This window comes from Thunnus thynnus, chromosome 9 (genome assembly GCF_963924715.1).
Source record: "Thunnus thynnus chromosome 9, fThuThy2.1, whole genome shotgun sequence".
NCBI classification, from domain to species: domain Eukaryota; kingdom Metazoa; phylum Chordata; class Actinopteri; order Scombriformes; family Scombridae; genus Thunnus; species Thunnus thynnus.
The window spans coordinates 25,032,826-25,175,095 of record NC_089525.1 but is presented as its reverse complement, the minus strand read 5'-3'; the positions used below and the strand labels follow the sequence as shown (position 1 = coordinate 25,175,095).

At 39.5% G+C, this 142,270-nt stretch overlaps 4 protein-coding genes and 1 long non-coding RNA gene across 8 annotated transcripts; 3 read left to right on the top strand and 2 right to left on the bottom strand.

Annotated features, from left to right (window-relative positions):
• Window positions 1-8,582: 8,582 nt before the first annotated feature.
• Window positions 8,583-50,205, bottom strand: LOC137189783 (uncharacterized). 3 transcript variants are annotated; one of them, XR_010929741.1, is made up of 6 exons: window positions 50,117-50,205; window positions 47,873-48,123; window positions 47,310-47,378; window positions 46,619-46,716; window positions 13,454-13,588; window positions 8,583-9,995 (listed from the first exon to the last, which is right to left on the bottom strand). It is a non-coding gene; the product is annotated as an uncharacterized lncRNA (long non-coding RNA). The 3 variants fall into 3 exon arrangements; XR_010929739.1 differs by having other exon boundaries at window positions 48,032-48,123; XR_010929740.1 differs by lacking the exons at window positions 8,583-9,995; window positions 13,454-13,588 and adding an exon at window positions 34,056-35,323 and having other exon boundaries at window positions 48,032-48,123.
• On the top strand, window positions 35,835-44,445 carry spon2b (spondin 2b, extracellular matrix protein). Its single transcript, XM_067599836.1, has 6 exons — window positions 35,835-35,988; window positions 37,444-37,715; window positions 38,105-38,328; window positions 40,144-40,335; window positions 40,829-41,015; window positions 43,299-44,445. Exons 2-6 carry the CDS (start codon window positions 37,481-37,483, stop codon window positions 43,475-43,477), a joined length of 1,017 nt encoding a protein of 338 aa, XP_067455937.1. The 5' UTR covers window positions 35,835-35,988; window positions 37,444-37,480; the 3' UTR covers window positions 43,478-44,445.
• On the top strand, window positions 44,548-49,407 carry si:ch211-255i20.3 (transmembrane emp24 domain-containing protein 11). The gene is made up of 5 exons (XM_067599839.1): window positions 44,548-46,709; window positions 47,316-47,407; window positions 47,991-48,116; window positions 48,287-48,433; window positions 48,626-49,407. The coding sequence occupies exons 1-5, from the start codon at window positions 46,580-46,582 to the stop codon at window positions 48,773-48,775; spliced, it is 645 nt and encodes a 214-aa protein (XP_067455940.1). The 5' UTR covers window positions 44,548-46,579; the 3' UTR covers window positions 48,776-49,407.
• LOC137189781 (probable E3 SUMO-protein ligase RNF212) lies at window positions 49,558-57,686 on the top strand. Of its 2 annotated transcripts, XM_067599837.1 has the most exons (13): window positions 49,558-49,672; window positions 50,100-50,216; window positions 50,924-50,985; window positions 51,130-51,204; window positions 51,444-51,500; window positions 51,794-51,852; window positions 51,958-52,017; window positions 52,970-53,034; window positions 54,028-54,088; window positions 55,409-55,451; window positions 55,617-55,671; window positions 56,666-56,735; window positions 57,290-57,686. In XM_067599837.1, exons 2-13 carry the CDS (start codon window positions 50,108-50,110, stop codon window positions 57,444-57,446), a joined length of 873 nt encoding a protein of 290 aa, XP_067455938.1. In that variant the 5' UTR covers window positions 49,558-49,672; window positions 50,100-50,107; the 3' UTR covers window positions 57,447-57,686. The 2 variants fall into 2 exon arrangements, with proteins under 2 accessions (XP_067455938.1, XP_067455939.1); XM_067599838.1 differs by lacking the exon at window positions 49,558-49,672 and having other exon boundaries at window positions 50,130-50,216; window positions 51,135-51,204.
• Window positions 57,687-66,611: 8,925 nt separating this feature from the next.
• On the bottom strand, window positions 66,612-142,008 carry fgfrl1a (fibroblast growth factor receptor like 1a). The gene is made up of 8 exons (XM_067599835.1): window positions 141,446-142,008; window positions 139,724-139,827; window positions 113,282-113,554; window positions 81,325-81,402; window positions 75,487-75,825; window positions 71,848-72,020; window positions 71,518-71,698; window positions 66,612-71,113 (listed from the first exon to the last, which is right to left on the bottom strand). The coding sequence occupies exons 2-8, from the start codon at window positions 139,785-139,787 to the stop codon at window positions 70,692-70,694; spliced, it is 1,530 nt and encodes a 509-aa protein (XP_067455936.1). The 5' UTR covers window positions 139,788-139,827; window positions 141,446-142,008; the 3' UTR covers window positions 66,612-70,691.
• Between the last annotated feature and the right edge of the window lie 262 nt (window positions 142,009-142,270).

The window sequence follows — 142,270 nt, the reverse complement described above, 5'->3', positions numbered from 1 at the left end:
GCAAGTTTTCTTCCAATCGGATATTTGCACTGAGGAAATCAATTGGATATGGTCTGATTCTAGTTAGAAAAGCAAATGGCTTGTTCAAACAAAGGAAAATGGATGCATCCTGCTGCATAATGAAAAGATCCACTGCATCGCTCAGCTAGACAGATACTTCAGGAAATATAGATTAGATTATACAATTTTATATATTACTGCTGTGACCATTGGTGACCTAAATTGGAATTAAGGTTTTTATGTAAAATAAGACACCGTATAAATAGTCATTAATCTATTCAACAGTAAGAAAAAAAAAATCTAATTTCGGGAGGCGAGGACCCATTCTTCTGCTGTCTTTGTTTATTGGAGGGAGGGAATGATTGTTGCTGTATCCTGACAACCATGTGAGATCTCATCTTGCGCCAACTGTAGGTGATTACTGACATTAGACATGGAAAGATCTCTACTACCTCTGTTTATCTTTGTTTTTTTTTCTTTATCTAGCTATCTGTCTTTTGCTCCCTACATAACCCCAAATCTGGTTCATCCATTCAGTGTTACAGCCACTGGAACAGGCTCCCCGACAGCTGGAAACTCAAGATGGTTTAATCTAAACCTCAGGAAGCAGGATGGGAACCAGATGCAGTAAAAAAAGGAAAAGGGCACGTTTTATTAAGCAAACGTGGGGACCTCCAAAGGGCACTGTGCAAGGAGGAAGACAGATTTTCATGAGGCCACTGGAACTGTTAGGGAGGAAATAAGTGTCTGCTTGAACCACAAAACCAAAATGTTAGCACCCACCATCATCAGATTTAAATTCAAGGGATTGAGACGTCATAGAACATCTCAATATGTTCCGAACAGTCACACCTTCCTTTGTTTATATCGAATATTAAGCCTGAAGCTTTGAGAGATGCTGACGTGTTGGAAGAAGGGAAAATTTGGGGCAAAAATAGGTGAATGACTAACGCTTTCTGCTCCTTAGGGAAATACCAGTAATCTGCCCTTGGGCAAGGCACTTAACATTAATCCATGTTCTGGCATAATCCTGTTATACATGGTTCAAGTGGGAGAGTGAGGATTTTTCCCTTGTTAAAGTGTTGGCTGTTGGACAAGACAGTCTAAGGCATGAGGGGACCAAACCATGCAAGTTTAAATAAAAAAGCATTTGCAAATGGACAGAGTATAAGCGAGGCCTTCTCCGAACAGTCAAGATGTGACAAGTGGATGGATGGTGGAAAAACTGGCTTCTGGTAAAACTTGTGACTTCTTTTTTTTTTTTGCCACTTCACTCTTCCACTATAAACATTATTTTGTTTCAATAGATGGTTCTGGGCTTTGTTTTATTGCTCTGGTCCACTTGTCTTTAGTAAGCTACCGGCAAGATGTTTACAAGACCTAATATTTGTGTCTAAGAATTGGTGGACACAAATATTCAGAAATGTATTGAATGGTGGCTTAATTACCATATTTTCATTAAAGGGAGCCCTACATGCTTTTTGTGATTTCCTGTCATTTATATACTTTGATAAGTTCCAAAACTTGAGCAGAATGAAGGTAAAAATGCCGCCTTCAAGTCAAAAGCCAGGGCTTCAACCTGCTCTGAACACTCCGTTTGCAAAGTTACCTCAACTTCCCCATCGAACTGAAATTAGATAATTTGGGTTCAAAGATGTACAGATGCATTTGAGAAGTTTATATTTCGAGTAAAGAACTAAGTGGGCTCATCAGGAGGTGGGCCTTAAAGAGACAGGAGCTAAAACAGCCTGTTACAGACAGAGGCTGAGCTGAGGGCTGCATAAAGATCCAGTTTTTTCAAGTGCAAATCATGCAAAGGTATTCCAGTAGAGTCCCAAAATAAAAATATAGACTTGGAAATGTGCATGATACATCCCCTTTTAACAGTCGTCATTCACCTAGTTAAATTTCCGGCACACATTACTTTTTAAGTACAGTACCAGTAAAAAGTTTGGACGCAATTTAGTGAACGGGAATGGTTTCCAAACTTTTGACTGGTACTGTATGTTTGTTATTTTATTGGTACTTCGAAACAGAGAAGGCAACAATGAAACCAACAAGTATTTTACTGAGGATCTCACTGTAGCAGACTGGGATTTAATGTTTTGCTGGACGAGGTTGTGAAGTACACATTATTCCCAACCAAAGACAGACACTATGCTCCCACTAAGTGATGGTTTGACCCTTACAGCAACTGCACCCACCAACTCCATTAAAACAGTACCTCATTGCTTTAACATTAAACTCCTACAGTATAAAACTGTCAGACACTCGATGGGCAGTATTTGTTTGTTAGTATCGAAATCGATGCATTAGAACCAGAGATATTGTCTTTTTTATTCTATACATTCTACTTCCTTGTCAAAACCTGGCACCTACATAACCCAAAATGCAACTAAACCACTAACAGTTAAGACGAAGATTTGGTTGTGTTATGCTAGTAGCTGCTAATGTAGGCTCAAGCAGTTTCATTTTCAAACTTGTAGTCTTCAGCCACAACCAATGTTGCCTCAAGTGACTTGATGCAGTTTATGAGATCTGCACAGCTCCCTCTGGACCCGCAAAAGGCTTTATACAACTTGTTTTCACATAAGCAGTAGTACTCCCCCCACAACCCCCACACCCTTTTTTTTTAAGGGGCACATGGCGCGGCGGAGGGCTGCCTCAGTGTTTTGGTGTGCATTGTTCTGTCTTGTTGTGTTCATAAGCTCTTTCACCAGAGAAAAGCTCATGAACATCAGGGAAACAACTTCTGATGATTTATTTACCAACTTTTTCATCCCATCTGTGGAATTACTACACACTTTGGTCAGAGGTGCGCTCACCCTTGTTCATGCAGTGAGACGCCGAAGGAGAGGGAAACGTGCTGGTGCGCTCATGCGTCTCCAAAGACTACGCACTCCATTACCGGGAATATTTCTCTCTAACGTGCGACCACTGTGCAACAAATTAGATGAACTTCAGCTACCAGTGTGGCAGAACAGAGGCTTTTCTTCATCTTCCGTTTTGTGCTTTACGGAAACTTGGCTGTGTGGATTAATACCGGACTCTGGCAGGCTTCCAGCTGTTAAGCGCAGATCGTGACACAGCTCTCCAGCAAAACGAAAGGTGCAAGTATTTTATACTAACAGTGGCTGGTGTATAGATGTGACATTGATTATGCAGCACTGTTCTCCTGTTCTGGAAACTTTTTTCATCTACTGTAAACCTTCTTCTCCCCCCATGTGTTCGCTTTATTCATTCTGGTTGGTGTTTACTTTCCACTGCAGGCCCACGTGCAGGAGGCACAATGCATGCTCGCCGAACACGGACTCTTTCATTATTGTCCTTGGTGACTTTAAGAAAAGGGAATCTCAGCCATGAACTCCACAAATACTGTCAGCTGATTAAATGCCTGGCCAGAGAGAACACTTTAGATCACTGTTATACTACAATCAACAGTGCCTGTCAAACCATCCCTTGTACCGCACTGGGACACTCTGACCACGTCATAGTCCACCTGATTCCAACGCACAGGCAGAAATTAAACTCTCTAAACCTGTTGTGAGGACATCTGAGAAGTGGGCCAGTGAAGCTATGGAGGATATTCGTGTGTGCTTGGACTGTACTGACTGGGATGTTTTCAGGACGGCTACCAACAATCTGGATGAGTACACAGAGGCTGTGACGTCATACAGCTGTGTTCCATCACACACCAGGGTTAGTTGCAACAACAACAGATCCTGGTTTACAGCTGAACTCAGCCAGCTAAAGCTGGAAAAGGAGGAAGCGTTTAGGAGTGGGACAAGGACCAGTTTAAAGAGTCTAAATACAGGTTTAGCAAGCCGGTGAGAGATGCTACATAACTGTACTTCAACTGAAACTTCAACAGCAGTTCTCAGAAAACACCTCAGCCTCTGTCTGGAAGGGCCTTAGACAGATCACCAACTACAAGCCAAAAGCCCCACACATTTTTAACTGGAGACATGCAATGTACCAGCCTACTTCAAGACTTACACCATCCTCCCCATCCCCAATAAACCAAGGACCACAGGACTCAGTGACTACAGACCCGTCACCCTGACCTCTGTGGTAATGAAGTCTTTTGAGTGCCTTGTACTGTCCCACCTTAAAACTTTTGCCAATCCACTAATGGATCCCCTGTAGTTCGCCTACAGAGCCAACAAGTCTGTGGGCAATGCGGTAAACTTGGCCCTCCACTTCATCCTCCAGCACCTGGATTCTGCAGGAACCTATGCTAGGATCCTGTTTGTGGATTTCAGCTCCGCCTTTAACTCCATCATCCGGGGTCTGCTGCAGGACAAGCTCTCTCAGCTGCATGTGCCTGATTCCATCAACTTACTGTCTGACAGGAAGCAGCAGCTGGGGGAAACACGTCTCTGACTCCCCGACCATCAGCACTGGTTCCGCTCAAGGCTGCATCCTTTTCCCACTACTCTTCTCCCTGTTTACAAACAGCTGCACCTCCAGTCATCAGTCAGTCAAACTCCTGAAGTTCGCAGACGACACCTCCCTCACTGGGCTCATCTCTGGTGGGGATGAGTCGCCTAAAGGTGGGAGATTGACCATCTGGTGTCCTGATGCAGCCAAAACAACTTGCTAGCTCAATGCTCTAAAGACAGTGGCCATGGTTGTGGACCTCAGAAAGAACCCAGCCCCACCCTCTCCCATCACCCTGTTTGACTCCTCAGTTGACACTGTTGAGTCCATCCACTTCCTGGGCACCATCATCACCCAGGACCTCAGGTGGGAGCCAAACACCAGCTCCCTCACCAAGAAGGCACAGCAGCAGAAAGAAGAAGAAATTTAACCTGCCAAAGCCAATGATGGTGCACTTCTACACCATATCAAGTCCACCCTCATGTCCTCAATCACCATCTGGTACACTGCTGCCACTGCCAAGGGTAAGGGCAGACTGCAGCGTATCATTCGCTCTGCTGAGAGGGTGATTGGCTGCAACCTGTTATCCCTCCAGGATTTGCACGAGGCTAGAGGCAAGAAGCTGCAATCTATCTTGAAAACCTCACATCATAAGAACAGTTTCTTCCTGACTGTAGCTGGCCTCATCAACAAGGTCCGGGACCCCAACTGACATGGACTCTACCCCATTCATAGACACTACATTACATTATATTAATGTGAAATCTATAATCTTAAGCTGTTTTCACAAATGAACTCCAGACAATGTCTGGAGAGTCAGGTCCAGACATTGTCCAGAGTTGCCCTTTCACACATGTAGCACACAGCAAGAGATTGTCCATGTCAGACACATTATCACCTACTGGAAATACTTGGTTTAGACAAGGGGTGGTGCCTGGGTAGAGCGTGCAGGAGGCAGGACATGATGCAAAAAGTATGCTGCAGTTGTAAATCTGTGTTTTTAAGCTTTTCACCAGAAATAAAACCGCTTTCATTTTACGAGAAATCCCAGGAAGTCCTCTCCAATTAGCACTAGCTTCACAGCGGAGCATTCAGGCCCAGTCAAAACAATTCAGCTTAGCTGGCCTGCTGTGTTTATGCAGCGCCAGCCGCATGATCGAAACGTCATCAACACACCCACTCGCTTGCTGTGAATTCTCCAGAGAATTCACTGCTGTATTCACACATGAGCTCAATTGGACATGACAAGACTTTGTACTAGGGAGCTGGCAGAGTAAAGTCTGTTTAATTTCTGGCCCAACTGATTTGGACATTTGTGTTCACACATACAGCTCCTCTGGGTAATGTGTGAAAGGGGCTTTATATTGCACATCTGTGAACTCATCACATCTAACATGGCACGTTACATTAACACAACTATTTGTATTCTTTGTATTATTACACTTGCACACTACATATACTGTGAGAATTTGCACATTTCTCAGTCAATATCCTGTACATTATTTTTTAAACTCAACAGCTTTTTTCACATAGAATATGTTTCTACTTATTCTTTATTGTAAAAAAATATTTATATATTTACTAGTACAGTTTCTGTTCCAAATGTGCCTGTTCGGAACGGGCCGATTACTTGGCCTCCGGCTGCTACTTCAATACATAGAAAAAGTAATACAGTTGATATGAGGTGTGAATGAGTACATACACCAACAACATGAAAGAAACTAACATTCTAATATACACAGATGTTAAAAATAAGTACTGTAATAGTAAATAATGTTCTTTTCTCATTTCAAGTAGCCTAAAATAAGGGCTATATTTAAAAATAAAATAATATGCATCCAAAAATAAAATGGATCGATCATATTGGTCTCTTAGATCGTTCCTATTTTCTATGCCTTCAGTTTGGATTTGAGAGGGTATGTTTGCTCCAAAGATTTGTGCTTAGTCTTAGTGGCACTTCAGAGCATCTGAGACAAACTGGTTTTGAACTGACCGTGGCAGTATTTCCTTCGTTTTACGCTTGTAACTACAGTCATTGTGTATCGGGCTCTGAGTGCTTCCAAAATGTTGGTGACCTACACTCAACAATGTACCTGAACACCTCCTGTGTAGGCACTCACTGCTGCTGCTGATCTGCTAAACGTGCTGTTACCGCTACGCTTTCTGTCTAGACACATGGTAAGAGTATCTATTCTTGATTAAAAGCTCTGTTTTTGCCGTCTACTTTTCTCTTTTAGAGCACTTTTCTCTGACTCATGTCACGCCTCGTCTCTGGTCTCCCCCTGACATGCTGGAGTCAGTTAGCAGGGTCCTGAAGCTCCGCCTTGCCCCTGCAGTTCGCTCATCGCTGGTTTATTCAAAGTTTATTAATATTAAATGTATTGTGTGTCCAAATTCTACCAAATTTGACACTGCAATCCCTTGGGTCCCAATCCATACACCCACCAAGTGTGGAGTCGACCATATGAGCGGTCCTCGAAACATGCATACAGACAGAGAATCCTTCCTTTAGTAGATAGATACCACCTGTCTTTTGTGGTAGTTGTATTTTTCTCACTTTAGATAGATACTTGTTTTTTTTCTTACCTTTCTTTTTGATTGTTATGCACCACAATACCAAGACAAATCCCTTGTATGTGCAAACATAATTGGCAATAAATCTGAGTCTGATTCTAAGGACCTGTAAACAATCTTTGACGTGTAAATCAGTAGAGTTCCCGTTAAAGACTTATGTGTATTGCCATTTTGATTGGGTAAAAAAATCCCAGTTAAAGGTTCTGCAGTATTAACTCTGACAAAGAATGGGTGTTTCAACATTGTTTACAGACCTTTTTTTCGTTTTTGATAAATGTCTATTTGACCACAAGTTTCAGAAAACAAATCCATTCTGTGCACAGCAACAAGAGTGATGATTGCTTTGACAAAGTAACAATGAAAAAAATGACAGTTTACTTGCCAACCACTTCACAACCTAGTGACTACAGCTGCTATCAATTCAGTGAGAATTTCAGTGTCACACAATGAGAAACCAGCTCTCATTTTCGACGACATACATGTTTATTCTGTTTGCCCCTCTGTTGTAAGGTACAGTCTGTTGAAAGTGTTGAATGTGTGACAAAGACCTGAGTGTGTGTACATGAGGTGAGTCTAGGCTTTAACATATATATTGGGTGGTAATGGACATGGAGGAAATGGGTGGATTTTCATACTTCTTCCTTGCATCTCCCCTTCCTCTCCCTCTGCTCTTCTCACCTTTCTTCTTATATCTCCTCTCACCTCTCTGTGGTTTTTTCACCTGACATTTTGTCTCTTCTAATTGCTATTCTGCTCTCATCTCTTCTCAACTGGTCACAGTCCAAATAAAGCTTAACAGAGGATTATTATCCACAAAGATGCGGTGGAGTACAGTGGCTGCCCTAACACTGAGGAGGTAAGGCACCCAGCTGAGATAAGCGCCTCAACAAATGCAAGATTTCAGTCGACGTTTGTTTCAATGGCAGGTTTCAGTGTCCAATGGGTCCACTGTTTCTTAAGGCCCTTCAAGCCAGCCAAGAAAAATGTCTGGTGGTTAATAAACACCAGACACGTGCCTGTTAATGCTTGCTGCTGCTTGAAAGGTGCCAACTCTATTGGCTGCTTTGACAGGTCAACATCATTTTGTTGGTCGCAAGCAATTGGTCTGCTTCCAATCTGTCTGCTATATCACACATGTAGAAAATGTGTTGTGATGCCACAGCCAAGCTACATCATTAAGATGGATTGTAATATGTCAACAATGGATAGGACTTCACTGGAAAATCCTTTTCTTTTTCGTTTTTGCAGCTATTGTTACCAAGGTGATGATTTGGATATGCAGCACAAAGCTGCTAAAGGAGAGATTCAGATTCAGAGAATCAAGAGAGATTTAAACCCCTTTGACTGCAGCTGTCTGCCATAATGCCAAACGTGCAGAGTTTTGTTGATTTTATGCCTCTGGATGCCTCATTCAATATCTGGTGTTTTAACAAGGCAAACGACTGGCTCTAACTCCTGAAATGGGTCTGTTAAAGTACATTATATTGTTATCTCTGGCCTAATACGTTTTGCTAGGCCCATACAATGTTGGAAGATTCTGTGCAATAGTTTATATGAAAAATAAATAGACTGTTGGCAGAGCCCACTCTGTTGGAGAAACCACAAGGCATTAAATGAGAGGACAAAGATTATGAGAAATACAGCTAAAGATACAAGTAGAAAGAAGGGAGGTAGAATAACAGAAGCAAAGTATGCAAAAGAGAAATAAATGGCGAGTGATTGAGATCAAGAGACAAAGCCCTCTCTACTAAAATCAAGTATTTCCTGTCTTAATATTGCAGCAAAACACATTTCAAATAACTAAAAAAGTCTGCTTTTTTCAGTCATTCTGTTTACATTTTTCTAGTCACGTTTTCAGATTTTGTCTCAACGTGTTCTGTGTGTGTGTGTGTGTGTGTGTGTTTTTGTGTGATTCCCAAACAAGTCTGTGTAGGTGGTGACCCAGTTTCAGCAGCAAGGTTTCTTGGGTTTTCTGTGTTTTTTCTGCCCACATGTGACTGAGGTGGGAGGAGCTGACAGTTGCCATGTGGTTCACATAAACACACACATGGGGAAAAACACACAGATGTAGGCAGATGTTGGACTAAATAAGGACTGATAAGCACAGATAAAATATTGATAGATGATGAACAAAACACTAGAAACAATACTTTATTGATATTAGTTTCTTTCTTCCCCCTGCCCCACAGAAATGACCCAGGGACACTGAGATAAACTGGCTGAAACCAACTTGTGCACCAATTTTCACTGGGGTTGTTCCATTTTCTACAAACAAAAACTGATGCCATAATCATATACAAATTATACACAAAGTTGCTTTAAACATAGATGTAACACTAACCTATGAAACTACTGTAATTGCATGATATGACACAATAAAAAATCATCCTCAATGAACTTAATGTTTATCTTCTCTGTGTTGTTTTACCTGAACTAAAACAGGAGCAATGGAGGAAGTTGATCATAAATCTTACAAGAGAAATTATAATATGGTAGGTTGAGTTTATTTTCTAAAAAGATTGAGAAAAATGAAATCGTCGAGCATAAATGTAAAGTTTCAAAAGACTGTTTGCACCCCTGTTGCCCTCTCATGCCAGCTATTATGGTAAGGCTAATACAGAAGGAAGAATTTAAAAGTTTTGTCCACAAAGCAATGTAACTATGTTTGTGGATCAAACAGAAACCACAAACTCGTAAACTCTGGACCATAATTGTAGTTGAAATACGTTAATTGTAGTCCAACTCCAAGCTTACACACTCATAAAACAAACCCCCCGCCAGTGACCGAGGGGTATCCAGACTCTACGTGAGGTTAAAAGACATCTTGGATGCTCATTTTACATACTAGCATCTTAACCCACGCCTCAAAACAAGAGCCTGTTTTCACAGACCTTCTTTGTCTTTCCAAACTAAAACCACACCAGCCTTGTCCAACTTATCGTGATCCTGGCCGATATTTTTCCAAGAAACATTTAACCATCTGTAGAAGCAGCCATCATTTGCAGCCATCAGTGTTTGAGCAAATCAAGAGTCGTTTTCTTCTAGGAATAAATGGAGAATAAATTCAGATCACATGGCAGTGCTTCATTCCGTCACAGATTAATAGCAGCCTGTTTTCCGAACACTGATCCAGGAAGCTGTTTAAGAGACGACTCCTTTACATGGCTTAGAGTGTCAAGGCCAACGCAGATGATCTTACGTATTATACACACAGGAATATACAAAACAGACAGACAGGCATACAGCCAGAATAAATGGTACCATGTCAGTGATTGTAGAGATTCAGGATTATGTATTCGTTCTGCAACTCTCTCAGGATAACCCTTTTTGCTATGACCATATCAAACATGAGGGCTTGTAATATGGGGGAAAAGTCAAAGAGTAGCTGGAGCAACCCAATATCCCAGAGAGACTGTCAGGGATTAGCTGTCTGCTGTATATGTTGCTGTACAAATAAAAAATGTCATCCTAGAAACTCTTGAGCTTGGGGGAAGACCAGAAAAAATGACCTAAGGTCCCGTCAACTGACTTACACTTATCACAGCTAGCATAGACAGAAGGAAAGATTCTGTTCAGTTTGGTCTTGGAAAAGTGCTGCCGTTGGATGACTTTAAACTGAATGAGTTGAAGCCTAGCACTGACAGAACATGCTTTGATCCTCTCTAACCCTTTCTCCCATAACTCATCCGAAATCTCCTCACCAGTATCCTTAATCCACGCCTCTTTATAGTGAAGAAAAAGGGTTTCCAGAGAAAAAGACCAACAAACTGTGAAATTAAATGTTTGGAGGTAAAGATTCTAGTCATAGGTCATAAAAGTTGTGTTGTTAGGCCATCATATTCAAATTAGCTAGAGACTGCCTGACAAAATATATAATTTGCAGATACCGAAAAAAAGTGACCAGGAGGGAGACCAAATACACAGTAAACTCGGCAGCCACACATTTCTCGGTTCAATATTTCTCTTTTGTGTCTTCAGGTTATGCTAACCCATTGTTGCTAACTTTGGAGCTAACCCCCTTCACTTTTCCAGCATTTGGGGAAACAACATACGCGACTTTTTAAAATTTATTAACTGGCACACTGTAGTCTGTACTGTACATTTACTGCCAGACTGACAACTTACTACTAACCTTTTCCTCTGCCCCGCTCGCATCCACTGTCACTCTCTGCCTCTCGCTCTTTCCCACTCGCTACGCAAATATACTCCTTAACGGAGCCACACTACCAATAGTTCCCAGGCAACGACAGAGGTTGACTCACGTACCGGAACAGCGCTGCAAACGCTATTGATTTCTGAGAATTTAGTTGGACGAGAGCATATCAACCAACTAATCGACCAGTCGACCAGCAGACTACAGCCCTAATAAAATGGCTGTTAGGAGGCTCCAACAAGTGATGCCACATTACAAGACTCAATCTCAGGCCACCTGGGACAGAGGCTGCTCCTCTGTCCAGCCACAGCTGGAGCATGATTCCAGAAAACCCATGCTCTGGGATTACAGGCCCAATAATAATGTCAGACAACAGGATGGCCCAGGCCACCTTCAGCTGTGGGCTTCTGTAAGTGCGCCTTGGAGATGCGGGGGGGCTTGTTAGCCCAGATAAATGGCATAACGATTGGAGTCTATTGTTTTAAACAAGAAGGACATGAGAAAAATGGGTACATTTTGAAAAAGATAATTAAATGTAGGTAGTACTACCATCTTAATAATATTAACACTACTTATTAAAGAAATCATAATTTTAAGCTTACCAATCAAATCCAATTAATTAAGCTTAAAAAGAATCTTTGGGTTTCTGGTGATATTAATCCCTAGATACACAAAATGATCAGTGGTAATTCTAAAGGGTAGATTATCAAGAAAGATTGAGTTGAGGATATCAGAGAGAGGCATGAACAAACTTTTTTCCCAAGTTGACCAAAGTTGTTTATCAGATCAAGAGGGGAAGAGAGGGATGTCCTTTCGTCTGACAGGGTCAGGATCACATCATCAGTCCAATGGTTATGGGCTGATATGGCCTGATTCTGTACCATTCTGACACTCTCTGACTATACAAACCAATGGTACAGTCAGATGTGCCACACCTTATTCCAGTGATTTGGGGAATGGCTCTAATAGAAATGGCCAGAGGTTCGAGAGCTAGAGCAATGAGCATTGGAAAGGGGCAGCAACTCTGTCTGGTTCCACAATGTAGCAAGAATGGTGGAGACCTATCATAATTTGTCAAAACAGAGGAGTCATAAATTTCTCACCAAAGCCAAATTTTTTAAGAGTAGCAAACACGTATCTCCACTCGATTTGGTCAAAAGCCTGCTGAGCGTCCAAAGAAATAACAGCAGAGTAGCGTAGCTTAGTAGGGTACATTATATTTAACAAACGTCAACTGTTAGAGAGGGGGAATCTATCTGGAATGAAACCTGTTTGGTCAGGGTGGATTAATGTGTTTGTTTAATCGGTTTGTCAAAACTTTTGCAATCTTCCATTGATCACTGTTTATCAAGCATAAAGGACGCAAAAAGGACGATAGGATGCAACATTTGGGTCATCCCTGCCTTTTTTCAAGAAAAGACAGATATGAGCATCATATAAAGTATTAGGAAAAATTCCGTCTTTCACAGAGCAATTAAATAAAGAGCAATTATGTCTACATGGGCTTTATAAAATTCTATTCCAAACCCATCAGGGCCACAGGCCTTGCCATCGGAAAAAGAATGAATGGCAGTTTTGATTTCTTCCAGCATGAAGTCACAATCCATTTCCTGCCTCGCAGCTTCACCAAGAACTGGAGTGTGCAGTGCATTGAGAAAATCAGCAAAATCCACATCAGTAGCTTTAGACTTAGAGGAATATAACTGACTGTAAAAGCTAAAAAATCTACTTAACTAAATGTTTGGTACGAGACAATGTTACCCCTAATTACAACTTTGAAGGACTCCCAAAAAACTGAATCTGAGACTGCGCCATTAACATTGATAAGCAGGAAATCTGAAATCTTGGCTGATATATAATTACGAAAAGATTTATCTGAATAAAGAGAAGGGTTCAATTTCCAATTGTAGTGACATACGTGGAGATTGAAATTAATTTCCATTGTGAGAGGGGTGTAATCGGAAATTAGAATACTATGGTATGTTGAACTGATTGCGTTTGAGTTTAGCTCAGAGTCAACTAGAAAATAATAAATTCTGGAAAAACTACCATATACAGGAGAAAAAAAAAGAATATCGTCTCTCTGAGGGGTGCTGAAGCCCGCAGATGTCAACTAATTCCAGTGATTTCACAAGATTATTAAGAAATGAGATTTTAGTGGCGGGGCTACTTTAGAGGAAGATCTATCTGTGCAGTTAAGATCCCCACCGATATTTATATTATAATTATTGTGTTCAGCAATGAGATTAAAAACTTTATAGGAAAAATCAGGACTATCAAAGTATAATATTTAAGAGAGCTAATGGAAGAGAGTTATTTGCATGGTTGACAAAACATATTTCCCACCTGGGTCAGTGATCATGAACTTGAATACAAATTGAATGGTTTTGCAGATAAGAATGGCAACCTCTCTTGCCTTGGAAAAGGTGACACCAATAGAGATCTCAAGTGCCTCTGTTCCGTTGGTTGGATGTGGGTTTCCTGTAAAAATATCAGATGACAGGGATTTTAAGAGTGAATACTTTCCCCCTTACCAAGACCTCTACAGTTCCAGGAAGTAAAAGTGATGGGACTCATTCCTGATCTAGATGGATAATTATCCTGAATTTAAAAGAAGGAACTGCAGGGAATAAACATTGACATGTGACATACAAAAATCTGGCAGTGTTGCGAATAACAATAACAACTAAAAATACTGCCTTGCGGTTATATGCCTCCACCAACCAGTCAAGTTGTAGTTTACATCCATGTCTGTCCAGACTCATATAATATTTGTAGCGAAGACTTTGAAAGAATTTAATATAATCACCACAGTTTCAAGGTGGGCACCCAAGATTGGTTTCACCAATTCAGTACCCAACTGAAAATAGAAATATGGTCACAATCTCCCCTTCTGTTCCTGAGTTATGGCGTTGAATAACGGCCAGAAAAGTGTTTTTACAGAACATTATGATGTCACAGTGAAACTAAATAAATAAAACCTTTTGTGAGTAAAAAGCCAATAAGAGTAATACTTTATCAAAACAACTGTTCAACAAGCATAAACAATATTTTATTGTTTTTACATAACCGAAGCGCACTGTTTAAGCTAATAGTGAATTGTTACAAACAAGCTAAAACCAAAGCTATTTGTATGTAGCATGACTGTTTAGCTTAGTTTTTAACATATCTTGAAATTTGGCAAATTCTTGTTAACTTAAGCTACTGGCTGAGGCAGCAGCTCCCCACCAAACCAGCCCCTCCTCTCTCTACCAGTGGTACCTGCAGGTAGTGAATACACATCAGCAGCAGAGGGAGGAGGACAGAGGACAGGATGAATGACTGATAGTGACTGATGTCTGTGTTCTTTCTAAGCTTCACTCAGTATTTTGATGTCAGGAATATTATGTATTTTATCGACTTTTTAGATTTGTTTCAAGTAAGATTTTACTGAGTTTATAGGTTGCAGATTGCAACAAACTGAATACCCCTCCCCTTCCAAGCGTGTAGGAGAACCTACGGTGGCTGCGAAACACCAAAGGCCCTCTCTAGAGCCAGTGTTTGCTTTGATCATTCTGGCCTACTGTAGAAACATGGCAGTGCAACATGGCAGGCTCTGCGGAAGAGGACCCACTCACGATGTAGATATAAAGGGCTCATTCTAAGGTAACGAAAACACAATGATTCTTATTTTCGGGTGATTATACACTAATTAAGACTATTATAAATTAATAGCACCTACTTCATCGATGAACATATTTGTTCCACTTTTCTTCTTGCTAATGTCTGAGTGTATTGTGAAAAACTACAACCTGTGTTGGTTTTTATTTATAAATGATGGTCCAAAATGATATGAAAGTGCATAGTTGTTAGTCAAATGACATTACATTTTCTTGGAGAAGAATCCCCAAATCCACCAACTGTGTTGAGGCATTTCATTCTTTCACCTCTATCATAACTACAGCTATGTGGGCCTCCAGAGCCCTTCTGGTGTCAAAAGCTCCTGGTAAATTAACACACAGATGACTCGATGAACATTAATAACGTAATAAATGTATCTGGAACAATTTTAAGGTACTTTTAAGTTATTCCACTGCTAGTGTGCACAAATACAGGTCCTGGCGTCATGGGTGCCTGCGGGCGCCCAACAGCACCGCTGTCGGAAAAAAGTCCTGGGGGAAATAATGGACAGGTTTCAAATCATTGTGACAGAGATGATCCAGACAATGATGCCATAACAGCAATGCCATATGTGTTATTTCAATCTTAATGGAAAACTAGATCTAGTGCTATAATGGTTGTACTATATCCATAACAATCCACACCTCATTAGGATATTTCACAGAAAAATGTTGTGAAAGTCTAAACAAACAGCTTCAGGTTTTTTCATAAAGTAGCAGGACAATTCTTACATTTATTTGAAGCTCACTGAAAATTTTAATGAAAGAGGAGGAAGGGGTTAAGTGTCATATTGATGCAATCTGCCAGCAGGCAGGACCCAAAAAAAGTAGGAATGGCCACATTTTTAGACTTTTAGTCTCAAGCAATAGACACCAGAATTATAAATCCAGTGGTGTTTTTTCCTAGACTTTAGTGACCATTGCCTGACAGCATGCATCCGTGACATGAAATTACAAAGATCTAAACCACTCATTGTAGTGAAAAGGAATTTCAGACACTTTTCTGAGCGAGCATTTTTATGAGATTTGTACTACAGTGATATTGGGTTTACCATGGCAACTCCTGATCCACATTTGGCTTTAAATTATTTTATGAAAACATTTAATTCCATTAAAGACAAGTATGCATCTTTGTAGAAATACAGAGTTAAAAACAGGAACAATCCTTGGTTTTGTTTGGAAATTGCTGAAATGTTACATGAAAGGGATGTTGCCTGGCACAAGGCACAAACAACAAAATCACCCTCTGATTGGCAATATTTCTGTCAACAGTGAAATAGGTGTCTCATTGTTATTCGAAAAGCCAAATCATCATTTTATGTCACTGCACTATCTGAAAATAAAGGAAATCATTATCACATAATACTATTTCATCCTTACCAAGTGAAATTGTGCAAGGTTCTTCTATTATATCTGTATATATATACTATATATATCTATATATACTGTAATCTATTTATTTACAAAGCACTACATATATCTCATGTCTTCACAATTATAGATCACTTTTACAGTACACTAGATCCCAGGATTATTTGGTTCTTGGAGAGAAGTGGAACAATTTGCAAAAGCTTGCTAAAATGGAAAAGCTGAGCCCTTACATTCATTTCAAATGCCTTTTGGTGGAATTAGTGCAGTGTGAATGTGCATGTTTTCTATGAGTGATGTTGATGTCTTTGAATGTTGTCTCTATTTGTATGTTTGCTGTAAGTCTTGTTAATTTGAATTTGTACACTGTTAATTTTGTTTCTATTTTCTGTATGTTCTATATTCAGGGCGGCCTTTGAAAAGAGAGTATGCTCTCAATGGCCCCACCCTGCAAAAATAAAGGTTAGTAAAATAAATGGTAAAAAAACCGCTGGGTTGCTCTGCAGGCCAGATGTACACATCCTCCTGTACAGAGGTGATGACAGTGTAATGAAAAAAGGCCTTTTTCCCCCAAGTCTATCTGGGACTTCTGGTTTTAATGAGTTTAGGATTCTCTCCAGCAGGCAGATCCTGTAATATCCATAAATGTAATGATGCAGCAAGTGTATGAGTGGTGGAAATTTTAAAAGGTCATCTGAGGAAGAATAGAAATATGTAGAGTTATATAACGTTTGTGTTTAGAGTAAGGACTGGGTATCTACGTATATACAGTAGTGTTGCAGAACAAAGTAAGGGTTATGACCAATGAGGTCAGTCACAGGAATATATAGACATAAACACGTTTGTATGTACATTTGTGAGTTTTTGTTTTTCTGTAACCATATAAATTAAAAACATCTGAGATGAACTAAAGCAGACTGAAGAGCAACATTGATCTTGACAAGGTTATTTGCAGCATTTATTTATGTGCAGATAATTAAGTACTTTGTAAGAAGAGAAAGGAGTGCAGGGGTGCAGATTCAAATCAGTGTGTAATTGCTGATACACAAACACCCACACCCACAAGCACAATAAACTCTACACAAAAATGTGTGCACACCTGCAGTATCTTCTGCTCCTGTCTTTATTAACCTTGCAGCATGGCTCAGGCACACAAAGAGAGAAAGAGACAGACAGGCAAAGAAACAGAGGTGTTGAGTCTTTTCGTCCTCTCAATCGCCCCCTTCAGCTGTCAGATTTCTAGGTTTGCAGTTCCCACGTTCGTCATCATTATTTCATTAAACCCAAGAGACACTGGCTGGCAAGGTAATTCATGCAGCATATTGTGCAGTAACAGCTCACACCTATGAAAACAAAGTGTGTTCCTTATTAATCTGTCAAGACGTCACAGGAAACCAAGCAAAGGAAGAAACGGATTACAGTCTTACAGTAATCTCATTAAAAAATAATAACTCTTATCTTACTGTAATCTTTCACAGATTCAGGATGAAAAGAACAGATTCTGGATACAAATAATATGCCAGTAACTCAGACAAAAGTTATGTGGATTATTAAATACCATATTGTTTAATACTACGTGCCTGAAATAAGTGTTAAAAAGAATTTAAGGTGATAAATTGTCTCAAAATATACAAGTATGGGAGGAAGGAAAGAGTTTTGGACAATATGCAGCGTGGTAATCTAAGCAAAGCGCTGAAAGGTACAGAGAGATATAAGGACACCAGGGTGGAACAGGAAACTACATTTATTTTCAGTCACCTGCTTTTTTAATCACCATAGCATCTGTGTCTGTATCTGTTGTGTGTTTACTGTTTTAATGTCTTACTGGCGTTTTCATGTATTTTTGTCATCTGTCATGGCTGTTATGACATTGCAATTTCCCTTGGGGGATTAATAAAGTTTTCTATCTATCTATCTATCTATCTATATTCATTAGCCAAAGTGGCTTAGTAGTCTTTTGTTTAGTCTTATATTAAGTCATCTACACAGGAACATTAACATTTTATGTCCTATAAACTGCACATTCAATGAGCTTATTAGTGCTAAGGTCATACAGTGTTGAACTCACTGCTTCATTACTTAATTTCCTGTGAACTTTTATTAAATGTCAACATGGAGGCTAAGGCTTTTTTGGAACAAAGACGTCTCAGTCATACACAAACCAGTTACAAAAGAAATTGGCTAGGACTGGATTGGATTTTCTGCTGCAAACAACTGCCAAGATGGCAGTTAGCTTTAAAAAATCACCTTCTTGTTGATGTCAAAGCCGCTGTTAGTTTAAAACATAATGTTACACACATACAGTATAGTGTCAGGTATGGTCTACTGTCTCTCAAATACCTCACACTGCCCCATTGTACTTCCTGAGGTCCTAATGAATGTCTTGAGAAATGTTACCAACACAGATCCTCTTATATTTATTGCACTTGGCTGTTATAATGACCAAGATATTGAATTGCACCTGCTTTGACACAATCCACGTATGAATTGTCTCAAGATTGAAAAATCCTCATTCCACCTGTCCAAAACCCATATGTCAGAATGTGATTTACTGGGTGAGCTGAGTAAGGGATCAGAGGTTTCACCTGGTTTCACCTGGTCAACCAGTTTTATTGAAACAACAGGTGCTCCTGATAGTTTTTTCTGCATTGGGCGTATGGCTGTGTCCTTAAGAATCGCAGGATTTCTGGGCAGTGGAGCAGCATTACCTAACGGTTCCTCAGAGAGAGACAGTAAATCCCTGAACAGAGAGGGACACCAGAAACACAAGATGATCTTCCTAGCTGACTTATTGAAAGCCAATAAGGTGTGTGAGTGTGTTTGAGTGCTTCCATTGTGTCAGTAAGCTTTTGGTGTCTACATGTATATATGTTATGAGTATTGAACTCTCTTCTGTCCTGTCCTGAAATAATGCCATGAAACAATGTCTGTATTTTTATGAGACTGCACGAGTGTGTGTGAATGTCTCCGTACTTTTTCAGCAGTGCAATTTCTACCTCAATATAATAACAAAAACAGAAAGCCTATAAATTCTTCTTTGAACAGACATCTGGTCTAATAGCAAACCCCATTTTCACTGAAGATTTTTGTATGTGTTCTTGCATTTTTATTCATCCTGTTCTTTATTCATCAGTGCAGTCGTGTCACTGAGTGCATGAAACATGTGTGATATCCACTATTTTGCATGCTTTGATCAAGGTCACCTAATTGTGTTTGTGTGCGTATGTGTGTTTGAGCATGTGTCCCTGTCAACTCAACAGCCCGTCAATCAGGCTTTCATATACAGACCTGGCCAGAGTTTCATATGTCGCCAGGGGATTTTGTACAAAGCATCACTGTCCAAGTGTTGTTATGCAATGCCTCAGTCGTATGGAAATATTGTATATTCACTCTAGGCTTTTACTTAATTTTCACCTTAACTTTAAAGCTGACATCATCCCCAACATGCTAAGGGAGTGATATGACCTTTATGTCTGTGGAGACCATTCAAAAGCCTATTGTAGAATAAAAAAACAATCAGTTGGTGTCACCTGGAAAATGATTGAATTAGTTTTCTCTTTCTCATGTGCTGCAAAAGCTAACCATCTTGACAAGTCATTTAGTGTAAAGTTGAGTCTTAAAATCATATTCCTTTAAAAGCAAGTGAGGCAAAATCTGCCAGAGGGATGAGGAGATTTCACAAAAGCACACTGGCTTGTTTAAGCAATTTTCAAGTGATGTTATCTGGATTCCTTTGGAGTGATTATCCGTATTTCAGAATGTCATCACTTTTTAAAGAAAATTCTTCAAACCACATTGGAAACCAGTGAGATTATCTCACACATTTTCGCCTTTTTTCTTGAGGAAAACAAGATTTTAAGATGGATGTTTTTTTGTGAGGTGAAAAGTATACGTCTAGGGAGAGTCGAGGTTTTCCTTTGACGGCAGTGATAATTTAAAATCCTCCCCTGTCTCGTCATTTCCCAACTATTAATATCTCATCTGTATTAGAGCATGACAGCTGGACTGACTCCTGTCCAACAGATTTCTCATCCCTTTCGTCACTTAAGGACGTTCCAAAAATCACAAGTCAAAGACCTCACATTGGCCTGTTTTTCAGTTGTGGGTATCCTCACTATTAAGTATTTTATTTCATTTCCTAATGTGGGGAAATGATCAAGGGACTAATGCTCATAGTGCTTTTCTAATGTCTAATTACAATTTTTCATCTTCTTTTCATCAAAGAAAAAAGGGTGAACCTGAACATATACAGTTTCATCAGTTGCACCAGTCTGAAATTTACTGAGCAACTTTACACAGCAGTGCTCGAAATATTATATTCCTCTTAGTTAGCTGTCTACTTTTGTAGACTATCCATGCAAGATAATCACATAAGTTGCATTTTAAAGCCATCCAAATCTTCACATATATTTAATATTTCAGTACAGTTGAACAGTAAGCAATTTAAGAATGTTTTGACTATTGTATACAGTAGTTGCTCAATCAGAGGTTTACCAAGTAACCATAAAATAAAGGATTTTAGGTTAACACCACTAATCATACATCCAAAAAGGCATGGTATAAAAGCTGGTGGCAGTTTTTATTCATAAACCTAAATTATATTTATGACTAGACAGATATATTGGATTTGATTGATTTGAATCTCTTTTAGCTCATGTAATACAATAGGGTGATGATAACTACATTTGAATCTTAAAATCTTGCAATCAACAATCCAACTTCTGTATTGTTTTTGATTAAGTTATTGTAATAAATTCCATAATTTAACAGTTCTGAAAATGAAAATCCACTTCAGTTTTCATTTTTGGTAGGATATAATGATTTTTATCTCTTATTCTTATGTTAACTTGATGTTTATCACATCCTAGTAACAGTTGGTCCTTAATACTAACTGGCTTTTTAAACTTCCCTCAAAAACTGTTTTATAATATATCTTCTTTTTCAGATGATTCAATTTTACAACAGTTTCTGTGTTTTCTATGTCGCATTATATCTAAGCCTAATCTTGACCTAGATATTACGGTGTTTGCTTCTGAGATATTGCTTCTCTTAGCTATTGGTCAATCTGGGGGGGTGGTTTTCTTGTTGAGCATGGAGTTCAACAACATCTGCAAACGATTTCGTAAAACAATCAACAATCTAAATCACCCTCAAGATACACAAGGTCCCATGGAACAGCGGTCAAAATTCTCTGGTAGTCTTCTAAGTTAAAAATTTTAAAACTCTGTCTTATAGTCATTCTAGGAGGTCTTTTTGGCACTTTGGTGTATTTAGTAATGCACACAATATTATGATCTGTCCAAGTTGAGTATTTGTTCAGAGCAGTACAGAATATCAGATAAATCATTCTTTCAGTTCTATTGTTTCTTGAGGACCTTAACCATTTGAAATAAATTACCTTTACCTTCATATAAATTACCTTTACCTTTTGAAAAAAATTACGACTCTCTATATATTGAGTAAGCTTAGTCTTGTTCCCATCAGATTGACTACTTTTCCAGTCAATATTGTAGTCCCCAAGCATAAATAATTCTATCCTTTCATCCAGAACAAGATCGACACTTTCACATATTTTATCCAGGTATACTGTAGCTAATGTGTTTGATTTTGAGGACCTCTAAACACATCCAATTAACGCTGGTTGTGGGAAAGGAAGGTGAATTTGAATCCACATGATCTCTAGTCCATTTACACATAAATCATCCAGCACTTTGAACAGCAGATGCTCATGAATATATAAGGCAACACCTCCTCCTCTTCTGTTCCTGTCCTTCCTTATAATATTGAATCCTTTCAAATCAATTTGTCCATTTGTTACGGTTTCGTCAAGAAACACCAGCACTCACTGATCCATCTTCTTATGTTTTTTTTATTGTGGACAGACTCACAATAAAAAAAACGCAAGGAGATGGATCAGTGAGTGCCGGTGTTTTGTTTTGTTTCACCATTTCATTCTAAAAGATAAAACAGACAAGGTAGTCAAACTTTAAAACAGCCACAGAGTGATCTCTGAATCTCTGAATAATTGTCCATCAAGGTATATTTTGTCCACAACTAAGGAAATTTTATGGTTTTTGATGCTATATTCCCTAAGGATGGGGATTTGTTTTCACCGCCTCTCATTAATCTTAGTTGGTTAGTTGATCATTCATCCAAAAGTTTGTACCCTTAAGAGCCTTGCCTCAGGTCTTCACCAGCTCCTTTTCTTTAAAATGCTTGAACCGAGCAATGATGGGGTGAGTTTTATTCCTCTCCTTTCCCAGACTATGGACCCTCCAGAAGGAAATGTCCTGTACTGATTCCTGGGATAATTTGAATTACTAGCACATAAAATCCCATATGGTTTGCTCTGTATCATCACTGTCTCTTGCCAAGTCTCTTATTTATTGATTGTATCAGGAATATCTCCGCTTCCATGGTTTGTTCACCCGCACTTTCAGAAGACGTCGAACGATTGCAAGACTTTTTGGGTCGGGGAGTTCTATGACTCATATCCAAAGACGGCTTCATTTTCCGCGCAGCTTGATATCGTCTCTCGATGGAACTTTCCAGAGTCTCAATTGACTGTGATTAATCTGATGAATCAAGTTTAAAAAATATCTAATTGGAATTTTTGATTTGTTGGCCAAGTGACAAGTTATTAGCTAATATCCAGAGCAAAAACACAACAACACGCCACTGGTGCAAATAGGAAGCAGATTAGACAGCTATATTAATGACCTTAGACAACAGTGTGCTTCCAACTTCGTGGTAACAATTTTTGGAAGGTGTTCCTGTTTCAACATGACAACCTCCTTGTCCACACAGTGAGGTCCATAAAGAAATGGAAGTTTGAGGTTGAGGAACTTGACTGGCCTGTACAGAGCCCTGATCTCAACACCATCAAACACGTTTGGGATCAGCTAGAAAAACAACTGCGAGTCAGACTTTATCATCCAACATCAGTGTCCGACTTCATTAAAGCTCTTGTGGCAGAATGGGAGTAAATCCCTGCAGCCAGATTCAAAGTCTTGTGGAGAGCCTTTCCAGAAGAGCGGAGGCTCTCATTACAGCATATTAAGGCCCATGTGTTTGGAATGAGATGTCCAACAATCACATATGGGTGTAATGTTAGAGTGTCAGCATCTTGTGGTGCTGCAACAATGACTACACATCCAAGCTGCACGCCAGCTAACATATTAGTTATTTTCCCTCTGCTTTTCTGTTATTATGTAAGTTTGAGTTATATAACAGAGTCACCTGTGATGACCCTGACCCTACACTTCTTTCAGACTATTGGAATGATCTGCTGATGAATGATCATCGGTACTGATGTTGACGCCCCCTTGCTGATGTTCCATCATCAAATACAAGGTAAAGCCTGCTAAAGCCTTTACTTGTAACCCTTGATGGTTTTACAATACAGGTACATGAGAACATGACAGCATAACAACTTCACATCCATCTATAGGATAAGTGGAAAAAGAGAGTGATCCACCATGACTCTGTGTGTGTGTCCTGTACAGAGCAGTGAGCTCTTTCCAACATCTGCCAAAGATGATGTTATACTAATACGTAATGTTTGTATTATGTAATACACTTACTAATTTTAACAAAAATGTTTTTTTTCTATATGCAGTATTACTTTCCATTTTATTTATATAAATGAAAAAGTAAAGTATATTGATCATGCCTGTTTCAGATATTAAATACCAGATATACTGAATATAAGATTGAGCCTTGAGAGTTGACTGTTATATGGCAGGTCAAAAAATAAATGGTTGGGGTGCCTGTTGGTTCAGTTTGGTTTGATGACATTTTGTGAAATAGAACAGGAAGTGGACTTAATTCAACAGAATTAAGCAAAGAATAGCAGTAGTTTATAAGTGAAATTGCACATTTTCTAAAATGTAAGCAGTAACTAACCTTTTTCATGGGATAACTGTGAAAATCATGTTTCGTATTTACATTATTGCCACACTGGTATAGGAAAGTAATCCTCATTATTTGGGTCCACAGCATAATCCGAGTTTCTGCCCGCTTCGGAAATGTATGTTTTTGAGGAATTATCGGTGAGCCAAGACCCTCATTATCTGAAAACAGGTAGATTTAATGGAAGTACAACTAATCCAAGTACAACTAATTGACAGGCATGCTTTCATAAAAACTGTAAGCCTGTTGGCAACAAAAGGTGTTTGAATCTTACATTTACTAGCATGTTCACGGCAGTGATAAACATTTGTAGTAGCTCACACTACAAACATCGCAGCACAACCACACAACCACAAGATGATATAACTGAGATGCTTATTGAAAATCTTGGAATATGGAATGGAAATCTCTGAGAGGAGGCTGAGTGTTTAACCCATTAGCTTTCCTTTTTGGTGCCACAAAACTCTGCATTATAGTTTTGTTCAGGCCTTGATGTTAATAATTAGCCTCAATCCTCAAACCAGCATTTAATCATTATGTGGAGGCAGACTCCAGTCAAGGCCTCTGTGTACAGTACATACAATCTCTGATTGTTTTACCACATCAAGTTCAGATAAAGCAGTGCCATTGGTTTATTCTGACTGTAATCCTTCGATTACATAATCAGAATGTATAAGAAAAATATTCCTGGAATACATTTATTATGTAAAATTATGTTAGAAGCAGGTGTGTAACTGTTCTGATTATTGCTGATTTTTAGATTTGTTTTCTTGACTGTCAGTTTTGACTTTCTGTTCAACGTCAACTGTAAGAATATTTTTTTCACCTCTGAACTCAGGAAACTGCCTTGTATTCTACCAGTTCAGCTTTGGTGGCTGCATCTGGATCCTCATTCTTCTTGATGTTCAGTAACTAAACTTTGATGCTCTGCACCAAAAATAGTTTGGGGGAGAGGTGATTATTGTTAATATTATATAATATTTGATGATTGAAAAATGCTTATAAATATAAAATAATCAAAAAGGTCAATTCCAGGGGAAAAATAAAATAATAACATTTAATGGCTAAGCCATCGTGGCACTCGTTGGAAGATCAGGCAAGTAAATAAAAACTCAAAACTGGTTACCTACTCTACATCAAAATCTTGTAGAACGAAATTAAGCATGTAAAAGGAAAGAAACACAAACCGAACTCTCAAAGGAACTAGAGTATTCTGACAGTAGTTTTTTTTATAATTCTCCATTGGATTTTATTTTAATATGTATATGCTTTTTTCCAGCCTACAGTAACTTTACTCTTAGCTGTGGCTACACAAGTGTAATAACCCTTATTTATGGGTGTTTTGGGTTTGTTTTGACACTGCAGCACAGATGTGCTGGTGCATATCCAGCAGTGAAATTTATGGGCCCAGCATGTCACTGTCTGACAGTGTTTTGGTTCAGCAGGTGTGTGTGTCCATCTGGGCACTGTTGCTTTCAACTGAAGTGAGGGGTGAGATATTGACCAGGACTCAGTGTGTTCCTGCTTATGTTGTAACAGGGTACTTTGAAATGTATTTAATATCAGCTTCAACCCTCACAGATACAGTAGCGTTGGGTGGTAACACACTTCAGGTGTGTACCAAAATGACAAGGAAAATCTTGATGAATTTGTATGTAAGATTTAAGTATTTAATACAAGACAACCAGACACAGAAATGCTATCCAGGTTCCCAACTCAGAATGAATCACCTGCTGCAAGGATGAGCTTGTTAACTTCAGCAGCCAGCACTGTGGTTTTGATGATGTTTTGCCTCCTGCCACAAAATGGTTTCTGCACTTTGTAGGCTTTTTACAAACGTTTCCATATTATATTCATGTAACATTAGGACCTTAATCCCAATTAACAATTTTCAGCATTTCTACAATTAATCAGTTATGGCTGGCTATATAGTGCTAAAAATGTATGTGCTTTTAGCTGTGTTTTGGGACTCAATCTTAATGTATAAAGATTTCTCTACTCTACTCTATTCTACCCTACTCTACATACAGTCTTCTGCCATTGATACTGGAGCTGCTCCAACAAACCAGTTGGAACTAAAATGCCTTGGTTGCTTGGAAAGTGGAAACTCGTTAATTTTTCTTCTCAACTCTGTCCAGGATGTAAACTGGTGACTTTCCAGCCACAAGCGTCATGCTCTAATGTCCAGCCTACTGGGTTTATAAGACTCTATAGAATCACGGATAGGCTTATTAAAACCCAAAACTGATTCTTTAGTGTAACTTAAAGACACATTAGTGGTTTCATATCCCAATTAGAGGTTTTATATGATCAACCTGATTGTGCTCTGCTGGTCATAGTCAACAACAGCAGATTGTGTTTATACTGAAAAGCTCTCACGTGTAATTTGTGGAAGAATGCCGCAGGTTGTTTCTGAAAAAGATCCTTTCAACATTTTCCAGGAAAAATGGAGGTTAAAAATAACTATTTTAGAGAGAGTCATGAGAAATCAAATATTTGCTGGTGTCACGCCTCAGTTCAAAATATTTATGATTTTGAGAGCCATTGTGCAATGTTTTTCAGTCAATATATCCATGTGTATGGCAAAGTATCAGAAATCCAGTTCAGTTAGTCTCGCTTTTGAGAACTGTTGACACGCTTATCACCCTTGTTGAAGTTGACAGTGCCAAAAATGTCTGTTAAAAACAGACCCAGTGCCCTTGTAGTAACAGATTTTCACTATTTGTTTTGTTTGTTTTCTTGCTTCAGAATCAACAGCATGAGTCGAGCATCATTTGCAAACTCTCCCCTTTTCCAAGTTTTAGAAGGCTTGATTCAAATCAACAGCAATGCCTGCACGCACCCTTCCACACCACCACCACCATCTTGCTGCTGTTTCAACATTATTTCAAAATCACTTCTTGGAGCAGCAATGTGTAGAAGGCTGCACATTTCAGCTTGAAACAGCTGCATGAACAACCTGCTAACGAGATGTAAAAGCCAGACTTGACTTAACTGGGACTTCACATCCCATGCTTTCTTTTAAAACAGAGAATCGTCATGTGTCAACACAGCAGCCTTGGAGGCTTTATGCTTAACTGTTGCTCCCACTTCCTCCCTCATTTGGATCTCCCTGTTGGTCCATCCAGACATGTCAACAGAACACACATGGAGAAAACCAAAACCGGCTTTATCACTGTTTTCTTCTCCTGTGGTAATAGATTTTGGCACTTTTGCAACCTGACAAATTTGGACCACACCATGTCATGGCCAGAGCATCATATTTCAAGTCAAAACTTTGAAGAGTGAAACCTGCACTCAAGCACAAGACTACTGTGCTGGAAAACTTATCTCTCATTTAATGTTTTTTTCTTGCATTTTCCCTTTTTTGTTGCGAAGGGGCCCTGTAAATCATGTCCTTTATACCTCCGGCCGGGGGTTCAGCGCCTCACCGCAGGGTGGGAGGAGAGCATGATGGGAAAAACATGATGGGATCTCACTTTAGTGGGTCAGAGAGAGACAGAGGAAGAAAAAGGGCATAAGAGAATAAGGAGCTGTGAAAAAGGCTAGAAAAGCTGTCTTCACTGGACGGAGAGAGGCTGAAACAGTAGGGGGTAAAATATTGAAATACAGACAGACAGAGGAAGAGAAATCAAAACATGAAGAATATGAAGACATAAAACTCCAGTAAGAGCAATAAAAATCATACTCCTTATTTCAAAACATTTTTAAGCAACCTGCAAGGTAACTTCATACTGCCAAAGAGGCACAAAGCAGAACAAAAAGTCATAAATAATAAAAAAAATATTAGCAGAGGGAGATAAATGAAAAGGGATTGAGTTGCAGATATTTTATCAAGTGTTTCAACAATCATTCAGGCACTTTTATTGAAAAACATAACAATATGGTGGTCTTACCGCCTCCAGCTACTTTAACTAGCTACCATATATACATATTTAGCTCATGCCCTCTTCCACAGGTAATAATGAATGCACTGGCATAGAGTTTAGTGCAGAGTTGAAATGATTAGTTGAGTTATTGATTAGTCAGTTGACAGAAGATTGATAGGCAACTATTTTGATAATTGATTAATCTTGAGTCTTTTTTTTTTTTTAGAAATATACATTTTGCCTTTATTTGATAGTTGAAAGTGAGGAGAGACAGGGAACATGGGTAGAGAGAGGGTTATGACATTCAACAAAGCTTGAATGGAACCGCGGACATTACGGTTATGTAGCATGTGTCTTAGCCAGTAGGCTACTGGGCCATCCCAGTCCTTTTATATAGACCAAACCATTAATCAAATTATCAAGAAAATAACAGGCAGATTAATTGAACAAATCTTTGTACCCTAGTTCAGTGTCTTCCCCAAACACACCTGTTTTCTATTAGTTAAAGGACCACACAAATCACAAAAAGTTATTTTCCCTCTGCACCCTTTATAAGCATCACCCATTGTTTTCCACAAACCTACAGTTTTTATTATTATTTTCATCAATAAGGATAGATTCAACGCCTTATAAATCTGCTGTGCAGGTGCTGGAAATGGAGAAAAATCTCCCACTAAGTAATCCAGGCTCACCCACAGGAAACCAGTCTTTAATAAAAATGACCTCCTATACTAGGGATCATGTCACTTGAGTATGCAGACGTAAAGTATATGTTGCCTCTTAGCCTGTGACCAAGACTCATTAAAACATAATAAGAGCTCCTTTTTTAAGGGGCCCATCAGAAAAAGTACTGCAACCTATTTGACGGCTCAATCAATTTTAAAGCCTGTACCAGGGAAGATTTTTATGTAAAAATACCCCAATCTTACAAAAGTCAGACAACAACAAAGAAGAATGTAGAATAGATACTGTAGAATAACTTAAATTTATTTGTGTTCCCACATATCACATATAATGTCTCTTTAGGAAAGTGTACTGTTTTCTGTTTCCATTGTTATAATTGTTGTCAAGGCCTCTTTACAATTGAGAGTTTTTCTGAGTTTGGTCTTAGCGTACTTGCCATACTTGATGGTGTCACACTTCCTTTAGACAAGATCCGTTACCATTGTGCACATTTTCCATGGGTGAGCAATAGTTGATGCCTGTTGTGTGCATTCATGCACAAACAACCACACTAGTGCTGTCAATCTTCTCTACAATCCAATTTTCATTTCATTTAATTCCTTATTATTTTTAATATCCAAATTATATTCAAATTTTTAATGCTTAAATTTAGCCTATTTACTATATACCTATACACTGTATACACTGGCTTATAGTCTGCCAATGTGTTGTTATACATTCTGTCCACTAGGGGGCATTCCAACATTACCAATAAACAGATGATAGCTTTTTTTGCTAAGTAATAATTAAGCTTAGGCACAAAATGAATAACGTTAACTGAAATATAAATATTAAACAAGCTTTCATCGTCCTGGATCATAGTAATTAAACTACACACTTAACTGAAATATATATAAATCCACATCAGTATGTGCTTGTTTGCATCAACACGTGGTGTGTTATGTGGGTTGGGACGCACTGCAAACCAAAATGATAGTGTGAGTAGGAGCTCTGTTTCCAAACCCCATACTGAAGGCTGCAGTCTTTTACTGTGGGCCTGCGTTTTTTTTTTTGTTTTTTTTCTGTTTGTTGACAGAAATCCCAAAATTTTCCACACGTCACTTCCAAAAATGGTCAGGAGTGGTAATCTGTATCAGTGTGTATTGTAACGTTAGAGGTTAATGTTAGCACACTGAACGTGAGATTGTGATTCAGTCAGACTCAGAAAACTTTATTGTTCATCAGACATGAAAAAGCATTTCATTTTCAAGGCAAGAAGGGTGAGGTTCGCTAATGTTAGCCAATACATTTATAAAAAAAACCCAACACATTTGAATAGTTATTTCAGCATTCGATTAGTATTTTTCTTTTTTACTATTCAATTTATATTTGACTCCCAAAATTCATTCCAACAGCTCTAATACATAAACACAACCACATACACACCCAAACATCCAAACCAATGCCTTGTGCTCATCCATGATCTGTATTTGCCTAACGAGTGATCGTTAAAGTTTTTTTGGATTGAACTCTCCCTGTCCTTAAAGGAGCTATCAAGCTAGCATCCCAAAGGTACTATCTGTGACACAGTTTCAATGGGCTTTATAGGCCCACATTACAGTTCCAGACCCCACTCAAACTCTCTCAGACACAAAACTGGCTAACTATTAGCCTATTTGGCCCAGTAGTCTATTTTCACAAAGTGAAATCTGGCAATGGTTATAATCACTCAAAACTAAACGACAGTGAGAGCTCACTCACCACCGATAGATCTTTTGCCTCTCTCCTCAACTTGGCCCCTCACTGGCATTTGGAGTTGCCCATGTGCAAATCTGCTTTGTGCAGCATCTAAAAGCCTTTCGGCTAAAACTGAACAATGCGGTCAAGGTGCCAACTGCATAACCAATCGCTATGAAAGACACAAAAACGAGTGAAAGGGAGTGAGAACAGCAGACTCAGCAGCTGTGATTTCCTAATGGTGAATTTATATGCATAGTGTTTTAATACTCTACGGTCACCTAATACCCTGACCAGAGCTGTTCATCCATAATTCCCAGATATAAATCGCTTTGGTCTCGACATCTAATAGTGGCTTGTCTGACTGTGGTGGGTTTTGATGATTGATGGCACAAACATTCAGTAAAGTCAGTTACAATACCAGCAGGCCGTTTCTGGGGAGTCAAACAGGAGGACTCAGATAATGTATCATCACAGGGTTGAGGCAGGTCAGACAGTTTATTTGATTAAATTCCTGTATAACCATCATTACATGGGGCCAATATAAAGGTCTCCATGGGTCAAAACAGAAGTGCCTTGGCCATGGAAATAAAACAATGTTCCAACTATAACAACAACATAGACCCAAAATAAAGTTTCAGCCAAATCCATGTGATATTGTATATCCATGCAACACACAGATATAGAATATCACCACCGGCCTGCTGTCTCCTGTTTCTGCTCTGACCTGCAGCTTCCATTAGAGGGAACACACACTCACACAGTGTATCCAGAAAAGTGCAAATGAACACACATGCACTCATGTGAGATTGCTCCCACACAGTGGAGGAAATTATTCTCGGAAATCAGGGGTGATTATTGTTCTAACAAGGCCCTGGGGGTACACTGGATGGAGGTTAGTAGAGGGAGCAGTGTGTAAAAGGTTGAATGTTAAGACCAGGTGTGAGGGAGAAGTTAGAGAGAGAGAGAGAGAGTGTGTGTGTGTGTGTGTGTGTGTGTGTGTGTGTGTGTATGTGTGTTTGTGTGTGTGTGCGTGTCTGTATATGCTGAGAAACATTTAAAGAAAGTAGGAGAGACAGGGACAGAGTGACCGATTCATAATAAATGTCATATGCCAGTTGTGTTTTTTTTCCTATGTATGCTCAAATATGAAGCATGTTTTTGTCTCTTAAGACAATCTGGCTTTGTTCGCATCTACATGTGCATGTCTGTTTATCTGTATTTCCAGATTCTCTGTGGTCAGCTCTAAAACTCTCTTAAAGCCAGAGAAAAACAATGACCTCATATCCTGTCACCATAGTAACACTAGTCATTAACCTAACAACAAACCCTGTTATTTTGTTTACAGGCTGTCCACTCCATTGGGTTGACACATGGTGGCCCCTCTGTGGCCTTCTCCATCTTGACATTTACCTCCTCAGAGCCCGGTCACTGACATCAATCTGTTCAGTCCTACTTCCTTCTTTCTCTTGGAAAGTTCAATGATGTTGTTTGGCAGCAAAGGAAATTCCAGGCTGTGTGCTCCATTTCTTAGCGATGACATTTTTTTTGTATCTCCAAAGAATTTAATCTGTTTCACAACCTTTATTGATATAAAATGGGTGGAGATGCTTGTGGGTGCAGCCAAGGGCAAGTATTGTTATGGCTGTTTCAAGATTTAAGCATGTTGGAAAATCCCAAGAATTTGTGTTATCCATCACTGTAAAATTTTGATGACTATTTTTTTTGGATTGGACGATTGTTAACCTCTTGCACTCCTGCCCCACTACCATAGACCCATTTTTGGGGAGGACAGGGGATGTTTAGGGGAAGATAGCTTTCATCTTCACTATAGCTCGTGAGCTACAGTGAAGATCACTGCCCCAGCTACAGCCTTTGAAAGTCACGCCGGCGTCTTCAGGGAGTGGAAGAGATTAATCAATTAATCAAGTGACAGAAAATTAATTCGGAAATATATTGACAATTAATTAATCACTTGTCCTTTTTTAAGCAAAAATGCGAAACATTCCCTAGTTAAAGCATCTTCATTGTAATGATTTACCCCTTTTCTTTGTCTCGTGTGATAGTAAACTGAATATATTTGGGTTTTGGACATTTAGTCTGATGAAACAAGCAATTTGATGACAACACATTGCACTCTGGGAAACTATGATGACTACTAGCTAACTACCTGGTGTCGGGAGACACCTGGAGTCACTAGTCACATAATTTTTTGGCATTTCTAGGATGCCGTGTGCATATGGGTGACATGACACAAAGTCCTGCCGAAGGTTTCAGGCTATTCCACTGATAAGCAGTCGGTGGCAATAATGTGTGAAGAAATCAAGCAATGACAAATGGCAAGGAAGAAGAATACTGCTAGCAAGTAAATATGGATGTAACGTCATTAAAATACCTACACTCATAATAAGTTGATACTTTATTGATCCCTGTGGGGTAATTCAACTCTCTGGGGAGGTCAAAGGTCAGAGGTCTGAAACAGAGCAACAGATGTAGAGCAGAACAGGATTCAGTGTCTTGCTCCAGGACACTTCAGCTGTGTGGATGCTTGCTGACATGGGAATATAGAGAGAATGAAGAAGGGCCTCTCCAGTGAGTATGGCACCTTGTTGCCTTTCATGTATGAGCTGATGTACATGTGTATACCGGGATGAAATGATGAAGCAATACGCTAAGGTGCAGACTATGTACCTGAAAGGACATGGTCAGGTTTGGCTCCATCTCATGAATTAAACAGGTGGTTTTCATTCAAAGCAATGCTGCTTCTCATTCTGGACATGGACAGAAAACCAAAAGTACTCTGAGTCCCAGGGACCAGGACTGAAAGCCACTGGCTTCTAGGGCTGTAGTCAACCAAAGAAAATCTTGGTTGACTAAAATCGTACATAATCTTCAACTAATCGATTAGTCATGCGTGGGGGGGATGTAACGGGACAGAGTGCACAGTAAACTCAGCAGCCACACATTTCTCTGTTCTGTATTTCTCTGTTTTGTGTCTTCAGGTTAGGCTAACCCATTGTTGCTAATTTTGGAGCTAACCCTCTTTACTTTTCCAGCATTTGGGGAAACATCAGATTTGACTTTTTAGCATTTATTAACTGACACACTGTAGTCTGTACTGTACATCTACTGCCAGACTGACAACTTACTACTAACCTTTTCCTCTGCCCCGCTCGCATCCACCGTCACTCTCTGCCCCTCGCTCTTTCCCACTCGCTATGCAAACATACTCCTTAACGGAGCCACGCTATCAATAATTTCCCAGGCAACGACAGAGGTTGACTCACATACTGGAACAGCGCTGCACAGAGACTCCCAAACGCTATCAAATATTAAAAATATTTTTTTTGGGCTGGCAGGGGTTCTCGTTGTGTCATTATGGAGAAACACAGATTCAGTAAACGTTCAGTGCGTTCAATAAACGTTGAGTACAGTTAGACCTAGCAGTCTCCATTAGGTTGGGCGAGTTCAAAGTTGTGAAAACAATAAACAATGTGAAATAATGGATTACTCCCTGAAAGCTATTGATGTAGCACTTTTCTCCTTATGAAAATAACAGAGATTATTCGACCAATGAGAATTTAGTCGGACAAGAGTATATCGACCAACTAATCGACCAGTCGACCGGCAGACTACAGCCCTTCTGGCTTCAGCCACATTGCTCATGATTCTTCCTTCTTTCATTTTGCTCTATTACCCTCGATAAAACTCTGCTGTACAGCAATGTTTACTGTGCTCAGAGTTACAAGGGTGGTGATGAGTTAACTTTATCTTTCCAAATATCACTGAATGAAAACAGACTGAACTCTACAGTCTAAACAATAAATCCTGGGAACTGTGAAAGGTTGAGTGAGGGCAACTGGTCTGTATGTGAGTGTGTGTAGGTGTGTTAGTTTGTGTTTGCAAGAAACGTGACCATATGGAAATCATTAGATGTGGGCTGATTCAGCATGCTGGCATATTTTTGTGATTGGACGTGAATGTGCTGGCACACACACACACACACACACACCCTCCATAATCTGGCTGAGAGACTAAAGACACACAACACAGGATCTAGGAGAAAACAGCAGCTGTTATCGTGGCTTCCTGTAGGTGTGGTACTCACACATCACACACTGTAAAACACTCTAAAAGAGACACAGCATCCTCTGTCTACATTAAGTGTAAACCAGGACTTTTCTACTGCGAATGTGACCAAAAACACTTCCATGTTTGTAGCGATGTTTATTTTTGTGAGCTAATTTACAGTATATCCTGTGTTTATTTGTAGTAAATTACAGGTCAAAAGACAAACTCTTGATTATTTGAAATTGAGGCTGTGACTCTCAATAACATTATGGTTAAAGCTGAAAAGCTACATTCTGCTGTATGGTATGGTGAATGGCATGATGCACCAGTATACAGGAGGTGTCAAATCAATGTAATGTGAAAATGCCTTCTTAACAGCACCACACCAGAAGCTCCAACATCAGACTTTACAAACTACAGCAGAACAACAATCCTTTTTAATGCAAAAAAACAAAGTCACATTTATGTTTTCACAATGTCCAAGTTTGCGTATTGTCTCACTTTGGGATTTGTGCTTCAATGCACCACCACCAAAGAGATTTCAAAACACTACATGCCGGCAACTGTAAAACCATGTAATACCAATGTACATACAAGACCTTAGGTGGACAACATTTTACAACCAACGTCATGAACTTAATTGAAGTGCTGTCCAGGTTGGAAATCAAAAATACTGTTGCATGCACCAAAAAATAGTGAGTAGTATACACAATTCAGTGAAATACAACACCAAGATCATTAGTACTGTATACACCTGAAACCTATATACCATCGACGACTCTACACCTGGACTAGCCTACGGCCAAAAATATGTCAGCTTCCTGCACAACTTTCTCATGACCAATGCCATGAAACACATCATCTATTAGCATCTTAAGGCCTATAATTCCTCCCACTTTCTGTTGGATGATGCCTCAACTTGCCTGCTTCTGCAAGCCCTGAAAAACACATAAAGGGAGTTATGCAAATTGACTGTGACAGAGGCAATATAACTTCCTATGTGAGTTAAAAAGCTGCACTGGGATTTGATCTAGAAATACAAAAACCTGACCAAGAGACATTTTGAGAATTCTAGAAACACACTATTTATCTCATTAGTCATATTTGTAGGTATAGAGACCTACAGTACCCCACTGTGATATGACACTCCAGCCACAAAGCTGCACAAGACCCCTGGTTGTGCATGTTGAACTGCTGAACACATTAGCCAGTGAATGGGCTACTTATAAAGAGTAGGAGAGAAAGAGGAGGAGGAGAATGGAGGAAGGAGAGCCAAAGTCAAAGGGCATGAAGGGGGCAGGGAAGTCAATGACAAGCAGATAGAGAGCTTGAGAGAAAGAATGGAGAAAGTTGAAGAGGGGAGTGAGCAAAAGGGGGAAGGGGGGGGGGGAGGAAAAAGGGGAGAAGGAGGGAAAGAGGGAGAGGAAAGAGAGGGGTGAGCCTCCTGGAGGACATAAATAGGCGAAAGAGGACTTGGAACCTCGCAGTCACTCTTCCCGACAGCCACATCCACTGCTCTCCTCTCCCCTTCTCCTCACCTCCAGCCCTCCTCTCCACTCATCTGCTGCAACCCTTCCTTCATCCGGAACCCTGAGCAAAATCAGTGAGTAGTTTCCACACCACACATTCATACTGTCACTACACAACAGTACATAGATATTTAAATTTGGAAGACTGCACTCATGAATCTGCACAATTTGATGGAACTGGCATTTGTATGATAGAAGGATACCAAGTATGCATGTAAAATTATTGGCAATTATTTCTGTGAGAGTGGAATTTTATGCAAACATTTGTAAATGACAAGATATTCACACAGTAAGTAAACATGTGACAAGGAAGTTTAAACATTAAAGAGTTTATATGAATGTAAATTATTATAGGAAGAATTAGTGTTGTCGTGCAAGGAGACACCTGTCAACAAACATTAAACACATCCTCTTTTACTTTTGTGTTAATATCAAAAAGACCACTTTCATTTCTTTCAAGTCTGCACATTTATTACCTCTACATGACAAAGAATTGGATATAAAGTATTTAGTGGTCTATTTCATGATGCAATACATTAAGACTGTACATCACTCTATGTGGATGCTGATCCTGTATATGTAAAAGCATGTCTCAAATGGAAACTTTTAGCACCATTTCTTTGGGGTGATACAGTCATGACAGAGAGAATTAGTCATGAAAAATAATTAAAATCACATTGTAAAGTGGGCAGGACTTGTGAGAGAGGACCCAACCTTATAAAAAGTTACTGAAAGAGTTCTGGGGCATTGCAGGATGAGTGTCATGTTGCTGCTCTTTCTCTGGAGCATGAACATACAAGTTTGTGAGGACGATATGATGCAGTATGAAAATTTAGAGAGAGAGAGTCTCCTGGCACAGCATTATTCTATTACATTTTATCTTTGAGACAGGAATGTATAGCTCACCAGGCTGCAACTACGTGTACAGCAACAACAAAGACTAAACTCCAACTATGTGCATCTAAATCAATGTCACATCTCTTGCCAATCCCACATTGTTTAACTGAGTTTACAAGTCTAAACAGCGCAAAAGGTTTAAGTGAAAAATTTCCTCTCTGACTCACATGCCCCACTTCTTAAACCGACAGCGATGCTGCAGCCAGACGCTTTGACCTTTCACTAATTCTCCTTATCCACCCTGTCATGTTCCATATCTGACTGAGAAAAGGACAATTGCAAGTAGAGATGTCATAAATAAATAGACTACACTACTGCAAAGCTTTTAAATGCACGTGGACAGAGGCAGTGTGCCAAACAGACGAAAGAAATCTTCTTTGGCAGGATTAAATTAACTGAATCCTTAGAATGAAGACATATACAGTAGTATATAGTCACATATAGTAGAGTTGGCAAATGTAATCTAAAACCAGACCTCTTAGGGTGGAGCAGCAATGGATCAGCAGTAGAGCAGTAAAAGTGGCTGCTGGAAGACATTGAGCATCATGCTTTGTGTGAGTTTGATAGTTTTACTGCACTCCAATACTAACCTTCTCCGTTTTCTTTCTCTCTCTTTTATCTACCTCCATCAGGCCTCCTTCATCCTCCCCAAAATCAGCCCTCATTATAATGGACACCACAAGGAACATCCTCTCCACCTCTGAGGCGCTCTACCACCTGATCATCATGGTGCTGACACTGGGCCAAGGCGTTCATTCAATGCCTGTTCCTACTGATATTCCCATGTGCACAGCCTCAGAAACTGCCCAGTACAGCTTAACGTTTAGCGGCAAGTGGACCCAGGCTGCTTTCCCTAAACAGTATCCTGTCTATCGTCCCCCTGCACAGTGGTCAAACCTTATTGGTAAGTGCATCATCTAATTGAGCAAAGTATTGGAAGCAGATGTGAAACTGAATTTTGAAAAGCAGAGGAAGCCATTTAAGAAAAATGAGTCAGTATGTGGGAAGTAAATGTAAAAAAATATCTCCTATTTGATAAAAATAGAAAGGATACTATTACATTTTCCTTCTATGAGTAAGAATACAAAAGAAACCTTATAATGCTGAGTCAATATAGAGGCAATATTCTCAATAATCCACCTAAGACATTTGAAAAAATAGTCATATAACACACTCATCAACAAATGACAGAAACAACTTTCCTTTCAGAGCCTCTATAAATTGACTACTACAGACTAATAGCTGCTGCAACAACTAACTGTGATCCTATCCTTTCTCCCTCTCTGCTCTAAGGGGTGACCCACAGCTCTGACTACCACATGTGGCAGTCTAATGAGTTTGCCAGCAACGGAGTGAGGGAGTTCACTGAGAAAGGCGAGGCCTGGACGCTCATGAAGGAAGTCGAGACGGCCGGCGAACGCATCCAGAGCGTTTATGGGATCCTCTCCGCTCCCGCTGTTGTGGGAGGCACAGGCCAGATGAACACTAAGTTTGAGGTCTTCGCCAGGCACTCCTTTGTAAGTCACTCTAACGCCTGGTTTCCGGGTCAGGGCATCAAGTATATTAGGGGGCTTTATATGATGGGTCAATATACATAACAAGGTAGTGTGGTGCTTTTATTTGCCAAGGTCAGAGGGCTAAAGAACTTTTTAAAAATGTCACCAAGCCTTGATTAACCCAAGGATAAATGGACATGCTTAACAGATACTTTCTTTTTAAAAACCCGGGTCTTATTTTCTTACAAAGTTGTTGTAACCATAATTTCTGGTAGGTATGATAACATTATACAACAGCTTTACAATCTAGTGTAAAGTGGAAGGAGGTTTCCAATTTGACCACATTATAAACTCAATTAGGAGGTGAAAATGAAGGCAAGTGTAGAAAATATCACCCCAACTCTCCTGGAAACATCCATTGTACTTTGCAGAGCTACTTCATGGTTCTACTTTGACCTATCATACTTTGTGTGGTTGAGCAGTGGACTTGATCTGTTTAAAATGAGTAAACTCTGTTGTCAAGTCATGTCTATTAATGTTGCTGCGTTGCTATGTCTCAACAATACAGTTGTGAGGAGAGTTTTACTACAACATATAGTAGTGACAGCCAGACCTATAAAAACAACACTAGGGTTGTAAAACAACTAAAATAACCTGAATTCTTACTTTAATGCCACAAGTGTCTTTTTTTAGCTAAGTAATAGGTTGTCATAATACTGTTAACTGTTGACCATAAAAAGAGTTATATTATGAGAAAGAGCAGCATTATGCCATTTCAACAAGGTTGATGCAACAAAAGGGTTAATTCGAAGGGTTAAAACAGCTGCCTCCAAGTTTCCATAAGCTGCACCCTAAAGAGAGCTTCTGAAACATAGCGAGTCTAATTTATGTCTACAAATTATGTAAAACTCAGCAGGAGCTGGCTGTTAAACTTCATACTGATGGGTCTCTGGGTAGGTCATAAACCTGGGGACATACAGTACAGTATCTGACCCAACACTATGTTAGACTTGGAAAAGAGACGAGGCAGAGTTGGGAGGAATAGAGGAAACAGAGGTTTGGTTTAGAGGTGCGAGAAATGGTCAAAGGCCAGTTGGAGATCGAAGATATTCACCAACACAAAGCACACTGTACTCTGGCACTGAAATAGCTGTGTGTAGTTTTTGACCACAGACTTTTACTATCACTTTCATTCACAATTTCAAATGAGAAGTGATGCATACAGTACTTTTTGAATCTATTATAGCATACTGATATATCGTATAAAAAGTCTGGTTATTTAACTTAAAAAGAGGGAATCGAGGATGGTTTATCGCCAAAATCAGCCTGGCAAAGTCTATATTTTACCTGCAACTTTCAAAGGGCTCCAGTTATCCCTGGCAGTTCCACTGCAATTGTTAAAGTTTAATAATGGATAGATACATCAGGCATATACATTTTTGCTAAAATGGAATGTGTTAGAATAATTACACTATAGTTTGAATTTCCATTTACAACAGATTGAATGTAATATATACTGACTTCAGCTCAAAGCACTATTACCCAATTCTTCCTCTATAACTTCTTGCATCTATAGGCCACTGTCCGACTGACACAATGATGTTAGACTATGATCCACTTACAAACAAAAAAAGCATATATGGGAACATAAAATAACATCCCTTATGCATTTCCCTTCTCACCCATGCCTTTCTCCTCTTTTCTCTCCATCTCATTTTCACTCCTTATCTCCATCTCTCACTCTGACCCACCTCCTCGTTTCCTTCTCTTTCTTATTTTTCCCTCTTTACGCCCCATCTCCTTCCCCACGCTCTACTTCCTCCTCTGCATTTGCAGCTGTCGTTTATCGTGCGGATCGTTCCAAGCCCAGACTGGTTTGTGGGTGTGGACAGCGTTGACCTGTGTGATGGTGACCAGTGGAAAGAGAGTGTGTCGCTGGAGCTCTTCCCCTATGATGCAGGAACTGACAGCGGGTTCACCTTCTCTTCTCCCAACTTTGAGACCATCCCACAGGACAAAGTCACACAGGTGGGTCAGTCTTATCAGCCAACATCCATCCCACAAAGCCAAGTTGCTTGTTACAGCTGGTGTTGGCAGAGACGTACACATTGCACAAGTGCACATTGTTTTGCACCAATTTTATGTGGTGTACAGAAATGTGAATTTTTACATGCTTCTTTCTACTTTCTATTGCAAAAGTAGGACAATTGTGACATAGCAATAACCATTAAATTACCTCTAACACACCGTTACTTCATTGATAGAGTATTATATATACAGAGGATCAGATATTTGTTGATCTATAGTTTCTACTGTGCTGTTTCTTTTTAGATGTGCAACATTTTAGCACGAACATAACATCTTAAAATCATTAGCATAAGCACTGCAGTATGCTACCTAATGTATTTAGATCATATTTGCTGTGTTTCTTTGGCACAGGTGATAAACTGCTATTGTGCTATAAAAGAGTGATTGCCCTCTATTCACCTCTGCTATTGCTTGTCTCTTTTCCCATCCACAGATCACCTCTTCCGTCCCTAGCCATCCTGCCAACTCCTTCTTCTACCCCCGCCTGAAGCACCTCCCACCCATGGCCAAGGTAACGCTGACGAAGATAAATAAGACCAATCAGATCATCAGCCTGCCTATGGAACCTACCCAATCCAACCTACTGCCAACAGGAAACGAGATTGAAGACACGCTCATAAGTAAGTCTAAGGAATATAAATATTCAGAATTTTCTGTCCGTGTATGATATTGATGAAATACTCTAATCACATACACAGCAAAACACTGTTTGAAAAGAGCCCAAGCCCTTACAAGGATTCACATGGATAATACGAAACACATTCCTGCTGCTGGTTTCATGGTATTCCTATGATGAACAGTTGGTGGTGGTAATAGGGAAGAAAACGACTAAAAACTGGCAAACATGGATAAATGATACACGATTTTAAACATTCAAACAACATTTAAACTTTCAAAAAAATTGCTTTTCAGATATTTTATGAAGAGTCAAATGCATGCAAAGGTGTTCAGCCATAAGGACACATACAATGTGTTTTGGTGAGAAACACTAAATGTTACCATAACTCTGTTTGTTTACTAGAAAACTTCACAGGGTATCTTTAAGTAGCAGAGCAAATGTCTAATAGCAAAACTTTAATATTAATATTTTTGAGGTATAATACATAAAAAAACTACTCTAAGCTGCATCTTTCCATTCCAACTCTACTGATCAAGTGATACTCAACACATTTAATATATAAATGAAAAAAACACAAACATATAAGCTCTATGCTGTGCCATACTAGGAGTTAACACAATGCTAGGAACTTGTGTCTTTTGCTGACTCACATGAAAGCATTTGGAAACCATTGCAGGCCACACACCAACTCAATTACTTCCAAACAGAAACCAGAGAAGCTAACTGAATGTAGGGCATCAGAGAAAAATAGGGGCACATCTGGCATCCAGTGGAACAGTCTAGAGATTGGAGACTGAGAAAGTGAAAGCGCATTATTAGAAAACTATGCAGAAAATACATACATCAGCATTTGGGCTGTGACCCCAAATGGGATGCAGACACAAATGTTTTAACAAGACCTGGATCCATAAGATGAAGCTGGATTTACTTAATGCTGATTCGCAGATTGTTAAAATTTAAGACTCCCTGTTGTACAGATTAGTGGTAACAGTAAAAACAAAAGCCCAACTGCAAGGAAGAATACGACGACAGCTTGGAAAAATAAAGCTGGAAAGTGTGTCAACCTAGTAAAGCCAGCTATGCAGTACTGAAACAACCTGTCTGGGTCACTGATGTTCGCCAATATCACAGGAAGGGGGAAAAAAAAAAAAACTTTTATAAAAACACAAGCCACCACAGAATGTCTAAATAGATGAGTTGATGAGGAAAAAGTTTTGAGGGAGAAAAAAAGAAACAGACAAGTCAACCTCTCAGGAAAGCTGACAGTGCAGTAATTGGACTCAATTTTCAGGGTGACTGTAAATGTTTGAGTCAGCATCACAGACTACAAGTCCGTTCCCCTGACTACCAATCAACAAACAACAGAGAGGGGCCAATAATCTGCTGGGGTTTCCTGCCCTGCTCCCAAGGCTCCATCCTACCCCTCCATCTGTTTATTCTTCCCTCCTTTTATTAATCCCTCCATCCTTTATATACCTTTTCCCCAGGGCTGGAAAGGTGTTTTCCAATACAGATTCACAATCACCTGCTCAAATTTTTTTTGTGTGCAATATAACACTGATGACAAATAATATAAACCAGCTTTGATTTTACAGCATTCGATTCATTTGCCATCTACCTTTCTACTTCCGTTTTTTTAATGGAGACACAAGATGATAGGAGATGTCAAAATCAGCCTAAACTTGACTTGCTTGTCCCATCCCTCCATCCGACCGTCCATCCATCCATGCAGCTTCCGCACCTCCTCTCATCCTTCTGCTTTTCTACTCTTATCCGACAACTAAGTCTGCGATACATATCAGCTGTACACAAGCGCACAACAAGGCTGGCTGAGGTTTCTAAGCAAGTTCACCACGTGGTAGAAAGGAAGAGAGAAAGCAATAAGAGCATAACGTTACATAATACTTTTATTATTCAACAGATAAGCTGAAAAAAATAATTAAGGCGTTCCCCTTTCCCTGCATTTCAGTTGAGGTGCCTTTTAGAAAAGTGTTAAAACTCTAATCTGTAGACAGTTGTTCACTGTGTTAGGGCTATACTTAAAAAGAAGCAAAACACTCACTCCATAAATTAAGATGAATAAAATCAGAGCCACAACTAAAGGGACATTATGTCATAGTCCTCTGCTTTCCATTAACACCTATGAAATAACCCCTAAACCCACTCACAAATGTCCCAACTTCCGAACAATAAACCCAGTATAATAGAAAACAATAACTGCAAAATGACAAATCAAACATGAATGTTGATGTGATGTAATGCTCCCCCCCCCCTCTCTGTGCAGATACCCCTCTGGACTGTGAGATGTCAGTGTGGTCTCCCTGGGGGTTGTGCAAAGGCAAGTGCGGAGACTCAGGCGTGCAGCACCGCACACGCTACGTCCTTATGCACCCAGCCAACAATGGAGCACCCTGCCCCCTGCTGGAAGAAGAAAGGAAATGCTTCCCTGACAACTGTTTATGACTAAGCCAGGAAAGGAAAAAGAAGAAAGAGAAGAAGGAGAGGAGAGAGAAGAAAGAAAAGAAAACCAGGAAAGGGAGGAAAGGACGAAGACGAAGAAACAACAGTAAACAGTCTGCGGTGTATTCACTAGAGGCATAAAAATCCTGAACTGAACTCCCTTCTTTCCACCCTGGCTGTCTTCTTTTTGTAGAAATAACTGATTTATTGATTGATTGTCTGACTGTCTTGAGTTAAAATAAGAGAGAGATTGTCATCAATCACCAATTGGAAAAAAAGTGTCATCCTCAAGTCATATTGATAGATCTGAGAGAACTAGAGAGGTGTAGTTTGGTGACATAGCTATTAGACACCAATTCAGTTTTGCAGATTATCAAAATTGTCTGGGGACAGAACAATGATGTTTTAAACATAAGCATTAACTGAAAACACATTTTCAAATTATAATTGGGTTTGGTTTGACATTTCTGGAGATCACAGACGTGTTTGCCTACAGTGGATTATAACTCCCAGCAGCTTACATCTAGCGAATTTGGAAATAAATCCATATAAATGACACTTAAGATTTTAAATACCCATATCCAAGAAATACTTAACAGAAAATCCAAGTAATATCAGACCAGGCACAGGGGAAATTATGATGCCTCTGTGGTTCCATTAGCTGGAATAGTATTAACATGTGAGTCAAACATATAAATTAATGTACAGTCCTCTAAACTATGCCGCATTCAAAACATGATGTTTACAGAGACATTGTGGTTGTTTTCCTGAAGACAAAGAATATATTTATTGACAGGATTTTAACCTGTAATGTACAGTATATCAAATCTGAAAGTAAGAATTTGTATTCATTTATGCTATTGAGATATTAGTTCAATACGGAAAATAAGTTTTTTGTAAAAAAAATACCAAACAACAAAAAAAAAATGTATGTTCTCTGTATGTTCAATAAAGTGTAAATACATAAAATACTGTGAACTCACTGACAACCTTTTCTTAAAAAAAAGATGATCCTTTTTGAGTCTTAAGGCCAAACTTTACATGCAGAACACAATCACAAGATTAATGTTCAAGTTTCCATGACATGGATGAAAATCCTTCTTTAGTGCCTCTGCTCTTGGGCTCTCAAGGTAATATTACTAACACAGGGTCTGCAGGATCAAATTGAGTGTAAAGAGAAATGCTTTTAACTGGGGGTACTGGGTTCAAAACTCAAGACTAGGATTCATCCTGATGAAGTGTTAGTCATAAAATTAATAAACTATTTAAAACAATTCATCAAATGTGGATTTAGCCCACATGGCTTGAAATGTCAAAAAAATCAGTTCATGCTATGACAGCCAGTGCAGCACATCCCAGTATGTAGCAGGAGTCCAGTTTAATAGACAAAACAGACCTCTTCTTCAGAAAAGGTTTCTGGGGACGATGAACACAACACAATTTGAAACAGACAGATCATGGCTTATTTTCTGAACGATATCAGCGTAAATATGTAAACCAGATAGAGCCACTTATAGCCCCCCACGCCCCTTCCTACGAAACAATATAGGAACCATACTGTAGATGACAGATTGAAGAGCGATGAGAACCTAACATCTGGAGTATGATGGACTCCCTTCCGCTTTGAATGATGCAAAAGAAAGTTACTGAGATAGAGAATGAGGACAAACAGGAGAGGAGTGGGTTTAATTTATATTATTTCCTTAACAGTTTCATCAGCTAAGTCTCAGACAGTGACAGTGTATACCCAATATTATATATGACTTGTTTTGGTATGCTCGCAATATAGGGGAAAATAAATCAAAATATACTGTTGTTTAGAATATACAGCAAACATCAAGAGCAGTACTCTTGCCACAAGATAAATGTTATAAATGGTTTCAAAATGGCAGGAGGAAATACTGAATGAACTGACATGATGAGTGACAGGTGGCTGTACGTGGTTCACGGTGAAATACAAATTATCAGTCATTTGTTACAAGGCATGTTTTGTCATGAAGTAGCAAGTTGGAATTTTGAAATTAAGTAGCCAGAGTGGCATTTGATTTAGCATTGACACTTTCTGTGAAACTACTGTGTGGGAGGAGAAGGAGATCTGATATTTTGCTTAGTTGCTCAACTTTTACAGATGCTAAATATGAGAGGGGTTTATTCGGTGTGTGGGTGTAGGGGGTTTACTTTATAAGTGACCTCATCTAAGGTAAGCATATGGTAGTCATCTATTGTATGCAATGGTTTGAATTACATTTTCCACAGGAACTGAGGTGGAGTTTCTTTTGTACTGTGGTAACAGAGTGACCTTGGTAATCTTTACTGTGTCAGAGGTTAAGAGGTGAACAACATATTTTAAAGGTAGGGGTAAAAATTTTTTTTAAAATTTGTCTAATTTGACAAGGTTAAGCATCGATCACTATACTATAGTAATGTGGTTGTACATATTTTTGCACTGGAGTTTTTTAGAGGGACAATAAAAGCTGATAAAAACTTGCTCATTCCTCTTGCGTCTTGTTGAAAGTAATGTTTTATCCCTTAGCGCATATTTCAACAGTTTCCATTTAGTGTAGTAAATGCAGATCAGCCACATTGCCCATGTGGTAGAAACAAGTCTACTGCGGCAATAAAATGTTTTATACCAGGACTCAAATCTCTCACATTAATATACACTAATTGGTGGACATTTTCAGTATAATGACAATGGAAACTGCTGCATATGCCAAGAATGTGTCACTGTGCTTGTTCCTACCTTCATGCTGAACAAACAGGTCATACTGTCAGATACTGTGTATCTGGTACAAGCGGTCAGTCCCACTCAATCACTAGTCTTAACAGCTTTGCTATTGGCTCCCAGGTTAACCAGTCAAAAAACCGGCAGAATGTCTCGTCACACAAAACAGCACCTGTGAGTTTCTCACACTAAATCTTTCCCCCTTGCAGCCTCTCACTTATAATATATATTCTATTGGATGCAGGCATTTGGCTGTACTCAATGAAAAATAACTAAATCTTGACTTAGCATTTGCAGATCTATAAAAAGTCGTAACTACAGGCCAAACATTTTGTCGCTGTCAGGAGTATTGGAATTTAATAGCTCATTGTTAACTCAAAATGGGTTTGCGAGGTACTGGCTTTCTCCTCCAGTGTTACCTGATGCTGGCAGCAGCCATGTATTTTGATCTTGGGGAACAAGAAGAAAAATGCATCATTGAGGAGATTCCTGAAGACATGCTGGTGACTGGTGAGTCCTGGAAAGGGAATATTGCCCCTGAGTGTCGTTCACAGTCTCAATGGTAGCAATAAATGCGGAATTGTATTTTGAAAAGTTGTGAAATGTCATTTGATTGTTGAATCACACAGTAATGTTGCTGTACATGAACTTCCATGATATTACATGTATGTCCGCTTTATGTCATTTAATAGCAAGTGCAAAGGGCATATATAACTTGGCTTGTCCATTAATCAGTGTCTTCTATAATTAGATTGCTCTGCACTTCAAAAACAGTGAAATCAGCTCCACTCATTGTACACACATAGAAATAGAAACATGTTACATGTACAAACACTGCAAGGTGATTAAAAGTGTTTAGGGAAAGTGCTACGGCTTTTGTGCTTGTGCAACTTTTGTTTCAACAACATGTCAAGTATATAATAAAGACTAATATCTATGAACATTGTATATTATGAATTACAGTATAAAGCCCAATATAAAATGCATAAATTGAATTTTCTCCTCAAGCTTAATCTAATCATTATCCCAAATGTCACAGGCTTTGTGCTGACCTTGACTGCTACTGTGTGTGATTGTGTATGCATATGTTCTCGTGTGGGTGTCTCTTACCCTCAGGATATTTCATGTTGGAGCCTTGGGATTCGAAGACCTTCACCCACTCCCCTCACCTTGGCGTCACTGTGACAGTCAGAGACCCAAACCATGAGGTATTGGACTCACAGGAAAGGTTTATCACTAAGCCAGAGTCACACAAACATGTGTGTGTTGATACACTAGAACATGTGCTGTCTGGTTTCTCCATCCAAAACAAACACAAACAAGGCTGAAAAGCATTTGAATGCAGTGTCATAAAGCTTAGTGGTGCATGGTTTGATTGATGACTTCGAGCATAATCATTTACAGGATTTACATCTTACAGCAAGCCTGTAACTACTAATGTACTATTTTATTATTGTCTTGGATCTCCAGCACAGAAAAATGTTTTATGGTCCAGAGAATAAGTCAGTCTATGAAATTACATTTGAATGCCAAAAAACGTGAATGAACATCAGTGAGACAATCTGACAGCTATATTGGATAGGTTTTACTCAGTTTTTATAGTTTTCATTATATCATCGTTGGCTCTACCTCAGCACATGTATAGTAAATCTAAAAACAAATAAAATTTTAACCTGGGAATAAAGTTGCATTCTTGTCATTAGAACAAAGAGAAGAAACAGAACCACGTCTGATGTTTCTGATCCTTAGATGAAGAAATGTTGGCTTGACAGTGTCTTTCTTGCTCCCTAGGTTGTGATGTCCAAACGTTACGGTAAATTTAGTAAATTCACCTTCACAGCTCATGCCTCCGGTCAGCACTACCTTTGCTTTCAAACCAACTCCACAAGGTTTTCTGTCTTTGCTGGAGAAAGGCTGGTGAGACCTGATGACACACACAGAAAATGTATTCATAACAGAGAGAAAGATGTAGGAATACATATAGTACACCTAGTTTAAGCACACTGATGACATTGTTAAAATTTTGCCATGACTAAGCAGAGATTTCTGAAAATAATCCCTGAATTTTCCCCCGTTTTGCTGCACAGAAGTTACATTTGGATGTTCAGATGGGAGAGCACTCAATTGACCCCAACGTTGACAGGACCAAACACAACATGGAGAATCTGGAGATCACCCTCAGACATCTCATTGATCAAATAATGTACATCACAAAGCAACAGGAGTACCAGAGGGTAAATAAGAAGCATTTTTACTGTCTTGGCTGCAAAGGTGACAATCTCATGACATGACAATAGCGGTGTTCACCTACATCGTCATAGGTCACAGGAAAGGATAGCGGTAGCGTGGTACCAGCTTATATAATGAGAGTGATTGACTTAAAGTCTGAGCCTCATCTTTTTTTTTTGTCCCCTCCTTTCATTCAGGAGAAGGAAGAGACGTTTCGTCAGATCAGTGAGGACACCAATAGTAAAGTCTTGTGGTGGGCCGTGGTGCAGACCTCCATTCTGCTATCGGTTGGTTTCTGGCAGATGAAACGACTCAAAGACTTCTTCATCGCCAAGAAGCTGGTCTGATGACAACAACTGACCTGTCCATGCTGTACCTGTTCACTCCATCGCATGTACTGCCCATTCTTGTACCAGTGCGTACTACTATGTTGTAGCTTGCAACAATGACACCTTATGGCTAGAAATATCTGAACTACAAACTCCCATTACCAAACAACCAGTGACATAGATATAGGGAGGAAAAGTGTGAAAACTACTGTATGTAAAAATAAAATTAAAAAAAAAAAAAAAGTATTGTAAGCATGTAAGACATATGGGCAACATCAGTCAACAATGCTTTGGTTGTGTATCTTAAACATGATAATAATTCAATTTAATTACAAGTAGACAATGTGACCAAATGCTACTGTATTTACATAGCGTATTTCATTCTTTGTGCATAACTGTGTCCCTAATTAATTAATTAATTAATGGTCAGTAAACCAGGCTTGAGTTCGCTGCAACCTTGTTTAGTCTGGGCTAATATGAACACCACAAGGTTATACATTTCTGTTAAAAGTTCACAGGAATTTACAGGACAAATACAAGTGTAAGCAAACGCTTTACAATAAAGGTTTGAATGAAAACTAGCCTATTTTGGGTTTATTTCTGATTTATTTCTGAGTATGAACATTCAAGCAACTTACTTCACGTTCAAATTATTTAACTTGTGAATAAATATGTCTTTACCATTTAATCTCACAGAGACTTGGAGCGTAACAGCCATATAGAGCCATCTAACGTATACGTAGACGTTAGTTATATGGAGGTAAGTTAGCTAACCTAGCTAACAGTTAGCATTAATGTAACTGACGTCGTTATGTGCTGGTGGACAAAATTCACCGTAGTCAATATGCAGTTGGGCTGACAGTTTAAACGTTATTTCTGATTAATTCATTAATTAACTGAAGAAAAGGAAAGCTGGTAAGCTTATAATAAGAATTTAGCTTTTTTAGTTAGGACATAATATCGAGAGCTGCTATGATCAACTGATTTCAGACATAGCGTTAGCTTCCTCCGATCAGTTAAGTTATAGAGTTAGCTTAGCGTCACTTACCTTTACCTACTACGGGATAAATCCAGCTAATGTTAAGTAACTTTAAAACAATAAATTTACTTTCTGTGTATCTGAATTTATTAAGAGGTTAGCTGTGTTATTAAGTTGCCCTAAACAGAAACGGTTTTAAAGGATGTAATGCTAACGTTATTTAATGTGACAGCTGTAACAACGCTGCCACTTTAGCTGAAACTGTTGACCATAATAAATAAAGTCCCTCTCACTAACAATAAGTGTTAGCCTTAGGAAAGTTGCAGGCTGGTAAACCTAAAGGTAACCTTATCTTTTCTGCAGGTGTGCAAATGTCTTACTGGATTTGCTGCAACTCCTGCTTTCTGTCCCCCAGTGCTGACCGTAGACTGGCTGTGACATCCTGCGGCCATGTAATCTGTAGTGTTTGCTATCAGAAAGGTAGATACAGATTCACATTACTGATAAAGTGAGGTTGTGATGTTGAGGATATATTTCTGAGAATCAGATCTGCTCCTGGGAAGGTGAAAGCGTGAGTAAACAGGGACATCTATTGGACTTCATGTGATACTGCAGAGCTGATCACACAGGCAGCCAGGAGTTTTTAACTAAACTTTTCCATTACCAAACCCCCTCAGATAGACACAAACAAACTCCCTCTTAAATTGTATTTCCCGAAGGATCCATATTTGAGTATTTGCTGTCAAATCGAGTTTGATTTTGCTCATTATATTACCATGGGAAGAAGGAAATCTCTCATCCAGCCATACTCCATCACTGTAATATCTTCAGATTAAATAAATTGCAGCATTTATCATTTGATTAGTCCCTCGAGTACTCTTTGGGGACCCTTGATCCCAGCTTGATGCCAGTTGGGAGCCACTTATTACATTTAAAGGCCACTATGTTTCTGATGGGTCTCATCTCAGTTAAACTCTCAAGAGTTTAATAATATTTACAGTGGGTCTCTGAGATAGACCCACGGGGACGCACATAATATATTTTGGTCTCAGGCTAAAACATGTTTACTTTAACATTGTGTTCAGTTCTTGTATTGAATTTTGGCTGTATGTGTCCTCTATTTGATATGAGCCTAGGGGGACTATGCATTTTTTTATTATTATTATTTTGTACTTTTCTGCTTTCAGGTAAGCAAGACAAGTGTTTAATATGCGATGCCAAATGCCAAGTATCACCTCTCTCTGGCAAAGTAAGCATCTTATATTTTTCTTCTTTTTAAGTGACATATTCTGGTGGCTTGTCTGCACAACAACAATTTAAAACTTTATAAACAGATTGATATCATTTTATAACCCTACTATCAGCACACTGATGAGACATGTCTTTGTTTCAGAGCAGCTCTGAGGTGAAGGCCCTGTTCTCTGACATCAACGTTGTGGCAAACAAACACTTAACGGAAATCAGCAAAGTTTGGTCATTTTCTTGCTTCACATCACATGGCTGAACAAACAGATGGTTGCTGACTTTGGGACATGATAGTGTTAGGATGCAATTGTTAGGATACTTAAAATATCAACAGCAGACTGTTGCTCAATTTAAAATGCTTTGTGTGCTAAAAGCTTTGTAAAGTTATTCATATTTGCATATATATGTATTTTTATATGATTTATTTCAAATATCACATAATGTTGTCTTCCCTTTCCTTAGGTTTTAATGTTCCAGGCAAGACATCAAAAGAGACTGTTGACTTACTACCAGCAAAGGGTAAGAGATGTCTTGCTGCAGTGGATGTTTATTGATGTGTATGTGTGTGTCTTGTCTTGCTTTTCTTCATCTGGCAGGTTATTGACTTTATTTTTGAAGTTTGTAACTTTTCAAAAAATACTTTTAGATGTAGAAAACCTGTGATATTAAATTTTTAACCCACCAACCATGTTGAAAGGATGATTTAATTAGTTTCTTGCGCTACTAAATGCCTTCTAAAATGGATATACTAAATGCTACTGAATATATATTTGCACCAGCCTTAATACTGCATCATTAACCAACAATTACAGAATGGGAAACTAGAGGATGTGTTAGTCAAGATGAAGCAAGAAATGCAGCAGATGACAAAGTAAGTTAAACCAGCAGTATGTGTGATGTATTTTCACATGTCTTTCTTAACTTAAGTTCATGAAAAGTTGGCTACCTTTCTTAGTTTTCTTTTTTCCTGTCAAAGGAAGCTGAATGAACAGAGTGCCTACATCACTAAGCTGGAAAACTCTCTTCAGCATCAGAGGTACAACATAATCCAATCAGATACACACATGCATCCTGAAGTTCTGATAATGGAAATTACAGTTATCACCCTCAAGATTTTAGCCTTCTTCACTTAATTGAAAATGTTTTAGTGTAACCAGTGTGCTTCTAAATTTGACTAAGTTTAAATACTTTAACAGCCATTATGCTGGGTGATCAGCCATTCTTTAACTCTTTAACAATATCATCTCATCAAGTCTTTAACAGTTCCACAAACTAGATTACCTTAAAAAATATGTTTGCTTATGAACATTTGGCTGATATATCATTTTCATTTATCATTCTATCAATCATGTTGCCTCCTTCTTTCACATAGGATTGAGTATAAAGCATCATATGTTGTACTGCATGGTCATGCCTCATGTGATTATAATTTTTGTGAAATAAAAGAGTGAAAGAAAGCTAAATGAGGATCTATGGAGGCAGTTAAACCTGCAATTATTTGGAATTAAATGCTAATGTGTGTTTTCTTTGGGATTGGAAGCACCTTAGCAAGTTATTTACAACTAGCTGGGTGTTATACCTCCTCTTACACTAGGTGTCACTCCTGGCACATCTACTCCAGGCCTGTTAATACCAGTCCTGAAACAGTGTAACGGGACAGGTTTTTAAGTTGCCAGAAAAGCTATCTTTAAGTACTTGAGTACAAGTTGAAAGAACCTGAAGATCTCAATCACTCACCCACAGTATTATGTGTGAGTACTGCAGCTTTTAAATGTTGTGTAAAATACAACTAAAGGTAGACATGCTTAAAGAAAAAAACCCTTTGATTCAAATTTCACGTAAGAAATAAATTGTTTGGCTTGAGGTCACCCTGAGGGGATAAGGGTCCTTAGTTATTACCTTATTCAAGGATTTAAACTGACAACTATATTATGTCAACTCTGTTACTGGATTGATACATCTTGGTTTTTTTTCCTGTTCTCATGCAGTGCCAAAGCTTCATCAGGGTGTCAGATGAGCCACAGTTCTCATACTCCAGGAGTACATAAGACGGGTAAATAACAATCTCATAATTGTATTGGTCATAAACACAAACACTCTGTGTTGTGTCTGGCACCATATTAATGTGTTTTTTATTTACATAAACAAAATATATAATTGTAGTGTACTTATGCATGATATACAGTACATGTACATACTATACAATACTGTTCAGTATTGTGTATTCCTGTGTACTACCTAAAGTAGGGCTGTAGTCAAGACCACTTAAGTCCAGTCCGAGACATGTCCAAGTCTGACCAAATCAAGTCAAGACCAAGTCCAAATCAAGACTGAGATCAAAAACACAAAAAAGTTCCCCTTCGAAATTCTTCATTTTGTTGTGTTACTGTTGTTCATAGTGAGTCACTGTGATACTCAAGTGGAAACAAGGTAAATCTGCCTCAATAGTGCGTTTTTTGCTAAAATTGTTTGACCAAAGATGACAACAAGCGAGATCATTGACCAAGACAGAGAAAAATCCAACATAATAGGAAAAGTATGGTGATCCAGACTCACAAATATGACAGTACTACAGCTCTGATTTTAAGTCAAGCGGGAAGCTCAAACAGCAGTCCACAAACCAATGGGTGACATCACAGTGACTACGTCCATATATTTACAGTCTATGTTTTAAGTGTACAAGATCACTTAAAGAAATACAAATAGACTACATCCTTGAATTTTTACATAACAGGATTCAACATTGAAACTTGTTGTGTTGGTCAAGTCTGGCCAGTATGACTACAGCCGGTTGCATGATGTCTCTTTTAGTAATCCTGCACAGCCATGCATGATGGGCTAGTGGCAGGAAGAAAAGGCAAAGTCAGCAGATTTATGTAGCAAGACCAGAATCTCCAGTGAAACTGTTCCAGTTACAACAATTTAGTAGCCTCATCACTGCACCTTGTATATTCATAGATTCATTAGATAACCACTAATGTCTCTTCATTAATAATAGGAGACAGTGGTTCTTAATGGTGTGTTACTCTTTCTTGTCTTCCTTCAGTCCTACAGATCCCATATAACTCCCCAATGTCCCTTTCAAGACACTCTTCAACTACCAATGTGTGAGTATTATCCCTTTCTAATTTTTCACTATATCTATTAACATCATTAACATTCTCTTTTTCTCTGTTGATCTTTGAATTGCTCTGCCTTCACCACATGCTTTGTTGTTTTTTTTTTACTCTGCCCTCCTTTACCTAGCACCATACCCCAGACCTTATTAGATAAGAGAGAGAGAATGTAGGAGGTATTTCACAGAGCAAACAAGCTGTATCCCGGGTTCAGCCCCCATGTCTTATGTTAGCTTTAGCTGCTGTATAGCTTTGCCCTGCCCTGCGGCTATCTACACATACACACCTGAATAAGCTAAGCTTTGCTTGGGTTTAGTCAGGAATCCCTATTGGGTTTCCTAGACACCGTTGACACAGGATTGATTGGCTGCCCGAGTTTAATAGTGCAAATGTTGTTTTATCCCCGGCGCCTTTAGATTTTTCTACTGACCGAAAACAGTGTAGGTGATGGATAGCAGGACATTAACCCCATTTTTAGTGTTACTACCATTCCAGCAGGATTGATTCATTTTTGATTTAAAGATTTAAAAAGTAAATTGATGATTTATTTACTGATAGAGCTGTCATGCAAAGCAATTTTGGAACATAAGAAGCTAAATGGATTTTAATAGCAACATGTCTCATTTTACTGTGTCTTGCAGTGCTTTATAGATTACTTGTAGTAGTTGTAGAAATTTGATTAAGTCTCACAAAATTCACGAGTTTCATTTAGAGAAGCCTCAAGCCTCTTTGTATTTTGCAGGGTTTCTCAAGTTTTGGAGAAATCCACAATGTTTTCAGTAAGATAATCACCTAAACAAACAAGTAATATATAATGAGGAAACAAGACTATAATAATACTAGTCTTAGAATCATATTTTTCAGAAAAGCAATGAATATATTTTTACTGTGTAGATCAACTGGTGTTGAGCTACACTTTACACTGCATTATTTCTGAATTTCATAAAAGTGCATTTGAAAGACGTAGAAGTATCTCACTCTCACTTGTTTCACAAAATAAGACATTTTGAGCCACTGTATGAGACTGAATGGCCTGTTAGATTTACATTTTGTTAGTAGTGGATTGACCTCAAAATACAGTATGATTATTGTTTTTGATTTGGGTAAATAATTTACCGAAGTGTGTGGGGAAATGGATTTTGCATTCTCCTTAAAAGAGAAAGTGTCAGTATTTCACATAATGGATATTACACTTTGGAATATATAGAAATTGTGCTTGGCGTAAATAAAAACAAAAAGGTCAGGCACCACTGCAGTGCTCAGCCAACTGAATGCAACAGGACTAATGAAGTGTGCTCTCCTGTCTGGCAGCGCTGAAAACATGGAGGTGGATGAAAGGAGTCTGTTCAGGAAGGTGAGTTAGCATTATAGTTTTAACACAATACCTGAGCTCTGTGAAGAACATACAGCATTGACGTTTAATTTATGACTTAAGCACATGGAGAATAAAAGTATTGAAAGAACAAGCAAATAAAAAGCCACGATTTGCGATGTCCCTCTCTGTGTGTCTCTCTTTCAGACTAACAGTATCCCCAGACTGTCGTTAATCAGTCCTCCACAAGATGGACGAATGGGTATGTGCTTTACTCTGCCTGTCATAAAACATTTGTTTTTGGTATTAACTATAGGAAGAACTGTAGTCTGTGTCTGCATAGAGCATTATGCCAGTAAATTTAGGTTTAGTGGTTTGACACCCCCTTTGTATACACTGAAGACACACTGGGAAATCTCATGTTATGCCACCTAGGATATAATACAATCAAGCCTCTGTGTCTCTTTTGTCTCTCACTGATCAAGGTATGTGTCTAGAATTGCACATTCATGAATGAGGTGCCACACTGAAACAGATGTAATCACACTGTAATCATCTGACAAAACCATCCTGTAACTCAACCGTGTTTTGGGGTTATAGACCTCACGGTTGACCACCCACAGTGATTAAACTAATACAGATGTTGTCTGTTGTTATATTTAGGATTATATCTGCTGAGTTCCACCTCCTTCATTATGTGATTTAGTCCCTTAAGGGATTTGACCTCCGTTGTGGGGAATAAATTAGGTGACAGCCCTCAAATGCTGTTAGGATTATGTAGATACTCATTATATTTGTGTGAGTGTTTGGTTAAATAAATACTGTATCGAAGAAAATCATAATATTTAACCAGCAGCGGATTGATTGGACTATTTAAAATGCTTTAGATTTTATTTAGTTTATGGTTATTTCAAGATAAGGATGACATGTGCCATTTATTATAGAGCTAACTGTATGCCAGATTTGTGTACATGCCAGAGATGTTTTTCCCCTTTTGGGTCGTAACCTCCACTGTAAGCTTGTGTGAAGTGAATACCGTGAGATACTAATTACTCTGGAAAATGACTCACCCATTTATTTTGCCCTCCTTGAGGATTTTGCAAATAAAACTTGCAGCGAGCTCATCTTAAGATGAGACACATAAGCCTGTAATGACCCTGAAATATCTCATGCATTTTTAAAACCATTGTAAGCCATTATCATCTGCATGACTTGTGTGAAGCATTAACCATGGATCTGTTCGGTGTTATGTTTAGGCACCATCCCTCACAGATCATCTAATCAAAACATATTGGCCAACCACCCAGCACGCTCAGCCATAGTCAGGTGACTCATTTCATTCATCACAGGCATCATGTTAATGTCAAACTAATGCAGAATAATCCTAACTTTCTGTTAAACCTTGACACTGTGAGCAACTTGGCCTTACAAGAGGCTGCAAATGCATGAATATAGCTGTCTATAGTCAAATGGCTACATTTAATAAAATTATTTTGATTTTGTAAAATGACGCAGCATGTGTTGCTGTTCTACAAGCATCATATTTGACATGCAAAATTGTGGTGTTTTAAGTAAAAGTTTCAGAGAATTTGGAAACTTGGAAGGCTGCCATCAACTTCATATTGATTTTGGTCTGACTACTGATGACCATCACGTGGCTAGAAGCACCCCGCGTGCGTGGCCTCTCTGGTTAACCTTGATTGGAAACAGTTTTTGGAGCAGCCTGGAGCTGAAGAGAACATCTCTCTCTGAAACCATTATTACAGCAGTAACCTTTTGTTCTCATGAGCTGATGATGTTTCTTATAGTGTAAATGTGGATTAAAAGTTGCTATTTCAAGAATTCGCTGAAATACACCTACACCTCCTCTCCCCTCCCAGTCGTTTTCAGGGAACGCCGATGACCCCAGATGTTTCATATGGCCAGACTTCTGGGTGGAAGTCTCCCATCTTCAAACCTCCGCCCTCCTTCAGACACTCATCTATGTCCTCCCTGGTCTGCCCCCCCTCTTTAACAAACACTCACACACACACTTAAACTGTCACAAAGCCTCTAGAGGAACTACACCTGACCACCGACGTCTTTCTAGAGGTATTTATGTCTCTCACGACCAAAAATGAGTCACCATCCTGTTCGTATGTTGTGTTTTAACAACCTTGAATTCACAAGTAAAATTAAATGTATTCACCTTGAACCTATACAGTGTATTGATAACTCAGATTTTATTCTGTTAAATTGCAAGTTTAAAACAATTAAACTGATAAAATAATGATACAAGCCTTGTTCCTGTTTTCTGACTTCACTTTCACCCTGACATCATACTGCAGATATCCAGATGAAATCTAGTGCAATTATCCCTGTGTTGGTGACTGGTCATGTAGTCACAGGTAATTTGTTTACGTAATCATTTAGCTGAGTTGTTTTGAAAGTGAATTACTTTTCAGTAATCCAGCAGAGAGACCTACAGGCCAGCAGAGACTTACAAGCCTTTAGCCGAAGGCACAGTTTGACGTGATGCTCGCTTTGCTACACCAGCACCTGTTCAATTTACAAAGATAAACTGGGATTATATACACAAAAAATACCCATTTACTGGATTCTACAAGAAGACAAGAGAAGTCTTAAAGGTTGACAGAGTCATGCTTCAGAAAGCCTTTGGGCACCAGTACTGTAGTGAAAAAAAAACCCCCTCAACAATAGCTTGAGCTATCCCAGCCAGCTGAATGTAACATCTGACTTGTGATTTCACCCTCAAATGTGTTACAAAACAGCTGCAAGTGAAGGCAAAGAAAAGTGTAGCCATATAGAAACATGATATCACCTGAAGTCATCGCAGCAAAGAAAAGCTGATGCGATGAAGCGGGTGGCGAGGACGGCCTGATGTGTTCAGACAGGTAGATTCTCTGTTTGTCGACCTGCGTTTCTTTTTTTTTTTTCCTCTATTGTCCCTGGTTGTCAGGGTGGTGAATGGTGTCTATTGAAGAGGGCTCAGGTGTGACTGTGTGTGTGTGTGTGTTCTAGGTCTGTGCACGCAATATTCAGGCACTTACTAGCGTGTGGGTGTATGTGAAGTTAGGGTATTGTAGAGAATCAGTAGGCCTGATCCTCCTCTGTGCTCCAGTGGGATTTGAACTCGTTTCCTGTTTTTTAAGGTCCACTTAGAGAGAAATGGCTCCCCGAGGCAGACTAAGCTGTCATGGTGTCACACATTGACAGGGAGAAGACTAAATCAGAATAATCTCTCCCTCATGCACGCACACATGCTGGGTGATCTCTTGTTTAGCTTTCACAATACCAGCAATGAGGTATGTGTTGCACCTTTCTTTCTTTTTTTTAAAAAAGTCACATAATTCTGGATATCTGTGGATCCCCAAACACTAAGATGTCTCTTTCTCCCTCTCTCTCTTTTTTTTTATCTCTCTCTTACTTTCTCCTCTGCACACATACACACTCACACACACCTCTGTATGGCTCCAGGCTGTACAAATGAGCCCTGCCACTTCAGAGAGCTAAAGAAAACTATTCTGATGTCAGTGGTAATTATTCAGCAGCGTGTTCTCACAGCTTGTCCACCCCTCCCTCTCTCTTCCTCTCTCTCTCTCTCTCTCTCTCTCTCTCTCTCTCTCAGTCTCTCCCTTTCCATCCCCATCTTTCTGTGTGTGAGAGAGAAGCTTCTAGCTTAATCTGATCCAGATTTCACACTTTGTCACTCAGTATTTCAGTCTTGAACCTTTGGTGCTGTAAGTGTAATCCCCTCCAGGCAAGACATGACATGAACTAAATGATTTCACACCGGAGCTATTTGTCTTTCTGAGTTGTGCAGAAAGTGTTCCTGTTGTAGGCCTACAGTGTATAATCTGTGATGCCCGTCACCTTTACTGTTTAACAGGCTGAAAACAGCAACAGAAGACTGATGAAGACCTTCTTGTTTGACAAGTAACAAAAAGGCAACAGGGAGGTTCATTTATATATTTATATTTATATCTCGATCCACCAAGAAACCAAAGGCACCAAAAGTACTTCCCATGGATCACAAGATAACTTTGAGGTGTCATTAGATGATTAACAAGATAGGAAAGAGGAATAAATAAATGTTTGTTGCACAAGATAATGTTTATTTTATTTTTTACTTGCTAAAGAGTTTTACCACTTCAAGATTTAACAAACTTTAAAGAGCAACTTAACCCAGAAAATCCCAGTTTTGCTGACCTCCATTGGTTTAACTTCTCACCTTGTTACAGTGGTGTAGAAGTGAAGTCCAGGTTGCGTCAGTACACTTTGACATCACTGTTGGCTTTGGTTCATCAGGTGCATCAGAGCACGCTTCTGACCACACCCAACCAGTCAGAGGTGAAACAGACTTTCAACCAGAGAGATTGAACTGGTCACACCTCATAGACGTACTCATATCTCACCTATGACAAGAGGTCACAAGTATGAATGACTTGGCAATAAGGGGTCACAAAAAGGTTGGAAACCAGTGGACTAGAGCATCCTGGTGCGTCATTTCCTGGAATTTACTCCATTTAAATCCAGACATGCTACAAAGCATTCCTCTTCCCCCGTTTGCTACTAGTGACCATCACACGGCAAAATAATTCATATATGACAACGACACAAAGGCCATCTTTTAAAAGATAAGGCTGGTGATATTCTCTAATTTTCTTGCTGTCAACAAATCACCCACCAACTATTAAAAACACATTACTGAGCCACAAAGTTGCACTGGGAGACATTTTCTATTATTATAATGAACTTGAGCACCGCAGTTTGTTTTGAGTCCATCCCACAGACACTGTCCTGCTGCCAGAAATACATGCTAATGCACCAAGTTTATGTTAATCTGTAGATGAAAATGGTCCCCAAAAAGATACTGTTTATTCCTGTTTGTATATTATTTTACTATACATAGCAATACTATGTGATATTGCACACATTTGTCATATCATGATGTATGTTGATATACCAAAAAATATGACAAAATATATCTTGATAGAAATTTCATTCATATTTCAAAGCCCTAGTATCATGACTATAAACCATTCTTTCAGTGGATGGCAGAGTCAAACCTCAATTACAGAAAAAAATGGAAGTAAATTGGAGTTATCGTCCACTGAACTGAATTGACATTAAATTGATCGGCCTGTAGATGGCACTATAGTCTCTCAGCCTTTCATATATCATGATAACTTCAGTATGCATTCTTCTACTGTGTGTGTGAAGGCCTTTGGACCACAGCTGCCACTGATAGGGATCTACAGGATGAGGAAGGGACGCTTAGGAGGTCACATACACACACACACACACACACACACACACACACATATACACATCTATTCACATCTGCTGCTTTTGTAGAGGGTGAAAAAGATGAGGTTGAGGAATTGTTGCACACACACATAAACACACGCGCGCGCAGTTATGTTGCATTTTAGAGGAAGAGAGCTGAATAGGGGTGGTTTATGAGTCAAAGAGGAACAGGTGAGGATGGGTGAGCGGGACCACTCGTATTGTTTTCAATGAGCTTTCACACACACACACACACACACACGCACGCACACACAGGCATCCCACATGTGAAGGCAGGCAGGCTGCTGCCTTTGAAGGGGCCCGGCCTCCTTCAACTGTCCCATGCATGCTTGAGTGATGTCAGCACGGCTGTGGAAAGATTCCTTTCCTGTCATACATACACAGACACACACACACACACATTTGCAGACACACAACGTCCTTATCACACACAATCTCTCTTCACACAACTCGCCTTGCCATTTTTACTACTTTCTCAAACAAATATGCACACACTCTTGCTTGCATAACACACACTGACTCTGACTTTCTTCCAGTCTTTTCCTCCTTACGCACACACGGACACACACTTGGCAGGATGTGCAGGGAGAAAAAGGGGCCGAAAGACAACACCGAGATTAGGAGGCTTTTGTCACGGCTCTGTGGCAGACTTTAAAGGCCTTGGCTCCCTTCCCCTCTGCCAGATTTCTTTCTTTTCTCACCCTGTCTGTCCACATCCCTCTCTTTTCACGGGGGGAAGGTAAACATTTGGTACAGAGGGACTGGAGAAAGGGAGGAAGGGAAGAAGAAGGGAGGGATGGGTGGAAGAGGGATGGAAGCCGCCTGTTGCCCCCTTTTAGCCTCTTTTTTTTGTGTTTTTGTTTTCCTAGTTTTAATGGCGGCTTTGTGGCTGTGTGGAGGATGAGACGAGAGGGAGAGGTATGCAAACAGAACAGCGCTTCAATGCCAGCCAGGTGTCTGTGTTGTTCCCATCTGTCTGTGTGTGTGTGTGTGTGTGTGAGATGCATTCATCTGTGCTTTTGTGTCTGTGCATCTGTCTGCAAACTTCCATGTGTAGCTGTGTGCACATGTTCCATATGCACTTTACTAAACCGTGTCAAACTCTTTCCCAGGTGATTGTGTATATATATATGTAGGTGTCTTCCTTGGGTGTCTGCGTGTATGATTTTTCTCCCAGGTGTGTATGTGTGCGTGTGTGTGAGCCCTTCATGGTCACTGACTCCATTCACCTGAGTGGCCCTTTCACAGTGAAAAGGCGGTTGCCGGTAAAAAGCTTTTTGGACAGCTTCTCTTCATCACCAACCACAGCTGCTGTTGACTCAAGCGCCCAGGAATCTCCTCTATGGGTTCACACCCTTTTAACCAGCCAACCGCACACCAGAACCCTCCCCAAGCAAGAAAAAAAGGTCCTGCAAGACCACAAGGTCTAAAGGACAAAACATTTGCCCTGGCAGTGGACAAGATCTGTATCAAAATGCAACCACCTTATTGACTCTTATTGACTTACAGGAGAAATGTGGTTGCAACAGAGAATAGCATCTCATAAATCATCATTATTATGGATTAATCGCTCAAAAAAGAGCAGCAAGCAAACACCAAAAACATCCTGAGAAAACAGGACTTGCAAAACCCAGTATACATCTAGTATCCACTGGTATAAAGCAATTAAAGACACATCAGATTATTTCCAGTTATTGAAGTCAAACTATTTAAATTGCAGCTTAAGACAACCACTAAACAAGTATAAACACTTTTTCTACGTGAAACTAGTACTATTTTCTGAAAGTTCATGTCAAAAGATAAAAAACTCTGTGACCTTAACCCAACAAAAGGTTCATCCTACATCTCAATGGCTCAGGAATGTCTTCAGTGAATTCACAGCCCTCTGCCAAGCCAGCCTCACAGTAGTACACATTGGAGCAGGAAGGTCTGCTAACCGCAGCTGAAGGGCTACAGGATTCATTCTCAAAAAATTCCAGTCAAAAACTGACAGAGATGTTTAAAGCATTTTTTTCTATTACAATTTATTTCCTTGTTTCAGTTCTTTAGAAACCTGTTTAAGCATCTACCTTTAAGTCAAAGCACCCCTGGACAATTTTTCTGTGTTTGGGCTGTTGACATAATTTCACTTTTGACAGTGGGAGGTAAGAGATAAGGATTTCAGTGTTTTCATACTTTTTCAGTAAATTAACATTTCATCCTCTTCAATGTTCAGTGAGCAAAAATGCTTCTTAAATTACAAAGTATAAGGACTATATGTTTCATCCAGGTTGAACTACAGACATATTAAAATTCAATTTGTGCTGGAAAATCAAAAGAACGTAAACATTATTATTTTGTTGTTTTACATTATAACCAAAGGAGCACTAATGAGGTATTTTTAAAATTAAATATTATGCAGAATTATGGCTTTTCACATTATTCTAAATCATGCAAAGATGCTAAGAGTATGTTTATATATTCTTCTTCTTCTTCTTCTTCTTATTCTTTCTCCACACTTGTTTTTGAAATTCATACTTTAAATACGTCTTGTCTGTTTTCTACCAAATCTCCATGACATTCACAACAAAAATAAGAATGTGTCCTTTCGGCTGTCTTGAGCCTGGCAGATCCCACCTTGGACTTTCTTTATAATGAGGACGTAACCAGCCCAAGTAACAGGGTTTCACTATTAATACATAACAAGCTCATTACATTTGATTAAATTGATTGAAAGGTTTCTAACAATCCAACCACCGCAACAAGCTTCCCTGAACAAAAAGCCAAATCTCTGCCAGATGAATTCAAAATCTGCAATTGAGACTGTGCACACAAAAATGTTCAATATTGAAAAATGGAAGAAATTCTCAAATGTTGTATAATAAAAAATGCTTCAGTCAAATATCAAATGGTTTATCCTTAACCAACATGCCTTAGATTAAAAAAAAAACAAAACAGCATATAGTCTTAATATTGGTGGTTACACAGTGGATTAGTTTGTGTTTTTGTTTCTAAATTATTTGGAGTCACTTGAGACTTCAAATACAGACATGCATGTTTTGAATGGATAATCTTGGCTCTTTTTTGTGTGTGCAACAGGATCCTTGGCCTGTTCATGTTTTATATGTTTATTGTTGTTGCACTTTCTTGTTGATTTCTTGGCCTGTTGGAAAATATTCTCAACCAGACTTTTAAATAAAGGCTAAAAAACTGAATACTTCTTTGTATGGAAAAACAATATAGTATATTCTTTGTTTGACATGAAGTAACTGAACGTTTTTACATTTATTGGAAGTGAAAGTCACTTTCAATACAACGGTTTTTGTTTCAGGTATCCAAATGACAAATCAGACAGACAGGACGGAAGGTACTGGGCCTCATTGACGTTCTTCTTCTCTTCCTGTTCTGCACATTTCTTTCCCTTCTCATTCTCCACTTCCACCCTCTCCACTGATTCCCCCCCTCCATTTTCTCATCTTCTCTCATCAGTGCAGAGCAGGGGTGAGCTCAACACATCTGTCAGCAGCTCAGCTCTGTGTCATCCTCCTCCTCCACCCTGCTTTTCTTCATCTTTTCCTCCTCTTTCTGTCCTCCCCATCTTCCTCCCTCCAACTCTTCAAGTCAATCAAATTCACAGGAGATAACCAGGAACACAAAAAAGGCAGGAAAAGTCTAATCTCTGAGATAAGGAAAGAATGAGAGTTGAATGTCAAGGATGAAAACACCCCGAGAAAGTCAGACACAGATGCTGCCATGTATAGTATCTTTTATCAGCTCAGGTTTTTTTCCTCCTCTTAGCTCACATTTACAAAAATGTTGAACATAATATGTCTTTAACAGCTTTCCATCTTAAATATAATTACCTCTGCTATTTATCACTTGTGAAGCTCACCAGATGCATGGGAATCCAATGAATTTCAGGGATATGGAAATCCCTGGAATTAGTCATATAGTCATGAGTAACTGTTGACTTTGTTAAGACGTCAAAACCGCAAATTCCACTGAGGTAGTTTTCTTCTCTGTATGTTTTCATTTTTCCTTTTCTTAAATTTCCTTTCCTTTCACCTCCATATTCAATATTCCCTCGATCGCTTGCTCAGTCTTTGACCTTACAAGCCAGTGCACAGTAATGGTACTAATTTGCTATTAAAAAAAACCAAACAAAACATATTTGATATCTGATCAAACTTATGAAATTTTGAGAAATAACAGAGACAAAGTGATTACAGATACATTTTGGGGAAATTTAATTTTGCTGTCCTTACCTGTATAACTCTTTTTAAATAATGTCCTCAAATCTGGATTTTAGTTTTTGCCTCATCTTTGAAAAAATATGTTCAAATTAAACTTTGGAATCAAAATCAATCATTTGAAATTTATTTAAAAAAAATAAAAATGGGACTATCATATGAATAAATGCTTGTTATAAAGGTCCACCTTACTGGACCTTTATTGTTATAAACACCTAACATCTCGCAGCTCTTTCCCAGGTAACAGCCGATGCTGTGCAGGAAGTAATGCATCTAGCATTCCTACATGCAGCAACGCTGGTTATTTTGGAATAACAAGAGGAAGATCTGAGTGGGTAGTTTGGGCATGGATGGATTACGGAACAGGGCCCAGTTTCCCAAAAGCATTTTAAGGCTAAAATGAGCGTGGCCTTGGACTTACAATGGGACTAAGATAATTTTAGCCTTAAGATGATTTTGGGAAGCTGGGCCCAGGTCTGTTGGGCACAGGCCCAGCGGCCCAAGAGGTGCAGCCCTAATCAATAAATCTATATTAATAATGGTTCAAATGACTGAAATGTGACAGTGATCTAAACCCATAGAGAATTATTACCTGCCTCTACACTTCCTCTCAGCTCTATGGAGCATTTTAGCATCTTTGAGCTCATTGTTTTGGTTTTACAGTCAGCAGGTTGGTTCAGTCTCACCACACTCATCAATCTAGTTCCCTGCAGCAGAAAAAAAACTTAGATAAACCCACTGGATGCTACCTTCCCAGCACAAAACGATGGACAGACAAAATTAGCGACTAGCTGGTTAATGTAGTGGAGCATTTAGCAGCTAAGAGTTCAGATATTTCCCTCAGCAATGGGTGGAGACCAAAAGGAGAGTGCATATTGGACCTAAATTTGTTGGGTGGCTGGAAATACAACTCCAAATGAATGCTAATGTTGCTCCATGTTTGCTGGTTGTGTACAGGCAGCGTGTTAGTCATATTGACTTACCCCCATGTGGCCAAAACAGTTATCAAAAAGCAATTTCATACTATTTGTTTAATTTAATAATTTATTAACTACTTTAGCATGTGTTGTTGGAAAGTCAAAGTGCTAAGTCAAAAAGTAGGGATGTTCTAGATGATCAGTGAAAGCCACCAACGCTCAAAAGACCAACTGAACGGCGTCACCTAAAGAATCTTCATTACCGCAAGTACAGTGCAGGAACACCAAACAAATATTGCTAAAAAACTGAAGTTGTTGTGGTTTACTCTTATTCTGCTCTCATGTCCTGCCGTTTTGCCAGCCTCCACCCTTTTGCCGTGCCCCATCCTTTCAACAGTGTTTTCTTTCATCATCTTCCTCTCCTAAATGAGTCAGAGAGGGAGAGAGACGCCGGGCCTTCACACCCTCCATCTGCACGCAATGCTTGTCCATCTGTCATCTCACCAGACAGACATGTTGACAGATGAAATGCCGGCTGCAGCTCTCAAAATTGAAGAGCTACAACTATTTAGAGAAGGACATTCACTTAAAGACAGTCCCCATGGCACTGAGAGCTATTGTACTGAACTGGACTGCAATCCATCTCTGAGACAATAGTAAAGGACTGAAGCAGTAGAGAGAAACAGACCTTGGCTGACAATTCTTATGTCAACACTTTGATCTTTAAGAACAAAGACAATATTGCACAGATTTAACTTTTTAATGGCACCAATAACATGATTAATAAGGGAGAAAACAAAATTTCGACCTAAATGACGATAGACTGTACAAGATTGTCGATACAAAGATTATCGATAAAATTTCGTATATTCTGTCAGCACGTATAAATACAGTATCTTACAATGACATGAACATGGTATTTGCTACATAGCTTACATTATGACTATAACACAAAATCCACTCATGCAGTATAATGCCCAATTATATGGAAAAAAAACAAACATGTCAAAAGAAAATAAATTAGAAATACACTTTACCCTTTTGAGTCTTGAAACAATTTAGGATTTACAATGTTTTGTGGGCCAATGTGTTGCTAGAGCTACTGTATGGTCCAAAGCATTCTCACTAAATTATCTAACATCTTCTATTTCAATACTAATCTCATTCCATGTACATACTAGTGGTAAGTGCACATATACAGTCTGTCTATTGGCAGTCCATTAGCTTTGACACATAAAACTTACACGGATTTAACATGAGAAATGATGGAAAACTGATCTAAGAAAAGTTTGAGGAGAATTTTACTGTTTGGCAACTTTTCCACACCCTCCAATATCCAAGGAAAAAAAATCAAGCTTTTGTAGTGGAAAAAAGATACACTCCAGCTGTTATTCAAGATGACTCTGTCAGCAGATGTTTTAAAAGAGTAAAGATGCGGGAGGACAAGAAAAACACCTCACAGGGAGAGCTATTAATGCAATGTTTAGAGTGCTATTTCTAGTTAAAGTTGTTGCTAGAGAGGGATATAAATGAACAAAGTCTGCCTTTTATTAAGATAGCAGAATGCTTTTTCTTTGTTGACCTGGTGTGCTATGATTTATCAGGTTGCATGTTCTATGTAAAAGTCATATCAGTGGGTAAAATAGTACAAATAATAGGAACTTTATAAAGAAAGAGACTGGAGGCTTGACAAGCACTTAATTCTTGTAACTGCATCAGTTTAAAGCTGTGCTTCGTATCTATTGTTCTTTTCAGGATGTACAGAAGATAACATACTAAAATGGGGATATGGAATTTATCCATATAAATATATTTGTAAGTTTTCCTGCTTGGATTTTAAAAAAAATGTGCAAAAAGAAGTTGAACTAACTGGATGATGAACCAGATGATTTTAATATATCACGGTCATTTAAACACACCCTTATAAAGTCGTCACTCTTGTATTTTGGATGTATTAAAAAGGGTCTGCAGAAGGAGACGTTTTAATGCAAGTACAAAGTACATGGCAAGCCTACAGTTTCTTTTTTTATGTCACATTTTTACATTTTTCTCTTTTTACGTATTTAAACTAACATCTCTGGACACAGTCACTCCACTGTTACACGTTAAAATGCTGTCTTTCCAAGAGTGCTGTGATGTTAAACAGCTGAAACCTGAATCTTATCTTGTCACTTTGCACAGTTTTTATGTAGTGGTCAGATTCTTAAGTACACACAAGAGTGAAAGAGTAAGTCTGCTGTAACTGGATGTGTACTGAAAAGGATTGTTGGGCTGGTTTCCACTGATTTTCAGGTCAAACTAAATGTGTTTATCAGAGGATGGTGTGGGGAAACCTCCCAACACCAACAGGAGTATTGACAGCATTGAAGTAATTTACTGATACACAAAGAGAAGAAAAGAAAAAATGGGAATCAATATGTCTCTAAAACACTTCCAAGAATAAGATTCAGCAAACTGTAATGTGAAAAAGTAACACTTAACCTCTACTAATTTTACAGATTATTTTGTGATTTTAATTCTTTAGTACTTGCAGTTTTAAAAAGAAGAAATTTTAGTGTTAGTGAAAAACAATTTTATTGGCTTGAAATGTTTTCTTTGATATTATTGGGATTTTTTTCTCATGATGAATTATAAAATGAAACAATGCTATCACCTCACAAATCTGACCTCAATGTTAAATCCAGTCTTTTCATCTTGAGTCTATAATGGCTTCCAAAGCAGCAAATTTTGTGATCATTTATATCGTGCACTAATAGCTTTACTCATAACAGCTGCTGATGACCTTGTTTACACATTAAAGGCTCTGCACTCCCACACTGGTGTTTTCAGTTTGGCTGATTAGCACTGGTCAGGATGAAGCCAGGAGGAGCTACGTTGGGAATATTAAGTTTACCAAACTCAGTGTATCACTGGGAATGAAACTTTTTTTTTTGTCCCACTCTAAAATGTGCAACAAAACTGACAGGAGAGAGAAGGGAATATTGAATCACACCCACACAGTCCTGAGAAGAAGTCTAATCAGCCTAAATGAATAACAACACCTGTGGAGGCATATTAAGGGTGTCTGGGAGCTTTCAAATGACCTTAACTTGAGACCAAGTTGTAATCAAATGGAAGGATAAAGCCTAAAACCCACATTTGTAGATCCCATTATTCAACATATCACAAGGTGGTCAGTAAAATTTGGGATATGTATGCTTGAATTTACTGAAAACAGTGATAACTGATTGCCAGCAATAAGAAATGTATTAACTTGTAGCTTATCAGTGGGTATTATCATAGTTGTTAATCATCCACATGAAAGACTTTCTGCAGAATATATGGCTCTAAATTTTTGTGGTAAAAATACTAATATTTGATTCAGTCACAGGCTGTATATCATCATTTTACCTTTCAACTGATTGCAACAGTTTCCATTTTCTGTATCGGGGTGACAGATGTCCCTGCAGCTGGGAAGGCAGCCCCTTTATCCTTAATTTTTCTTCATTAAATGAAAACAGGAGACTACAAACGAGTCCCTCTACCTTGTAGCGAACCATCTATGGACAGAACACATGCAATCTCTGCTCAGTTATACCCTAGGACATCTTGTGAGGCGCTAAAAGAGAGTTGAGGGCTTTAAGTCTCATCCTTAAAGTCACTAAGAATAAAAGATTAACAAGAATCAGTCACAAATCCAATGATCCATTAGCAATCCATGAAATCAGGAAACAATTCTTAGAAGGCACCTTTTTACACTACAGCATTGTTGATCATCCCTTTGCGCTGTTGGCTAAAGAGGCTGGACCTTCATCCTTCTCTGTCCTGCTCCTCTAAAGTCAGCGAGCATCAAACAAAGCTGAAAAGGAGATGATGTGAAACAGGAAATGCCAACATTCTCCAGAAAGGGGGCAGAAACTGTCAGTTAGGACAGATATAATGATTACTTCTGCAACCGAGATCCTTGGGTGCAGCAGAAATCACTCTGTAGCTGCAGCTAGAATTCATAGAGATCCATGCTGTCTGAACTCAGTAACTCAGTTTGTCATCAGCTCTTTTTCACACAGTACCCAGATAGCAGCTGGACATTTATCAGAGTGGCTGTCGGCCTGGCAGAAGCAGATAACAGCAGCCCTCATCTTTGCCGAGGGTGTGGATACAGTGAAGTTTGTCTTGATTTGTGTTTCTTATGGCTCAGTTGGGCTGACGCCTGAGATATACTCTGAAATTAAGCTATTACATTACACACATGTCATATTGTTCTTTATAGATTACCCAGGATGAAGTAGTGTGCTAAATGCTATATAATCATATTCCACTATATACAGGAGTAGCTATATTTGGAGACTTGTATTGTAAGCGAGGCGTATTCTTGCTGTTACTGAGGAGATTGTGGTTGTGTCTTAAAGAACAGACACGGAAATGGACAGGACCAAAGTGGTTGAGTTACCTTGAAGCTGCAGAGTTCATTGTCGCTTCAAAAAGGGCCTCAAGCAAAATATGGAGAGATTTATTTATCTACAGATGGGATGTGACATAATAAAATACTTGAGTAACGCTCCCAGATGGCTAAATGGCTGATGGCTAAAAATAAGGTTCTTTTTGATGCACTTTTTTCTTCTCTTTCTTTACATTCTTCATTGTTTTTGTCTTGAATAAGTCCATGTGTTCACAATAATGTGGCTGCAGCAGAATGAGGAAGAGCTGCGTGATCCCATGTTCCTTTATACAAATCCGCATGGTCTCTTGCATGTGGCTTTCCTTGTTCTATGCTCTGTAGTCAGTGTGGACTGTTATGACTGTAAGAGTTGAATGTGAAACACCAAAGCTTGCTGCTAGCCTCACTGCTAACACTGGTAGTGGATGTGCTGGTGCTGGTGCACCTTCCCGTCCACGTGTGAATGTGTGTGCGTGTGTATATCCGTGTAGATCTTCGGGTAGACCTTGGGAGCCAATCCAGCGCCTCCCTGAGTCAGAAGCAGCTGCTGATGGGCAATGTAGTCCTCGTAAGAAAGACAATCTTTATCCCCATTGGCAGGTTGAGGAGGGAGTGTTGGGCAGGCTCGGTCACGATTGGCTACGGGGAGACGCTGGGCAGCAGGAAGAGCAGAGGAGGATGATGAAGAGGAGCAGGTGCGTTTTGATTGGCAGAACCAGAGGAGGGCGGTGCCTAAGATGAAGGCAACGCCTGCTGGTATTCCAATGATGACAGGCCAGGGGAGGCTTGGGGATATTGCTGTGGGTACAGGGTTGTTTTGGGGCTTCAAATCTGCGAAGGAGTGAGAGATAGGGATATTTAAAAATGACACATGATAGTTACAAGAGAAAAAAAACCTTTGAGGTGCAGAAAAAACACCCTCTGGCTTATTGATAATTTTACCACTAACATCTTTCAAGTTTTATAATGTCAGCTGTGAAAACTGTTATGGTTTTCTTATAGATATAAGATGTGAACTCTCGGAAATGTATCTCAAGGCGAGCATCAGTGGTGACAAATATTTTCATGATACCTAGCATTAGCATTAAAATGCTATGGCTTCAATTTACTGCCTCTAATATAAACTTGCAGGTCAAATATCTTCCTCTGTAGTATTGTAAATCAGATAAGAAATACACATAATCATACACAATTATCTCTTTATGTGTCCATGTTAGTTTCTCTCTTTCACTGACCTGGTAGCACAGTGAGGTAGGCACTCCTGAAGCTGTAGCCCATAGTATTGGCTCCCAGGCAGATGTACATGCCAGCGTCCTCCTCCTTGGCTCTGGTTATCAGCAGCTTGTTGAGGTAGGATCCGTCAGGACGAGACCAAACCTCCCCTGTAGGCAGAACCACAAACCGATGGTCCCCGACCTGAATGAGATCAAATAAAGAAAAACTTTGTTGAACAATTCACATCAAGTACTTCACTGAAATCAAATTGTGAACTTGACAGATATTCTTAGTTTACTATGACTAGTAATACTGGTTGAAGCAGTGCACATGCGTGTAAATGTGTGCACCTCGATGGTGGAGTTGAACTTGTTCTCGTCACCAGGCTCAACTCTTTTAAGCCACTGGATGACTGGTTTGACATCACTGCGGACTTTACACTGGAAAGACGTGGTTCCTCCGTAGTCCACGGTGGTGTTGACTGGGTGAGTACCAGTCAGGATTGGTTTAGAGTTGGTACGCTCTGTTGAAGGAGACATAAAAAGAGACAAACACAAAGAAAGAGAATGTATATTTAATATGTGATGCTATTTCAGTTAAAGTGTGAATAGGAGAAACTGTAACAGCTGTAATCAGAATTATGGAAGTGACATTAGAGCAATAATTATCTCAGAGTCAGTAAAATTATAAATTTACACAAGTTTCACATTGCACCAGATTAGCATCTATACAGTAAAAAAAGTATATTTTCAAATTCAATTAAAAATCTCTACCACGGTCTTGTATATGAATAGTTTTGGTCAGCAGCAACAAACTCCATTTCTAAAATCAGGCACAGTGAGGAAAGTAAGTACTCTTTTTATTCAATTTATTTGAACTGAATGAAATGAATGAAACAGAAAAGAACACACCAGAGAGAATATAATATGGTTTGAAAGCATTATTTGCACAGTATGTGCTGTATTCAGCACCACATCCTCCTTCTCAGCTGAAGATACAGAAACAGATCCCTTATCTCTAGTTCCCGCCTTTTCTTTTTCAGTTTATATAGCAGAATAAACACACCTGCAAGAGAAATTCAATGGTTTTTTTTCAGTATCTGTTAATGCAATGTCATGGGAATGTAACTCAAGAAAATCTGTACTTTTTAAAGAGAAAACTTATTTGACGATCAGCTGTTTCAACCCCATTCTTCAGCAGATTTTGAGAAGCATCCTCAGTTTTGGCTATGTGATAGAATATATTTATTATGTCAGCATGGACAATAGCTTCCAATAGCTTCACTTATTGTGAAGCTAAATGTTGATGCAGAAAGGTTGCTTGTGTATTTTACTTTAGAAGGAGGTAGAAAGACTTCTTTTTCTTTGTTTTGTTCAATATGAGAAGCTGATGCACTATTACATGTAAATTCACAAGTTTTCCTAGAGTTCAATGTGCTATAAGTTAAATTATATTGACTTTAAATATGTTTTAATAGTCAGAGCACGTCCCCAAAGCATCTGGTAAGCATTGCTACCTACCATGAAAGGCAAAGGGAACACAGATGCAAACAACATTGCCAGAACTCATTGAACTGATACAGGCAAAGAAACATTTGGAGACAAGTGTTCTGGACAAATGTTTTGTGTGGAATTTTTGGAATTACATTTTTCATATAGGTGGTCAGGTAACAGCTGAATGGATGGGGCTCTTGAGCAGAAAGCACTTAATGTATTAATCTCAAAGTGATTTGAATGCCTGGCCTAATGAATGATGCTCATGGAGTGAGTCCAGCAGGTGAAAAACCATCCAAGACAACAAGATGAATTATATTTAGGAGTTATGGTCCTGATGTGTTATATTTATGGAACTATATTCATGGATTATATATGTTTTTAAAATCGGCACAGTTTTTTCCCCCTAGACTCTTTTATTCTAGTTTTCTTACTAACAGCTGTAAATAACTGACAGCTGAGTGAATCTCTACTGATAGAGAAAATGTCACATTTGACATAAGCGAGCAGCGGTTTGATTTACTTCCTTTCTGTCTGCGTGCTCATGATTGTGTGCGCACATGTGTGAGTGTGTAAGTGTCTTTCAGGAAAGACTACAGCTGTAGTTTAATGTATAACAGATGTAGCGGGTAAAGCGAGAGGAGCTAGTCTGCTCTCAACAGAGCTATCACACTAAGCAACATACTGTATAGTTCAGCACACACACAGAAATTCAACGCCAACTCTCCACCAAACAGCTTAACATTAAATCAACCAGCGTCAAAACAGCTTTTGTAGCCTTCCAATACAACCTAATACATCAAAAAAACACTCACAACTCCTCATAACACACGTTCTGCTCTCAACAGTAAAACTAGACCCTTTTTAGACTAAAACCGCAACTGGTTCACCCTCCAAACTGAAAAATCTGCTCCACATTCTTCGCACGCTTGACTGATATTTACTGACAAGACTGGTAGTGATCAATAAATGCCACTGAAGTGAAAGGAGACTTTTAAAAGCTATTTTAAAGTTCTATTCTTGGTGCAACTCATTAGCCGACACTGGTGAATGTTGGCACTATGGCTCTAGTTTGCAACCAAGAATATTTAGTCATTACAATACCTAAAAGGACAATGTGAAACATTTAATACATTTATTTATGATTGCAGTTGGATAAAACATTTTTGACACTATCACTGTTGCTCAAATTTATGAATCCAATCAAAAATGTTTTGTAAACTAATCTACTATACTCTCAAAATGTGAAATTAAACCTGAATGAGACATGATGGCAAGATCTGCCAGGAAAATACCTTCTTATCTATCATGTCCACATGTTCAATAACTACCACTTGTTACAGCAGATGAACACTTTTAACATACTATATTAAACAGAATAAGAGAAACCTGATGTCTGAATGGAAATCTGCAGTCAGGACTCTTTGCCAACAAATCATTTAAATAGCTGAAATGCCAATTATGGGGTTTTTTGATCATATGATCCCAGACGGTCTGCATAATCACTGTATTGTGAGTTAGAATGAAAACAAAACCCATGTCATACCCTTCTATTTAGTCAAACAGACCTATAAATCAAACACAATTACATATACTGTGTACAACACAATGTATATTATTGTTTGGGTGAGGGGCATTCCTACAAATATATGATATACTCACTGACCACAATGCCAAAAATGTGCTTTCTGATGTGTCATGACATGGGGTGACCACATGCAGCCACATTTTTACATACATTAAAATGATTCGGATATTACGAGCATACTTTTAGGATGCTTCATCTCTTTTAAGTCATGCTGAAACAATTAGTAGATTTCTTGCTGAGTTGATCCACAGAAAACTAGTCAACGATTTGTTATTTATGAAGAAAAAACATCAAATATTTGCTTCTTCCAGCTGCTTAAATGTGGGGATCTGCTGCTTGTCTGTTTTGTTATTTCATTGCAAATTGAATATTTTTGGAGTAATGGTCAGGCAAAATCAAGCAATATGACGATACAACCTCGGGCTCTAGGTGTCATCATTTTCTGTTATCATATATTAATAAATAATTGACATATTCATTGATAATGGCATAAGTAAGTTGCAGTCATAATAAAGATAAAGCCGAGATAAGCTGTAACAAAGAGAGTTGATTCATGTATTTATGGCAACATTCAAAATGTGGTCAGAAATGAAAATAGTATTATCATATCCTACTGTCACATGACTTAAATCAAGCAGAGGTGAGATTTCTTGTGCTGAATTGTGTACAAAAGTAGCTCTTTTGAAGAACTAATGTGTATAATATTATTACCATTTCACTCATCCCTGTGTATAAATTTATCTCTGTGTAGAAAAGCTATTTTCTTGTCTGGACAGGATACCTCTTGCTGACATAAGGCTTGAACCCAGGTCATCTGGTAGACGGACAGCCACCCTACTGCACACATCAATCGGCCCTTTGTCTCAATTAATCCTATCAATTATGTTTAATAATGATGGATGACTCACGTATGACTTCCACTTTGTAGGTAGCGTTGATCTCTCCCGCTCTGTTGGAGACGTGACAGGTGTATTTCCCACTGTGCTCCGGTGTCAGGTTCTTCAGACTCAGGGTCCACTTTTTCTTCCTCCCTTCCCCACTTCCTCCTCCTCCTCCTCCTCCTGCAGCTCTCTCCCCACCTTCTCCTGCTCCACCGTCCTCGTCCACCAGCGGGCGACTGTCCTTCAGCCAGATGATGTCAGGGCGAGGGTTACCACTCGCTGTGCATTTCAGGCGCACAGAGCTGCCCACAGGACGAGCGATGACGCGTTTCCTCATCTTTGCGGGCTGGGTAAAACGTGGACGTACTGTGAGTAGAGAGAGGGTGAAAGGGAAGAGTTATTTAGTATTGCAAAATAAGTTTTGTCAGATATATGGGAGCTGTGTTTATTAAAACTTACTCTGGATAAAAATTTCAACTAAAAATGTAAATGTAAAGACGTAAAGAACCCACAGACACTCTTCCTGTCAAATGGGGAAAAAGAATAAAGAGAGAGGAGAGGAGAGGACAGAAGAAGAAGTTATTACTGGAGATTTACAGAGCAGTTTCATATTTACAAGCAGTGTTCTGTTCTTCAGACCGGTGGAAGGAGAAAAAGTTGGAAAAGATGGTAGAATTCATCACAGATTCTTATGTGACACTTTTATTAGACGCAAAGAGCGATCAAAGTCATGGTTATCTGAAAAGGCTGCGACACAGACGGAGAGTTCAGAAATTTTTCAAGCCTCCTGAGTTTGTTTTTATTAGCTCTTCAACTCCAGAAAAGAATTTTGCTATTGTAACATTAATAACATTATTAGCATTTTTTAGTTTGTTTTTTTAAAAGATTTTAAGATATTTTGTATGTTATTCTTAAAACTCTACGTTATATAGCTGACCTTCAGTACACCTCCATTCTTCCCCCTCTAGGGATGCAGTAGTAGATTAGGCTGCTGCAAAATATCAACTTTCCTTGTGTGGAAATCTGGGGTTTTTAACAACTCACTTCAATTGCAGAGACACTGTTTGTATATTTGCTTTGATTTGCAAACAGTGTTTGCTTGTTTCCTAGTTGCTCAATCTGTTGTTTTATTGTTTGAAAGACTTCTTTTTCCATGTGGACATCTCCAGCAACTAATGTGGTTACAAATTAATTTTTCTGCCCCACAAGTATTCTGCACTGAAGTGTAACCCTCCATTACACACCATGAAATCAATTTCTTTGAAGTTAATAATAATCTGCATCTACAGCATATTCATGCTTGGTGTGAAAAGACTTCTGTTTCTACTTCCACAAACTTTGAAAAATTGAATTAGGAACAAACTGAATCATCTCTGAATACAAGACTTGGTGACTTGGTAAAATTAACATTTCTTGCAGTGTGAGGAGTGTCAGACAGGCTGAGGTCATCGCTGGAGGCAGTGCCAGAAATTCCATGTTGTCTTGCAACAACATATGGCAGTGTGCCTCTTGGTATATACAACTTAATTTGCTTTGATAAACCCTAATTATTTTGTTTGAGAAAAATCTTTGAATCACTTCCTCTTCTCCCAGACACAAAGACTTACTCACATGACCAGGAACCCACACAAACACATGCATATACATAAACAGACACACACACTCCCCTTATTTTCCTCTGATCTTGCACCTCCCGGGTTTATACGTCTCTTCTGCTCTTAAAAAAAGCCACATATTTGACATCAACTCATGCATTCATCCACTGTAAAGCCTGCTAGACAGCTATGTAACATGACTGTACAGTATACATCTGGTCATGAATGTAGTGTATACCTTTCTGCACGGGTCATAAAAAGCCAGGCGGTGACATCCATTCATCCATGCAGATCCTTTCTTAGAAAACATAAAATGGCCAGTTAACCTCATACTCTTATTTAAACATCCACATCCTTCCATGGAGTTGCATAACTTAACCTCATTTAGCCATTCAAAGACACGTCTTCCTCCTTACCAAGTAAATAAATAAATTAATAAATACAAATGGCCAGACGGTCACCTAACCTAACCTAACCTAACCTAACCTAACCTAACTAACTTAACCTAACCTAACCTAACCTAACCTAACCTAACTAACTTAACCTAACCTAACTAACCAAACCTGACTAACCAAACCTGACTAACCTAACATAAACTGACATAACCTAACTAACTTAACCTAACTTTACCTAACCTAATCTAACTAACCAAACCTGACTACCCTAACATAACCAAACATAATCTAACTAACCTAACCTAACCAAACCTGACATAACCTAACTAACTTAACCTAACCTAACCTAACCTAACTAACCAATCCTGACCAACCTAACATAACCAAACCTAACCTAACCAACCTAACCTATGGATGATGGCATACACTGACTGGCCAATCATCTCAGGAGTCGAGCTGCTAGCGGCCGAGATGTCTCACCCAGCCAGCAGCTCTTCACATCTCCAAAAACATGGGAGCAAATTCCAAATACGCGTTATTTAGATAAACTGACCACATATTGGGAATATATTTACTTTCTTGCCTTAAAAAAATATTAAAACTTAATAAAGTGACATATTAACAGTCCTACAGCGAAAATTACAACAGCTTAATCTCTGCTATCGCTGCCGATTGGTGCAAAATGCATTCTGGGACACTTAGCTCCAACTGCCGTCAGCCAGCTTCAGCTACCAATGGTGTAATTTCATCACTCAGCCAGTCAGTCAGTCATTGACATTCGTGTTTACAGGGCTGGCCATGCTGTTGTGGTCCAGCTAAAAACTTGCCAGTCAGGAGGGAAGAGAGGAAATCATTCACAGGAGTGCTTGATTTTACAGCCCTTGTGTTCCAGCCACAGCAGATAGCCATCAACCGGGGCGATAAATCACCCTGAAACTACTGCAGTTGCGTCTCTTTCTTTGGACACAGTTATTATTTTAGCTCTGTGTCAACAAACAAGTGGAAGAGTTATGTGACGGGTTTGCGCGCTCGAATCCGGAGATTTCACTACAGCTGCATTACTCAGCGGAATATAGCTCTCTACTGACCGACATGAAGCTGGGCAGGATGACAAAACAAACATACTCAAAAGGCTTTTAAGTCTCGCCTTTGTCCCCCCGAGTCTGAGAAAAGCTACTGGACTATAGCTGAACTGTGACCAGACAAGTCAATAGATCTAAGAGAGATTCAGGGAAGTAATGTGGTGAAGAAGAAGAAGAAGATGATGATTAATAGTTTAATGTTTTGGCAATGTCTCTCTTTGATGATGACATAAATTCAACTTCGTCTGCTCAAGACTGAAAAATAATTGAAAAGAGGACGGAAGAGCCAAAGCAAAGTGCAGCTGATCTGAACTGGACTGGATAAAGGTGAGACTGGAGAATGAACAGAATACACCAAAGAGCATCTGAAATAAACTGATTTATATCATCTAAGCTGAACCAAATCAAACAGAAGTTTAGGAGAAAACATATGGACAGTGAAAAAGTGAGGTTCATATTAAGGTTAATCCATCCCGAAGAATGACAGATTAATAAAACCGATGAAAAAAAATCGGAGTGACGGCAGAAAAACTAAGAACAAAGAGAATGAAAGATGGAGTTAAAACAACAGCCAAGGTAAGAGAAGGGGCACATCAAGAGGAAGAAAGAAAGAAAAACAGAGAAGACGTAAGAGTGAACTGAGAAAGCTATGATAGAGAGAAGGTGAGAGCCAGAGCGGGCGAAAGGGCAAGCTTGTTCTGGGTCTCAGGGGCCACTTCAACGCCACACTTCACAGTGTAAAAATATTGCTGACCCTCCGACTGACCGCCTTTGATCAGACAGTGTGTGAGGGTGTGTGTGAATGTAAGAGACAGAGAGCCTTGTGGTTTCCAACATAGATTTTAAACTGAGAATGAGGAGAGTTTTGTTACGTGAGGTAATTTTAGCTGATCTTGACTTGAGTAATTTAGGTGAGGACTTGGTTTTGGGCTAACATTAGAATTAGGTTACATTTATTTTAGGTTTTAGGGGGAGATTTAGGTCAGGATATGGACTTTGGTTGTGCTTAAGTTCAAATTTAGACAAGAAGATTGATCCCACTCTTATCTGTGCATTATGTACAGAGCTAGAGTGAGGAGGGAGTTATGACCAGGTTATGCTTGAAAAGAAGCAGTTGTCCAACCTCGTCTCAAATCAAATGCGTTTTCATTTGTTCCAAACAGCCACACTTAAAAGGTGGAGTGACACATTGACCGTCATAGAGAGTGGGAAGATATAATATTGTTTAAATTAAGCGATAACGGTGCCATTCATTGTGTTGCACTTGGTTGTTCCCATGAAAAGTGACAGAAATAGTTGTGTAAAGAATGAAAAAAGTAAGCTTACTCCCTTCTCAACTGTGCACATCTGGCCGGTCACGGCATGAAGTGGGTGTTACTGTTGAATTGTCAGTTTCAGAAAGCTATAGATATTGTCAGACACATCCTCCCACTCAAATGTGTTGGGGAGGGCGGGGGGTGGGGGGGGTTTCTAAAGCTAGTCGACCACTCGAGTATACACCAACCTTTAGTCCAGCTTTGCATAAAGACAGGAAACATGGAAAACAGCTGGCATGACGCTCTCCAAAGTAAAAACATATGCCTAACAACCACTAAAGATGAGTAATTAACACATATCTTGTTTGTTTAATCAGTACACAAACAGAAATTTGAAAAAAAGACAATCTGTTGTTTTATAGGGAGTTATTTGCTATACCCATTTCAAACAACAGCTGGGAGTAGAGACTTCCTCGAGTATTCTGTGAGGTTACCAGGCAACCAGTTGAGATGATGCAGCACAGAAGTGCTGGATGTAGTGACAGCATGTAACTTCTTGTAAAACCACAAAGGTTTTTACATTTCTGTTTGTGTACAGATTAAACTATCAAGATACAATTTGTTGAGTGAACTTTGGAGGAGCTGGGAGGCAGATTTTTATATACTTTGGACAGAGCCATGCTTGCGGTTTACCCCTCTTCCTGTCTTTTGCTTAGAGTAGTATCGATCTTCTCATCTAACTTGCGGCAAGAAAGCTAATAAGCATTTTTTCCAAGACTAATGTTTGAGTTTACACATGTTGTTGAAGATTTATCAGTATCTTTATCAGTACAGTTTAAACAACATACAATGGAAGGTCCTCATAAGGGCAGAAGAACAAGCATGTATGTGGATATTTTGTGTGTGTGTGTGTACTTGTGGGTTTGTGTTAATGTGTATGTGTGTGCAAGTACGTGATATTCAAGCTAAGCCAAATGCAGCAAGTGTGTACGTTTCATTGTGTGTGAGCACAGAACACAAATAGATAAAGAATGTGTGTAAAAACACAAAAGGAGAATTCAGCAAAAGAGCAAATGTTTGTTTAAACATTTAAATGTGAGTGTGCATTGATGTTTATGACAGAGAGAGAGAGAGAGAGAGAGAGAGAGAGAAGGAGAGGGGGAAAGAAGGAGACAGAGGGATAACAACAAGCAAAGAAAGAAGGGTAAAGTTACATGACAGGGGGTCCTGGGAGACTTTGGAGCGGAGGGGGGAGAAAGGAATGTGTCCCACCAAATCACACCTCACACAAATAGACTGCTCTCCACTCTGTCAGAGCCAATTATCTAAGCAAACAACCACCCTGATGTGTGTTTGTGTGTGGGCATAAAGTATACCCTCACATTCTCTCCTCTGACAGTGCACAAGGTGTTTATTGTACAATCCGCTACTGTACTTTTTGAAATGTTACACACTCCCAGCTATCTAATGTGTGACTTCCACTGCAGGATCCTTTCATTTTATACACTTTCAGTCATAAGTTGTTTGAGGTCGTTACCCAGTTTCCCTGCCAGCTCTGGAACACGTTCATGGTCACCATTTGCCGCTGCCGCTCCACTTCTTGAACTGGAGTCATCTGGAGAAGAACAAAAAAAGAGAAAAAGACAAGAAGATGCATCATTAGTGAAATTAACATCCTCTGAATAATTATGACTAATATACTGTTTAAAGCATGCTGATACAAACTCCACCCATCAGTACTTAAAGGGAAACTTCGGTCAAGTATTGAGTGAGAGCGCTGCAGTCAGCGGCGGCGAAACAGGTTGTAATGTAATCTGATGAGGCAATAGCACCTTGTCAATGTACGTCCACTAAAAGTGCTTGTTTTTGCCACTGACAGGCTCAGATTGTTATTATAAGTGTCAGACAAAATTACGGAAAGGACCATACAGAGAAATAAAACTTTTTTCTTTACCTCTCTCTTGATCTGGTCTGTTTGTTATTGTGTCTAACTAAGTCTTGCTCAAGGAGATGTCTTGTTTCTTTCTTTCTTTGTATGGTCCTTTCCATAATGTTGTCGGACACTTACAATAACAATCTGAGCCAGTCAGTGGCAAAAACAAGCACTTATAGTGGATGTACATTGACGGGCCACTATTGCCCCGTCGGATTACATTACAGCCTGTTTCGCGGCTGCCAGCTGCAGCACTCTTTCTCAATACTGGACCAGTTTCAGAATTGTTGTCCCCATTAGTCACTTAAACACAAAAAGATAGCAAAATAGGGTCCCTTTAAAATGATTCATATATTCATCTGTTTCTCCAGTTAGATTAAAATAAACATTAATTATATGCAGTTTGAGCTGGCTCTATATGCTACACACTACAAAAAAAGGCAGGAAACCTCATGAGTGTGTGAGAGTAAGCTTCTTCTTCTGTTTTCTATCAGCATCTGACAGTTGTTTTATACGATGTAGCCATTTCAGCATGGGGTCATGATATATGATCGTTCAGCATAAATTCAAGATATCAGTGATGCATTGGTCCATTCTTGCATACTGGAGGCGCATTGTTACAGGTTAAGGAAGTGTAATGCATTACCCTCAGCTAAATCACTCTCATGTTCAAAAGCATTAAGTATCATATTTAGACAGTTTTTTACATAAAAGTTTTGTATAGCAAACATAGTAAAACATGGGTAGATGAGTGGCAAGAAAAGCAGGTTGATGCTAGAGGAGGTGAAGTTACTGATGACTCACATGACTGAATTTGGAAAGTCTTTAGTGTAAAAAAAAAATCATACAGTTCTAGGTCTATATTTATATTCTGGGGCTCTACTGGAACATCTTTGCATGATTTAAAGAAAAAAAAACTCCTTGTTTATCATGTTTATTGGCCTTTATGCAGCTCCTCAGTTCAGCCTCTGTCTGAAACAGGACGTTTTAGCTCCTGTCTCTTTAACGCCCCCCTCCCCGACGAGCCCGCTCTGTTCTGATTGGTCAGCTCCTGGTAGCTGCCGGCTCGAGAGGCTAGGCACACAAACAGTAGTAGTGAGATTTCACTTTTTTTTTGTTCTTAACTTGAAACAGAAACTTCTCAAATACATCCGTACATGTTCAAGCCTGAATCCGATCCAAAATATGTGAGTGGACAATGTGAACAGCCTGTGGAACAACCTTAGAAACAAAGGTTAGGAACTTTGACCATAGTGAACACAGACATCTGACATCATTACAGTGTAGCATATGTCCCCTTTTAAGCTACATATGTCTTATGTCTGAGAGAGGATGATGAATACCATAAAATTACTGCTAAAATCCCCTATCAAGCTTTGGCCTTGCTTTTCAGACAGCATGACTGTAAGCTGTGCAACATCTAAAAAAGAGTGGAAGAGGGTAAAAAACATCTTACACCTTTATATTCTGTCAATATCATACTCTACAAGATCATACTTTATCATACTTGCTTTAACTCTCTCACTGGTGTATCAATTTCCCTCGCTCAGCATGGCTTCCAACATAGATTATCAAAAAGATACAAACATCTGTCTGGACCTTCATGCGAGGAACCACTTCAAGATGTTACCAATGTATCCGAGGGGCCCTTCAACAGGGGCGTGGGGAGGGAGGCGGGCTGATATCAGTGCAATATCAAGTCTGTCAAAATACAGGATGGTGTAGGGGTGGGGGGGTGGGGTTTAAATTGGCTTGAACCTTAAACTTCAACCAAAACCTGATGGTAGTTATGGAAGGAAAGAAAAAGGAACCATACTGCTTTGGACCACCTGCAAGGAATACGTGAGAGTGCACGCGTAATTGTAAATGGATATGTTTATCGTGCATGTTGGTACATATATACGGATGTGTGGCTGGACTTTAGAAGACCACCTGAAAGCTCAGAGTGTTTAATGCAGCGCCAAATGTCTTTAAAGCATCACTATTTGGAAGATGGAATAAATGACGCATTTGAAATGCAAATACGAGGCATGACCTGCATCCTCACGGCTGGTATTAATAGCATACTGGCAGGATGCGTAGAGCAGGCGCTGCGCGTGTGATTGCGTGTATCTTTGTGTGTGTGATACGAATTCCTGCATGGGTGTGTCAGCGCATGTTTGGGTGCGTGCGTTCTGCCGTTATTTAACTAAGTGGTAACTTGAGGTGTCGGTATTCCCGTCGAACCTTGCTCCTCCTTCCCTCCCTCTGACTCCCCCTTCATCCCTCCACCCCACATGCATGGCATGTTCTGAGAAAGGGCAGTGCGTTTGAAGCCGAGCGGCATGGGGGTCTGATCTGAGGGGGGGGGAACATGGTTTAACACTCTAACAGCTAGCAAACCCTCCCCCAGGCCTGGTGCGAGCCTGTAAACCTCGCTTGGCAGACCTCCTACAGACCGACTCACAGAGGGGGGGCTGGACCGCTTCCACTGTCCGTACAGTGCAGCCACACATCCAAAGTATCAAAGTATTTCCCAAATTCAAAACATATATATGTATAGCACTTCTGTATTGTGATACTGATGCAGAAATATATCAGCAACCTACAGCCTATGAAATAAAATCTACTGACACGTGGCATAATTAACATTATAAACTACAGATACAGTAGAGATGGCATATCAATAAAGAGTTATATGTTCCAAATCCAGGCTCTACGTGCTTAAGGTTACATGGTGTAAAGGGGAGTTTTGTCCAGTACTGATTTATCTCATGTATTAAGATACTGAAAAGGACAAAATACATAAAATGCATCAGAATCAAAATAAATCCTGAGAGTGAAAAATATTGTATTGTGCAAAGATTTTTATGGGTTAGTTGATGAGTATGCACAATTCTGTTGTGTGCCAGTCTTGCCTTTTGTCCTTGTTTGAGTGCCAGATATTGATTGGTTGCTTTATAAATATCTGATTGCCTTGATGGGTGTCACTGTGTCACTGATGAAGGTCAGACGGCTGGTAAAGTTTTGTCTTCTTCTCTTCTGTGAATAAAGCTACTTTAAAGAGTTTCTCATCTGTCATCTCCTGTTGTCGTTCTGTACTGCTTTACTCTGAACACTGCATGAGACAAAGATCCTATAAAAGTATCAAAATATGAAGTTGGGTTGTTTTTTTTTTTACTAATCTAACATTGATTGAAATCATTGATGCAAGGATGACTGGGCTGCTTGTGTAACATTAGGCTGACAATTTAGCGAGATGAAAAACTGTGTACAATAGCGTTTACTACCACTGTATTCACTTAAAGAGATACAACAGAAATGATCATTTTGTCATTGGTTACTCTCTTAACAGGCAAAAACCAGTAGGGTTGGATTTTAATACAACACACATTACATTAGCAGAGCTTCATATCAACCTTCATTAAAGCAATAATACTGAACTAGTAGTTCTTTAGATTTTCCAAAAATAAAAAAATGACTAAATGTTTCCAAACAGCTGATGCAGCTTTGTGTAACTGTTCAGAAATGAAGTACAGTCTACAATATCCAGACATATAATCATTTGTCTACTTTTTGACTTATTTATTAGCACTCAATGGGGGGACTCCTGAAACAATCCAAAACAGATCCCCGTTGGATCCAAAGATGAGTGCATGATTTCTTCACTTCTATAACCGTAGACCAACAGTGGAGACCAGACTATTGATGTCAATACAGAGTTTATGTCTGACTATAAACACATGATGTCGCACAGATGACCAGCTGACTCCTCCATTATCACTTCACTCATTACCTGAAGAGGAGGAAGCTTTCATCCAAAGATGTCCAGGAGGAACAAACTGAATGTGTGTGGTCTCACTAATTATATCAACACACTCCTGAACGCACCTTGGTCAACCATTAGTCCAGCTGTTAAAGCCATTGCCATGCAAAAATACTGTTTTTATTTTTGTATTTGTGATGTGACACCTTTTTAAACCTCCAAGTCTTCTAAGGAGCCAGACTGTAACACTATATTTCAATGTGAACCCTGCAAATCACACATCTGTCAGCATGCTGGACATCCAGGCTTCAGAAAGTGTTTCTGCCAGCCGAGTCCGTTTTACACCTTTTTTCTTCGGCTCTGTTATACGAGCGCAAGGTTGGGGGTAGAGTTAATGTTTCACTGTTTGTTTCAAGTTGAACACACACAAAGTAGAAAACATATTCCCTCCCAGCTTCAGCTGTATTCAATAAACAACATTTTCTTCTGATCCTGTTCCACCTTTTAATGTTCAGCCAGATACTTTGGCCGGTGCCTACAACAACCAATACACACGCACACACACGCCCACGTACACACACATTATAAACATGTGCATACAGGCTAATACATATAAATACACATGGTCATGCATAAACGAGTGCAGGTTGTGTAATCGAGTGTGTACACAGTGACAATAACTCTGGTGAGCTGTGGCAATATACTCAAAACAATAGAAAACTGTAATGTGACATATGATATTGTCTCACTGTACAGCAGCCAAACTATTTATTATGTATTTTTACACAGATTTCACAGAGCTTTGTTCATCCAAAATACACATTTGCTAGTAATTGAGCACATTTGTTTTATTTTCTAAGTGCACTGTGGCACTTATTATAACACGACATCTTGACCTGAAATGGTCAAGACATATTGTATTAATAAAATTAAATGTTAGCTTTACTTCTGATTACAGAGTGGCAGCTGTTATTTTGTTTTTTCGGGGAGGCTACGGTTCAGGTGGTGGAGCGGTTCAGCCAGTCATGAGGTTGCTGGTTTGAAGCCTGACTCTAAATGTCAGCGAGCAAAAGCATCTGGACTGCCAAATGAATGTCATGTAAAACTCGTGTTCAACAGCACTGAGGATAGTTTAGCAGTGAAGTACACAGCAGTAAGACCAGGAAAAACGAAAATGAGACATAAAAGTGTGGTTTCATGCAAACAACTGAACTGAATAACTCCAACACAAACATGGCTTAAAGAGAAAATATATGCTTGTGCCACAAGCCTTTGGACCACATGTTTCTGATTAATGTCTGTTTTTTTAAGTCATGTTCATTTTTTTTTTCGTTCCATATCGTTTTAAAGTTATACTTACAGCAGATGTGAGAGGATATTTTAATGTGACCATACAAGCACTGGCTATAAAGACACCAAATGTCCCCCCAAGAGTCATCAATTTGGAGTTCTGCCACAAGGTCTGGAGTGTCACTGCAGGATACAGACGTGCTTTTGTACAAAGCTTCACAGAGTATAAAACAAATTTGCCATATTTATGTCATCTACGAGTGTTCCTCATTCCTAACGATCCAACATTCAGTCTCTCTCTCATCACACTCGTGCTTTACATTCTCTCTCTGTTTCATTTTCTGCCTCTTTGTTTCTTTTCATCTTTCTCTCTCTTTTAATCTACAGGGGGGGAAATGGCTCAACAGTGTGCTACATTTCACACATTCACTGGCGGGTACCCCTATGAGTGAGTGTGTATGTGTGTGTTTGTATAACCCCTTCTTGTATTTACCTTCAGGTCTGTAGAGAAAAGGCAGCTATTGGACATGAGCATGCAAAGAAATATGAGTCCCCACTGTCCAGTGTGTGAGTGTGTGTGTCCAGGGGGCCAGTGTTTTCCTAAAGGGTCATGTCCTTCCAGGTTTTAATATAGAGACACTGGATATGTGGACAGAACCTCTATGTGTGCATGTGTTAAAGCCTCTGTGAGAGGTAGATGTTTGTGTGTCAGCTCCTGACTGACCGCTGCTTGTTGCAGCATCAGGGTCAAAACCAGCAGCCCTGATGTGAGTTTGTGTACCTGACAAACCCAGTAAACCGCTGTTAGTCCTCTAAAAATCACCATGGTCACAGTTTCGGCCTTAAACACATGCGCAGCTTGCCTCACACTTCATACAGACTTGATGTTTCACTTTATAATTCAGACAGGAACTACCGCAAGTCAACAAGTCTTTCATAACATTGGGGGAAGAGGTATTGTTGAGTTAAACCGTCGGTCTCAGAAGGGTTTATTTTTACTTCTGCAACAACAACTCGGTTTAAATATTGCTATGATTTGCAGTTTTGAACAAAGTGGAGTTTAACCCAAATATGTGCTGTGGAAATGATCAGAAATGCCATATCATCTTCCAATTTTACATGGATGCCAACGTGCCTGTATTTTTAACTTGATAATCAGCTTGAGTGAAACATGTTTTAAGAAAACTGTACTGTAAACATCATTATTTCACCGTTTCACCAATCTGTGCCACTCAAAAAATCTGCAGTTTTCTAAAACTGTAAATAAAACAAAATGTGAGACAAAGCTTCAATGATTAGTCGATCAATTGTTTAGTTAATCCAAAGAAAATTAAAGGGAAATGATTTTGATAATCGTGTAATAATAGTTTTAGTCATTTTTTAAGCAAAAATGCCAAAATTTTGCTATTTTTAAGTTCTCAAACGTGGTGATTTCATGCTTTTCTTTGTCACACACGACAGCAAACAGAATATCTTTGAACTGTTAATCTGACAAAACAAGATATCTGAAGATGTCACCTTTAACTCGACTTTAATTTCAAATGACTAATCGAGGAAATAATTGGCAGATTAATCAATAATGAAAATAATTGTTAGTTGCAGCCCTAATGTCAGAAGAGGTTTTTAATCATAATAATCAAACCTGATTTGTCCATGCAAAAGATGTCCGTCTTTAACTAATCTTTATTTAACACAACAGCCATTCAGTCTGTACATGAAAGATTTCACAGTACAAAAGATCAGCTGATGCATAACTCTGAGAGAGTTTGCAGGAAGTGATGTAATGTACGTTTTCTGTTTGTTTGGGGCAGTGACAGTCACTGTGACTGAAATGATAACTTCAGAAACTCAAACTTTCATGAGCACAACATTCAAGAAAAATGAGACGTCACAAGGCCTCTGAATCTGTTTTAACAAGTGACCTCCTGTAGATGCAACAATGGGGACCACAGGAATGCTTGAATTACTATGTTAAAAAGGCCTGGATAGGAGGGTAAGATAATAAATGATGAACTTTAAAAACCATTCTTTAACAGTTAAGTGAGGATCTATCGTGCTCCAAACCTTGTAAAAACCAACAGAATAAACACCATTCGTCCTTCAGCAACGGGTTGGCGTGTCAGTTCACTGACCTCCTATTAAAACACACACTGTCATTATAACTCCATCAGTTCAATGATTTTCTGGAAACAATGAAACCACATGTCATGCGGTTCTTTCCTCTGTTATAAGCCCATTATTACTGCTGATGAAATATCACAAGAGATTTAACATTTTCTACACTGTTTGTGGGTCAACACAGAGACATCCAAGATCTCTCTCTCTCTCTCTCTTTATATTTCTATGTCTCTCTCTCTCTCACAAATGATTACACCACAGTTGTCCTACATTTTGACCCCACGTTCCAAACATACTTTTCTCTCCAGCCACAGCCATTTTAGGAATATTTATACAGATTTTTTTTGCAACAAGTTGCAACATTACACACAGTGTCATTCTTTCAAATGTTTGGTTTTACTTGCTGTAGCTCTGGATCAAAAATGTAATACTGTAGATGTTCTGTGGAAACCTTCTGTCTGCAATATGGGTCGTGTTTCAGATGTAATTAGCAGCTCATGTAATCCTCCATGGAAAGAAACTGCTTGATGTACAGTACTTGGGAACATGCCAAACCACTGACTGTACAGTGTAAAACAGACATAGATATCAATGTGGAGATGAATTTGTTTCTCTTAATACACAACAAAATAAAAGAAATAAATGAATGAAAGTTTATAGTGACAAAGCATCTGCAGGACCCTGATGATATTTTAGGGAGTTCAGGGTCGTGTTACAGAACAGTTAATAACGATAACGATAATATTTCGATTATCAAACTCAACTCAAGGTCAGCTTAACTCCTGAGCTTTCAATGGTTTCAAAGGGTCTTCTTCAGTGTCTGGAGTTTGCTCAGTTGTCATGGAAATGGATCTTAAGAAATCCTAAATGTGCTATGGTTGAAATCGTAACAGTCAGCCACTGTACTGAGCTAACAACAACAACTCCAACATAATGATATTGCTGAAAGCTCAGGAAAAAGACTGTAGGTAGACTTTGAGTGGTTTGGTTTTCACAAACTACTATATCCAAGGTCAACAATGAACCTTTGTGCTTAAGGATAATATTATTTTGGGCTGAAATGACTAGTTAATGAAAGTTAAACACAACTATTTTCACTGTTTATTAAGGGAAGTTGCCCATAATTTGCTGCTTTCAGCTTTTCAAATATGAGGACTTGCTGCTTCTCTCTGTTTTATATTATAGTTAATTGAATATCTTTGGGTTTAAGAGTGTTTATTGGACAAAACAAACAATCTGAAAAAAAACCACATTGAGCTATGTGAACTTGAACAGCTTTTTTGACATTTTATAGACTAATTGATTGATTGATTGATGGATATGCACACTACTACTCCAACTTATTGTCTTTCTAAAACTCATTTCACACAATCAAAATACCAATAAACAATCAAAGAATCATACTTCCACTTTTCTCACACAATGAAAATCATACTCTTTAAGCTTAAAGTTGTCATAGTCTCAGGAGAAAACTATGAGTTCATGTGAATGTGCACACAAGCATCCACGTGCGCACACGTGTACATTACTCTACAGACCCCTTGTCCCAACACACACACACACACACACGTCACTGTGATTTACTCTCTCGCCTGTGGAGAGGCTGTGTAGCCTTATGGAAATCATTATAACTTGTGCTGCTACACAGTCCTCCATTAACAGCATGAGAGAGAGACACTGAAAGAGGCTGCGACGGAGAAAGAGAGGGAACAAGACGGGATCTGACGGACTTTTAGAAGAGGTCAAGAGGCAGCAGGAGAGAGATGAAAACTCAGAGCTGGAGAGAGAAAGAGGGACGGAGGCTGAGAGAGAAAAAGGCAGTGCAGAGAGAGATTTATTAACTGTAGCCACAGAACAGACAATCGTGCACTAAAGTTAACTGCTACACTCGCCGAGCGACAACGCTTGCTTACATTACAGATTAACAGCTTGTGGTGGGTGTGTGCGCGCGTGTGGGTGTGTAAACCCGGAGTATTTAGTGGGCAGTGATCACATTAATGATGTGTATTTGAGGCGATGACATTTTCTAAAGTTTATTAAATCACTGAATCACACGCACACGCACACACACACACACACACACACGCACACACACACACACACACAGAAAAAAAATCATCTTAAACATCTTTTGATCTGGAACATTTGATCTCATTACCATCACCATATCCATGCAGGCACACGCGCGCACACACACACATACACACACACCAACACCTGACAACATTTTCTGTTCCAAATACCTGCCTCCCCCCCACCGCCCCCCACCCCCCCCCCCCCTTGCCATGGCCCCCTTAGAACAGGCCAAGACAACAACAAACTTTTTACGAGCGCAATTTTACGATGCTATTTACAAATGTGATTACACGTCGTGCCATTCTGGGCTCCGAATCTCTGAAATATGATGAACACACGTCAACGTTCAGCCGGGAATTGCTTCCAGCTTTCTGACCTATTTGGTACAAACCTACATGTGTGTGCAAATCACACACACGCAAACTGACTTACATAGACACACACACGTTTATACTGTACACACAGAAACTATTTTGTATAGTCATCTGGGTATGTGGTTGATTAACCAGCGTTCTTTGCTGTGTTGGCAACGGTTTCACAGTGAAGGCAGGTTTAAGGAGGCTTCAATGTGTGTGTGTGTTACTACAGAGGTCTTACTCGAAATTCTGCAAGCTTAGGTAAAGAACCAAAGAGTTTGTGGAGATTTAAATGAAATCCAAAAATCTGACATTCAGGTTTTTATTGTAAGAATGCTCAATGCACAATGCACATCTTATCTTATCATCAGTTACATAAAAGAGAAAAGTTATGACTAAAATGTACCGTTTATTATGGCTAATAATAAAATGATCAGCAGTGCAGCTGACATGTAGTCTTGGAAACTGAGAGTAATCATTTTCAGTTTTTCCAGAGTGGGTGTAATCCAAAAAGGTTTTCCTCATCGATTCATATCAGCTCTTGCCATAAAAAGTGCAACATTTAACTCATAATTGAATCATGGTGTAGTAAAAGAGATTGCAAAGCATTCTGTGGGTCAGACAGAAGCTAAAGTTAAAGAATTTGTCTTAAGCTGTAACAACTAGAGCAGGATTGCATAAGAAGCACTGCAGTTTAGTTGCAAAGCAAAAATGTATTGGATTGCTGACAAGAGTGAGTGGAAGCCCCTGGATTCAAAACTAGGTCCTTTTCTCGACCAGATGAGAATGTGGTAGCTCGTTTGATGTGGCTCCAACAGTTAATGATACTTTTACATTTTATTTTATACATCTATGTCCAAGTCCAATTCTGTGCAGATGGAGGACACAAGCAGCCTTCAATGGATAAAAGAGCTACTAAGTGTTTAGTGAGGGAATGTTTTGACCTTCAAGGTCTTCACTGGGCTTAAAAAAAAAAAAAAAAAAAAAACACCTCACAAAGACCTTGATGATCGAATCATTGCTTCATTAAACAATACTCACTGTGCGGACTAACTCTCTCCTTCCATCACATGATAAAACCACTTAACTTTCATTACAAAGGTAAAAAAAAAAAAAATCTTTTTATAATTCTAGCTGTGTCTGAATATATAACAAAGTGAAAAGGGCGGCAAACAGAGAAATATGCCCGCTCATCAATATGAAAGGCTGACCACTCAGAGCTACAAGAATTCCCTCCTGAAGCATTATTATTGCTTTTATAACCTCGTGCACAGCTGGACCCACTGAGAAAGTTCTGCTTACCGCTGCAGCAAAAACCAACTGTGTGTATTCTTAACTGAGATCGGAGATGTTGAAAACGTCAGGCTTATCTAACACGTAGTCCCTGCTCTCCACCTTTTCTGTCTGTGTACTCTGCCTGCAGAAGTAAACACTGAGCGCGCAAGTGTGTTAAGTTTCTACAGCGAAGTCAAGTGGAGCTCTGTTTCACTTGCAGACTAAACAAAAACATTTTCAGGGGAAACCTTTTGTACGCCAGCATCATTTTAGAAACAGAGAAAGAGAAATAAAGAGTGAAGGTGCATGCATCTATGTGTGTGTATAAGTGTGTGTGTGTGTGTCTAACTCTAAGCAGAGCTCTGTATTTCCTGAAGCTGAGCAGACCGCAGTTTGATCTTAAGCCATGAATGGGCTCAATACACTAATTACAGCCACCTGTGTGTGTGTGTACGTGTGTTTGTGTGTGTGTGTGTGAGGTATGAGCGGCTGTATGAGGGAGGAGGGTGACTGTATGGTCATGAAAAAAAAGCAACCTGCTGTTTCCACTCTGTCCACACATACACACACACACACAGAGGAAAAAATAATGTAGCGTCATACTTTGAGGAGGCAGAGGTGCTGTTTTCCACTCTTGGGTTAACCTTCAGTGTGTGTGTGTGTGTGTGTGTATATATGTGTGAGTCTGGTCTATGTCAGGCCTGTTACATTCACTTTGGCCTTGGCCGTGTCTCCCAACCAGGCAGCAGCATGTCTGAGTCTGTCTGTCCAGCTGTCAGTCACTCAGTAAGACCAGGAACACACCATCTACAGTCTAAACATACAAGAAAACTCACATTTTGAGAACAGGTTCTGTCTTACAGTGAAGTGCTTTTTGCCTTATTGATCCATCAACCCACTGACATTTTGCTCACCAGAAATTCTCTCCAACTCCTGCAGCGACTTCCTTTGAAGTCATGTTTTCCATGTGTGCAACAAGGAATGATGACGTACATTAAATCACTTACAAAAGCCACTTCTATAATAGTATCAAATGCATAAAAAACATTTTAAGGCCTAGTCCGTCTCACTTCTAGAAACATGCTGTTTTTGCTTGTCTTAAACAATTTATCCATATACATTTTTTCCCCCAGTAGAGACCTAATAGCTTCCATGTCAATCTTTCATCAACTCCTATCAGATTGACTTGAATGTAATATTCTTCAACTTTCTGTCTTTATTTGTATAAAAATATAAAAATTTATGTGAGAATCTTTGTGTCAGTCGCTAAATCAGCTGTAAAAACTCGTGTAACAGAATATGTTTGTGTGTGTATTTTATGATAAGAGCAGCAGGCTACCACTTGTGTGTTCGATCAGGAAGCCACAAACGTCAGGCGCACAGGCAGTTTTATGGCAAAAGTCGTAAATATTAGTATGATCACAGCTCAAAACATCTGGTGCTCGTGTTTCACTCCTTTACATAGTCACTGTAAAGTTTTATCTTCAGAATATAATTGGCTTAGTGTTGGAAAAATAAAAAAAAAATAAAAATGCCATTGAGAATAGCAAAGCCCCAAAAAGTTCCCAGTTTCTCCTGTTAAAATCCTCAATAAGCTGACGCTTCCAGGTAACTAATTTAAGCCAGGGAGCAGAGTTTTGGCTAAAGCTGCTTAGTAATATAAGTCTGTTCCAGGAAGTAAAATCTACCACCCCTACAAGCTGAAAATAGTTCCAGACCCCTCAGCACTGTAACTTTACAGATCCACCGCACAGCTGTATCATATTGTACTGCTTTCTCTCCTTCTCACCCTATCAGTCTCCTTTTCTAAGTTAATTCACATTTAGTTTTGAAGCACCTTGTTAGCGCTCTCGTCCACACCGAGTCAGGATGAACAGCAGAATAAACTCAAATTGCATTACAAACAACTCATCTGCTGCACAAGAGATAAAACCACAGTCCCTCGACAAAACATATGATAAGGAGATTACACCCTTGGCTGAAAGTTTTGAAAAACATTTTGATTTCACTTCATTATTCAGGGTGACATGTTGTTGTTAGCCATTTTCTGTTTGGGAGATGGTTATTTTGATAGGAGCATCAAGACCAAAATGCTGTTTAATAATTATGTAAACTGTAAAGCTTCACTAGACAATGCAATAAACCTTAAATTACAAAACACTACAGCGACTAAATGACCAAATATTGTCAGTTAGGTAAGCATAATGGGATATTTACCACTCATTCACTGTGTATGCATATATAAATAAAACCAAGTAATACTACATTTACCATCGACTGGCTGGTTACCATTTGGCTGACCATTTAAGTTATGTTACAGCTTGTGATGCTACAGTGACTTCTATTTACATAGTTCATTGTTGTTGATTGGTCGGTGCTACAGATGATTGCTATGGCGATGGCTGCAAAAACGATTATTTTCATTATCGATTAATCTGTTGATTATTTTCTAGATTAATCGATTGGTTGTTTGTACCATAAAATTTCAGAAAATGGTGAAAAATCACTGTTTCCCACAGCCCAAGGTGACGTTCTCAAATATTGCATAACATAATGAGTTTACTATCATAGAGGACTAAAGAAACCAGAAAATATTCACATTAAAAAGGCTGGAATCAGAGAATTTGAAGAAAACTGTCTTCTTCTTAAAAATGACTCCAAATGATTAAATGATTGTCAAAATAGTTGCTGATTAATTTAATAGTTGGCAACTAATCGTTTAACCGACTAATCACTGAAGCTCTGGATTGCTAGCAACTGATTTAGGTTTGTACCCCTGCAAATAAGGTCAATTATAACTTTTTTATATCCATGAAGGTTTTAAACTTTTCTCAAGACTAGAAAAATGATTTTAAAATTTGTGACATCATCCCAGTGTTAAGTCTATGGGCCGAGTAGAAACTTGCAAGTGGGTCCAGTGGAAGAAACACCACTACGCACATTCAGTAGGCCACACAAGAAACACATGCAAACCTGGAAAAAAATGTTTTGGCTCATGTGCCCGGCGAGCAATTTTCATTCGATTGAATAGGCACCATCTCTGAGTCCGGTATCCAGTTCCTTTAATACATCCATGATACTGATATCTTTTAGAGAAAATAGTCTGTAATAGTGGTTAAGAGCACAGCTACAAATATCTACATCTGGCCAGTTGACCGACGGAGAAAATGAATCATTACAACACCAAACAAAGAAAATGCATCAAGAAATGTGAGGTACATGACCAAAAGCGGTGGGAAAGTGTTTTAGGGTGGATTTTCCTTCGAGTGTCTTTGAGCAAGAAACTAAATCCCTACCTGCTCTCTTACCGCTAACCCCGGCCCCTGACCTCCCTGGAAGGAGGCAAAAAAAGAGGAAATTTTCCACTGGGGATCAATAAAGTATCACATTATAAACCGATTCGTATTCCAAGTATTTCAATTCATCTTTTTTGGAAACCGCTGCCTGACTGTTGCAGCGATGGGAAGGAAGACAGAGTTCAACTGTGTCGCTTCCAGCTGACAAAGCTCAAATCCTACCCCATTCAATCTCCATCTGATATTATCCAAATACACAATATGTGATTAACATCCCACATTTTCATGGGGCGTTAATAAGTCCAGATACATTTTCCAGCAGAGTTACTTGCAGATTCAACTCTAGTATATTTTTCAGACGTTGCGGCCAGGCACGGGCCATTTACCCTTGGCGGTCAGGTTCAGGTTAACAACAAGGCCTGGGTTTGGTTATGACATGAAAAATGTTGAGAAAACCAACAGTGAGAGAATACATGAAGCACCCCTGGCTCATCCAACGCTGAACATGGACTGTGTCAGAGCGTAAAATATCAACAGAGCGATGAAATAACATACAGGCATGAGGCACAAGTGGTTCCACACACTCGCTCATAAACGTCACACAGAGATGGGGTTTATGAGTTCTGAAAACATACAGTTAGGGATCGGGTTTTGTGTGTGTGTGTGTGTTAATATACACGCAAGTGTGTGTTTGTAAAACGAAAGCATCTGGTTAAGTTCATTTTGTTGTTTTAAGCCTCAATATAAAAGTAAGGTAGCCTTCTAGTCCTCCTTCTCTTTTCCATACATATGTGTATGTGTGTGCTTGTAAAAGTGCATTAATCTTCATGTGTGCATTTGTTTGTTCACGTGGCTGTTTTACATCACTGGTCACAGTTAATTAATGGAGCAGCAGGGTCAAGCGTGGAACACAGACTGAGATTTGCCTAAAATGGAGACGATGTGAATGCCACGCACAAATCTGGCAAATATATAGCTGCAGCCTAAAGCCTTGACCGTTCACCCGGCAGATTAATGTGATGGAGGTGATCCAGTCAAGGGCAGAAATGATTCAGTAGAATTACTGAATTACTTCATGTCCGCTGCTCACAGGGGGGCTCTGAGATCACAGAAGTGGAAACAGACTGTGTGTGTGGGGGTGGGGGTGGGTGGGTGAGCATACAGTATACGTAGGTTAAATATAAAGTCACATGTATAAATGCAGTCTTGCAAGACAGTCAGAGAAGAACTGCAGATACAAATTGCTCTGTATGAACTTAACAGACATGGTTTTAAAGTAAAATTTCACCCTAAAGAAGGTAGTGAACAAAACATAAACATTTATAGTACATTATCAATAACTGAGAAAAGACACACAGACGACACAAGCAATGCAAAAGCCATACACTACAATAGAATTCATATTTACAGGATAAAAATCTACTAACAAATTCACTTATCTTGTGCTTACTGTGCAGACATTTACTGCATTATTTTGCATGACTTCATTTGCCTCTGCACCTGCACCTGGTGTGCATTAGACAATATTCCTTAAAAAATCCACTCCACTAACTCATCAGACAAAAGTAAATAAAATCTTGACTCATTCACCCTAAAAAGCTTGTTTTTATACCCCATCCAGTCTAAGTTATTTGTGTGCCCTTACGTCAGCTTCAATTTAGCATTTAAAAAGAACAACAGACATATAAGTGCTTGATACAAGTCTGAGTGTTGCTGAAAGATATTCTGGAAAATGTAGGAAAAACTCTATTTCAATGGTTGCCAACCTTAAGACTCAGAGAGGCTGCAAGATGACATTGAGAGATTTTTAAAAGCTTTTTTTCTTGCAAAAAATATCAGACAGATTAACTTTTTAAAGCCTCCAAAATGATTCTTGCTCATATGCAACCTGCTACAAGGAATTGCAGGAAGTCACAGCTTTGTTTCAAGGAGTTACAAGCCTAAAAGTTTGAGAAGCAAAGCTTACCCTAGATTGTAAACTAGTAATTTAAAGTACTACTGCGTGCTATGCTCAGAGGGGATGCAGTACACTAGGCACACTGTCTGTTTAGGCAGATATATTTAGCAATTTGCTCCAACCTCAAACCATCCTGCTGTATAAAAACTGCTGTCATATACCAAAAATAGATGATGTCCCCATTAGCAAAGTGTTGCTTCTCTTCCATGTGAAGCTCCAGTGCACACCAGGAGGTCCTCATTTGTTATTGTTAAACTGCCCTGTTGTCTTATGAAACGCAGATGTTTAGTCAAAAAGAAATCCTTTTATATTTAAAGAGCCTCAGGCTGTAAATTAGTGATTTAATGAAGACAGCAACAGTTGTGCAAATGTGGGTTTCTAAGATACTGAATGTGTTTGCCATTACTGTAAGTGTTTGTAGGTGAATAAGCATGTGTTTGCATGTATGTGCACTATGCATATACAATTTATATTGGTTAAGGGTGCATATCGGTGCATCTGCCTGCATTTATGCGTGAACCTGCCTGTGCACGTGTGCGTACTGTATGCGTTCCTGTGTGTGTGCTCTTCCAGCTGCTGCCTGTGTAACTCTAGTAAACATCAAGGCAGTGCCTTGCTTTGCTGAATTAACGAATCTCTCACATCCATCGCCACGCGCCGCCTTTGAAACTCACACCGCCGGCCTCAGCTCAGCACTTTGAACTCTCAATCATTCTCTCCCTTGCCCACCCTGCTCTTCTCTGTATCAGATTATACCCCGGTTAAATATTTACTCATTAGTACTTTAGTAGTTTTCTCCCCATTTGACCTTTTACTCATCTTACATTTCTGATTTCATCCTCACTACTCCGAAGAAGGGGTGATCACAGCTGCTTTGGGGCCACATGTGGTGGATAAAACCGAAAAGATCATTTTGGTTTCCTACAAACTGCATAAGCTCTCCCTCTTAAATCTCACCTACTTTACTATATCCCTGTAAAGCTTTTAATACTAACTATTCTGCCGTCATCCCCCATGTCGTGTTCCTTCAGTGGCTTGTAAAGTCAGATTCACATTAACTGCCTTTCCTGTCCTTCATCGTCTGCCTTTTCCGATTAACAGATCAATCAATCACCTGATAAACCAAGCCAGTAAATTCAGTACAAAACAACAAAAAAGTACACAACAAAAAGCCTTTACCTGGTAAAAAAAAGTCCTTTAAAGGGTATAAATGACTGTAGAAAAAGACAATCCAATTCAGTAAGATTTACATTTAGAGGACAGAAATACTAATCTCATGTATACATTACTTTGGACTCACCATGTACCAGTTATGAAGTAAATACATTTTTAGCTGCAGAAGTAATATATGCAGGTATGTTGTCATTCGAGTACTAGTGGAATCAATTCACCTTTACAATTCTACCTGCAAATGTGCAATAATCACATAAATGTCACTAATATGTACAAATACTGTATTTGTACAATACTTTCACAATCATATATTCCTAAGTCTTCCTATATAGGCCTGCAAGCACCTAATCATCATAATAATAAGATCAGTTTTATCCATTTTTCTTTACATGACTGCTTACTTGACACCTCCTTAACCCCTCTGATGCAGTAAACCCCACCCGGCGGCTGTCCTCAGGATACTTGTAGCATTTCGATTCATTTAATTGCTCAAATTATTAGTGACTACTATGTGACCCATTTCTGCCTGCTGCTGCTGTTCTGCTTACACTGCATGTCACTGTGATCCCTGCTGGAATGTATCAAGGCCTTAAAACAAGTCACAATTCAAAGCAAGTACTGATACTCTTATGTGTGAGTGTGTCATATGCATGTCCACAAGCGTGTGTATGTGCTTGTTTGCTTTGTGCATGATGATTTGTGTGAATGAATTTTCCCTCATAGAGCTTTTTCATGCTTGAGAGTGTGCTTACATGTGTGTTTACATGCCCTTGTGCGTATTTAAGCGTGTGTTTTGAGAATATGCGGTTCTCCTTTTTAACTTCAAAGATGTTGGCACGCTCTGCTGTGTGAGGCTACATGCTGACAGGCTGTCTTTGATGAACAACTATTTACAACAATGTAAAACTAACCCACTCATCATGATGCACCGCTGGGCAATGTTTCAACATGACTCACCCCCAACGCCTGCTTTGTTCAACACACATTTGTGTTACTCGGAGCTGTTTGTGTTTGTGTAACAATGCGTTTTTTTTTTTTTAAAAGGCCGTATCCAGTGGGATGCCCTCTCGCCGCTCGCTTACATATGTCAGGACTTTTAGTCAAGGAGTGTATGTGCGCATGCCTGCTCCGAGTATAGATTCTGAAACTGGGTAAAACTAAGTAACACAATGCAACAGGCAGTGTGTTCATGTGTAAACAGGCAACGCACATCGCTGCCGTCACGTGAAAATCTCGTCACCCCCGGGGTCGTCTACGGGTCGAGGGAATTTCACGCCATTTAGGTTCGCAAAATCCTTTCAAATCTCTTTAGGATACATTCAGAAATACGCTTTTTTAGAGTAAGCACAACACTATATTTCTTAGTTTGTGAAATGGTGTCATTTTAGTTATCACATGCTCTGAGTCTCAGACGGATAGATACAGAAAACTAGTAGTAGTACAGTAGGAGGAGGAGGAGGGTCCGCGTGGGCTGACAGGGGCTTAACTCTGTGGCTTGTTCTCATCGTTTAACAACATGCCTGACAGCATCTACACATCCTCCACTCTCTCTTCCCTTTCTTCATACTTCTGTTTCCACTTGTTGTGAGAGCTTTGGTCTTGGGGCCAGGAGAGGAGTTACAGCACACAACTGAAAAAGGACACACTCGGCTTGTCACGGTGGCTTAAATCCAACAAATGTTGGCATGAAGCGCCGCAAACGCCCATCAAAGTAACACTCGCATTCAGAGAAATTGTCCGATGACATTAGTCTTGAATGAAAGCATGGACGATGATCTGTTAATAGCTCAAAACCTCTGGAGCTGAAAGGAATTTAAACAGCGGAGAAATTCGGTGTACGTGTTACAGAATGAGCCACAAAGGGACGTGTGATCAATGAAATTAGACCCACAGAGATGTAAGTTCATATGAAAACAAATGAACAAAAATCTACAAATATAACTACACACACACACACACACACACACACACATACACACATAAATGCAAAATAGAGTCAAAACAAAGGAATGTAGAGAAGAGATTATGGTCATGGCCACAGTGTGTGTGTGTGTGTATCAGTTTTCAGCATGCTGTCACACTGATCAAACTTCAGGCTGATAGCCGAGGCGCCGCAGAACCATCACAGTGTTTGCCTAAGAACTACGGGGAAAACTGCACACCGCACACACACACACATCTAATCTAGAGAACACAGCAAAAACATATTGTGCATGTATTTATGTGAAATATAATGCGATGGAATGCAGCGACATTATGCAAGTAAGTACATGCAGACACACACACACACACACACACACACACACACCTGATGGCTCGGAACAAAACCAGCCTGTTGAAACATTTCTTGTTTTACAGTGACATTGTCTGTTTCAAATTACACACTGTACAATATCATGAGGCACTTCAGTCAAGAGTCATTTTCTCTAATCGTGATTTTTTTTTTTTCGTGTGTTTTTTTCACTTCAGTTATGTTAATGTTTAAAAATACAAGTGATAACGCATTTTATCAAACTTCCTGAGGCTGAGATATGAGATATGGCCCAGTGGCAGATTTAAACACCAGTTTAGTCTACCCGCCTCCCACAACCACATGACAAGAAAACAATGAATAGGCAACAAGGTTTTATCAAACCCAGATAAAACACTGGCTTTGGGATACATAGCTGAAACTGTGATAAACCCTTTGATAAGTGGAACAAGTTTTTCCATGCCTGCTGCTTTTTTCTGCTTTTATCATCCCTTCTGAATGCGAGCGTTTTTTTTTTTTTTTTCTCCGTTGCATCCCGCCTTCTTGTTGTCAGTGAGGTGAGATTGGAAAAGCCAGATGTAACTGCTGGAATCTGAAGAGTGACAAAAGATTGAAGATTGAAAGGGGGGGGTGGGGGGGGGGGGGGGGGGGGATCTTGCTCTTCACGTCGTCATTAAGACATCAAAGCGGCTGCGGAAGATTCGGGGGCTTTTGAGCGCTGACACAAATGCATTCTGCGGGAGAAGAGTAACGAATGAGAGGAGAACGGGAGGGGAAAGAAAGGAGAGAAAGAGGGGAGAGGAGGAGGGACGTTGCGTGTTGAAGAACCAGTCTTTGGCTTTGATGACGGCGCAGTGAGCGAAGCAGTAAAAAAGCAGACAAAAGTTTCTAAAACTTCAAAAGAAACCTTTTTTGTAGCGCAGGTCCGCTCTCTCTTTCTCCTTGATTCTTCCATTCTCTCCTCTCCCTCCTCTCTTCAAACATGTCTTTGCTAATTGCCAAACCCTGTTCTGCCCTTCGTAAGCTCTCCACTCCTCTCAGGTCTATTCAGCAGGGGGGTTGTTACAGCGGGAAGGCCTAATAACACGCTCTAAGTGGGACAATGGAGCCTGCAGGGCCAGTGACAAAATCCCAGCCCTAATGAGAAAAGACTCCTTCAGCGAACAAGCAGGTCTGTCAATAGACTGGCCTATTATGGAGTTAGAGGGTGGGGGGGGGTGGGTGGGCTGGAAGCAGTATGTGAGTGTGTGTGTGTGTTTTTGGTGTTTAAGTTATGGGTGCATCAGTCTATGTATGTGATAGAGACATAAAGTAATACAGAAAAAAGTAGTGCATGAAATGGAAAAAGTCAAAGAAAGAAATAGGAAGCAAACTTTGCGTGCATGTTTGTGTGTCTGCGTGAGTGTGTGTGTGTGTGCATGTGTGTGTGTGTGCTGGTACCTCCTGAGGGTAACAATAGTGAACAGGACTAATCCTCCAGACCGTATAATGGCCACTAAGCTGTCTATTCAGAAGTACACAGCACCCCTGCTAACTGCTCAGATCAGACACGAATACCCGCGCTCACGCATTCACATTCTTCTTTTTATCTGAGTTTTTCTTGATTTTGTTCTTTTTTCTCTTTGTTTTCTTCGATCTCTTCTGACTTCCTCTTCATTATCTTCTTCTTACTTCTTTCCCTTTTCTTCTGTTTCTACTTTCTTCAGGTTCTGCCTCATCCATTCCTTCATATATCTATCTACATCTCTTCATCCTCTTGATGTTTGGGTATTTGATGGAAGTTTTTGACTCTGTTCCTCCATCTGTCGTGCTCCCTGCCTGTCCCTCCTCCTTCTAATCTAATCTTCGTAATCCTCATCTCCTCTCTTGCTCTTGCCTCTTCTCCTCTTTCCTCCCTTCTTCCCCACCTCCTCCCCCCATCCCAATAATTTTTGCACTGTGTGTGTGTGTGTGTGTGTTTGTTTGCATTGATGAGGTTCTGGAGAGGTTAACCCTTCTGCCGTGAGAATGTGGAGACATTGGAAGCGACTCAGCCAAGGATGCTAAAGCACCTCGTTTCTTTTCACTTGTAGGCGGGTTGGTGAGGAGCCGGTGGGTGGTGAGTGAGCGAGTGAGTGAGGGGTGTAGGACGCATTTCCCATAAGCACCACTCTAAGAGCAGTGAGTGTCTCCTTGAGAGGAATGGTTGATGTCTTTCACATGTCTGAACCTCCCTTGTTTAATCACTACATCACACTCATTCAGTAGCTTACTCACTTACACACTCACTTTATTACTGGAATCCATTAGCAGTTTGATAAAAATACTTTAATCAGAACTTTGATTATTGATATGCTCTCGTGTTATTTATCAAACAGTTACAACAAACTTGTCACTGCTACAGAAATACCAAGATTTGGACCAAGTTTTTTTTTTTCTTTTTCAGGTTGCTAAACAAATTTTAAGATGTTATTTTGTCTTCTGATAGCTGGGACACGATATTGTGTGAAATATTTCAATAAAAGTGCAGATACTTGAGTTTCGTTACTGATACTAAAACAATATTTCTACAAAACCATTTTTTTAACGTACGAAGCCAAAGTTCTCAAATATCAAAATTCAAGCAGCCATATAAGAACTTAGTTAGAACTCTAGTTTACTGCTGGTAATTTAAAGAAAATGAGGAACTTTTTAATGAACTATATGTGACCGATCATTCAGTGCGATTTTTAGTATACGCCACCGACAGACTCGTTTCTGTTTTCAGGCTTCATACGCCGCCCTAACGACTGATAGAATGTGTTATTATTTCTTTTACTTTTTAATCAGTTAACTTATAACTGATAAATAAATTATAACTCAAATAACTAATTTTTGCAGCTCCGTTTCCATGAGCCGTGCTTTCTTCTTTTTTGACGTGCCAGATTACACTTTACCTCATTATCACTCATATTTCTGCAGTTTTCTCTGCACCCACTTCATTTCTCTGCCTCCCCCTTCTCTCAGCTTTTGTTACTGTTGGACTCACACTGAGAAACTAGGTCTTAATTACATTAAACAAACTGAGGAACTGAGATACTTTAAAGCAGCCCACATCCTCAAATATTCAGTTTCACATAGTTTTATTCATACTTAGGACAGAGTGTACTTCATGATATGAGTAATAGGGCACCAAACGACCTGTGTTAAATTCTGCTACATTTGTTACCTATTATACTTATATTTTTTTACCAAAAGGATGCCCACTAAGCCAAAACACACAAAAAGAAGTAAAGTTACACCTCATATTAGCAATAGGAGAGTTGCTGTGGAAACCCAGAGTGAAAACATGTTTCCTTTAGAGTTTGTGAACAGCTGGCAGATGAAGTTAAAGGCAAATTCCACCCTGAAACAGAATTTACAAGGGATGGACGAGAAGGGCAAAGAACGGGATGACATCTTGTTGTTACAACCAAAAACTGATGCATGTAATTTGATGATGCTTCCGTGTTTATTTTTTTTAAATCAATTACATGTATCAACAAAAAAAAAAGAACAAACTCTACTGGTGGCTGTAAGCTGGAGAACCTGAAAGCAGTTTTCTCCAGTCGATATGATGTGTCTGACTCAGCAGCTATGTAGCATCGGAGCACGCTTGAGTGAGAGGAGAAGGAAGATTTGAGAGACGGAATGTAATTCGGGGGGCCGAATTGAAGAGATTTCAAGCTTCACTGAGAGATAGTAGCATTTAGACTCTCCAAAGTCATAGGAAATGTATGCATGACTTCTGTTTTTGGGGTGGATTTTCTCTTAAGAATGACTCACTGCTCAGGTCTCATGGAAAAGGCCCGCTGACTGACAGATGGCATCTAGCATGGAGAATTGAAGTCAAAACTAGCAGAGGGTATTTAAGATCCATTAGGGGTCTATGAGAGATTTGCTTGGCATACAATCAGTAGATGTGGACTATACTCACTTACTCACTCATGCATGTGCACACACACACACACACACACACACACACACATACACACATGCACAAAATGTAAATGGAGCATGAAGGCAAACAGACGGGGGGGGAAGAACGAGGAGCTGAAAGATGTTTCGGAGAAAAGACGTCTTCCATCGGCCGGTGGAGCCTGAGGAATACGACGCTGGGAGAGGGAAGGAAAAAGGAAAGGCGGGAATGATGGGAAAGAGTTGAGGTGGGTAAGAGGGAAGACAGACAAATTCAGGTGAGAGGGTGAAGGAGGTTAGATTAGGGGGGGTGAGAAGGGGGAGAAAAGAAAGAGGAAGACAGCAGGAGAGAAGAGAGAGGGTGAGGATGAGGATGGATGAGGAATAAAGCAGCATTCATGGTATTGTGGAGTAGGACAATGAAGCTTTACAAATGTATAAACCCTCTAGGGAACAAAATTGTGTGTTCTTGTTGTAAGGCACAAATCACTTCTTGCAAAAACAAAGCAAAGTCTGTAAGGTCCTCAATAATTTGTGTGTGGTTTCATGTTTTTGTCTTGTTTGTTGTTGTAGTGTAATTACACTGCACTTGCCACTGACTATCAATCAAAGTGAAGGATACTGTAATATGTTTTCAGCTTTCTCCAGTCTGTTGATTTAAAGCTGTGTTCCTATTGATACAGTAGACACACATCTCACTCTCCCTACAATGTTAAAGATTTAAGTGTGACATCTCAACCGGTTAGAACACGCGTTTCCAAATCCTCTAAACTTTTTTTTTTTTTGGTTCTTCAGATTTGTTGACTTCTCCAGACTGAAGCCAGGAAAAAAAAAAAAAAACAGAAGCTTTATTCTTTCCTCTCTCTGTCTCTCCATCCTGTCCATCTTCTTTCCGTCTCTTTGCTGGAAGTGAAACGAGGCAGAACGAGAGGATGTGGGACAGACAGCCATGAAATGGAGGCCAGGGCCCCTGAGGAGTGTGTGATGGTGTGTATATGTATGTGTGAATAAAAGCTCCTATCTCTGTGTGGGCATCTTCATGTTGTTCACGTCTGTCTGTGTTGCGTGTAGGTGTGTGCATCCACCGTCCAGCCCTGTTGATATATGCGCAAAGATATGGTAAAATATATATCTTTGTGCATCTGATTGTGTGTTTGTCTCGACTGGACTCGACAACAAGGCAGAAAACAGCTTTTGAAACTCGACTCCGTTCTTTCTTCCTCGTTCCCACACACGGTTTCGTACGAGCCAGCATGTTTACATCTCTGCTTCTTCACGGTGCCACCCTGATTTCCGGAGGAAAGGCTTTAACTAACTCGCTGTAAGGGCGGCGTGTTGTTAAAACAGATCTGACGCAGAGCAGCACGGAATGACTCTGACTTGCACTCACTCTTTCAAATCCATCTTATCTTAATTAATGCGACTATTAACGAATACATCATCGAGTTTTGCCAAATTCTGACCAGTTGTGCAGCAGTTATGCCTTCAAAAATGATGTTTTTGCTTGTGTAAGATGCTTATAGTGTGATCACAGTGTTCCTGGATCAGTTCTGTCAAATAAAATCTTTAAACATAAACACCATACATTAACATTTTGTTAAATCAGACAGCATAACCAGATATATATCACATTTGACTGACCTCTTTCATCAGATTTGATTTAATATACCGTGTATATCTGTAAAAATGCCTCATGTTTTGCTGTTACGAACAAACAGAAAGAAAATAAGTAAAACTGTGAAGATCTTGTTTAGGCCTTCCAAGTTTGGAAGCTCTTGACAATGTAAACTCAAAAAATTGCAGCAACATTTCCTGTCCTCCTTCAATATTAACTCTTTCAGGGAACAATACTGTCCGTATCGTATGCTTCTTGAATGGAACACTATAACTATAAAAGGCTTTTTTTTTGTTTAATAATTTAGAAGGTATTCATATGCTCAAATCAAATAAAGGTGAAGAAGCTGTCCATTGACCTTTAGTATTTTTTTTTTTATCCAGGTAACAACAAAGAAGCGAGGGGGAAGCACAGAAACTTCTAGTGGAATTATATTCTAGGCTAGTAAAAGCAACAATATAGTTCAAGAGGAGGGGGGTTAAACCACTCGATGATTTCTGGGCAGCTTTTTAAAATAACATCTTTGTCATGTTCTGTAAATCATGATTGAGACCCCCCCCCCCCCTTGAAAATCCCCAGTGAGGCCTCAAACCCTCAACTGAACACCAGCCGAGCGGCTCCTCCAAGCCAGCGAGCTGCAGCGCTGTGTTCACTCCATGCATTTTTCTGCCATTAGTGAGAGAGTGCTGTGTGTAACCTGAGCAGAAGAATCTGGTGGTAGAAATACTAAATCCACAACACACATACACACACACACACACACACACACACACACACACTCACACACATTCAGAAAAAACACTGCAAGAAGGGCACAGATGGGCTGGTGTGTTTGTAAGTAGGTAAGTGAGGGTATGTGTGTGTGTGTGTGTGTGAGAGAGAGAGACAGGCTCTGCGCAATCACACACACTAATACATTTCTGTGTGTGTATGACTCACACCAATTAGGCTGCAAACCTTGGCCACCTTTACATCCTCTCCAGACGAGGCACCAGATATCTCAATTAAAAACTCCGAAATTTGAGAGCACAAAAACAAAGGAGGTATCAGGATGGAGGGAGGGATGGAGGAACTGAGGGATAGAGAGATGATGTTGGTTTGCAACCTGATCTGATATGTTAGTTTCTGGCCGGAAGACAGCTGCAGTCTCAGGCATACAATATAGTTAAATGGAGATAGAATAAACCTGAATGAAGAAGTGGATGCATATAGTAAAACAAAAATAGACTGAAACAATAATTGCAAGTCGTTTAGTCTGCATGCAACATCGCATTGAATCGTCATGACATACAGGGCTGAGCAGTGTGATGTCAGGATTGATTAAGAAATAACTGATTTGAGTTGAGTTTAGCAGCGTTAGCGGACTAAAACTGGCATAAAACCACACCAATTCATTTGAGAAAATGTAGAACAGCATCATTTTTTTTTCTGAATATGTTTTCCATTTGTCACGTTTCATCTCGTCACGTTTCATCTCCATTTTTCTAATTTCAACATTCATTATGTATCTGCCGCTTGAGGAGCGCAAATCACGCACAACCTCATTTACTCAAACATACAGTCTACGTTTGATATCTTTCTCTGCTTCTCTTTCTTCTTTGTTCTCCAATTATGACCAGATGTCGGCTGCTGCGGTTGAGCTCTTAAATCACCACAAATCATCACACCAGTCACTTATGAATGGACCTGCACGCACACACACACACACACAAGCAAACACACGCACTCAAATACAAGTGTGCATTGATGAACATGTTCATTAAAACTCAAAACTGCATTCTTACATGCACACACACACACACACACACGCATGCACACGACTCCACAAGCATGCACACACACACAACTCCAAACCACTTCCTTCCTTCCTTCTTACGCATGGCTTCCCAACTTTGCTCCAGACACGCTCCCATTGTCATCACATCTGGTTTGAACTATAAATTTTCTATCATTGACTCTTCTGGGAGGAGGGAAACAATTTCAAAATTTCATACAAGCGAATAGGAAATTCAGACAGCAGAGAGAAAGAGTTGAGTAAAGGAGAGAAAAAGAAAGAAGAGATCAAGAAGCAGAGTGGGAGGAAGAAATGAGAGCTCTCCTGGCGTTCGGTTTTTTGAAGGACAATGAGGTTTGTGGAGCAGAAAAAAAAAAAAAAATCTTTCTCAGTTTCACTTTACTGGTGGTCCCATAAATCTGAGCACACCAACGCATACATACACTCATACGTAGACACGAGCCCTCAGATAAACAAGCACACACACGCACACACAGACTATTTACTCGCGCAAACATTTGCCAACCTCCACACAATAAAAGAACAAACATTTCAAGGAATCTTCTAATTTTCCCCCGCCAACAAAAGCCGGCCTTCACAAAACGCCTCTCCATTGCTTCAGCAACTGGGCAGCGGTACAGTGGATGTTTTACGGTAATCAAATGCTATTATGTCCGGGAAAAATGGGAAACTGTGAAAATATTGATAAAACGTGGTCGGGGGGAAAAATGAGCCTGCTGACTGTGAAAGGAGGAATGAAGGCCGAGATTGAGTGCTAATAGGAAAAAGGTGTTAAAGATATTTTGGGTTAGAAATTGAGAGGGAAAGACAATAAGACGCAGGTGTGGGCTCATTATTGTGCGGTCATAGAATAATTACCGCAGGACCACACAGAAGAGGAGAAGAGATGAAAGCAGAGCGAAGGAGGTGAGAGGATAGGAAGGGAGGAGAGGGCGACAAAGCAAAATGGCAAAGAGGAAACCACTGGACGTTCGGTCATAAACCGATACACAGGCCACTGGATCACTGGATTTAGACAGAGACAACTGCACCCATACATGCATCCATTCCCCCCATGCTTTGGACATCATTGTGTATGCAGATTGTTCCAGCTATGAAAACAACGCTTTTCACGCTAACTACCTCTCCAAGGAGATGCTGTGGTATGATTCCTGGCTTGAATTACAGAAAGGGGTCATCTTTGAAGGTTAACATGCTGGAGCAAAGAGTATTTCTGGGTACCATTTGTGTAATCTGCAAAAGTAGTGATGTAGCCTCATATGCTTGTACTGCATTTGAACTTTGCTTTGGTACATTCATTAACTGTCTGCAGTTTTCTTGATGTGGGGAATATGACGTACTGTTGTGTAAAAGCTTTGTTACTTTGCCTGAAAGATGGGGAACAACAAATTTTTTAAATTCATTTTGTTTTCTGAGGGCAATTTCGACCAGAATGAGTCAGCCTTTGCCAATATAACATGTTTCAGGAATTTACATAGATTTTAAGTGCACCACTACAGGGAACCTATTATACTCATTTCCAGCTCTATATTTTTAATATGGGACTCCACTAGAGTAGCTTTGTGTTATTCACAGTTCAAAAAACTCCTTACTTATCTTATACCGGCCCTTTATGCAGCCCCTCAGTTCAGCCTCTGTCTCTTAACAGGCAGTCTTAGCTTCTGTCTCCCCTCCTGATGAGCCCACTCTCTTCTGATTGGCCAGCTTTCCAGAAGCCTGCTGAGGGGCAGCTGTATCAGAATTGCGTTAAGTTACTGTTGAAGAAAACCCAACATTTCCTGCTTTACTGCTTCATATTAAAAGCTTTTAAATTACTAAATAATGGGAGACTTTTATTGTGAAGAATTTATAGGAAATGAAACGCGTTCATGACCGATTGAGTGGAGCTTTGTTAGCAGTGCTATTATTCAATAAAAACAGTTCTACACAACAAGATTTGGAGGTATTTGGAGCTCTTTGTTCAGTGGATCAATTAGAAATGATGCAGGGAGGAATACTACAAGCAGAGGCAGCCACACTGATGATGATGTTTGATGAAGAGCTGCAGACGACCAGCACACCTCCAACAGGTAAACAACTTATTTTGCTTTGCCCTACTGTGCAATGGAAAAACACTCACAGTGTGCCAGTTCAACTCGAGTCATGGCTCAGCGTGAATACCTCCAAAACAATGGGAAATGCCATGAAGTGGCCATTATGAAGTGCCATTAGTGAAGTGGCGTGGCGTGACGTTAGCTCGGGCTGAAATAGAAAAAAAATTTGGAAACCGAGTGTTCAGAGCCGTCTGAAGCCGGTGCTTTTTGTTCACAGGGATTACTTCTACATATGTTTACCTCATTATTTAACACTTTGGCCATGTTTAATACTAACATCTGGCATTGTAACATTATATATACATGACTGAAAATAAGGAAAAGCATAATAGGTCCCCTTTAAGCACCTTAACGTTCCTGATCAATTTGGTACTTCTATATTATTGTAGGTGCATTTGTACTTTTGTCAAAGAATAAAAGAGAGATAAAATGTTTTTTTTGTTTCACATCTGTACATGATTGCAGACATAATAAAGCACTGTTTGGACACCCTGGCGGTTTTCATTCAAATAATGCAACACCCTCATGTAGTAGGGCGGCTTGGTTGACTAGAGGTTTAAGGTGCAGACCATGAACTGCAGCTTTCGTAGTTTGAGTACAGGGACCATTGTTGCAAATCGTTCCCCATCACTCTCTTCTTTCGTTTCCTGTCATCTCACTACTATCGACTCTAAAATATAGATGCATACCACAAAAATACTAACTATCTCAACTAACAACTCTTGCTTTGCCTCATGTGGGTTTACCCAATCCATTGTTTCTGAGGCATGTGTGTGTTTGTGTGCTTATGTGAAACTGAATGAAAGGGACAGTGAATGAAAGCGAGAGAAAGCGAAAGAGAGGCAGCAGCTGTCTGCCTGGATGACCTAAGCGGCAGCTGTTGCCCCCCCCCCACCCCCACCCGCCCTCCTGTCCTCTGTATGCCAGCCCGTGTTTGAAGTTCAGGTCAAGACCGATGCTGCTTTGGATCGCATACCGATAATGATTACTGGAGAATAAAAGGATACTATTTACTGCTAAACAAAGGGAACACACTTTCTCAGTATCCCATAATGTCATTCAGTTTTCTGCCAGCGGTGCTTCTTTTAAGATTCCCACTTTGGTAAAAAAAAAAAAAAAAAAAATCTTATTACACTGTTAGCTTGGGTGGATTTATCAATACACTGTAAACATGTACCCTCAATAATCATTAAGATACAGAAAATATCGGCTGGTAATATCTGTATTCCAGCATTTTACACAAGCCTGTCTTTGAAGTGCCGACGCTGGACAGAGAGAGATGCTTTAGTCAGATTCTCTGGAACGCTGTGCAGCCTCAATCTCCCTGTTGGCATCCACTCTACAGACTGAAACCTGACACACACACACACACAAACACACACATACACACACGCATACTGTAGGCCAACAGACACACATACAGAGTGCTATGTACACAAACACGTGGAGTGATGGACACCTACAGCACGCAGACTCAGACACACACACAGACTTGCATGTGTAAATGTGTGCAGACACAATCTTGTTTACATGGATGAGAGTTGAGGGAAGTGGCTATTTGAGTCGCGGTACAGAAAGAAACACAATCCTGTATTTGAGCAGCAAGGTTGTCGAAGTCCACAGGGTCACAGACTACAGCGGCCAAACAAAAACACAGAGTCTGTACAATGGAGACAAATGCATGAACAGACACACACACACAGACGTAATGACAACTGCCCTTTGGACAGCGAGTTGGAAAATTTATCATGTAGAGAAAAAAGAACGGTACCCAACAATGTCTCTTTTATAGTGACATCAGTATTGAAGCGCACACACACACATACAGGCACACACAGACATGACATTCCTTACTACACTGACGCAATGTCCTACACGCAAACACAGGCAGCGTAGAAACACAACTGTCTCCTTTAACAAATGCCTCATTCATAATCATACAGGAACACACAAGCACAACAATTGTGGTCACACACACACAACCATAATAACTCAGACAAAGGCAGTGCTTCATTGTCTGAAGAACTACACAGACTTGATTACTGAATAATGACCCCGCTAATCTAACCTGGCTTATTATACCCTAGTAACTCACACTGCGGAGCCAAGCATGAAAAAAGAAAGAAAGAAGAGGAAAATAAAGTGAGAAAGACACAAACCATGTGTAATGATGAAGAGAAGTACAGTAGACCAAAGGCAGACTAAAATTAATGGGAGGGAAGCAAGAGAAGATGAGAGAAATAAAAGAAAAGAAAAATGTTGAGATTTGTCCATGGATGGCTGGTTTTTATCAGCCTGTCATGATTCAAACACACACATACACACTCTCTCGAACGTACGCATACACAACTCACCCCTCCTTAAACAGTTTTTCTGTGTAACTGATGACATTGATAGATGTGTTACAATTAGTTTGAAAAACGTCATGCAGCACATAACTTTAAGGAAAACAAATCTGCCTTATAGTTTGTAATTTAATAGCTCTGAAGTAATATATCTAGTCTCTAAAGGTGTTTTTCTATTATGATTTCTTTGAATGTTTTGCCATTTTGTCCAAAGTACGGGCATCTCATGTCAAAGTAACATTTGTTTTTGGTTCCACTTACCTATAATGATGAGTGTGTAGTTGATGTTCACGCTACCAAACCCATTAGTCGCTTTACAGATGTAAGTCCCCGCATCGTCAGTCTCCACTTCTTTGATACGCAGAGCGTGCTGTAACACCCTGAACCGTGTCCAGCCACTGTGGATGTTGCGGCCGTCTTTGGTCCACATGATGAGCGGTGGGGGGTCGCCCTCTACGGGGCAGGGCAGCTTCATGGTGCGACCCAGGCGGACACTCTGTCGGTGGGCCACCCGTTCTGACACCCTGGGTGGACCTGGAGGGCGGGAGAAAACAGGGAGAGTTCATGAGATTATGAAACACGCCATAAAACATTCTGACATGTACAGATAAATTGTTTTAAACACTCTACTCCCTCCTCAGACTTATTTAAGAAATCACATTACTGCAGAAAGCAGCAACAACAGCCAAAAAACAATCGGGTTATTTAAGGGCACGCAAGTGTTGTAAATGGAACTTTTCATATTTGCTTACAGAAAATGGTTGTTTTTGAACTGGGTAGAACTGGGAATCACTGAGTAGTAGTTAGTCCAGATAGTGTCCACACTGTCTGACTGACATGTTTAAATAAGGTGCAACAGGATCCCATGTGCAATAAGTCCTCTTAATTCCTCTACATTACAAACTTCCTCTTGTTTCCTCACACAGCTTAGCACTTTATATTTTTAACAAACATGCTTATTGTCTGAATTGCGTGCATAGGGCCACTCTGACGCTCACGTAAGAAGATGAGATATCAACATTTGTGCTCACATTCACACTAATTTCCCAGATACAAGCCTGTATTAATGTTACACCAATGTAAAAAAAAAGTTAGTTGCCCCTACTTGCCCCTAAAACTGCCAATAACCAGATTAGCTCACTGTGCTCCGGTTTGACATATTATACTTAGCCGCATCCCCGCAGTAATGGGTGTGTTGAGAAACTGAAGTATTTAGGGGGAAGGCGGTGTCTCAAGAGTGTTAGGATCAAGGTTAGGATGACCTGTCGTAATACCATACATTCTCCTGACATGCCCTCGTTTCCAAGTTTGCAGCCACAAACTTCTCATTTTCGCCTCTATTGTCCTCCAAATATGGCATGAAACCTACAAGAATTATTCTTTAACCTTTAGTTAAGTTCATAATGGCTTAGCTAAAAACTTTGACATTTTAACACAGACAACAATGGCATCCCTAGGGAGCAAACACAAAGCGCAAGCAGTGGGTTTAATATCAACTGAGATGTCGTGTTGAGACATAAAATCAGGCGTGACCTTGACTGCTCAGTAGCCAGTCAACTGTGAAACTGCACACTAGAAAAACAGAGCGGGTGGAAGTGCAGGCTGACTGACCGGGAAAGGTGGGAGGAAATTAGAGAGTGATGGAGACGGGAGGGGGCGGGGGAGAGGGGGGAAGCAAAGTAGGAAGAGAAAAAGGGGAGGAAATAAAGGGAATGAGGGAGGATGGAATTTAAGGGAGTACGTCTGATGAGAGAAAGGGAATAAAATATGGCCGAATCGGAGAGGAGTACAAAGAAAGCCAAACAGGAAGATAAAGAGATGGAAGACGGAGGGGGGTAGGAGTTAGCAAGGTTCAGTGCATTCTGCACATCTCTGTTTGACTTCTCATCACTCCTTTTGGGTTAAAACAATACCCTCCAAATATAGTACTAAAACACATAATAGGCCACCATGTAGCAAACAAAGTGTCCTCTTGTAGACAACAAAGGGCAATTGTATGGAAATCCATCAGAAAACAAGCCCCAGGCACACACCAGGTCACGTCCTGTAGTTTAAGAAACACGTTAAAGGAAGGACAAAGGGTGGTTTGATTTGAACAATGATCCCTGATAGAGTCTTATCCAGCTAAATACATATGGCCTGATAATGAATAGAAACCTATATATGTAAACATTATCTCATATATAAACATTTGACGTGTGTTTTCATTCATTGCACCCTTTGTCTGGTAGTTGCTTATCACAGAGAATTAGCACAGCCTGATGCCAGGCATTGCTTACGGAGGGTTTTAATTTGCCCTTGTGGGGTATAAACAGTTGTAGATTTACACTATTTTGGTATCTTTGTTTGGCTTTTGATTGTACATAGGTGTATATTGCTTTGCACAGGAGGGAAGAATAGAGTAGTCAGATGTGGTCACAGGGAAGCAATAAGTGGTCAATAAAATGAATAAAATAAATAAATAAATAAATAAATAAAGAGCAGGTGATGTCGAGTGCTATCAAGAGAGGTGTTTGACATTTCAGTCTGCAGTAAGTTAGAAATAAAAACCTGTTTTATCACAAAATCATATCAAATCAATCAAAACTATTAAAGATAATGTTATTTTGTTAAATTTTGGTTTGTTCCAACTTGGTCTTATTTTTCATCATTTTGGCCATTATTAATAAGTTATTATGACATTGCACTCACTAACATAAGATACAAGCAGTCAGACTATCCGACAAGTTGTAAACAAGTCGACAGTTAAATATCCCATAATGTCAAATGGGAGATTTCAATTTCCTTTTTGATTATAAAGCAGGTCTAGGTGCTACATAAATACTGTGAAAGTAACTGTGCCTTTCAAACAAGTTGTTTGGACTTTTGTAAGGTTAGGGTTAGGGGAGAGACAGTAGCGGAGGAAACGCTGTGTAGTTGTTGGATGTCAGGAAGCACATTTGTCATTGTACAGCCTTCCAAAGGTTGGATAACATTATCCTCTGCAGTGGACATTGCAATTTACTGGTGAGTTTTACCCAGAGCTACAGGCTAGGCTACAATCTGTTACCTGTGGTTGGCCTGGACATGCATCACTCAGAAAACAGCATGCTCTCGCAAGAACAGCCTGTTCTTGCTAGAGAACAGAAAAATCCTCTTTTGCACAGGAAATTAATTAATTTTAGCAACATGGATTTTTACTTTTTCACATAGCTTTTAGAGGAGCTGGGTAGTTAGCATGAGCAACAATAGCCACCGTGGCTAGAAAAGTAGGGGAACCTACCTACAGGGTGTCAAACTTTAAAAAATTCAAAGAAAATGCTTCACCTTTCATAGCCGGCTCTGGCCAGCTGTCAACTGTCACTAAAATAAAACAAAACAAGGATGTTGATTTATCCCTTCAGTCTGCTGCTGTAGATAGGAGAGATGAATATGGTGAAGCTGAGTAGTATAAATAAAGCTGAGGAGGTTAGAACAGAATATAAAAAAAAAGGAGAACAGTTCCAGTAGTCTTCTAGTATTTGCTGTCACAACGGGCTGTTGTTTTAACAGGAGAGCAGGAGGTGGACACAATGATGGATGGATGGAGGTGAAATGTGTGAAAAAGACATTAGTCACACAGAGATATTCTCGGGAGCCTCTCCTCCTCCTCCTCCTCCTCCTCCTCCTCTCTCCTCCCTCCATCCTTCTCGTTCCTGGACGAGGGAATGTGTTGGTGCAGCTGTATGGCTTTCTCATCAGGGGCCCGACAGCTCACTCCTTTCCTTTCTCTCTTCCTCTATTTCTTTCTCTTTTTTTGTCTGTTGAAGTTTTATTCATTCCTCTTTCTTGCTATTTCCTTTTTATATAACATTTCCTTGTAAAGATACAATATATTCTCCTGTTTCCTCTCACACTACCCCTCCTTATTCTTGCACATTCTTTCACCTCTTTATGTCCAACTTTCACTGCCTTTTCTACACATTTCTTCCTCTCTCTCTATATATAAAATGCCCCTTTAATATTCCTATTCTCTTTCTCTTTCTGTTTATTTCTCCCCCTTTCTCCCTCTAACAGATTGAAATCTCATTCCCCTGAACTCTTACTACTCCCCTGCTACCTCTTTTCTTTTTTGCCCTCTCTTTTTACCCCTCTCTTCCTCTTACTACCCCCTTCTGTCCTCTCTTTTCCCCTGTCATCACTCTTTTCCTGTTTCTCTCTCTGCCTCTATTTTGCTTCCTTACTCCCTGCTCTCTCTTTTCTCTTTCATCGCACTCATTCACACATCCTCTTCGTTTAATGCAGTATCTCTTCTTTCTCTCCAGAGTGATTTACTAGTCTTTTGCCTCTGCACACACACACACACACACACATACACACACACAAAACTCCATCTCTTCCCCAGAGGATCACAGGAGCAGGACCTCTAACTGAACCTCTCAACTTTCGACAGTTAACCTCTCCTACACTCTCCCCCTTTTCTTCCTCTCCTTCTCCTGATGAAGGGAACACAGAGCAGCAGCCTCCTTTACTCCCTTCCTTCACCTCCTCATCGTGGAACTCCTCCTCCTCCTCCTCCTCCTCCTCCTTCTCCTCTTCCCTGGTCCATGACTGAAGTAAAGTCTTTTTAAATATGTCTCTAGGGGTTGAAACTGAAGCGAGTAAAAAATCTATTCTTCTCTTTCACAAGACATAGGGTCAATGTGTATATGAGTGTGCACACACACACATAATGCGCACACACACATAATGCTTCTGAATGTTAGTTTATGTAAGATAAGTGCTACACATTATTCATATAGTCATATTATACAAAATAAGTGTCCATCTTTGTCTGTTTATCTGCTGTGTAGGCAGTCTGTGTCTTTGGATTTGTGTTGTCAGGGAGAGTGCACGGGTTTGTTAGTGTGTGTGTGTGTGTGTGTGTGTGTGTGTGTGTGTGTGTGTGTGTGTGTGTGGGTGTCTGTATGTGTGGGGGGAGAGCAAAGAAAATTGCAGGCCTTTAAACTTCAGTCTGTTTAGTCCATTTGGGGCTCATGGCGCTCACTTGCAACTGGCTCCACACGACAATTTGAAACAACTTGAAGATTGTTTGTCTGTCTCTAGACGCGCATACACACACACACACACACACACACACACACACACACACACACACACACACACACACACACACACACAGACAAAAACGTACACACCCTCCCTGTCTTTCCCCTTAGACACACACTACTCCCACAGAGGCAGAACCTTCCAACTCAGAGCTACACATCCTCTGCATAGATGAAAGCTGAAGGCCAAATAAAGCAGTGCAGAAATCAGTTCATACATTCTGTTCTTTTACAGGTTACTCCCAAAACAACTGCAAAAGCAATCTCTCAATTTCCGTAATCTATGGTAACTTCAGTTGTATTTGGTGCAAAGACAGACAGAGAGAGACGCCTATGATTTGCAATAAAATCATCAGCTCTTTAGGAAATCATATGATGTCCTATTTGATGTGTGCAAGACATAAACTATGGATAAAAACTGTTAAAAACTATATACTTCTTATATGGTACTTTTCGATGAAAATCTAGAAGAAAATAGGAAAAAATAAAGTGTATGGTATAGTAAAAACCTTACAGTTGTACATATAACAACCTCTTTACTTTGTACTACATTGTAAATTTCTTAAAGACCTTCAGTATAAAGTCAAGAGGTTGTGATTAGGGCTGCAACTAACAATTATTTTACATTATCGAGCTGCTGATTATCTCCTGAATTAATTGTTTCGTCAATAAAATGTACGAAAATGTAATGAAAAATGCCTGTTCTGATTACTTAGAACCCAAAGTGACATCTTCAAATGTCTTGTTTGTCATCCAACGATCCAAAATCCAAAGATAGTCAGTTTGCTATCATGTATGTCACAATAAAAGCATCAAATCCTCACATCTGAGGAACAGCAACCAGCAAACATAATCAAGCTTTGAATACACACCAAATACTTGTAAGTAGATCAATTCATCGTTGGTTTGGCTCTGCACATGAGATTTGTTTGCAATTGCCAGCCTTATCCTTTAATGCTTAACTTTTGAGCCAACACGCACGTGAAGTCCTAAAAATGCATTGGATGAAACAAGAGATACTCTTACAAATCAACAAATCCGTCATCATGACAACCAAGCAAACTTCATCTGCTGATGGAAGACCATGTGATATGGTTAAAAGCCCTGAAAAAAACTACTAATTTAGGAGTTTTGGAATAGTTAGCCTAATCTGGTGTAGTCTAATCAATCTAATCGAGTCCAGACTAGTGTACTGATGTCTGATATGGTCTCATACTGTCCAGTGTAGTCCACCAGTCCACTCTACCCATAAGAAATCCGGTTTGCACAAGTCTAGTGCGGTCTAGTCTAATCTACGCATGTCTGGCCCTAGTAACTACAGATTAGGTAATACATCTTCCTGGCTCTGTCTCATCTCAATTAGTCTTCAGTCTTTTATTGTAACACTTTTAACACAATGAATCCATTTGTTTAGTTGTCACTCAAGTGCAGACAGGCTGTTTTCCTTTCTGTAGCCATCAAACACTACTTGTACATTTTTCACACGCTAACATTAACAGATGCGACACAGTTGACTTTAGTATTAACTCAGTTTTAATGTGCTTTCTTTGGTTCTCTGCTCTACATACTTCTTTGAAATTCAAAGATCATTGCCAACTAATGTCAGAGCACAGTGCTGTTTGTTCAAATCAGACTTGCTAATGTCTTTCCCAGACATTTCCATTAGTGAAATTTCATTCATTCATTCATTCAGATTAAGAAGAGCACAGTAAACACCTGCGCTATCAATCATAATGACACAACTCAGGTTTCTTGAAAGCAGCTGAAAAATAGTTTTACCTACCATAAATCCAATCAAGCATTCAAATACATCATTTATTTCATTCTCCTAAGTGCTGAAAAAATACCTGCTAATGTGGTCATGTTTTTGTGTTGCATATTTTGGCAGTGTGTGACAGTTGGGACTGCCCATTATGTCTTGGTTTGGACAGAGAGTTTGGTCTTTTAATGCCCTTAACGTTCCAATGGTCTTAGAGTCAGATGGGTCTGCAGAGTCCAACACAACGTTGTTGTTGGCAGGGAAGTGAGACTGGAGCAAGAGGGGAGAGCTGAGGAATGCTTTTGATGGAGAGCACTTAACAGCGGGACACAGCGTTGATGTACTGCCCTAGGTAAAGGTGTGTGTGTGTGTGTGTGTGTGTGTGTTAGTGTGCGTATGCATGCTGTGCCATGTATCACACCAAGTGTTTCTCAAAAGATTCAAACACAAGCGGATCCTCAGGAGATCATCATTATTATCGAATCACTTTTAAAAGTTACCTTTCTTTCTCTTTGTGCTAAGCTCAGAGTTTATAAAACAGCCACAAGGTTTATCCATCCGCAATGTGTGCACTACTCAAATTACCCCAATACCCGTAAATCCTCCTTTTACGTAACGCTTTCAGTGAAACCCTGTATTCCCAAGCTGTTATGTCTTTGCATCTGGATGCTCTTTATAAACCTGGATCCTGTTATCGAGTCCACAATCTCTAAATTGATTACGACCGTTGAGATTGCTTGTTGCGTGACGCCACACTAACTGAACCGAGTTGTTAACTTTGTAACTTTTCGCCAGGATGCTTACACTGACGGACTTAATCCAACAAAAAATGCCTGAGATCTTACTGACACACACACACTCAGTTGTCTTTCTTTCGCCTGAGGCAACAGGCAGAATGATGAGTACACATTAAACTGTCTTCCTGAAGTGCACACACACACACACACAAACACATAGATACACAGACACTGTCTCGTTCTGACCCAGTCACTTCCTCTCCATCAATAGGTCAACTGCTGCTTGTAACTCCGTCCTGACAGGTAACACTGCGCCTGAGGCTGAGGAGGATACACTGTCATCATTGAAACGCCACATGACACACATACACATCAAACTAATGGCCTACACTTGTCTCTCACACAAAAGAAAAATACACAGCGGCCAGAAAAACTTTGTGGAATCTGCTGAGTGGTCGGTACGGCAACCTGATCCCCGCTGCGATGCACACCATCAGCTTTTTGAGATCACGAACACGCATGCAAACACCAAGGTGTAAAATTTGTGAAATCCCTTTTTTATTCATTTTAATCTGTTATTTTATGGCCTGATAATAATCTCAGACCTTTCCTGTAAATGCGATTTCTTCTCTCACTCTCACTTTCTTTCTCCTTCTATTCTCTCCATCCTCAGCCCTTTATCCCTCACTTCCACTCCCTCCTTTCACCGCAGCTTTTCTAATAGCTGATTATATTGTTCCACCTTTCTTCTCTCCTGGCTGCTGCACCTGTCTGCTCTCACTGGAAGGAAAACTTTCCACAATCAGGATTAAGAATCCAAGGCTGTTATTCAGAGGAAACCTACCAAACAAGTTACCACATCAGAAAAAAACAGAAAAAACTGAAAGATTTCCCTATCCCTCATTTCTAAAGAACACTTCACACACATGCAGACAGCTCTTGAAATGGCCCCTAAAGTTTAGATTGTAAAAAAGATATAAAATCACCATAAAGTCACGCGGTTCCTTTCAAAAACAAAGATCAGTGTTTAAATGTCATGTTAATGTTCTCTGAAACCAGCTGTGTGAGGTGCAAAATCAACCACAAACCTTTTCCTGTTGGGTTTATACTTGGCGAGAGCGATACATTTGCCAGGTTTAAAAAAAGACAATGAATAATTTTTAATGGCAAGCCTTATCCAAATAACCACAAGAAAAAGATTTATTCAAATGATTAATTTAATGAAAGAAAAAGGCTGTTGTGGGAACAATTTGCCACTTTGAAATCCAGTTTTACTTGCAACTGTGGGAAAAAAATGTCTCATACTCAGACTTTCTGAAGCACGTCACATAACTTACTGGTCCAGGTACAACCAAAAACTAGCGTTCTACTAAAGAGTTTGTTTTTAAGATTGTTTTTGTATCATTAAAGGAAAAATGTTCTTGATTTGTTCTTGCGTGGTCTCATTTGCTACCATTGATTGAATGACCTAACTCATGACTACAGCCTCAGAATCTTTCATGGGAAAACAGTAACCACACAAAATGCCTCACTGCAGTGCAAATATAGTGGTTTCATATTGAACATATTGAACAGACACTTTCCTTACTTGGCTCCACTGTGGCACATACATCTTTAATAGGAAAAAAACAATGTGTTTAGCGCTGCATTTTATCAAATTATTATTATCAAATAATCATTTTAGTCCCTTTTTCTAGGGCAAATGCCAAATATTTGCTGGTTGCAGCTTCTCAGATGTGAAGATCTGAAGCTCTTTTGTGTCAGACATTATAGTAAACTGAATATCTTGAGTTCACCAGACAAAACAAGACATTTGAAGGTGTTGCCTCGGGCTCTAAAACAATAAACAGGCATTTTTCACTATTTTCTGACATTTTATAGACAAAATGATTAACCAAATTGGGGAAATAACTGTCAGACTAATCAAATGATAATAACCATTAGCTGCAGCCCTAAATGTGTTTATCAGGAAAAAACACTTTTCTTATCATCCCATGTGTTCTTTTCGAGAGCAAGGATGAAGCAAACTAATTATCTGAATCTAGACATAGACCAAAGTTTCTGTTTGTCACAAAATTCTGCTTAAATATCAAGAAAACCTGCAAAACCTACAGTCAGCGGTCCAAAAGTAAACACAGCAGTGCACATCTAATAAAGAAAAGACAGAAGATACTTGAACATGGGGAAGTGGGAACAAGGCTTTTTTTGAGGAAACCAAGGCAAAGAACATAAAGTTCTGCAAACCACCAAGAACCTGAGGGCGGCTTGAACCCGAAACATTCTTTTAAAGCTTATAAAGGGCTTTACAGAAACCACATCATGCACAGTACGCACTTGTGTGAGAGGGTGCAGTAACAACTTGGCCCTATTATATAAATGCAGATTAAGGGAAGTGAAGAAAGAACATTAAGGGAGGGAAAAGAGGGAGATGGGAAAATCAAGTGTGAAAGATACACAACAGACACCTAGGCAGAGAGTGACTTAAGGGATGTAGCTGTGAAGGGATAAAGAGAGAGAGGAATTAATCCACACAAATATCTACCTGCTTACATTTGAGGTAAACTGCTCACTGGACAAGAAACTGACATTTTAATGACTACCTTGGATAAACACATGATGTACTTCTACTTTCTTAAAATCTTGTATTACTTTTTCATCCTGTTAGACAAAAACAAAAAAAGACTGACAGAGGTACAGACATTCTCAATGGTCCATTAACACGTTGCAGTCATGACTTGTTGAAAACTGATCTGGTAGTTGCTCATGAACAAAGCTATAAAAGACTGTTTTTTTTCTGTCTTTTCACAGACAGAGATGAAGGGTAAATTAGATTTTACACAGTTTGATGAGCATATTAAAATACCACACCTGTCTCCTATGATGACAGTGTCTCCAAAGCATCCATGTGACCTGATTAGGTTCATTTCACATTATGAATCAAGTAATTCAAACACTTTTAGTATCTGAAGCATGCAGACTTCAGAAAGAGAGAAGATTGCCTTATGACTCTGAAGTAGGAATATAAAATCACCTTGTAGCTCTTTCGATGGATTTATTTGACAGTCATAAAATACACATAATACTGCTTCACCTGAAGACAGTTATCACGTACACTTACAAACTGTTCAGGATTAAATTACACTATAAAGTCCACAGGCTTATTTCCAATGTGGAATAACTTTTAGCAGGAACCAAGTGGACAAAAAAGGAAGAAAAGAAAGTAAAAGGAGAAAGAAAAGATGAGCAGAAGAAAGACTGAAATAAAAGAGGTAAGCAGACCAGCTGGGACTGAAAGTAGGTCAAAGGCCACAAGTACTATTCCAGTTCAGTGTGTGTGTGTGCATCATTCCTGGCTGGTCAGTGTACGGAGGCTGGGGACTGGGTAGCTAAGCATAACTTTGTCCTGAATCATCACCATTAAAGCATTAAATTTTTCTCAGAAATAAGTAGAAACAGTAAAACTCCAGATTCAAGGCGTCTTCAGGTTTCAGAAAGCAAAAACTTAAGGTGGTTTAGTACCACCAAGAACCTAGAAACGGGTTCTTAGTGGTACTAAAAAGGAACAATAAACGATGAATCAGGGAACTGGATGTTCACATCAGTTTGGCAGAGCAGATTGAAGTTTTGCATTTAAGGCCTTACAAACAGACACATTATTTCGAGACTTTAAGAGCAGCAACATTTTTAACACAAGGAGAAAAAACAGACATCCAGTCATGTAAACAGCTTCACTACTTCACTCTATCCATCCTTCATTGGTGACCTCCAACAAACACTCGCTAAGCTACAAAGTCTTTTCCTAAAACTGCAGCTGTGGCAGGTGTTGCTGTCGTATGTGTGGTATCCAGGGTCGGGTCAATTTACTTGTTCAGTCACTGTCAGGTTACAGTCACCACCAGTGGACACAACTTAGCAATGACCCACTGAACCAGACAGAGACAGAGAGAACATTGAACATATGTGTTATGGCAAACAACTAAATTTAACTATATTAACCTCAATATAATGGTTATTGCCATTGCATCCATTAGTAAATGTAAATTGTTTGTGTGTTTCTGTAGAGCACCTAGTACCTTACAAATAAGGCAAGACATAGTTGGCATAAGGTAAGAAATAGTTAACACTTTGAGTGTGTGTGTTAGTGTGTATGTGCATGTTTGTGAACCAAAGCAGTGTCCTCGACCTGACTTTTATCAGCATTCTGGTGGCAGACACTGTTACTCATTAACAACAGTGATAAAACGCACACACACACACACACACACACACACACACAGTTCTGCCACCTGCTGTGGTCCACTTTGGTGATAAAGAGTTGAATATTTGCTGTAAGGGAGCCTTTCATATTGACATAACCGATATAAAGATGGAGACAGAGTAAAATGGCGAGACAGATGGAGACTGTTTTTATAAACATCTCTATAGATGGATTTAGCTTCCTTGTAGTTAAAGAAGTGGAGATAAGATATAAAAATCTTGTACTCAAATAAGACTTTTGCGGTTTCTATTTAATTTAAATTTAATAGGATTTACTCTGCAGAAGTCACTACTCCTCAGCACCACTTTAATATGTTACTTTCTCAAATCAGTTACTAGTTTTATTAACCATACATTTCAAAGGTACAGTACTCTACATTAAAGGTAACTTATTTGAGCGCTCTACAGTTACTGATTAAATAAATAAAAACAAAATGCAAAAGCAGGTGCTTCATCAGAAGTGAAATGACTATATTCCAATGTGTAGTTAGGACCTGCCTTACATTGAAATGTAGCTATTTAAATGTTGAAAGATGGTTTTATGTAGCATAGATATCTTAAGAACTTTCACTTCTCAACCTGTTGACCTACAAATAACCAAATCAATGCTGGCTGGGATACCATCTAAATAAACACGTCTATCTGTCTCCATAGATTTTATTTCTGCTAATTCTTACTTTGTTTTCTGAACTAGTAATTTCAGTTTAACCTGTCGTAACCATCACATGTCATCCCTGCTAATAGTGTCAGGTATATTTGTGTCTTTACATTCTGTAAGAAAAATTGAGGACTTTGGGGGGGGGATCCTAAACAAAAGGTTCTCAATCAGGTTGAATGTTATAATTCTGGATACACTCTTCTCCCTCCTTCTTCCTCCTGTATTTCCTCCTCCTCCTCCACCTGTGTGTTTTCTGGTTCACTGGGTGGGGAGTCAGACATTCCAAGCATGCACATAACACGTAACACATACACACACACACACACACACACACACACACACTCTTGCCCCCCTCCCACATTCCACACCAATCCTCAGCCGTGACTAAGTCCATTTGTTCAGCTCAGGTCACTGTCTCATCTTAGCCTACTGTGTATGTGTGAGGGAGTGTGGTTTAGGTGTGTGTGTGTGTATGTGATTGCATGTGCTTGAACTATAACTCTTTTTTTTTTCTAATCTCTCCATGTAGGCTGACATCTAAATGTCTCACAAAACCTTAAAAGGATAAAAACAGCAAAATGAAGAGTGGAAATACCCATATGAAGAAGCAGCAGTCCAACTGACGTCTTCCACAAACCTTTAACCTTCATGAAACAGCGAAGGTTGCCTCAGCATGAAGTAATCCTCGATTCACATCCATCTCTGACATTTTCCCAGCCAACATGGGATTTGAGCCTGCATACTTACATCACTTACACACTGGTAAAAAAGTGGAATCTAAGGTCTTGTTCAAAGAGACAAGGTATCGGTGCAGACGGTTCCAGCAAAGGAAAACACAGGATCGTCTGGCAAGAAAGTTACACCTGGCTCAACTTTTGCCATAACACAATGAGATGTCATCCGGCAAGAAGCTGTTGGCCAATCAAATATGTATAAACTCACATTCCTAGTAGATCACTTTGTGAAGGAAATGTTGTATTTAAACTTTTTACCTTGATATCGATGACGAGACATAGAATAAAACTGCTGCGATGACTTTCCAGAGCAGAAAAATCCTTCCTTATAATATTATGAACAAACTGTGCAGTGTCCCGGTGTCTGATAAGCCTTCACACTCATGGATCTGTTACTTAAACTGGACTTTATGGATCATATTTCAGTGACTCACCAGTACCTGAAGCAACACGCTCCCACCAGTTCAACCCTGTGTATGTTTTTAAAACAGGGTTGTTTCCGGTCTGAAAGGTCTGTGATTGTGAGCAAATGACATTATGGCAGCACAAATAAGAATTAAAATGATTGATAATGACATTGATTAAAAAAGGCAACATAGTATTTGTAATTGTACATTTCGACTTTATGACAGTAGAGAAGATTTTGGGACAGTTCTGGCACAGGACCCGTTTTCCAAAAGCACTGAAAGGCTAAGTTGGGGACTAATAATGGGACTGTGGTCATCTTCATCTTAATATGCATTTGCTAAATGGGCCCCAACTCTGAAAAAAGTTGGTCTGGAGTCATCATCTTACTCACCAGTATATGTGAAGAAATCAGAATAACCACTGGTTGAATCATACCTTTTATACACACAATATCTGTATGTGTGTTTTCAGCACATACAGTATTTGCCATGACGCACATAGTGAGCCAGGAACAGAGCCGGAGAGGTGTTGATTGATAGTGGACACTCTATCAAACACACACACACACACACACACACGCACACACACACACACACGGGCGCGGGCAACTCCAGAATACCACCTGAAATGAATCAGTCATCATGTCACTTGTACCCGTCAGTATGTGCTAATCTCTCTGTCTGTCTCTGTCTGTGCATCTCGCTTTTTTCATCTCTTGCTCTTGTTTTTCTCTCATCAACCTGCATACATGTGAGTGTGTGTTTGTGTCTGTCTTGATTACAGGGTTGAACTGTAAGAAAAAAAAAAAAGGACCCGTTACATTGCAATCCACTTCTCTAGATTCTCAGTAGATGAAAAACGTAGCTTCTCTACTTGTTTAGCTTACTATGTATGAGGTACATAAGTAAAAGTAGTTCAGTAGTAATAATATCATACTAATATACTTAACTTAAGAGCTGCAACAACTGGTCAGTTAACTGATTGATTGACCAATCGATCAACAAAATAGTAATCTGCAACTCTTTTGATTAATTATTGTTATTGATCAATCATTTCATTCATTAAAATAGAAAAAAAGTTCCCCAGAGCCAGACAGACATTTGTGAAGATTTGCTGGTTTTATTAGTCTCATGTGATATTAAACTGAATATTTTGGGATTTTGGACTGCAGGTCAACAGAAACCAGGCGATCTGAAGATGTCACCTTGGACTTTAGGAAACCATGTCGGATACTTTTCACTGTTTTCAGATGTTTTATAGACCAAACAATTAGTCGATTAATTGAGAAAATAATCAGCAGATTAATCGATAATGAAAATAATCGTTAGTGGCAGCTCTACTTAATTTATATGCTTATGTATACTTTAAGTATCACAAGAAGTATTATGAAAAATAGACTTTCAAAGTATGATATTATTATATCACAGGATTATTATATTATACTGCTGAAGAAGTTAAATGTAATGAAAAAAACATCATATTTTACAGTGTAAAATCTGCAAAGTAACTATTAACTACAGCCGTCAAATAAATGTACTTTAATAAGAAGAATATTACCGTTAAAATCTAGTAGGATAATACAGAGTAATAAAATGAAAACACTCAAGTGTAGTACAAATACTTTGGGGTTTTACTTCAAATGTTACTTGTTAAAATGTAACTTACCATCACTGATGGCTACACACAGCAGACAGAACCTAGACTCTTAAACCTCCACTATACTGATCTGAGAGCTTTCCTTTCCCCCACCTTCTCCATTTTCCACCACGTCTGACTGCCTTCACTAAAGCTCCGACAACACAACAGTTAAATCCCAGAAAGCAGCCCATAAGTACCTTTGTTAATTACGTGTGGAAGAATAGGCCTGTTGTGTGCCGGTGTGATAATGGTGCCAGCACAACAGAGGGATTACCTCCGGATAATACGTACGCTGAGATGACCAGTGTGATGAAGGGCCATGTAGTGGGAAATAATTAACACAGCTAACTGGTCTGCAGGCCTTCCAGCCAGACGTCAGCACCGTGTGGTTACTGGAAGAGGATTAATGTCTTGAGTTATTTCACTGCGGGTGTAGATACTCTGTTTTTGTAATAATTTTACAGATCTAGTCAATGTTTTCCTGGTATTTTGGGAAAAATGCAAGTAATGCTAGTTATGCCATTCTCTGCTGCTTTTTGAATTATTAACAATAATCAACACAGGATGCGCTGTCTACTTTGGCTGCTTGTGAAGTCCTGAAATAGTTGTAGCACATTGTGTCAGCACACACTGTCTAAGTCTCTACGTTATGAACTTTTGGCTTTTGGCAGCTGTCTATGAAGAGAAGTTCAATCTCATTGGAGAAATTTTCTGTTGTATTAAATAAACTTCAAAGCTATATTAAAACATTTTTATGCAGGTCCACTAATTTCAAAACCATTATCATGATTGTAGCCAAACTCACAAGCTGCAGCCATATTTCCAAGATTGAAAGCCAGATTCAGAAGCTTTAGTAGGCCCAAATCATAATCTGCTACCTTAAAATCCAAAAAATACTGCATTTGAAGTCAAATTCACTGGATTTGAAGTGGAATTTCTTCCATATGAAGCTAAATGCACAAATTCCAGCTCTATTAACCATTTTCTAAACCTGACTGATCAGATCCGGAGCATAAATCTGCCTGCTCACACGTAAAAAAGTGTAAATCATGTCTTCTGACAACCATTGACGATCCTAAAAGAACCAAAAAATGACAAAATACAATCAATGCAAATCTTACAGATTACGATACTAATTTGATCATGAAAACAAATCAGTAAGTAAGGGACAATTAAAAAGCAATGGTTTGGGCACACAACAGTCCGCAGTGCGTATGTCCCCTCCAGAGTTCCCGTCTTGCTGAACCCACCCCCACATCTCTCACAGTCCTCTCACATTCCCCCTGCAGTATGGATTCCACATCGACAGCTGGCACTGGGAAAAAAGACGAGTGCATTTGTGTCCCCTCGTGCCTGTTGGTTTTCAGCTTTGTGACATGTTTTAGTTTTAGCTTCTTGGTCACGAGGAAAAATGGTCAAAAACAGTTTCCAATCCCTTTTATAATCCTTCACTTTAATTTGATATTCAGTTTCATCTTTTGCTTTAATAGCGAGGATACATCGGTGAAAAAAAAAGAAAAGATACATGTATATGTATATTTATGTATTAGATCAGGTAAATCATGACTTTAAAAGTTTGAACTGAGATGAGTAAGAGTTCAACGTGCCCAATATGTCATAGTTAGGAGCTACAGCAACACCTTTCAAAAACCCATTTCCTAAAGCTGTCAGCCTTAACATCCTGCTCCTAATCAGCCTCTGCCTCCTGGGTTCAAAGGTCATCTGTATGTCTGATAAACAACTGAGGAGAGAGAGTATGTGTGGCTGACTGTCCACAACATGTCAATCACAATTGAGACTGAGGTCATAATGGTGGTATTTTTGGTCAGGGTGGCCGTTCTGTCTATCACACTCAATCACACATTCACAGACACGCATACACACAGCTGCTCTGAGTGCTGCTTTGCCCCCCCCCCCACCAAACCCAATCTGACAGGCTGAAACCCAAAGAAAACAAGGGTTTGTGTCTCCTGTCCCAGCGATCACCTTTCAACATCTCATTTGTAATGGCATCAGGAATAACAGCTGGAGCGTGTGTGTGTGTGTGTGTGTGTGTGTGGGGGGGGGGGGGATAGGGGGGGGGGGTTAAAGGGGGTTGAAAAGGGTCTGGCTGAGGATTAGATGAGGAAGAGAGAAACCAAGAGAGGTAAAGAAAGTGGCAGAGAGGAGTTAAAATGCCAGAGAGCGAGATAGACGGTGACAGAGAGAATAGACAGATGAGAGAGGGGGAGATGTAAAGGTAAGTACAGACAAGAGTACAGACAAGCACATCGGTAAGTGACACTCAAACAGACCTCCTGGTGAGCAGTTTTGATGGAATGAAATTCATTGTGAAAACTGTTGACTGCGGGTGATTTTCAAAAGTAACCTGGAACATTATTTCTGGAAAAAAAAACACAGTACTGTTGAGTTTTTAAAAAGTAATGTTTTCATGCTGTGAGAGAAACAAACAAAATTCCATTAACCTCTATCATACTAATAGCGTGTCTGAACTGGAGGCATTTGTCTCCATGCTGGGAGGTGCTATTGACGCCCTCTGATTGGTGTTTATTCCCAGGTTAGGTTTTACATTTACGGTGCCCCTTATGAACGTACAAGTGATTGACAGTGTGCAGGATTTTTTTGGTCCTTTCAATCAAAGACTTTAAGAAATAAAATACATCTTCCGTACAAATTGATTTTTGATAAATAATCTAAGCTCTAAGACGACTAGTTATGATAAAACTTAAGTCAGCAGTTAAATCAATATATTGTGTTTGTTGACTGACCTTCAAAACTAAAATTTTTACTGCAGATGACCTTTAAAATCCGTACAACTGGATGAAAAAACAGCATTGAGAGACAATATCTATGTAATCATCTCCGTAATAGTTGGAATGTATCAATTAATGTTTGCCGGCACTGTTTCTGACATACAACACATGTCAATTACTGAACTGAGACAGAGTGAGAGACAGAGGAGATAAAGGAGTGAAAGCAGAGTGTTTGTTGTCCTGTGGTGTTCCTGATGTGTTATTACAGTCTCCTCTGGTGCAGGCATGTGACCCTCACTCACTCACACATGCACACAAACCCGTGCACACACTCTCCCTGACCCACTGGCTGCCCTTTGACCTGCAGTGCTGTAGCGCTGACCAAACATACCCCAACCCCACTGAGACCACAATACAGCACTGTGGCGCCACGACCCACACAATACTGCACTATGCAGGGGAAAGAGAGCGAAGGATGAGGGGGGTGGGGGGTCACAGATAAAGAAAGACAGTGAAAGAAAGAGCAGGGAGAGAGAATCTTCTACATATGTATCATGTCCTGTTCAACAGAAGAATGAAAAATCAAATCTCCGAGCCATGAACATCATCTTGTTTACTACTAAAGGAGAAGAAGTCCACGGTGACAAGACACACACATGCACAGTATGTGTAGGGATGATAGACAGTGGAAAGAAAGACAAATGAAGATTGAAGACTAGAAAGAAAGGGGAACTGATAAATAATATTAACATCCCTTTTAAGAGCAAATTCAGATGGTTTGTCCTTCATATCCTGCTGATGACAAAAATCAGTGTATACCCCTGCAATTATAACCTCATACATACATACTCTTCCTATTCTTTTAGAGTTCTTTTATCTTTTTAAGAGACTTAACACCTTAAACTGTTAGTAAAAACTCAAACTCTGTAGCCAGACATTGTTCAAACATACAGAGCTGTATTTTAAATTCTACTGGAGATACCAAAGTTTCCAAAGATACCAATTATGTCTGGCTGAATAAAACATCTACAATATTTCCATTTGTTTGAATAGTGCAGCCCTAACTTCAGTGAAGACTTGGAACAAGCTGATATGACAGTGTCACAGAGTGCGGACTAAGAAGACTTCTCCGACCTTAAATGTAAGGGGTTAAATTCATTGTTCTTAAGCATTTACATTCTTTGTCCTTCACTATTTCTCTTCACAAAGCCTTATTTTTCTATCTTATCTTCTCCTTTTGGTTCTTCTCTCTGCTGCACCCCCTTCACAAACACACATCACATCTTCACATCCCTGCGACACACAGTCAACCCCCACTGAGAACGTCCAGACAGCCCTATTACTACCCCGCCATTAACAATGTCAAAGCAAACATTGACTTTATCTAATGTGGGCTAATAGCCTTTAACATTAACAGGCCCTGTAAAACTCTGAGCTGCAGAACAGTGGTTGCAAAAGTGGGGAGTGGAGGAGTGAGTCTGCCCGTCAAGGCTCCCAGTCACTTCTCTGTGAATGGGTTCATGTCAGTGCTGGGTTTTTTTTTTTTTCAGAGCACAAAATGCATACAATGCCTAAAATGTGTGTCTAATGTTTTAATTATTTCTAATAAAAATATAGGTTGAAGATTCAGGAGAGTAAAACATTTTAGGACATTTCACTCAAGAACGTCCCTAAGAGATTCATGAAGAGTTTCCCATGTCTGCAAATATTTCTTCCAAATTCTGACATAAAACAACATTTACATAAGGCGATATTAAAAAATATATCTAGATAAGCCTGATATTTTAAAGTGACATATTGCACCCTTTGGCATTTTGACTTTTTTAGCAGCTCTGGTTGTCCAAACAGCAAGAGAACATTTGGCCCTGACATTAGGATTTAACAAGAGGAACTAAAAGAGTCATTTGTGCCCTTTGAAGCCTCCCTTTGTCTGTTAATCGCCATGTAATCAACAAACACACACATGCACTGAATATTTTTTGCTCTTTCTCTCATTTTAAAGACAAAATGAGTATTGTGAGCGATTAAAAATAATAAATTAAGACACATAAAGTAGGTGGTCACCAAAATAGATTTTTAAATTTTGGAGTGAGACCAAAAGTCAGTTCACAGGTCTGTTTCTTAGTCTATTCAACTAGGAAATAAAAGCATTAAAATGTTCTTCCCTGACTATTATAAATATACATTTTGGTTCCATTCTTTGGAAAACTTACTCTTCTAAAACCTTCATCCTTGAATGATGATGAAGATTAACCAGTTTATGGTGGCCTGGATCCAGCTCTGCACTGCAAACACTAGGCCTGGCAGGCAGATGCCCATCATCACCACCAGCAGGCCGTATAATGGTTATCAGCATGTCAAATGGTATTTACGATAGCTAGCTGTGACTTAGGACGCGTAGCATGCACACACAACAGGAGCAGGGTGGAGGGGATTTACTCATGTGAGTCTATGAGTCTGTTTACAATGAGGTAAAGATGTGCGTTTGAAGCATCTGTCTGTGGTATGCAGTTGTTTACGCGGAATCAAGATGCTCTTCTCCTCCTTCTCTCCTCATATGGACAGGCAGCTGTATACCCGCTGCTGGTCGGGACCAAACATGAAATTTTAGGTTGAATCTTTGGCTTTGCTAAACAGTGATCAGTATTTTTACCATTTCCTGACATTTTCAAGACCAAACAACTCATTAATAATGAAAATAATTGTTTGTTGCAGCCCTAATACTCAGGTTAAGACAAAGGTTGATGACAACAAACTTAACTTTGAACACAGGAGAAGAATAGTACTCAATTTCTCATTTCTGTCTGTGGACCTTGCAGGCGCTTGTACTCCTTTCTGTCGTGTTCACGTGGCTCCACTCAACCTCCTTCTGTTTCTTTATGCAATTTGAAGAAAACAGAGGTTGAAAAATACTTTACAAGTGGTTCACTCAGGTAGAAAACATCACTTTTGTCTAGTATATCTCAATTGATGGTTTCTGACACCCATGACACTTCTAGTCTGTCTATTTGTCTTGCAAACTAGAAGGTTTCCTACAAAGGTTTTAAGTACCGCTAGTTATCCTGTGCCTCCTCTTCCACTCCTCTTTACCTTACCGCAATTCTCCCCTACCTATCGTTGTTAGTGTTAGCGTGCTAATTACATTCCTCAGTAATGATTGAGTGGGACAGGAGGTTAAGTGATCGTGGGCTGTGTGTGTGTGTGTCTCTGTATGTGTGCTTACATGTGTAAGTCATATTTATGGGTATCGTCCTTCAGTGTGTGTCTCCTTTTTGGCTGCTTCTATGCAACGAAGATGCGTTTTTAATGTGTTTGTGGCTTTTTACACTTACTGTAACAACAACTGAACCCTCTCATCTCAGTCTCTGTTTCTCTTCCTTCCTCCTGATATTGGGTGGTCTATACAGCTCAATCACCGGGAAAACATTATATTGTTTAGAGAACTGCGCATCAAGAAACCACATACACAAAACCACACTCATCTTCTAATTTCTTAGTAGACCATCTTTCCTAAATCTACTTCAAATGATACTGTGTAAAAGAGGCGGAAAAGACAGCAGACCATCATGGGATGATGCACATTGTAGCTAATCTGAACATGCAATAACTTCAATAATTCTATTATAATAATAATGTGATTTCAATATTATTATCCTCTCTCTACCCTGCTTCAATTGTTTGACTGTGAAGGGTTATGTAAATACCATCTGACATGCCGATAACCATCTGACATACACGTGTTACACATTTCACATCACATGCACAATTAATATAAGTGGTTTTTGTGTATGAAGGCATGCACGTATGACCCAATAAACAAACACTGGATCTGCTGAGTGCATTCCGGGTGTTACTTTCCCATCAAGTCTTGCGATTTACTTTTTAGGTACACACACTGATCCTCGCGTGCCACCTGTCTCATCATCGGTTCAGAAGAAAGCAACACAGATTACAATTTATGTAGGTTTTTCCATTCAAAAGAAAGCTGAGCCCTTTTCAAGATGCAACATCTGTATTCCAAATGTTTTCTTTGTTTCTGTAACTTTGTTTAACGCAGTTGAGAAATGGTCAAAAAAAGAAGCTGTTACTCTTTGATTCTGAGGGCTAACCCCAAAATTTTATAGCTATTATTTAGATAGTTGGAGAATGTTTGTGTGGCTGCAGTGTAAATATTTCAATGTAGTATCACTTCATCTACATTTGGTCAGGAGGAAAATTACACTAAGATTGCAGCTTATGATTATTTTGATTATAGTGCAATCTGCCAATTAATTAGTTCTCGATTAACTGATTCGCAAAATAAAAATGCCCCTTATGATATCTTAGAGCTCATGGTGACATCTTCAAATGCCTTCTTTTGTCCAATCAACAGTCCAAACTTCAAAGATATTCAGTTTACTATCATGTATGGCAAAGACAAGCCTCAAATCATCACATTGCAGAAGCTGCAACCAACACATTTTTGGCATTTTTGCTTAAAAAAGCGACAAAAACGATAATTCGATCATCAAAATTGTTGCTGATTAATCTTCTGTCTAATCGATTAATCATCTCATTGTTGCAGCTTTACAATACACCACCACACACACACACACACACACACACACACACACACACACACAAACAAGGAATGCAATGCCTACTGTATAAGCTATAGCTGTTGCATGCAGCTGTAAAAAGTATTTTAGGCTGGACCTGTCTTTTACATTCTGCACTCTTGAACCTAACACTGTCCAGCACGCACTGGCCCACAACTAGTCTTTGACTCCTGTATTCAAGCTAAATGCCATTCAGCTAACAGGGGAGAAAGCTAATCTCTCAGCAGCTCAGTCTCATGCTCAGCTTCACACACAAACACACACACACACACGCACACACAGAGGTCCAGACATTGGTTCAAACAGTGAAATTGTGTAAGTCTGTGGAGTGCAGTTTATGAGAGTCTACATCTGCTGCAATAAGGGCATAAATGTTGCATCTTTATCTCTTTCTGTCTCTGTCTTTGGTCTTATCTCTGTCTGTATTTCTTTATTTCTTTGTTTGCCTCCTGTTCCCTTTGGCTATCTTTTTACTTTTCTTTTATCTCTTCGTCTGTGTCTGTATCTGTATCTCTCTGTTCCACTTTCAGTCCTGTTTTCCTCCATCCTCTTCTTCATCTCCTTATATTTTCTTATCCCTGTCATCTCAGTTTTTTTTGCAGAAGCCCAGCGAAGTTCTCAGCCACTTCACTGTTCCTGCCTCCATTCACCAATCAACACTAACAGTGGAAAACAGACTTCAGTGCCATCTGATGCTCAGTCCCCACCAACTCCAAGGACACCAGAGGAAAAGGAACTTCCAGTGACAATTATTAAAAGTGTTTGACTGCCTTTTCATCAAAACAGTGAGCCATGCTCTACTTTTGCTGTGATTTTGGTGCAGTTGTGAAGGTGCTGTTGGACAGAGCTAGCTGGATTTACACAATAGTGCTCTTACATTTATAGTGTGTGAACCAGAGAAACAAGGCCACATAGGAGTACATGTTTTCAATCTTCACTGTCCCTTATGTATTTCATTATGTTCTGCTTTTTATTGTTAATTGTTTATGCAGTTGCCCCAGGTAACCCAACTCCACTATGCATATTTCTCTGGGATATCTCAATAATCACTAGGTCACTAATATAAATGTCTCTCTGTGTTATTTCTTAGAGTGCGGTGGAGAATGCAACAAACAGCCAGTGAGAGGAAGCTTTTTCTACAAACTATTACATTTGTCAATTTTCTACTTAAAGACTGGGAATTGTAATCATGAGTTTGTCTTACTTTTCATTACCAGTTTACAGTAATAAAGGATTAGTTCTGACACCATTGTTTATTCTGCAACAGTGTTGGAATCAGTGAAATATGTTTGTAATGAACGACTTTCCTCAAGGGGAAATATGATATTATCTGCCTTGGTTTTGATTTATTAAAGTAAGTGTTTCTGTTCGGTTCTCCTAGCGCACACCCTGCTGAGGGACTGGGACACTAGCGAGGCTTGTTTACCTCCCCAAACGCTGTGTTGTATGTTGTGATGCTGATATTTATGGGGTTGATTTTTTTCAGCAATAGTGGGCTGTTGAGGATGTGATATTGATATCCTTAACAACTATTGTACAGGAATCTCCAAGCAAACCCCTTAAACACTACTTGTAAAGTTAAACTGCTCAGTGACCAGTGGTTACACTGGGAAAACTGTTCGACCAGGATTTCATCTTGTGTGCATCTTTGTGTGCTTATTGTGGACGTGACTGTATTTGCAGCGGCTTTTCTGATAAACTGCAATGCAATTTGTCGCATTTTTAATAAAATTTTCCAAGAAATAGAAGTAACATTTAAAAATTGGAAAGCCACAGGAAAATGTGATTGTTGGGTGAAGGTTGTGGACAATTCACAGCCTGGGTGTACATCCTGACTGAATATGTATCTGCAAGCAAGTTGGATTGCTTGTTTTTGTTTGGCCCTTGGTACATTGGTAATGTTGGTGTTTGCAAAAATGTGCAAGCAATGTTTCAATTTGACCATTTTTGATGGAAAAAAAATGACAGAGATTGGATGAAGTTGCAGGTAATAATGCAGGAATTGTTTGAATTTGCCTTGAAAATCACAGGATTGCAAGCTCTAGAAGGAACTAGTTGAAAATGTGCTGAAAATCGTGACTTTATTGCGTTCTTTTTGTCCCGTTATTCATATAATTCTTCTGTTTTGTTCAGTATTACGACTTACAGTGTAAACAGGGAACGTTAAAGACGAGATACACACAGAGAATCGATGACATGCTGCATTACCCAATTTCACAACCACAAATTCACAATTACATGGTATAACCTCAGCTGTAGTGGCCACCAAAACCCAGCATCCTGCACACATGCCCCAGTACTGCAAAGATGGCTTTCAGCTGTCTCTACTCAGTATTACTCATGCAATAACAACAAAATGAAAAACAAAAAAAAAGAAGCCTTACACTTGCACTTACACTGTTCTGTATTACTTGCATGTGGTAAATTTACAGTAAAACCAACACTGTCTTTTTTCATTTCTTCCACCTCATTTAACAGCAGCCTCAGTTATATTTCTCCCTGTCTTGATACTGTACTTTAGCCAAGTGAGCAGATCTCAGGCAACTCAAGTCTAGCCTATCACAAGATAAGGGAGAACTTCAGTTTCTAATAGGTACATAATGGCATTTTGTTCCTTCTGTCCTCCTCATGCTCTCTTGCCCTCTCTCTCACACCCCCTCCTATAATCTGTTTCCTTCCCTTGTCCATTTTTTCCTTTCCTCCCTCACTCCTTCCCCCACAGGTCCTGCTCTTCTTTCCCTACCCCCCCCTTTTCTGTTATCATCCATTCTTACAGTCGCTCAATGTTCCACCCCTCCTCTGTCCTGTGGCCCCCGTTTTCCCTCCTTCACCCTCTTTTTTTCTTTCTCTCTACTTCTCTCCCCATCTCTCCCTTCCACCCTTTCCCCCTCCTTCTGTCTCTCACTGCTGCCTGCCCTGCTTTCATTGACAGACTGCAGGCGGTGAGGGGGAGGAAATGCTGTGGCATTGCACTGCAAACATCCCTAATAGGCTAATCTAATCTCATCTCTTTGCGGTCTATGGCCCTGTGTTTACTTTCGGCCCCGTGTCTGCACGCTGGCTCGGCCTCGCCTCGCTGAATGCAGCTTTGTTCCCGCTGAAAACTCATCATCAGTGTGATCTCAGGAACGGGCGCCAACTCCAGGACCGTCTGCCCATAATGCCTGCAGGCAGGGGACACGTTCTCATCTATATGCAGCATCTGTACCTGTTGTTGTTTGTTTTTATTATGTTTAGTTTCACTGAAAGAAACACGGTGGCGTGCTGAGTTGTGCGGGTAGATGATCCTGACCACCAACATCCCTGTGGGGTTGTTCAATTTAGATTTTTTTGTTGAAATACTTCATTTTACACAGTGGCTAACAAGGCAGCATCCTTGCAAATTTACTGGGAGGTGAGATAACCACAGTTCAAGGTGCATGAGTTTAGCTCCGAAGCAAGTGCAAGAGCACATGACAGTAACTGAATAACCATTCAAAGCCAAAGGTTCACTGACTATCCGGAGAGCAAAAGCATTCGTTAAGTAAAGTTCATCCAAGGACAGCAGTCTGCAGATACTCCACAATCTGAGCAAATGTGTCAGTTCAAAAAATGTCAAAACAAAACAACAGAGAGAGAAACAGTTTTAAAAGCGCACAATTGAAGTAGTTCCAAGGAAAATGTGATAATGAAGACAAAAATGAAAAGAGGAGGGGGTACGCGCCTGCAGTTGCTATTGTCCTCCCATTATGCTCTCAGCTTTAATGAGACTGTTGTGTCTGGAATCACAGACAGCCACAGGGATCGTACCACCATGTTTCATAACCACTGGATTTATCAAATACTGTAATGTGTAAATACTCCTGGAACAGCAGTTTGACAGCAAAGTAGCAAAGATGCAAAAACTGGAAAATTTCACTGCAGCAAATTTACCAGACGAACATTTGTGAGACTTTTTTCACTTTTACTGTCAGACAGTGACAATGTCAGCTGCAGTGATTAGTCGTATTGACAGTTACTGTCATGTTGCTTGTATTGATGAGCGTATTGCTGATACTTTGGTTTTGAAATCTTATCTCTAAGTCTCAGTTAAAAGTAAGTGTCACTGTCACTCACCTCTGGCATCGCTGGACATCACGAACGTCTCCAGCACCAGCAGACAGAGCCAGAAAAGCTCCATTTTGGTTTAGTGATGAATACGAACGCCCAACCTCTCCAACCTGAAAGATTAATTATCATCATAAGAAAAATAAATAAATGAAAAAAGTGACTTATGAACAGATAACAGGTGGCATATGTATATTTAGGAGATACTGAGTATTTATCTCCCATCTTAAATGAGCATTTTCATGTTTTAAAATACACAGCTCCTCATAAATCCTCTACTTATCTAAGCTACGGTATTGTCAGCTGTCACATTGTCTGATTTATTCCAAAAACTCACCAGCCACCTTCATTATTTCACCATCTGACAGGATTCTGTTTATTAGCCGCTGCCAAAATAGCTGCTAGCGCAATGGAATTATACCATAAATTACTACAAACTGGCTGACAGCTGGTGAGCATCTATGTAAAAACCTGCCTTCGATTTTAGAAAAAAGCAGGAATGACTTATTAGACAATATAGTCTCTGTTCTCTGCAGGATGCACCATATCTGCCTGTAACGATGTGTTGTCTATTAAGTGTTTGACTAATTTTTGCATTTTCAATTTTCTCTCTGATCGTGAACAGCAAAAGAACCTTGCTTAAATTCCTAAAAAAGGTAGAGTGTACACAGAAGGTGAAAGAACAAAAGTCTACAGCAGTCATAAAGAATAAGGAGTTCATCATTGGCTCGACACCAGCATAAATCTGTCCAAACTATCACACAGGAGCTGAGATTTTCCAGTAGTCAAACTACAGTATTTTCCTCACTGATTTATTTAGTCCACCTGTCCATATGTCTCTCCTTACAGTGTTTTTTATCTGTCCGCCACATAAATTCTTCCTTGAGCATTATGGGATCTTATTTCAATACTTCACAAGCTGTATCTTTGATCAGTATCTGTCAACCTCAGCGTCTCAGTTCACCAGAAACTGCTACACACTTTTTAAAGTGAGGGATAATTGATCTGACTGTCGTGTATGTGACAATCAAGTGTAGGCTTTCAACCTTCTTGACACAGGTTCAAGCACATTATTTTTTGCATTAAGTTTGTTGTTACTGGGACAACAGTGTAAATCTTTATTCCATAAATTCACAATAATCATCATGCAAACCAGCTAAAAGTGACTGTGAATTAAAGAGGAGGAAAGCTTGCAACCTGTGACTGTCTGCATAATGATGATCTCAAACCGGAGGCTTGTTTAAAATCGATCATTTACACGGACATTAATTAAGAAATGTACAGTAATTATGAAGACTGCTCCCTTGCATTCATACAATGTGGAAAATTCCCTTATTATATTGTACTATATGAATGCATTGTCTGTCTGTGTAACCGCTTCATAAATTTAGTAAAAGTGAACTTTGCAAGCGCAGTAACAGGTTATAACGTTGTTATTCATAGATATGGAAATTCTTCACTTTAAGAGGCAGAACTTCTGTAGATGATCCTGCTGAAGATCAAGAAAACAGCACAACTTTGACTAAAATTAAACTTTTAATCAAGACACACTTAAACTTGCAGCCTACTAGGACGTTAAACACCTCATAAAGTAGCCCACAAGTTATAAAAAGGAAGCAAAACAAGAGATAAATAGCCTACAGTTTATTCACTAAAGACTGCAACAGACAGGACAGGACCTTGTATGTATATTAACCTATATATAATATTACATTGATTTTTTGGACTTACTGTCAAACTCCCAGCAGTGATGAAATATCCACAGTGTGTTACCCGCTGGTGACCTGCACATATACCATGCCGTTATCCCTCAAGAAGCTCCTCACCTCCCTTCCAATGACTTTATGATTTCAATAACTTGATCCGCGAAGAATAAATCACAACTCTGAACAGACGCGTCTGTCACCGAAACGTCAGCTGGTCGCAACCTGAATGAAGTCGAGTTTGAAAAGTGCACAAAACAGGCGATAACAAAAAATATGGGAGCAAATGAAGTAAAAAATGAATAATATATAGGCTAAGGTCAAACACGTGAGCGCTGAAAATGCAGGCTGTAGTATTTCTGAATGACAGTCCGCATGTAAACCGCTCGAAGGAGACCGCTAACAGAACCGGGAGAAGAAAGAAGAAAGAAAGAGGAAAAAAACTTTATCTGCACGTCCCGCCAGTTCGCCTAACTATTCAGAGAGTTTTCTATAAAATGAAAACCTGAATACTATATCCACATTGCCTCCAGCAGCGGTTCACCGTCCAAAATTTCAGCCGCAGGCAAGAAAACAAACTGCGTCGACGGACTGTCTCAGCACGGAACTTCCAGCCAATCAGAGTGCAGGCCAATCAGAGAGCGGACCAATCAGCGAACAGGAACGTGCTGGACAAATTTGGAGCGGTTCTGGGTGCTGAGGAGGAGGACATTAACTCAAATTAACTTTAATTATATGATAGTAATAGCAACGGTGCCTAAAGTGCACTAGCATCAAGCTGTAAAGTCTAGATTTGTTTTAATTATTAGCGTGATTTCTTGTATTATTGTTATTATTATTGTTATTTTTATTC

Bases quoted from the DNA above. Each gene is read 5' to 3' on its own strand.
- LOC137189781 (XM_067599837.1), top strand. From the start codon at position 50,108: ATGTCTTACTGGATTTGCTGCAACTCCTGCTTTCTGTCCCCCAGTGCT. The intron at 53,035-54,027 runs GTAAATAACAAT...GTCTTCCTTCAG, and splicing joins TCCAGGAGTACATAAGACGG to TCCTACAGATCCCATATAAC. The intron at 56,736-57,289 runs GTGACTCATTTC...CTCCCCTCCCAG, and splicing joins GCACGCTCAGCCATAGTCAG to TCGTTTTCAGGGAACGCCGA.
- spon2b (XM_067599836.1), top strand. From the start codon at position 37,481: ATGGACACCACAAGGAACATCCTCTCCACCTCTGAGGCGCTCTACCAC. The intron at 38,329-40,143 runs GTAAGTCACTCT...CTGCATTTGCAG, and splicing joins TCTTCGCCAGGCACTCCTTT to CTGTCGTTTATCGTGCGGAT. The intron at 40,336-40,828 runs GTGGGTCAGTCT...TCCCATCCACAG, and splicing joins CACAGGACAAAGTCACACAG to ATCACCTCTTCCGTCCCTAG.
- si:ch211-255i20.3 (XM_067599839.1), top strand. From the start codon at position 46,580: ATGGGTTTGCGAGGTACTGGCTTTCTCCTCCAGTGTTACCTGATGCTG. The intron at 46,710-47,315 runs GTGAGTCCTGGA...TCTTACCCTCAG, and splicing joins TGAAGACATGCTGGTGACTG to GATATTTCATGTTGGAGCCT. The intron at 47,408-47,990 runs GTATTGGACTCA...CTTGCTCCCTAG, and splicing joins TCAGAGACCCAAACCATGAG to GTTGTGATGTCCAAACGTTA.
- fgfrl1a (XM_067599835.1), bottom strand. From the start codon at position 139,787: ATGGAGCTTTTCTGGCTCTGTCTGCTGGTGCTGGAGACGTTCGTGATG. The intron at 81,403-113,281 runs GTAAGTGGAACC...GTTCTTCTCCAG, and splicing joins CTACACACTCATCATTATAG to ATGACTCCAGTTCAAGAAGT. The intron at 75,826-81,324 runs GTAACGACCTCA...CTCTACTCACAG, and splicing joins AGAGCTGGCAGGGAAACTGG to TACGTCCACGTTTTACCCAG.